We start from the raw sequence: 121,896 nt of genomic DNA on the forward strand, positions 1-121,896 counted from the left end.
GGTCTTGCACTCCCATCTGCTGGCCTGCTGATCGAGGACCAATTTTGCACGCATGGTCTTTATAGGACACTTCTTTTTATTTTATTGTTTATGTATGCGTGTGTGTGTGTGCATGTGCATATGTATACATCTGTGTGTGTGTGTGCTTGCCCACACATGTTTCTGTGGGTGGACATTGGTTGTGGTTGTGTGTGCATGGTTAGTACTGATGGTCAACTCAACAAGATCGAGGAGACAAACTTCTGGACACACCTGTGAGAGAGTGTTTTAGATTGGGGTAACTGAGTGTGGGAAGATGCACCCTAAATGTGATGATGCCATCTCATGGGCTGAGGTCCTGAACTGATCAGAAGGAAGGGAGTGAGCGCCAGCAGTCGACCGTCTCTGTTTCCTGACGGCAGACTGAAGGTTAGCTGCTGCCTAAACACCTGCTGCATGCCTTCCCCGCAACAACACTGCAATTCCCTCAGACTTTGAGCAAGGCTGTGGTAGTTTGAATAAAAATAGCACCCATAGGCCCATAGCAAGTGGCCCTATTAGGAGATAGGACCTTGTTGGAGGAAGTATGTGTCTCTAGGGGATGGGCTTTGGGGTCTCAGAATACCCAAGGCCTAGGACTGACAGTTCACATCGTACCGCCTGACAGTCTGGATGTAGAACATTCAGCTCTTTCTCCAGCACCGTGACAACCTGTGTGTAGCCACGCTTCCTGCCATGAAGATAATGGACTAAACCTCTGAACTGTAAGCCAGGCCCAATTAAATGTTTTCCTTTTTAAAAGTTACTGGGGTCATGTTGTCTCTTCACAGCAATAGAAACCAAGTAAGACAGAAGCTGGTGCCAGGGACTGGGATGTTGCTGTGACAGGCCTGGTCATGCTTTTGTTTGGAGGAATGTGGATGAGGGGACTTAATGGACCAGCCTAATAGCATGGAAGACGTGGTGCTGGGGGTGATTTGAGCTGTGTGGGCCTGGCTCAAGAGATTTCCGAGAAGAATGTTAGTTTGTGGACTGGAGACTATTCTTGTCATATTTTGGTGAAGAATGTGGCTACCCTTGTCTAAAAAATCTTCCTGGGGCTAAATTGAAGAGTTTTGGATTAAGTCCATTGGCAGGGGAAATGTCAAAACAGTGTAGTGTTGATTCTGTCATGTGGCTATTAGTGTTCACTCTTATGAAGATCTACAATGAAAAGGAGGGAGCTGAGCAAGGAAAATGAAAAATGTAGAGTTCAAGGAAATAAAGGGGTACCAGGAAGGGGAGTGAAGCTAAATCCCATATTCAAGGAGATAAACAGATTAAAGAAAAACCTGGTGTGTTAAATGGAATAAAGGGAGTGGTGACCTCAGGCAAGATCCCACAAGCTGAGCTTCCAGCCTGTGAAAAGGAAAAGCTTAGAGCCAGGTGTGGTATATACCTTTAATCCCAGCACTCCAGAGACAGAGGCTGGCAGATCTCTGAGTTTGAGGCCAGCCTGGTCTACAGAGTGAGTTCCAGGACAGCCAAGCTTAGGCAGTGAAGGAAACCATGGAAAACAGAAAGTTGGTTAAGATGTAGTATAACGAGCGGGCCATGTTCCAGCCCCAGCAAGCAGCGGAAGTTAGCAGCTTTGGCCACATGATTCTGACTTTAGCATCAAAGATAGAAGAAAAGTGTTATGGAATCTCCTTCTGTGACTAAGGAAAGCTGCTGAGGCCAGGCATGTGTCAAGAGATTCCCTGAATGGTGGCCTAGTAGAGAGGCCATTGTGTGAAGCTGTGAAGGTGAAGCCTGGATTGCCTTGGAGACCCCAAGATTTTGGAGATGCCAGAGCCATGGGATACCTGCTGAGCAGAGCTGCTACCAGGGAGTGGAACTCGCTCAAGAGAAAGAGATGTGTTGCAGTCAGCAAAGCTGAACAGAGTTGGAGATCTGAAGAGTGCTTTGACATCAGATGTGGAGATGCGGAGTTTGGAGTTTGCCCAGCTGGTTTTCAGTCTTGCTTTGGTCCAGTATTTCCTCACTATGCTCCCTTCCCTACATTTTAGAATGATAATGTATATCCTGTGCCATTATATGTTGGAAGTATGTGATCTGTTTTTTTTTTTATTTTTATTTTGTAGGTCATTAGAGTTAAGAGATTGCAAGAATCTCAGAAGAAACTTTGAACTTGGGACTTTTAAACAGTGTTGATATTGTGTTAGACTACGGGCACTTTGGAAATTAGATTAAACACATTTTGCATTAAGATATGGCTACAAGCCTATGGGGGTCAAAGAGTGGAATGTGGTGGTTTGAATAAAAATGGCCCCATAGGCCCATAGGGTGTGACTCTATTAGAAGTGTCCTTGTCAGAGTAGGTGTGACCTTGTTGGAGGAGATGTGTCATTGGGGGCGGGGTCTGAGGTCACAGACGGGTCAAGCCAGGCCTAGAGACAGATGACAGACTTGCAGCTACCTCTCCAGCACCACGTCTGCCGTCATGCTTCCTGCCATGACAATAATGGAAGGAGAGGACCAACTCCTTCCAGTTGCCCTCTGACCCCCACGTGTGCTTCATCTGCACATCAATGGACATTTCTTCGTCCATCTCTGCCTTGGAGTGGCCAAAGATTTTGTTCATCAGCCTGCTGGGACTGCAGCCTCCCTGTTTCTCTTCATACCCTGAGGGCTGAGGGAAGCTGCGGATGTCATACATCTGCCTTGTGGTGGTCACTCGCCTACACTCTGGGATTCTGTCTGCCTTGCGGTGGTCGCTCGCCTATACTCTGGGATTCTGTATTATTTGATTGCTCATGCTGCAACAAAACACCTGGCAGAAGCGACTTAAGGGAGGATAGGATGCATCTACTTTGTCTTTGTCTCACTTAGGGTTTTATTGCTGTGAAGTCAAGACACCACAACTTCGGCGATTCTTACAAAGGAAAAGATTTAATTGGTTTATTTCATTGTTTCCTGCCAGACACTAGTGTTGTAATAGGAGCAGCGGGCCTGCATCCCCAGCACCCCGGGCCGCCTGGCTAGCTTATGCCCCTAAATAACAACACACAAATTGTATTCTTTTAAACACTGCTTGGCCCATTTCTATCTAGCCTCTTCTAGGCTAATTCTCACATATTAATTTAGCCCATTTCTAGTAATCTGTGTAGCCCACAAGGTGGCTTACCAGGGGGATTCTAGCCTACGTCCATCCTGGGTCGGAGCTTCATCGTGTGTGTCCGCCCGGGAGCGGGGAGCATGATGTCTCTGAGCTCACTTCCTCTTCCTCCCAGCATTCTGTTCTGTTTACTCCTCCCACCTGTGTTTTAACCTATCAGGGCCAAGCAGTTTCTTTATTGCTTAACCAATGAAATCAACAGATTGATATATGACACTCCCACATCACACTAGGATATGATTTAGCCAGGCTCTTGGCCATTTTCAGCAAAGATGAGCTGTTTCCAGTTCTAATGCACCGTCCGTACCACTGTCCGAGATGGCCACAGAAGCACCTTTAAGGAACGTTCCTTTCAAAGTTTCTTTCTTGCAATCCAGACTTTTCTCACATGCACCTCAAAATTTCCCATCCTCTTGCTATGATCTGGTCTCAAAGACAACTAGGACTTTTAGATATTTATTATAGGATTGCTGCACTTCCCTGACTGAGGTCAGTGCTACATCTGACCACACCCTAATGGGCTGGTATCTAAAAGGCTATTGCCTGAATGAATTCCAACAACACTTCACTGTACCAAGATCCACAAGCATTTGTTTGTGCCATCCCCAAATTCCACAGCCAGGTGCTTCAGGCAGCAGGCACTTAGCTCCTTACTGATCCGTAGCTTGAGATGTCCCCAATCATGGTGTCAGAATTGACTATAGCAAGGGCTTCATTGACTATTGTGTGCAGTAGTTTATGTCTTTAGATGAATCCTATTAAAGAACCTTCCAGAAACCTCAGGATCAATTCCGTTTTAAAAACTCCCATTCCACCAGAGCCACACTGTAGTGGTTGCTATTGACTGCCAATCTGACTAGATTGAGAACTCTATCTAGGCACATAGAAAAGTACCTAAGGGTGTCTTTGAGAAAATTTCCAGAAAGGGTTAGGGGTGTCCTACCCTAATTGGCACTATCCTATGGGTTAGGGGGACAGAGGGAATAAAGAAAGAAAACACAGAAAGACCTCTAACATGATCTCTCTCTCTCTTTCTCCCTTCCTCCCCCTCCCCTTGTCATCATGACGGGAGCTAATTTGCTCCACCATGCCTGCCCTGCCATGACAGACTGGAGCCTGTGAACGAGTGAGCAGCACCAACCAGAGGGCACCCTGAGATATGCAGGGTAGGAACTTCTTCACAGCAGCAGATGCTTGACACATCTCAGCCCTACAACCTGCTTCAGTGAGAATGAGAAACCAAACCAACATCCATTCTAACTTTACATACATGTGTATATAGCAATCCGTGTGTGTGTGTGTGTTGTTCTTATACATAATGGTAGAGATGGGGCGGGGGTTAGTTCATGTGTCTATGAAGTGATGTAAACCCCCAGATCTTTATTGTATGCCAACATATTTAGGGCCCCGTGAAGCCCATGGTTTGGTTCCAGGTTGAATCAAAAGAACGAAACTCAAAAGAGTTGGGGGTGTGGTTCTTGCATTAAGACTGATAGGGAGAGCCTGGCTTTCAGTTTAAGTCCGAGGACAGGAAAAGAGTTGACGTCCCAGGTGTCCCAGGTGTCAGGCAGGAAGAATTTTCCTTTACTGTCACCTGATTGGATGTGGCCTGTCACAGTGACAGGCTCTCTTTCAGCTCGGGTCTTGGCTGGAACATGAAGCCGTCTAGAGCTCTTTTCCTCTCCACACCGGGCATTAAGAACGTTTTATTGCCCACTTATTGCCCTTTTAAATTGTAAAATAGTATAAGAGCGATTAACCAGTAATAACTGTGCCACGACTCAGCAGTGTGCCGTCTTGAAATTTCTTCCACCAAAGAAATTAATCCACTACATTTTAATCCAGCGTCACACATTTTCAAGACACACTCATAACGTCGTCAGAGTTTTATCCTATTTATCACACGGTCTTTAGCCCAGGTCCCAGGAGTGTCCTTGCTTCCCTCTGAAACCTTGGGAGCTTGAAGCTTTTTGCCAGTGTTTTTCACTGTTTCCGACTTCCGAGTGTGCACGGGATGGCAAGCTCCTCGTGGCAGCATATAGTGCTCCGCTAACAACACCGACACTTTCCCGGCCCATAGTTTCAAAGCTTTCCACAAAATAGTCAAAGGGCAGACAGGCCACGTAGTCAGGTTTACCAATGGCAGCCCTGTGTCTCGGCATCGATTTCTGTATTAGTCACTTCTCTGTTGCTGTAATAAACTCCCGTGGCCAAAAAAAAAAAAAAAAACTTGGAGGAGAAAAAAAAGGTTTATTGTTTACCATTCCAAAGTGGGTGTCATAGTCCGTCATCGTGGGGGAGTCATGACAACGGGGAAGAAAGGCACCTGTTGTAGATCAAGGTGGCATAGAACCCTTTGGGACCCTCCTGAAGGCAGCCTGCATATAAGCCTGCAGGGCAGGTATCTTACCTGAGGGCAAGTCCAGGAAGTGTCAGAACGGGAAGGAGGGGTGTGGTACAGGATTGCAAAGGCAGATAAAGAAAAGGTGTATCCACATTCACTACAGGCAACTGGACCCTACGCCTACTGGAGAACTCAAGGGACCAGTGCAGAATTTGCCCCTCAGAGAGATGCAGCCTGGGGCGGCGGGGGGGGGGGGGTCAAGGGAGCTGACATATTGGCTAAAGGGGTGTCCTGAAGGCCAGTAGGTATGGAAGATTTGTTTCACCTAAAACAGGCAAGGCTCTGGGGACCAGGTTCGTCAAGTGTTCGTGTTGCTATCAGAGGAGGGTTGAGGCTGGAGAAGGACAGTGGAGAGGGTAGGGGCGTGGTGGCAGTTAAAGGACAGTTCTGAGCAAACGCACTCTTTAGCTGGGCAGTCCCCAAGTTTGAGAGGGAAGCAGCACCAGGAACTGGGAAGCAGCAGCACCGGAAGGATGCTTGCGGAGCACACATGAACCCTGGGTTCTAACCCCAACACTGCACAAACTATGTGTGGGGGTTTGCACCTGTAATTTTGGGAGGACCTGACGTTCAAGGTCTTCCTTGATTGGCTATATGAGACTTCGCCTCAAAAAAAAAAAAATGAAAGGAATGGATGTTGGGAGCAGTGAGACCCCAGATCCTGACTTTCTTGTAATCCCCTGATCTGAGTGCCTACAGCTGCTCTGAGCACGGGACCTTCAAGGAGTTCCTGATGGCAGGAAAGTGGTTTCTGGTGGGTTTGGCTGGGACGTGGCTATCTCTATATAATCTGCCCCTGAACACAATAAAGGGGGCATTCTTGGGGAATTCAAGGATGACCTGTGTCACTGTCTCTCTGTCTGTGTGTGTCTGTGTATTTTAACCTCCAGCGCCTTGCCCGAAGCTCAGGAACTGGGTGCCAGCGCACAGAGCGCAGACACGGGGGTGAGGTGCACGGCAAAAGGAGAGTAGAAAAGAAGAGAGGGAGGGAGGGGAAAGGAAGATTAGTAGTAATGCCTTCTGGTTGGATTGCTGTTTTTCTGGAAGCTTCTCCACCCAGATGCCCTGGGTCCAGCAGCACGGCTCTCTGCTGAGACCTTCACCTGGAGAACACCCTGTCTGCGCCGTTGTTTCCACTGTGTTTTACGGGAGAAATAAACTCGAACACTGCAACTTAAGTAAGGACGCAGGAAGGAAGGTGGATCCAGAAAAGAGTCGTGGTATCCCTACCCAGAAACCCATCTCCGAGCGTCCATGGTCCAGAAACAAGTGTTGAAAAGGCTGTGCCTCCCGTTCCTCTCCACATCTCATGAATTAAAAACAATGTTCCTGAGGTCATTTCCATGGGGCTCGAGGGTTGGCTGTGTAAATATTTGGCCTTCGGGGCTCTTCTCAGCCAAGCTCCTCAGGGTGCTGACGTTAAACACACTCCAGGAAAAATGCAATTGGCTTCAGGAAGCCCCCAGAGCCGGGCGCTCAGAGGGCGTCTGCTCAGAGTAATGTTTGACAACACAAAGCCCATTTTTCCTATGACTTTTTCTCATTTAAGACAAGAAGGATAACCCTCCACTCGCCAGCACGCATACCCAACCAGTCATTAATACGCAGGCATTTAAAAACATTTGCAATCAGAAAGGTCTGTGTTTTCTCATTGCTTTAAAGAGTCAGGGATATTTGAGAGTGAGAGCGAGGCGTGAGGGTGGAGAGCAAGCGTGGGAGGGGGAGAGGAAAGAGGGAATGGGGGAGGACAGGCTCGGTGTCTTGTGTCTATGGGAAGGCTTCTGTCTACGTAAAGCCAGCCCAGGGACCCAGGAGTAAGTGGCCAGAGATGTTTTAGCACAGCCCCAGAAGTTCCCCCTTCGCACCACCAGGGCTTAGGCTGTGCATGGGAACAACCCCTGAAGTTCCTCTGGGTGAGGGGTAGGTTCATTTTTTAGCTTCATTGCATGATGAGATAATGAGGTATAAATTTCTGGGACTGCCCAAATGACCCGAACCTTAGTGGTTTGAGCAGATTCCCACAGTTATGGAGTCTGGAAAGCCGAGGGCAAGGTGCTGATTGGACCATGATCTTTCTGAAAGTGACAGGGAGGGTCCTGCCTGCTTCTCCTTGGCTTGTGGCTGTAACACTTCAGTCCCTGCCTCTGGGGCCATGTGGCCATGGTCTCCTGTGCCTGTCTGTGTCCTTACAGTGATGTCACACATGCTGATACAGATGGCCTCGCTGCAATGTGTCGCATCTGTGGTGGCTCTGTCTCCAAATGAAGAGCATCACCAGGTCCTAGGGATCGGGACTTCAGCACGACTTGTCACAGGAACTCAGTACATCTCATGACACTTTCAGGATGAGAAAATGGCCCTTGGCAGGTGTAGGGTGGCGATGAAGGCACCCATTGCTAGAAAGCTCTGTGTTCCTAGCCAGTCACAGGTTTCTCTCAGCTCCGGGTGGCACCCCAGTGGACAGTGTCTCCTCACTTCAGGTTCCGTCCCTAGGGAGGCAGCTATAACCATGCAAAGAGGAGGAGTTCCCAGGAGACCCAGGCTGGAGAACTCCAGGAGAAGGGTCTGAGGTCAGAGTCAGATGTCCTCGCTATTACCCATGAGTCTCAGGGAATGGTTTCCTGGTTTATTAGGAATGAGAGTGAGGGAGTAGGGCCTCTCAGGATAAACCGATGGAAAGAAGACACATTGGGAATACCGTATTAGACTATCTTATGGACACTGTCCTTTCTGAGGGCTGATCTGGGCCACTGGGTCTTCCACAGAGCCAGAATGGACAGGACTCCAGCAATGAGCAACATCATCCTTCCTGCCCAAGGACTGCCACGGGAAGGAGAGCCTGGGAGGAGGGCAGAGCCAGAGTGATCTGAGCATGACTCAGGAACATGTGTGTTGTATGAAACATACAAAGAAAAAAGCACCCAGAGTCACCACAAGCTTGAGGTAATCACACCCATATTCCATATTCTATGTTCCATTTGTGTAGGCCCCATATCCTGTGTGCCTCTTCCTTATGTGATATAAACTGTCCTTTTACTATGTCCGGGTATTTATTTATTGAATGGATGGATGGATGAATGAATGTGTGTGCCAATTGTGGCCATAAGTCCTAAAATACCATCAACAGAAAAGGCTGGGTTCTAAGGGACATGGTAAACTTAAAGGGAGGTCATGGGCCACCAGGAAACTGAGCCTCCAGTTATCGAAAGCCAGCTTCATACCCAATTCTGAGAGAAAGAGGAGTCAGGAGTTGTGAGCTGACTGGCAAATGCCAACCAAACCACACAATATGTAGGACAAACAGGATCCCATTGGGGCAGAAAGGCTGGCCCAACCTAAGCAGTGGAACACAGCCAGGAAGAAAGGATGAGGCTCAGTCTACTCCTGTGAGTACCTGGGGTCCCCACGGAAGGTGAACAGCAGCTGTCCTCCTTTCAGTGCCACCCTCCCGAGGGAGGTGACATCAGCCTCTAGGTTCTCACACAGAGCTAGGACACCAGCCACCCAGAAAACCCACAGACCACCGCTACCCATCCACAAGAATTCCCCAAGCCTAGCTTCCATGAATGTAGTCCAGGGCAGAGGAGGCCCCAGCAACTGTCCCAGCACAGGCTGAGCTGGTCTCACTTCCAGCATGGCTCCTCCCTAGACCAGGGACCTGAAAGTGCTACCCTGAGCTGCCATCTGCACAGCGGTGCTCGCTGCATCCCTCCTGAGACTGTTAGGCACCCAGACAGGACTGTGGTGGGTAGCTGCTCAGACATAAGGGCTCTTTGGCTTCTGGTGCCAGGTCCTGCATATCTGGAGGCTCAACCTTGAGCACTTGCATGGTTCACAGACAGATGGAGGCGGCCACAACGCAGCTGGCCATGTTTGGAACCCCATGTGAGGCAGTGGGTGGATATGGGGGGGTCTTGTGGTCTGCTGCTTTCAGGACCAGCACCCAGGCTGCTCCAGCTATTCCTTTCTAGTCCATTATCACCCTCCTGGTGCTGTCAAGGACTCTGAGCTGTGGCCCTGTGTCTAATCCAGAAGTCCCAGTTTGAAGCTGGGTCCTCTCTACAACTCAAATGTGTGGGGTCTTGACTCGCGGCTGCCTAGCTATGTGGGACACAGGGGTGGGGGGTAGCCTAGCAGGTAGGGGTAATGATTTCCACCCTCAACTCAAGCCATATACAATGGCTTTGGAGCACCGACACTGGAAATGCCAGCTGCCCAGAAACTGTCCCTTCCCAACTTCTAGGTCAGACCCTTATGCAGGGCAGCTTCCTATCTGTCAACGGCTAGACCTGGATAAATCCTTGGTCCTGGGTAGGGCCCCTGGTCCCTTGAAAGGGGCCACAAGCATCATCAGCACAGAAAGAAGGAGGGAAGAGAGGGGAGGGGAAGGAAGGAAGGCAAGGCGGGCAATTCCTTGGGCTGGGAGAAGAAGGGAAGGGACAATTCTCTTTTGTTCCAGCAGTTTAGGTGAAACTTCTAAGACTCTAAAAGCTGCAAGGTCGGTGTCACTCTTACTTAACTTGGTGCCTTCAGAAAGCGTTCTGTCCAGCAGGTGTCCAGGAAGCTCTGCATTCAAAGGGTGGATGGAAAACAGAGAAAACACCCGCTTGACACCCGCTGAGGGCAGAGAGCCTTCCCAGGAAAAGACTACCTATAGAGGGAATGGTAGCTATGGCAACATCTGACCCCTGAGCTCTCTGTGCTCTAAGCCACCTTCCCTGCCCAGTCTCCTCTACCACAGAGCCCTGAGAGTGATGCAGAAAGAGCCCAGGAGCACAGCTATAGAGGGACACAGTGGAGGCCGAAGGACTGAGAGTGGTATCCATGCGACCTCCGCTAGTCACCACCCACTCCACCCATGCTTAGGAAGACTGAAAAGCTGGGGCCCCAGCTCAGTTGATGGAGAGCTTGCCTAGTATGCACAAAGCCTTGGATTTGATCCCCAACAACTCACAGAACTGGAGTGTTGGCACCCACCTGTAATCCCAACACTTGGAAGATGGGGGCAGGAGTTAGTCTCAGCTCTGCAAAGTGTCTGAGATCAGCCTGGGCTTCATGAGACCCTGTCTCAAGCAACAACAACAACAACAACTGAAGTCCACATGTGTGGGACTGTCCAGCCCAGGCACCCCGGAGCCCAGGAGCCCCACCCCAGCGCTGTTAATTGGGATTACCTTTCACAGTCTTGACGGGCCTCTCATTCCTACCATCCCTCAGCCCCGCACTCCTTAGCTGCTTATTCTCAGCTATGTAAAGAAGTCATAAACCATGGAGCCTGCCCAGGTATTTATTTTAGTTAGTAAAAATGCTTTGCACTTTGCCAAGAACCATTTGCCTTTAATTGGAAACTTTTGAGGCAGTAAGAATGCACCGAGGCTCAGGACCGTCTGCAGGCTGTGGAGTCATCGATCATGCAAGGGAGGCTTTGGACCAGGTGGAGCAAAGGCAGCCTTTTAGTGAATCCGCCTCCCTTAATGGACTCATTTATAACTCGGTTGCGCTTTCCCTCCATCGCGAAGGCCTGCCAGCATGGTGGAAGGCAGTTCACAGCTGTTGACTGTGATTGAGAAACCCAGGGAAACCAAAACAGGAGACAAAGGGCATTGAAAGGAGGGGCCTATCCCCCCCCACACACACACATTGTCAGACATCTCCCCTATACTACGAGGAGGACAAGAGAGGCCCCCATCTTCAGCTCACTCTAGAAACACTGGCTTCCCTGTGCTAACCAAGCCCCAAGGCAATGGAGCCAGATATCGGTGGCCTGAAACCCTGGAGGCCAGGAGTCAAAATCAAATTCTCCTCCTTTTCAGCTGATTGCCTCAGGTGTTTCATCACAGGGATGGGGGCTGACTCAACCCACTGCGGACTGCCCGCACCACCAGTGTTGAAGAGGGGAGGCTCAGGGCCAGGGCTGGAGGAGGGGGGCTCGGGGCCAGTGCTCAGGAGAGGCTCAGGACACGTGTCCCCTTTTGAATTTTAAGAAGAACCAGTCTGGCTGACACACTGACTCTGGGGCCCTGACCTAGAACTGTGAGGAAAACGTGCAGGCCGCGCGACTTGCACGGAGTTAATACACAACAGCAAGTTTAAATCCAGCCTGGGCAACACAGTGAGATCCTGGCTCCGTGAGAAGAAAAATACAGGCCCATCCCCAGCTGGTCCAGAATTGTGGGGGACACAGTAGACCCAGTGAGCCTGTGAGCAGGGCCAGGACTGCCTGTCTTCTGCAGTGTTCCGGGGTCACCTCGTGCAACACTATAACAGCATAAGGCATTTCACAAGGGAACGGCCGCAGTTTAGACGGACATGTTTATGCAGGATGGGCAAATTCCAGCGTCAACCATGATACCCAAAGATATAATCTCTGGATACAATAATCTCAAATAGAAAACTGAGAAAAATAATTAAAATTATTTTTAATTATTAATTAAAAAAATTAAAAGGGTAAAACTTTTAAGGGAAATGAAACCTACAAAGCCATATATCACACCCTAATTTCCTTCAACTTGGCCCCAACTCCTGAAGTTTCTCACAGTAGCACTGTGGGCTGGGGACCAGGCCCTTGGCCCAGGAGTTCCTGGGCACATTCAGGTTTTCAGTATGTTAAAAAAAAAATGCATTACAAGGAAAGATTCTGGGCAATGGCCTGGAGGCAACCAGGAGCTGGCTAGCCTTCCTGACTGTGTTGTGGTGGTCACGTTTTCTCAGGTCATGGCGAGTCTGACTGAGGCACTCACACCGACACCTTCCTGGTTCCACTTTTTCTAAGGTTCTTTAGGGGTTCAGCATTCACCAACACAGGCATTCCCTGCTAAACTGTCCCATTTTGTGTGCCTTGCTTCTGTGCCTTCGGCTCAGAAGTGTACTCCAGAAGCTTGTCCTCACCCATGCGCCTCTGAGGTGACGGAGATGATATGGGTGACCCAAGAGCGACACCCTGCACAAGTGTTCTCTGCCTCCTTTGTCAGTATCATCGCTCAGCTTCTTCAGGCAAAGGCAGCTTCAGCTCATTGCAAGCTTGGGGAACCTCTGTCCACAGCGGAAAGGAAGGCCAACACATAAACGGTGTGTTGAAGCTGAAATTGCCCTGCTGTCGCCTCCTGCGCCTTTTTCATCCCTTTTGCTGGAAGCTGGAATTCAGCCCTCTTAGATAACTCTTTTCTCCCTTGTGAGTTGAAGTTTTGGGGAGTTATTTTTCTTAGGACTCCAGTACTTGAGGTGACAGTCCTTAGGAACTCTGATGTAGATGACTTCACAATTTAGTAGTTTTGATTTTTTGGAGACCAAGGTCGGAAGCTGCGGTGGAACTATGATGGGACCCCAAGCTTATGGAGTGAGATTCAGCTAACATGTGGCAGCTTCTCAGGTTGTGTGGTTTCTTAGTGTGACGAGACCATGACCACGGCAACTCTTACTTAAAAAAAAAAAAAGCATTTAATTGGAGTGGTGGCTTACAGTTCAGAGGTTCAGCCCCTTATCATCATGGTGCGGCATGGTGGTGTGCACGCAGACATGGTGCTCAAGACGGAGCTGTGGGTCCTACATCTTGTAGGCAACAGGAAGTGGTCTGTGACACTGGGAGTAGCTCCCTTTGGTGGCCATTTTCGGATAATTTGGTGACTGATCCCACAGCCAGTCCTCCCATCTTTACTGAGACCCAGCAGCAGAGCAAGGGCAGACTCAAAGGAAAGCTGTCATCTATTGCTGTCAGAGGCTTACTCCCAACTCCCAGCAACCAGAAATTCACCACAAAACTCCAAATATCATCTATATTTCACACCAACACCCAAGCACTATTGAATCTGCCAGAGCTGGCAGCCCAAGTCTCCAAGTCACCTGCACAACAGCCTGGACCTATTGCAATGGAATCCAATTCCAGAGCACACTGAAGGCCTGCCACTTTTGGGTCACTCAGTCAGTAGGTAAGAGTTATGTCTCCTAGGTATGAAGAAGCCCACCAAGCCTCAGGCCTCTTTCTTGACTTTGTGAGTGGTCAGATGCAAGTTTATACTTCACCGTGTATGTGATGTTAGCTCTGATCGCCAACAAGTTTATACTTCACCTGTGTGATGTTAGCACTGATCACCAACAAGACAGGATGTAGAATCACCTGGGGACAAACCTCTGCATATGTCACACCTGTGAGGGGATTTTTAGATTATAATAATTAAGGTAAAAAGACCCACCTACTAACCGGGCGGTGGTGGCGCACGCCTTTAATCCCAGCACTCGGAAGGCAGTGGCAGGCGGATCTCTGTGAGTTTGAGGCCAGCCTGGTCTAGAAGAGCTAGTTCCAGGACAGGAACCAAAAAAAAGCTACGGAGAAACCCTGTCTCGAAAAATCAAAAAAAAAAAAAAAAAAAAAAAGACCCACCTAAACGTGGGTAGTAATGTGAGCCACTGCCTCATGCTCTGGTCACCATGCGTTCCCCACAACGATGACTGTACCTTTAGAGTGTGAGCCAAGACATGCTGTTCCTTCCTGAAGTTGCTTTGCCAGGCCTTTTGTCACAGCAACAACATGTCCTATCTAGCAGACCCGGAGAAACTTTGCCAAGATGGAAATCCTTGGACTTCTAACACATGTCACATTTCCATTCTGTGGCATGTCCACGTCTCACCCGTCAGTCTAGACTTGGTGCCATCATCACAATACTGTCCATTCCATAGACCAACATGATGTCCTGTGTGTGGGAAAGCTGAGGAAGATTCCTGTGAGCTAGAGAGTTGAAATGCCTCTGAGCAAGGGCAGTGGGTAAGGGTGTACTGCTGGCCTCGTTGGTTAAAAGCAAGCCACTTCTGGTGGTGTCCATTGTGGAAAGTCCTTCTGTATATGTTGTTTTTATTGCTTAATGAATATAGAAGCTGCTTTGACGTGTGATAGGGTAGAATAGAGCTAGCCAGAAAAACTAAACTGAATGCTGGGAGAAAGTAGGTGGAGTCAGGAAGAAGCCACTGGAGACCTACGCACCATAGGAGGCAGACACACCAGTACCTTGCCGATAAGCCACGACCACATGGTCACACAGATTAATAGAAATGGGAATTTAAGATAAGAGCTAGCTAACAATATGCTTAAGCTATTGGCCAAACAGATTGCAAATAATATAGTTTCTGAGTGATTCTTTCAGGTCTAACCAGCCGGGAACGAACCAACAGTCTTCCCCCAATAGTCCGCGGACAGGGACATTGGAGAAGTATTTGTTGCACCTGTGTTACACATCAGGTCCCAGAGCATGAGTTCATGTATCCAAGTAATAAAACAGCATCTGGCATGGCTCCTGCATGTGGAGTCCCCGCTTGGCTGAGATTAGGTTAATCTACACACTTCTGATTATGTATCTCTTCTTGAATGCAGATAGATTTGAATGGCTGGAGGTTGAGCCACCACCCCTGCACTTACTCTGTGAGGAGGTTATATTCCCCACATCACGTTGTCTTTGTGTTAAAGGAAAAGCATCAAGAGAAAGGAATGGAAGCCTTCAAGTTACACTTGATAGGGGTTGAGGAGACAACCTGAATCCCATTGTATTTTCCTGGCTTCCCAAATAATTAGACTCAGTTGACTGTGTTAGAGGTGGAGGTGGCTTTTCATATCATCATGGAAAACAAATGTGGGATTCTACCAGGTCCAGATTCTTGAGGACTCCAGCGCATTCATAGGCTGAATACCTTGAGGTTCTCACTCCTATATGATTTATGATATTGGTTCGTATGTCTGTCAGTCAACTAACACGCCCGCATTCCCACTATAGCAGTAAGCCCAGAATGTCTGCCCAGTGGACACAGACCAACAACCTCCTCCTGCCTGACATTGTGCCCCCCACCATTGTTTTACATCCTGCCTATCTTCTCATTCTCACATGCATCCCCCCAAATTTCTGTCTGAACTGGAGCACAGGAAATGGGTGGTTTGGGGTTGAAGCAAATTTCCTTGTGGATCATGCATGCCTTGCCTTGAGTGGTGCTGGGTTTTACATCCAGTTTCAGCCAGTGGCTAGCTTTTTCTTCTCTCCTCTTTTCCCGACACCACAGATCAAACCCAGGGCCTCACATGTGCTAGGCAAGTGCTGTACCCCTGAGCTACACCCCCAGCTCCAAGGCTAGTTACAAACCTCAAACCAAAAACACACGATGGAGGAAAGTCATGTGGAGAGCAGACAGCACCCTGTGAAACAGCTGTCTGGGCTGGGGAGGGGCCTCTAGGCTCACAGCTAAAGATATGTTTTCCCAGGCAGGGAGAAAAATGGAGAAGCCTTTCAGACACGACAGGCAGAGGTCTACCTTCCCAGGCAGGCAAGGAGAACTGTTTCAATCATCCAGAAAATACAATGGGATTTCAAATGTGGTGTCCCTAGCTTCACTCAGGTTGGCTCCTCAATCCCTATCGACTGTAACTTGAAGGCTCCCATTCCTTTCTCTTGATGCTTTTCCTTTAACACAAAGACAACGTGATGTGGGGAATATAACCTCCTCACAGCATGGGCTACCATGAGCAGTGACCCAGCCATCCCCAGAACAGGCTTCTGGGCTTGCTTTGCAGAACTCTCAGTCCCGTGGCTGTCAGGGACAAGGACATTAGGGCAGGCAGAGACTCTTGTGCCAGTGACGCAGAACTTGAGTAAGAACTGGATTCCTGAATCCCTGTTTTCTTGCAGTCCCCCATCAATTAGGAAAAACCACTCAGTACCATCTTTGTTCTTATTTTAGCACAAATGTTCTAATGCAGCAAATATTTGGCTACACAGACACTCTCTGTTTGATTATAAATGTCCAACAGGAATAATCTCAACATTTCACCACGTCTTCACCCAGACTAGCTGTTTCTTTCATTGTTGCTTGCAACGCTGGGGTTTGAACCCAGGGCCTTTTGCGTGCTAGGCAAATGTTCTATCACTGAGCAAGAAAAGTACATCCAGAGCCCTGGCACTGTCTTCCCTACCATGGAAAACAGGGCTATTTTTGAACCTTTAAATCTTTAATTAAGACTAGATAACCAGTTCCAGAAACCTCCAACCGATTAGGAGAATGTAACTATGTGATTCCACTTCTGTGGCACCAACATCTGTATCAGGCAAGGCTCACACGGGGGCGGAGCTCTGGCAGCACACGGACCGTGTCCCCGCGCTTGTGAATTGGGTCTGCAATGAAATGATTACCAGGCTCTGCCTGTTGATCTGGTGCCAGAAGAAGCCTCGCTAGAAATTCCGGCGTCAACGCAGATGGCGAGGAGACAAACGTGTTAACAGAGTGAGCTGCAGTGTGGCACATGGTGGCAGATTACAGCCTCTGTTTTAACACAGACCTAAGCCAGCTGCGGGGGCACACACCCGACACCCCAGAGCTCAGGAGGCTGAGGAAGGAGGATCACAATTCCAAGACCAGCCTGGGCTGCACTGGAAGTTCCAGAACTGGCTACATAGTGAGACCCCGCCTCAAAGTAATTGATCAGCTAATTAATTTAAAATAGACACCTAATAGAAACTCCTCTAGGGCAAAGACTGCTGTTGACAATCGTCCTCTATCAGGAAGAGATTTTGTTATAAAATACAATATGCTATCATTTATAAACAACTGCTGCAGCTTTAAATTTTTCTAAATATTTGAATATTTATAATTTTTTCTATTTGGGTAAAATGTCATTTATTATTTTGGCGTTCTTGTCAAAATTCTCCAGATATTTTGTTATTTTTCTTCCTAAAGTTTTTGTGAGATTTTATTTATTTTTTGCTTTGTGTGTGAGTCTTTGCCTGAATGTTTATGTACAGAGTGTGTGCAGTGCCCATAGAGGCCAGAAGAGAGCATCAGATCCCTGAGACTACAGTCACAGAAGGTTGTGAGCCGCTATGTGGGTGCTGGGACCTGAACCCTGGAAGAGCAGCCACTGCTCTTAACCACAGAGTCATCTCTCCAGTTCTTTATCATTTTTCAACTGAATATTTTGTCATGATCATTACAAATTCATCCAAGCAGTTACAAAAATTTTCTCTAGACAGATTCTGTGGGCATTTTGCTTTCTTCTGTTTCCCCCGAAGTAACATTGTGTAAATTCACAGTACAACGTTATATGTGTATTGATACTGGGGTGGTAAACCAGACACGCTCTAATTTCCGCAGCGCCTGTGAGCCTGTGCGTCTATTTAGTGCTATTCAATGTCGAGTGTAGGTTCGTGGCTCTACCGACATGGTGAAGATGGAGACCCTCCGTCAGCTCGGCCTTCCTGCTGAGCTCTTATAGCTCCCCTTATCTCCCTCCCCTCATCCGTCCCTTAAGCTGTGCTAACTACTGATTTGTCTTCCAGTTCTGTAATTGTACCATCTCTAGATGCAAACTTCAGGGACTGGTGTTTTTGCTCAATGGAATGTCCTAGAGATTCGTCCAGGTTGTTAGGGCTGTAATTGTTCATTTCCTTTTACTCTGTGGCACAATACACGTGCCAGCATGTTTAGCCACTTATTGAGGAACTAAATTTTTAAACATTTATTACTGATATTATGTGCATGTGTGCTGTAGGGCTTGTGTTTAGGAGGCCATTTCTCTCCTTCTACCATGTGGGTCCCACACGGTCAGACTCAGGTTCTCGGGCTGGGGCAACACCTCTATCAGCAGAGTCGTCTCCCCAGTCTCATTTTATAATTTTGAGACAAAATTAAATCTTACTAGTTTGCCTAGATTGGACTTGAACTCATGCTGTAGCCTAGGCAAGCCTCAAACTTTCAATTCCCCTGCCTCAGTCTCGCAGCCAGCCAGATGACAGGTCTGTTCCATCAGGTCATCTAACATGGCTGTCCTCTGGATGCTCCTGCCCAGAGAGCATGGCATGCAGCCTTGAGTCACACAAATCCCAAGTCTTGCTAGCAGAGGCACCAGATAGCTCAGAATAGAGACAAGTTGTCACCATAGTGTCTTGCCTGTCTCTGACTCCCAGAACCTATGAGGATGTCATTACTGCTATTTTGAGCAACAAAGATTGGAGGTCGTATGCTACGCAGGAAAAGATAATCAGAATCTAGGACCGTGGTCCAAGATCCAGCATTACTGCAGGCCGGTTCAGTGGATCTGAGTTCAGCCTCCCACCCACAGGGCTTAAATGACAAATAGAGAGCCTGCTCATTTTCCGTCCTGGGCAGACATTACTAGTTGAGTACTATATTGTTTTTCACCCTCACTCTGGGTCCTCTAGGGACCAACCCCAGTCTGCTTAGGCATTGCCTGGACATGCTTTCAGTGACAAGGCTCCCACCTTCTAGAGTCTTCTAGTGATTGAGGACACCCACTCAAGGCCTGCTTGACACTGGTATCCAGTTGCAACCCACATGGCCACAGTGCCGTAGCTCTAGGCAGGAGAGAATCAGGAGAGGGTGCTTAGGAATGATGGACTGGGGGTTCCGAGCTCCTGTTTCCAGACAGAAACACAGAAGCAAAATAAACAAACAACAGCTACCACAATCCACTTCATCAGAACTCTGAGAGGCAGGCAAGGACTTACAACACCTCTGGAAATGCTCCAGAAGGAAATGGCACTTTGTTCCCTTTCGTCCCCTCCATTATCAATGGTGACCTTGATTGTGAAGTGGTGACTGTGGACCCAGACCAAGACTGGACCCTCAGATAAATCAGGGGCAATCTTGTTAGCAAACTGTTGTATGGATATGTTCTCTGAGCCCTTGGACAGAGCAGGGACAATCTCGTTGACAAACTGCTATGTGTATATGTTCTCACAGTCAAGCAGAGACCTGTAGGACTGGGCAGACACTGGCATTGCTCCCCTGACTTAGGCAGGAACGTGGTAGATACCACTTTGTAAAAGCTACACTGCAGACCCAAGACCCACAGGGGCCTGGGGTGAGAGGCCATGGGTCAAGACACAAAGAGAAGCTCAGGTGAGAGTGTTTTGAAAAAGTAATCATGGGACCAGTGGGTAAAAGCACTTACCACCAAGCCTGACATCGTGAGTTCAATCTCCAGGATCCATATAATAGAAGGAATAAAAAGAAAGAAACTTCCAATGAAGATAAATTCAAGGGAAAACATAAATGCCAGGTCATTTTTAAAATTCTGTTTTTTATTTGCTCTTTGATCAGAAAGACCAATGAATAAAACAGTGTGCCCCTACATCACTGAGCGCACAATGTAAAACGATGTGGCTTGTGACGTCAGTTCCCTCCAGGAGTGGACAGAACTGTGCAGACTATAGCATTGCACACTGTCAAAACCATTTCAGCGTCCATTTGAATTAGATTGCTATAACTCGGGGCTGGAGAGATGGTTCAGTGGTCAAGAGTACTTGCTGCTCTTGCAGGGGACCCAGGTTCCTGTTCTCAGCACCCACATGGCTGCTTGTCTTAGTTAGGGTTTCTTTTGCTGTGAAGAGACACCATGGCAACGGCTACTCTCATAAACAAACAGACAAACAGAAAAACATTTCATTGGGATGGCTCGCTTACAGTTCAGAGGTTCTGTCCATCATCATCATGGCAGTGAACATGGCAGCATGCGGGCAGACATGGTGTGGAGCCAAGAGAGCTACTGCATCTTGCGGGCAGCAGGAAGTCAACTATCAGTCACACTGAGGCAAGCTTAAGTAAAAGAGACCTCAAAGCCCGCCCCACAGTGACACACTTCCTCCAACAAAACCACACCTCCTAATAGTGTCATTCCCTTTGGGGGCCATTTTTCTTTCAAACCACCACAGTCACTCAGGACTGCCTTTAATCCTAGCTCTGAGGGATTCAGTGCTTTCTTCTGACCTCTATGAGCACCTTCATTCGTGTGCACAATACACTATACAGAGACACAAAGCACATAATTAAAAATAATCAAAACAAATCTTTAGAAAGGAATAATGCCCACTTTCACCATTTCTGTTCCTCACATTAGAATTCCTAGCCTGACCTAGACATGGTGGCCCATAGTGTAATCCCAGCACTCAATAGCCTAAGGCAAGGAGATTACTGTGAGTCTGAAGCCAGCCTGGGCTACACAGCATATACCAGGCTAGCCAGGGCTATGTATCAAGACCCTGTCTCAAAAATAGAAAATTTAAAAGTTTAAACCAGAACAATTAAGCAGGAAAAAGAAATAAAAGACTTTCAAATTCAAAAGAAGTAAAATTATCTTTATTCAACAGCATGACCTTATAGAACATATAGTATACAATGTATAGGTGATATGCAAAGAAATGTCATATATATGACATGCGTATATATACATATACATATGTATATGTATGTATGTGTGTGTATGTATGTATGTATGTATGTTTGTATGTATGTATGTATGTGTGTGTGTTTGTATGTATATAATAGACACTAGAGAAAGAGAAATGCCAGAAAATTATACCTGGGGGAAAAAGTGAAACAAAAAACTATCAAAACCAAGAAATGAATTATCAAAAGTTCGGGGCACAAAAACAACATGCTAGAATGTGTTGTGTTTCTAGAGACTAAAAACAAAAACGAAATCATGAAAATTACTTGATTAACATGAAAAAGTGTTGAAGTACTGATTCCCGTAGTGAAGGGCGCAGGTGACCTGCGCATGCGCTAAAGCACTGCGGGAAGGAAATCAGAGCCGGTAAGCAGACACCGCCTGGTTCCCTACTCCTGCCGGTGTTCCCTGCACCCCGTGAAAGGCTGCCCGCTGTCAGCATCACCAACAGCCTCAAATGCTTCCAAAGTCTCGACGGCATTTTTTATAGAAATGAAAACCCCACGCTTAAACTCATGTGGAACCTCAGAAGAATCCAGAGAAACAAAATAATCTCTAAAAAGGATAGACTGGGAGGACCCATGCTTGCAAACTTCAGAGCTTACCACGAAGCTATGGGCACCAGAAGCTGTGGTCTGGCAGGATGACAGACACACGGACTAGTGGGATGGAACCCAGAAGGAGAGACAGGCTTCCTATGCACGGGGAGGGATTCTCTATTTTGTTGCCAAGACCACTCACTGGGAAAAGCATCCTTCAACTAAAAATGTTGGGGGAAACTCGATATCCTCTTCACAAGAAAGACCAGCACTGGGCCCTTATCTCGAACCATTATACAAATTAACTCCAAATGAATCAAAAACCTAAACTTTAGAACCAACACTAAAAACACCCGGAAGGAAGCACAGGTGATGAAAAGACATCATGCAAATCAAACCACCGAGGCGCATACCAACGACACACGGGAAGATCTACTGCTAGGGGCTGGTGACATTGACCTCCGGGATTGACCTTTGGGACTCACCCGGTGGAAGGAGAGAAAAGACTTTTGCAAGTTGTCCTCTGACTTCAGCACGCGTGCTGTGGAACCCATGCATGTGTGCACTTTCACACACAATGCGCGCACACACATACATACAATAATACATGTCAAGAAAATGTTTAATCTACTACCATACAAGGAACAGAAATCACAACAGAATTCACAATGGGCAAAGGTCTGAACAGTCGTTTGGCCAAAGACGACATCGAAACAGTCAATGAACTCACGGAAAGGTTTTCAACATTGTTAATTACGGAGGAAACATGCTCAGAATGTAGGGAGAAGGCACTTCCTAACCCCTGGCACAGCTGCTGCTGTTAGAACTGAAAAGAACAAATGCTGGCCAGATGTAGAGGAACCGGCACCTCTGTGCTCGGCTGATGGGACTGGAGAGTGGCATGTTGCCCGGCAACAGCCTGGTGGTTCTTCAGGAAGTCAAATGATGAGTGAGCATGTGACTCAGCAATCCCACTTCATCAGGACTTGAAGAAAATACAGCCACATCCGTAACAATGCCATTCCAACAGTCTGGAGCCAAGGCAACACAAGTGTCCCCTGAGGGATCTATGGAGCAATAAAAGGTGACTTGGATATAGGATGGAATAGTCTCCAGCCATGAAAAGGATGGGGATGCTGACACACTGTGAAATAGATGAAGATGCTGCGCTAAGTGAAACAAGCCAGGCACTGAAAGATGCCCACGGCATGACTCTCCTGACATGACCTACATGGAGGAGATAAATTAAGAGACAACAATTGCACAGTGGTTGCCAGGGTCCAGGAGTAACTGCAAATGGGGTCAGAGGTCAACTGGGGATGCTGAGAAAGCTATGGAGAAGGATGGAGGGGATGGCAAACAATACTATAATATGGTCTTTTTTTCTTTGTGTGTACGTGTGTGTGTGTGTGATGTGTGCACGTGTGAAGCACCCATGCTGCAGTGTGCACGTAGGGATCAGAAGGCAGCACTGGATGTCTGTCCTCCCCTTGTATGTCCCAACAAGGTCTCTTTGTTGTTCTTAGCTGTGTATAGCAGGCTAACTGGCTCCTAAGCTCCTGGGGAGTCTCCTGTCTCCACCTCCTGTCTCCTAGTAGGAGCTCTGGAATGACACAGGCATGTTACTGCAAGTGGTGGCTGTACATGGAGTCTTGGGATTTGAACTCAGGTCCTCATGCTTATGTGGCAAGGGCTTTTTGTTTGTTTTTGTTTTGGAGACAGGGTTTCTCTCTGTAACAGTTCTGGATATCCTGAAATTTGCCCTGTAGACCAGGCTGGCCTCAAACTCACACAGATCCACCTGCCTCTGCCTCCCGAGTGCTGGGATTAAAGGCATGCGCCACCACTGCCTGGAAGCCATTGTGATATTCTTAATCCTGCTCAATTATATAATTAAAAATGTAAAGACCAACTAATTTATGTTGTGCATAGTTTGTCACAATTGAAACACAAACAGGGGTAGGAAACAAAGGCAGCTGGACAGTGTCAGCTGTGTCGGGGTGTCAGATGGGTTCCGTGCCAAGCTAGTTTTCCCCTAGCCCCTCACAAGAGGAAACATCCATCTTTATGAACAGTGTGGCCTGTGAGTAAGCGGTCATCCAGTGCTGGGTGACTTAAGTCTCTGTAGGCTCAGCTACTACCAGGCCACGACCAGGTTGCTTGCCCACACCACCAGGCTGTGATCCTTCCTGATGTCCTGGGAAGCCTGCTCTGCCACTGTAATCAGTCCCTCTGATTGTCCCAGTCTTCCTCATCCCAGTCCGAACACTGCATCCAGAGAGGACCCACCGCTTCTGCCCTCCTAGTCTGTCACTGAGACGATTAAGTCCTCATCTGAGTACCCACTCTCAATTCTTCAGCTTAAACCTCAGCAGCAGACCGGCTGGGTCACATGTCAATTCTATGCTTAATCTCTTCAGGGAGATAAGAAAATATTAGGCCCACAGTCTTCTTAGTTATTCATATTTACTAGAGAAGTGGAAAACAATAAAAACAGGCTACACTTCCCTTCACCTGCTACCAGGTTTGCCCGGCCAAGTTGGTCATAGAAGCTTGTGACTACAATGGGCGGTGGTTAACTGAAGGCTGTTCGGGGCTGAGAACAATGGGAATGCTAGCTGCAGAGGAAACATTGTAGCAATCACTTCCTCAGGGCTCAGGGAACATGGCGGAAGAGGGGCACCGAGAATGTCAGTGCTGGAAGATGGGGAGGATTGTACAATGATGTCTCCCAGGCACGTTGCACACATGATCTCACGGCAGCATTGGTTACTGCCTCAAGGTTTGCACAAGATCAACCAGTTACAAATTCTAGCATGGAGGGGGGAGGGGGACCCCAAGGTCCCACCCTTGGATGATGGCTGCTGAGGGAGGGAAAGTCATTTTTCCTTAAGAGTGTGAACTTGGGGGCTGGAGAGATGGCTCAGCGGTTAAGAGTATTGACAGCTCTTCCAGAGGACCTGGGTTCAATTCCCAGCACCCACATGGCTCACAACTATCTGTAATTTCAGTTCCAGGGAACCCCAGCACCATCACACAGACATACATGCACACAAAACACCAATGCACATAAAATAAAAATAAACAAAATTTAAAAAAAAAAGTGTGTACACTGGTAGGTTCCCATGTCCCAATGAGTGACCTCGTGCCCATGAGTGTCTAGACAGCACAAATTGTACTCAGGAGGCTAAAATAGATGGATGAATGAATGAATGAATGAATGAGGAAAGGAAGAGGAAGAAGAAGAAACACTTATGAAAGGAGCACACAAAATGGGGGAATGTTTCGGGTGGAAATGATCAAATTACATTGTATACATGTATGAAATTTTCAACGAATACATAGTAATTTATATTTTTGTTGCTGTTTTTGCTTTTCAAGACAGGGCTTCTCTGTATAGCCTTGACTGTCCTGCAATTTGCTCTGTAGACCAGGCTGCCCTCGAACTCACAGAGATCCGCCTGCCTCTGCCTCCCAAGTGCTGGGATTAAAGGCGTGTGTCACATGCCCAGCTAAAAATTTGTATTTTTAAGAAGAAAGCATATAGAGGCTGGGAACATAGCTCAGGTCGCAGAATGCCTAATCTACACGAAGCTATGGGTTCCATCTCCAGCACCCAGTAAACCAGGCATGGTAGTGTGATGGAGGAAGGTCATTGGCTAATAAAGGAACTGCCTTGGCCCACTTTATTGGTTAGAAGATAGGTGGGAGGAGTAAACAGAACCGAACGCTGGGAGGAAGAGGAAGTGAGCTCAGACTCCACAGCTTTCCTCTCGGGAGCAGACGCCTGAGAGAGACACCATGCCCCGCTCCTGGGCAGACGCACGCGATGAAGCAAGCCGCCAGGTTAGACATACTGAACCTTTCCCAGTAAGACCTGTGCTCACAGATTATTAGAGATGGGTTGATCGGGATGTGAGAATTAGCCTGTAAGGGCTAGAGCTAAAGGGCCAAGCAGTGTTTAAATGAATACAGTTTGTGTGTTGTTATTTCAGAGCATAAGCTAGCCAGGCTGCCGGGGTGCAGGGGACGCAGCCCCGCCGCCGCTCCTATTACTACAGTAGTGCATGGTTGTAACCCCAGTGCTCAGCAGGTGGAGACAGGAGGATCAGAAGTTCAAAGTCATCTTCATCTACACAGAGTCCGAGAACAGCTTTAGCTACATAAGACCCTGCGAGGATGAGGAGGAGGAGGAAGAAGAGGCGGAGCAGGAGGAGGATAAGAAAGAAAAAATGCTGTCTTTTCCTCCTATCTCCCGGAAACAAACCCTGTTGCTGCAGAGGGCCCTTCTCGCGTTGTCCATTTTCCCTCCAGCTTCCCAGCTGCCCCTGTATTCGGACCCAGCCCCTCAGATGTCTGAGGTCTCTTCTTGGAGACAAAGTGCCCCCACGGGGTCTTCCCTGTGTATCACTGGGACCCCTGAGCCCCCACATGCCACCCCAGTTAGCCTCGCAGGTGCTGGGGCCCACTGCCTGTCCTGCAGTGGCTACAAAGAGCCAACTGCAGAATACATTTGAGCTGTGGTGGGGAGTTGAGTTTCTTTTGGCAGACTAGAGACTGACAAAAATATTCACGTCAAAACATTTCTACTGCAGAATTCATGAAAGCATTTAGATTTGGCCCGGGCATTTTCTCCTTCTCCCTCTCCCAGCCCCCTCCCTGTCCTGACTTAGGGGCAGGAACAGAGATAGAGTCCAGATGGTGCTAAGAATTACTCCTCGTTCAGCTCCCTCCCTGCCCCTCTCGCCAGAGACTAGGAATCAATGGCTGCTGTGTACCACAAGGCACAAAGGCCCTGGGCCTGCTCAGGTCTGGGTGAGCCCCGGGAAGTGTCCCCTGCCTGGAGTCTGCCCCCTAACCCCAGGGTCTGGTGTAATTGTCTACAGAGGCGGCCTGGGGCTGAGCTGGCCATAATGATTTAGGCAGGATCGATTTCACTTCAAGCCTTTTCTACTCCGAAGAGGCCTAATCGAAAGTAATCTGAAAATTAGGGAAAATAAAAACCATGCCCGCAGCTACATAAATACCCATTTCCTCACATCGGCTGCTCGAAATCACCTCATTCCAGTGCCACGTGATGTTTTCCTGATGGGCAAGGCCAGGCCCTGGGGTGCGGGGGCGTTTGATCTGCCGCCTGCTTTGCCTGACAGCCACCAGCACCCAGGCAGAGGTGGGATAGTGAGGGGGGATCCGAGGCTGGTCTTGGCACTGACCGGCCTGAACGAAGTCTCTGTGGAGGCCAGCGTTCCTGGCAGACCTCAGTATGTGGTCTGGGGTAGGAAGAAAGGGCACACACAGGCTGGGTTTTAAGGGGCCTCAGTGAGTCCCTCATTTACCCAGAACTCTCGGCCCCAGGGGACATGGCTACTCACACCTCTCTTGACTTCATTATTTTGACCCACAGATCCTTCCAGCTTGGTGACACCCCGCGGCCTTTGGCCCCCCGGGACCTTTCTGTGGGTTATCGCTATTTCAGTTTCCTGGAGGGTCCCTCCGTAGGTCTGAGCCCCTCTCCAGATGGTGTCCTTTCGAAGGACCCTTCCTCCCTTCAGCTCCCATCCCATCCTGCCTGCCTAGAGCTGGCGTGTTCCAGTTGGTTTCTTGTCTCTCAAACCACTGGGATCTCCGGGACACAGAAGCCTCGTCCAGCTTGGCCACTGGGAGTGGCACACGATGGACATCAGTGGACAGAATGAAGCTTTTCATGGGACTTTCATCTGCCATGGTTGCTGGAGCAGGGACAGACCCCAGGGCCAACCCTTGCGTGCACTGCATGACTGCTTCCTCAGAGGGTCCTCACCGATAGAAGCATCCACTCATAGGGTCTAGTGCACAAGCAGGGTCCAGGGGCACAGGCCAGGATGAAGTCCAGGTCCAACCCTAGGAAAGGCCATGTCATTCTTGCTCTTTGTTGATGGGACATTTGGCTGCAACTAGCTGCAGATTTTGACATGTCTTCCATTACAAAGTAGGGAAGTGGAGTTCACGTCCCTCCCCTGGAATGTGTCTGGGCTTGTGAAGTCTTTGACCAGCTAAGTGGGGGGCGCTGGCTCTGTGACAGCCTTTCTAGCTACAGATGCCACTAACCTTGCCTAGGCTCCCTGGAAGTTCTACAGAGCCCTGAGCCTCCTGAGAGCACCTACCTAAATAAAGAAAGGCCACCATGCCACCAGGAAGCCCAAGTCTCACAGAGTCACCCCACCCCCAGCTCGATGTGTGAGCAAGGAAGCCTCTAGATGATGCAAAGGTAGCCAGTTGCCTGCATCTTTCAAGGCAATAGCTAACTACGGTATCCTCACTCACCATGGAGATATGGGGAGAGAGAGATTCTGAGGTGTCCATGGTTACCAAGAGAGTTGAAGAAGCAGAGTGCAGAATGGGAGGAGCACCCATCTAAGGTGCTGCTGTGGGTGCCAGAACATTCCCGTCAGCAAGATCTGGGCTTTGGTTCCCTAAGGTTGCTATAACAAAACGCCAGAGGCTGGGATATTGATAAAGAACAGAGATTGAGTTCTCATGATGAGGCTGGGGAGGGAGGGGTGAGGATTCCTGCGCCTATAAGAGTTGGTCTCTGTTCCCAAGATGGTGCCCAGTGCTTCATCCTCCTGAGGTGGGGGCTCCCTGGAGCCTCTAATGACAGGGCAGAAAGGCCAGTGAGCTGAAGACTGCCTGGAGCCCTTAAAAAAAAAAAAAAAAAAAAAAAAAAAAAAAAAAAAAAAACCTCAACCTCATCTGAAGAGGGAGCGGGCATTCTGGGACACCCATCTCTTCATCTCTCTGTCTCTCGGTATGTGTGGGTGGGGGTACAGTCTGAGAATGCGTATGTTCATGTATGTGGATGCATGTGTGAGCGCTTGTGGGGTTCAGAGGTTGTCATCAGGTGCCCTAAATCAATTACCCTCCACCTTACATATTAAGGCAGGGTCTCTCCCAGACCTTCAGAATTTGGCTAGCCTAGCAAGTCAGGTTGCTGGAGGCCCCTCCCATCTCTTCCTCCTAAGTGCTAGCGCCGCAGGTGGGCGGCTACAGCCACTCAGCGTTTACGTGGGGGCTGAGGACCCAACTCCAGTCTGAACACCGCTGCTGGGCCAGCGCATCTCAGTCTCAGATCTGTATCTCCATCCAGCTCGGCCCTGAGGGATGGTCCAGCTGAGCTTGACAAGAGTCTGGAAGCTAGGAAGCAAGAATCCCGCCTTCAGATTTGATGTGAGGCACAACCCTGAAGGCCAGACCCACCGATAGTCCCCACGTCCACCAAAAGTCAGAGCCAGCAGGCGTCCTGTGAACTGAGGGCTGTGGGGTAGAACGGAGGAAGTGGACAGGGCAAAGGGGTCCAGAGACCAAAAAGCCTCTCTGCTCAAGCCAAGTCTCCCTGTCTTGGAAGGAAGGACTTGGTATTGGAGCCCAGAGCCGTAGACAGCTGCAGATCGCACCCAGCGGGGTGGCTGGTAGGAGGCAAAGGCCTAAGGCCAGGAAGCTACCAGCTCCTTCTAGCCAGGAGGAAGTCGTTCTAAAGCCCAGCCTCTGTCTGGGTGCAAGCTGGGCTGGCTCTTGTTAAACCTTGAAGCTTGGGGGCGGAGCCGCGGACTGCAGGCCACGGCAGTAGTCGGGAGGGGTGGCTCGCGGAGGCTGTAGGGCGGAGCCGGGTTCTGTTGCAATTACCCGTAAGCCTGGTGTTTACACGGGGTTTACAGGGTATTCAAAGCATATCTTCCTGTTGCTCTGGCAGCCGAGGCATATCAAGTGTGTTCAAAAGGGCCGAGCCGCGTTCGCCAAAATAAGAACCAAATGGCTGAGTAATTTCCACCAGAGAAGAACTTATTCTCGCAATTGCACGGTCTATTTAGCATGCTTTCATAAAACCTTTTAACGAATCAGCTCAGAACCCTCCCCAACTGCAGGGCCCGCCCCACCTGTCAAGGCTTGAATTTCCAAACACAGGTAGGCCTAGGAGATTGGATGCAGGCCTCCTGCCCAGCGCAGGCGGAGGAACCAAGTGAAGATCCTTGCCTCGAAGGAGATCCTAGCGGAGTGGGGAGCAGAGCGTGGCTTTCTAGGAAAAAAAAAAATATCAAACAACACCAAACAATAGGTCATTCCCAAGACACCATGGGCTGGGAGAAACCCACAGGGAAACAGGCTCATCCTGGAGCATCCTGGAAGGCTTCCTGGAGGAGGCAATCTTGCCACGGACACCAGGGAGAAAAAAGGATCCAAGATGGAAGGGGAGGGCCTTGGAGATCAAGCCCCAGAAAGGTGCTGGGGGTGAGCCAGTGAGTAGGGTCCGCCTACAGGAACAAGAGGGGGCATGCTGTCATGTCGGAACATGCATGGTGTCATGTCAGATTTTGGCTGGCCCAGACCACGGTCCTTCCCTGTTGGAAGTGACTTTCAGGATGAGCTTCTTCAGACCTGATCAGAAAAGGGGACAAGGACACATGGGATGATGTTAAAATCAACTTTTTTGGGCTAAGAGAACTATGATTCAGGGATAGAACACTTTCCTAAGAAGGCACAGGCAACCGGGCGGTGGTGGCGCACACCTTTAATCCCAGCACTCAGGAGGCAGAGGCAGGCGGATCTCTGTGAGTTCTAGGCCAGCCTGGTCCACAGAGCTAGTGCCAGGACAGGCACCAAACCTCCAGAGAAACCCTGTCTCGAAAAGCAAAAACAACAACAAAAACAAACAAAGAAGATATGGGCAAAGTCTTGAATCCCATGTCTATCACTGACAAAAAACAAAAGAAGCCATTGAGGTGTGAATTTGGTTGCCTCAAAATTCACTCTGAAGAGTTGCAAAGGTGGGAACTCTTTGATCTCCCTAGAATGTTCCCTGAAGCCTGAGCTGCCCTGCTGGCCTCTCTGGTGTTGCTCTGAGGCCCTCTTACCCCTTCATAGCTCCAAACCCACACAGCTGAAATGCCTGACTTCTGTGACCCCGTGGGAAGCCATCAGCTGCTCATCTGTTCAGGACTGAGCAGACTCGCTGCTGAGAGACCAGTTTTCTCACCCACTCTTCTACCCCTGCATGCTTGGGCATCTCCATTCACAAACCCAACTACTCTGGGGAAAATGCCCGCCCCCAAAAATCTTGGATGATGCTGTTAAGTATTTAACTTAACAGGCAACCAGCACAACGTCTCACACAGTGGGCCTGCATCCTCCCCAGCCTGAACTGTCTCACACAGTGGGCCTGCGTCCTCTCCAGCCTGAGCTTCTCACACAGTGGGCCTGCATCTTCCCCCAGCCTGAGCATCTCACACAGTGGGCCTGCATCCTCCCCAGCCTGTCTCACACAGTGGGCCTGCATCTTCCCCAACCTGAGCATGAAGTAGTAAGGGCAGCGGGGCTGCGTTCCCAGCACCCCAGCCGCCTGCCCGGCTAGCTTATGCCCCAAAATAATTACACAGACACTGTATTCTTTTAATCACTGCTTGGCCCATTCTCTTCTAGGCTAATTCTCATATATTAATTTAACCCATTTCTAATCATCTGTGTATGGCACCCCAAGGTGCGCTTACCGGGGAGATTCTAGCCTAGTCCATCCTGGGTCGGAGCTTCATCCCGGGAGCGGAGCTGGGCATGGCGTCTCTCTCGGGCCTGCATCTTCCCCCAGCCTGAGCATCTCACACAGTGGGCCTGCATCCTCCCCAGCCTGTCTCACACAGTGGGCCTGCATCTTCCCCAGCCTGAGCATCTCACACAGTGGGCCTGCATCCTCCCCAGCCTGGACTGCCCAAGGATCATTTCCATGTTGATCTCTCTAGTGCATGCCTAATGGGTGGAACCTTAGCATAGTTTTCATTTGCATATTCCTAAGGAATGATTTTAAGTACTTTTCCATATGCTAATTTTTATTTGCGTACTTTCTTACCACGTCTTTCATCAATGTGACTGTGTTGTCTTGCTATTAATCCATAAGAGTTCTTTGTCAATTTTGGGGTCTATACATCCTAGTTAGATTATTTTTTCTTCTACAATGTGGTTTTTACGTTTTCTTATTTGGATACTGATTGAGAGCAATTTTCAGAAAAGTGTACAGGAGAAATCCTACAGACACTTCCTTCCCTCAGTGAGAGTGGATCATAGCACAAGAGCAGAGTATTAAAATGAGGATGCTGGCATCAGCAAATGCTAAACGTGAGCGTGTGTTTGCATGTGCGCATGCTCTGGGCTCTGCCATTTTATCTCGCATAGGTTAAAGCGACTGTCCCTAGATTCAGCGCTTTCATAGATACTGTCTTATAAAGGCTGGCCCTTCACAGCCTCGCATAATCATCAACCCCTGACCCCCAGCGACCTCTAATCTGCCTCCATCTCTATAATTATGTTACTTAATGAATGTTCTAGAAAAAGAATCATGCCAGACATATCCTGTTGAAACTGGCTTTTATGGCTCAAAATAGTCCACCTGAGTCACATTTCTCAGACATCAATCAGTAGGAACTCCTGGCCTGACCTGGTAGTCCGGGCCCCCAATCCCAACAATTTAGAAAGCTGAGGCAGGAGGATTACAAATTCAAAACCTATTGGGCTGCAGAGCAAGGTAAAGACCACTTTGGTCAACTTAGTTAGACCTGTCTCAAAATATAAAAAGTACAAAGATTGAGTATCTAGCCCAGAGGCAGAGTGCTTGCCTAGGGCATGCAAGATCCTGCTCAAGGCTTTTCAGCTAGGCTGGCTGGCCAGAGAGCCCTCAGGATCTTGTCTCTATCTCCCAACGCTGGGGTTACAGGCATGCATAGTCAAGCTTGACTATTTACATGGGTGCTGAGGATTCGAACTCAAGATTCCATGCTTGCACACCAAGCACTCTTACCCATTGAGCCATCACTTAGCCCCATTGTCCAGACTATCCATGCTGGGCAGGGGTCGGGAGGAAGGTGGATGCACCACCGTGGATGTCAATGTTCATCCTTGAGGGTCATCTAGGCTGTTTTCAGACTTCATTGCAGAGAAAACTGATATAAATATTCCAGTGACAACAATGTTCATTTCTCCCATCGATGCCCCAGAATGTAAGCTGTGTGTTTCCTGACAACTCCACTCTTCTGCTTTAAAGAACTGGGGGAGCTTCCTGGAGTGACCCCACCATTTCCCATTCCTCCAGGAAGATCCTGAGAGGCACAGTTCCCCAGGTTCTTACAGCCTTGAGTGTGCTCCACTTTTCAGACCAGCTGCTGTGATAGGTGTGGAGGGATACACTTGGTGCTTTCCTCTGTGTTCCCTGATGGCTGCTGATGCCAGGCCATGCATTCCTTTAGCATTGCCATGTACTTAGCGGCTCTAAGAAAATGCCTCCTGGGGCTGAGAGGGTAGGGTACTTGCCTAGCTCCAAGGAATTTAGAGGCCTTGGCTTCCATCTCCAACAACAACAGAATCCCCTATTGCCCTGATCCAGGGTCCCAAAGGGATGGCTTGGTTTTACAATTCATTTTGAAAGACATTTCTGTGTTCCAGAGCTTGCCCTTGGGAGCTCTGCACCTGTGTACCTTCTCTTGGCCCTGCAGCCTTTGAACAGTGGCTTTTCTGGAGGAGTGGAGGCATTTTGTTTTCACCCATTTTCCTTTTGTGGATAGGTTTGGTGTTGAGTATAAAGACCCTTTGTCGAGTCTAAAAACCGTCAGTTTATTCTCTCCCCCCCCGCCCCTTTCTGTCTTTCTCTCTTTTTTTCCCTAAAAGTCACATAGGAGTGTGTGTTTCATTTGAATTGGGAACCAAACCCAAGGCCTTGGGCTTGCTAGGTGTAAAAGCCGTTGGGTTTTATACTTTACATTTATTTACACTTGTGACCTGTTTTGAGTTCATTTGAGTGCATGCGTGTGCTTGCACATGTGGAGGTCAGAGAAGACTTGCAGAGAGGCGTCTAGTCTCTCCTCTTACCACATAGGTTCCAGGGACCGAAACCAGGTGGTCAGGCATGGCAGTGGATGTCTTTTTCCCCCTGACCCATCTTACCAATCTAGACTTAATTTTTAATAAGATGTGAGAGTTAGGTTCCTTGAGAGAGGCCTCAGCAGTTGAGAGCGCTTGCTGATCTTGCAGATGTCCTGAATTCAGTTCTCAGCACCTATGTCGTGTGGCAACTCCACCTGCAAGGGATCCAACACCCCGGTCTGGCCTCTCAGTCAACCAACTTCACATGTGTACATGCAGACACACATAAACACATACATGAATTTAAAAAGCAAATCTTTTTTTAAGGTGTGAGAATCATTTCGGCTCATTGTTTCGCCCGTGAGTACCAACACTGGTCGGAAATGCTACCCTTCCTCCCTGGAGATATTTTTGCATTTCTGTCAGAAGCCGTTCCGTATGCTTATGAGGGTTGTGCTCTGGACCTTCTCTTCTGTCTCGCCAGTCACATGTCTTGACCCCTGGAGCTGTGCAGAAATTCTGAAGTTGATCATAGGTAACTCCTCCCACTCTGTTCCCCTTGTCCTACACTGCTGTGGCCGACTGTCTTGTTTGCTGGCCCTGGCATAGCCCAGCACCACAACACAGGCGGCTTAAGAAACAGAAATGTTTCCACAACTCTAGAGGCTTAACGTTCAAATCGTGTTTCCTTCTAGAAGGGTTGGCTCCTTCTCACAGCAGAGGGAAGGATCGCTCCAGGCTTCTCCCCGTGACATGTGCAGATGGCCTTTTCTGTGCTCACCTGGCACTCTGTGTGTGTGCACGTGTGTGTGTCAGGACCTGTCCTAATAACCTCATTTGAATTTCCTTTCTCTGTAAAGCTGTCTCTAAATAAGATCACACCCTGAGGTCCTGAAAGTTAAGAAATCAGTGAGAGGCTTTAGGTAAGACAATCCCACACATAACAATGCTCGATGGCCTATGCTTTTGTGTCTAAATTTAAATGGATTGCCTTGAGATTTTAATGGAAATTCTGCTATGTCTATATATCAAGTTGCTATCATTGTCCCCAGGGTTCTGCACTTCATGGACGTGAGATGCCTCGCCGTTTGTTCAAAGTGTCTTTGATTTGTTCTCTCAGCTTTCTGTGACTACTGCCTTTTCGGAGTCCCAACCCATCTTACACTGGGACTCTAGAGTTCCTGCTTCCTTTTCTTTGGGTGTGAACAGAGCCATTGGTTCTTTTTCGATCACCAAGCACTCATCAACTTTTCTGGGTTGACTTTTTTTAGTCTCTAAGTTTGCTTTGAGATTTGTTTTTATTTGTTTCCTTAGATTTTCTATACATTCTCTGTATTCATCTGTAAACAAGGACAGTTTTTATTTCTTCCTTTGTAATTTGTGTGTGTGCAAGAGTCTAGTCTTTTACCATCAAGCACGCCATTAACTGTAGGCTCTCTCTATATAACCTGTAGCCAATTGATGGTGTTCTCTCTGCTCCTAATTTGTGAATGTTTTCTTTCCCATGAATGGGAGCTGGATTTCTTCAAAAACCTTTTATCACCAGTTGATAAATTCATAGGACTTTTCTCTATTAACTGATCAAAAAATGAATTGTATTGATTGGCTTTTAAACAATTGTGCTAATTACTCATTGTTTGCCACATTTTTCCAGCGATAGTAGATTGGGATGGAAGGACAAACATTCTCTTCATCATGAGCTTGTAGAATTAATTTGCAAGTCTTTTCCCATTTCTTCTGTAGGACTTTCTGGCTGAAGATGTAATTCATGGTCCAGTGACTGCCTGGAATGTAAGAGGCTCTGTGTTTAAACTCTAGTGCTATAAAAAAGAGTCAATATAAATGTTCAATGATTTAAATTCCCTCAGCATGCGTTTAACTAAGTCTCAAATCTTTTAATATGCTTTTATTTTTTATTTATTTCCATTTATTATTGAATTTTCTTTTTCTTTCTTTCTTTTTTTCTTTTCTTTTTTTTTTTTTTTAAGATAGAGTCTCAGTGTGTAGTCCTGGCTGTCCTGGAACTCTCTGTGTAGACCAGATTGGCCTCGAACTCACAGAGATCTATCTGCTTCTGCCTCTGCCTCCTACGCACCAGGATCAATGGTGTGAACCACCATACCCAGCTATTATTGAATTTTTATGGTGAGTTGGTTTCTTTTTGCAGAAATGTCATTTTCCATACATTTGGAAATTTTCTTTTGACTTTGCTTTATAATTTCTAAATTGAATCAATTTAGTCAGAGAACACTTTCCGCGTGGTTTCTATTCTAATTTGTTAAGATGTGTTTTATGGCCCACAATATAGTCAATCTTGTTTAATGTTACATGGCTATTTAAGGGAAAAACTGTATTCTGTGATTATTTGACGGGCGGCCTGTGTTCCATCACTTGCTAGGGGTCTAGTGTCGAGGTCCCAAACACTTGTGAATCTGTCTGTTCTTCCTGCTTTATCAGAGTTTTCTCTGCGTGCTTTGAAGCTGTGCTGCTTAGCACTTAAAGTCTTAGGTTTGTTGAACCCTCCCAGTAGAGTGAGGCTTGTCGTAGTCAGTCTGCCAAGGGCATCTTCATCCTCTTTTCAGTCATAACATAGAGGTTCCCTGCACACAGTCCGTGCTTTTCTTGAAAGACGAGACATGGTTGGGCCACTTCTACCTGAATGCTCTGGTTTACTATGAGAAGTCTGCCCTCCCTTGAGAACTAATGCTTCCTTGCTAGTAACAGCCAATTGAAATCTGAGGGGTTTTGAGATCTTTATCTTAAGTTCTCCAAAGCTGCTTCTGGTGTTCCTTGTTGATGTCAATTTCTTCAGTTGTTCTGTAAGAGACTTCCCTGGTCTCCCTAGTCTTCAGGTTTATGCCCTTTGTGGATTTGCTTTGAGACTTTCTTGTTGGGATTTGGCAAAGGGGTTTTCTATTCATTTTGATGAAGCACAGTTTGCCAGTTTTTAATTTATGTTTTGTTTTTGTTTGGTGTGTATGTATGTAACTTAACATTTAACCCACACACGGAGATTTTCTACTGTCTCTTTGAGAAAATACATTATTTTAACATTTCACTTCGTTTTCTGGTATCATTGGCCTTAATTCTTGAAGGAAGCATGAGTTAAGATCAAAGTTAGGGGCTGGAGAGATAGCTCAGCAGTTAAGAGCACTGGCTGCTCTTGCAGAGAACCCAGGTTTGGTTCCCAGCACCTATGTGGAAGCTCACAACCATCTCTAACTCCAGTTCTAGGGGTTCTAGAACCCTCTTCTGTTGGGCAACAAACACACAGATGGTGCACATACATACAGACATACCGGAAAAACAGACACTTAGATGAGTCTTGATTTTTTTTTTAAGAATCAAAGTTAATTCTCCTCCCCACCCCCAGTCAAATATCTTATTTGTAAAAAGCCTCTCGTTTTTCATATCACATTCCCAGGGTCCTCTTTGGAAAAATCCGTGCAGATTGATTTCTAGATGTCCTCTTCAGTCTGTCTGTCGGCAGCTACTGCTTGGTTCTGTTCACTTAGTTTACATCACATCCAGTCTTGAAAATCAACCACTGCACAGTGCTTCTATTTTGTTTAAAAAAAAAACTCTTTTGAATGTTCTAGATCCTTTGTATTTCCCACACCAATGAATCATAACAAATGTATGAGATTGGTTTGGGGGAAATAGACATCTTAAAAGCGTTGGCTCTTCCGATCAGTGCATGTGTTTTATCTCTTGGCATGCTTAAATTCTTTGCAATCTCCTCTCATTGCTTATGATAGTTTTACCTTATAGGTTTGCAAATATTCTTGATGAATTGATTCATAAGCATGTTTTGTATTCCTAATAATATTTGTGGAAATATATGTATCATTTTAGTGTCCAGACACCTGCTGCTCCCATGGAGAAATATAGTCAATCAATTGGTGCTGATATTACATCCTGCAACCTCAACATGCTGGTCTTTGCCGTATCTTCCATCTTAGCAAACACTTGCACGAGAGCACAAGCATGCACTTGCACACACACGTGCACACACACAGCCAATTTATGCTCTGTATTTTTTGCTCAGAGTTGTTCCAGAAGATCTTTTGTAGAATTAAGAAGAAAAGTCTTTGAACATGATGACGCCATCTGTGGATGTCATGACTTCTGTATGCCTTTGATTTATTTTTCTTGTCTTATTGCACTGGCAAAATACAACACTGAATAAAAATGTTGAGAGTGGAATCCTTACCTCAATTCTGTTCTTAGGGGAAAAGATTTATTTCCTTGTCATGAAACAGCATGCATAGATGGCCTCAATCAAGACAAACACATCCCCTTCTATTTTTATGCTTGAGAAACCACTGAGCTGCATGGCTATATACTTTATCAAGCAGTTTCGATCATATGTTTTTCTTCTTTGTTCTTCCAATATGGAGAAATGAATTGATTTGATGGTTATATCAGCGTTGCCTTCTAGAGATTAGCTCTTTTGAAATATAACATACTGACGTTTACACATGGTTGGATTTTATTTTCTATTATTTTATGAGAGTCTGTATACACAAAGAATGGTTTTCATTGTTTTAATTAAATTTATTTTTTTGAGGGGAGAGGTACATGTGCCCTGACACATGTGTGGAGCTCAGAGGACAACCTAACTTGTAGATGGAAGTTTCTTTCTGTCCTGCCCAGTTCCGCAGCAGTTCAGTCCCAAATAAACACATAGAGGCTTATATTAATTATAAACTGTTTGACCTATTAGCTCAGGCTTATTATTAACTAGCTTTTACAAGTTAAATTCACCCAGAATTCTTGTCTATGTTTAGCTTGGAACCTTTTTTCAGTAAGGCATTCTCATCTTGCTTCCTCCGTATCTGGCTGGTGACTGCATCTCTCTCTGCCTTTTCTCTTCCCAGAATTCTCCTAGTCTGGTTGCCCCACCTATACTTTCCTGCCTGGCTTTTATTTAACCAATGTTTTATTAAACCAAGGCAAGTAACAAATCTTTACAGTGCACCAGTGCATTCTCCCATAGCACTAACTCTTTCTACTTGTGGGTCCCTGGAATTAAACTCAGGTGGTCAAGCTTGCAGCAAACTCCCTGATAAGACATCTCCTCAGTCTAATTCTACCTCTGAGACCAGAATAACCCCAGCCATGTAGAACACAGTGAGAAGCATTGCTCCACCTCTATTTTCAGAAAAAGATTTAGAATATATCCTCATAAAATGTTCACCGCACTTCACCAATGATGCCATCTGAGGCTAGACTTCTTTGTTAGATAGCTTTTTTTAACTATGAGTGCAAATTTCTTATATGCAGAGACATGACTGAATTTTCTGGTTTTTTGGTTTGGTTTTTTAAAATTTTTTTTCATCATTTTCATTTTTTTAAGGAGTTTCCCAAGTCATCTAAGTTGACAAGTGGTCAAATTCAGTTTATCATAATGTTTCACTGTTGCTATTTTTAGTTCTTTAATTTTTTACTTTATTCACGTGTCTGTGAGCATATGTTAGTATACAGGCACATGTGCAGGCCCATCCACCCATTGTGCGTGGAGACGAGAGGAAGGCATCATGTATCCTGTTCTATCACTATTCTCTTGAGACAGAACCTCTCTCTAAACCTAGAGCTAAGCTAGAAGTCAGCAAGTTCCAGCGGTCCTCCTGCCTCCACTTCCCACAGCCTTGGAGTTGAAGGTGTGGGTGGCTACACCCAGATTTGTAGTGGGTGCTGGGGATGAACTTAGGTCCTCACGTTTGCACAGCAAGTGCTCTTACCAGCTAAACCATCCCAAGCCCTGCATTTGTTGCTATTTTCATTTTTAAAGTACTTTGTTCATTTTTTTGTGTGTGTATGCATGTGTGCCTCGTGTGTGTGTGTGTGTGTGTGTGTGTGTGTGTGTGTGTGTGTGTGAATAGGTGGCCATGAAGGCCAGAAAAGAGCATCAGATCCCCCACAGAGCTTGAGTAACAGGGGGTTGTGAGCCACCTGACATGGGAGCTGGGGACTGACCTGAGGTCCTCCGCAAGAAGGGCTCTTAACCACTGAGCCGTCCTTCCGATCCTGTTGCTATTTCCAGCCTCATTAAACCTGCTGAGTCAACAACCCCTACAGCCAAGCTTCAGTCTGAGGCATTTGTCATGTGCATCCTCTCTGGGTTTTTTGTTTTGTCTTGTTTGTGTTGTCTTTGTTTGTTTGTTTTGTCTTTTCTAGGGAGTGGTATACTGATGTTATTGATCTTAAAATATCAATTTTTGGTTTCACGGATTTTTTCCCCTATTGTTTTTCTATCTTCTATTTCACTGAATCTTATTCTGCCGTTTAAATTTAAAGCAAAGTAATTAAAATTAAGTAAAAATTTTCAACTTCTACATTCAGTCCCGTTAGCTACATCTTTGGTACCAACTGCACTGGTTTGAGCATCTCCACCCTTGGGCCTGGAGTGATGACCTTGCAGAAAGGTGGGGTTCACTTTCCAAGCACCCACTTCTCTAGCTCAGCATCTTTCCTAAGTTCTCAGAGGTTTCTAGGAGGACTCCTCAAATCTATCCTGTCCTCTCCATGGCCCGACCTTGGACACAACTTTGGACCTGTGGCCACCTCCCTCCTCCCTGATCTTTGGAGCTTTCTCTCCATCCTAGTTTCTACTTCTAGAGGCACGCACTCCTCAGAGAGCCACATGTTTCAGTCTCCCAGGACCTGAGCTCCATGGGCTCTTCTTATCCAGAAGAGACATTACGCTCCCACAGGCCCCAGACATGATTGCTGTTAGGATGGATGGGAAGGGCCGTGAACAGATTCATGTCACTTTTGACCCCTGTATGACCAGTGGGGTAGGAACTAGGGACAGAAGCTGACAGAACATCCCACCCTGGGAAAAGACGACTCCATCTCACTGAGCCCAGCCAAGTTCAGGGTGAGGCAGACTATTCAGGAGGTAATGGGTGACACCTTGGGCTGAGTGTGGAACGACAGAGTACTGGTGAGACATAGGTGCTCTGGCCACGCCAGACTTTGGCCTCTCCCTTCTGGGCTTCTGGGAGGCCCTGGTTTGCTTAACAAAGGTGCAAGCAACTTGACCTGCCTTCCGACCAGGCCCCTGACCACCTGTCCGGTGCTCAATGCCCATGAATCACCCGGCCCTCACAGGAGGAAGCAGTGATAACCCCAGACCCCAGCAGGGCCACCCGGATGCTGTCTGTCTTAATCTGGCTGGTTGGGCTCAGCACAGCCTACTCTTCCCTGCCCCAGAACCTATTCAGGCTCCCAGTGTCACTAATGCTGGCTTACATACCCGCCCATTGTCCCTCCACGTTCCCACTTCTCCCCTGTCTGTATACCATAGTCTCTTGCTTGCAATTGCTTTCCTTCCCGAAGCAGGCCACCATCTCTCTTTGTAACACCCACTCAGAGAGTCCTCTTCTGAAAACCACTACTATTTCACTCGTTCTCCTCCAGGGGCCTGATCACTCAGACCTCCATAAACTAATTGTCCCCAGCATGGCTCCCAACCATCAGATAGAGGTCAAGTATTCAGACTGTCTTCTGAGACAAATGGGCCATGGGGAGGCTTGCTTGACTGTAGCAGGCTTTCCTGGACCACCAGCCCTCAAATGACACAAAGACTTATTGTTAATTATGGATGCTTGGCTTTATCTTAGGCTTGTTTCTAGCCAGCTCCTTTTTAACTTAAATTAACCCATTTCTGTTAATCCATGTGCTGCCCTGAGGCTCGTTTACCTCATCTCTACACTATCCATTCTGCTTTCCTGCCTGCTTCCCCCATGGCTGGCTGGCTGTGGCTTCCTTTTCCTCTCTGCCCATCAGCCCCACCTGTCTCTCCTCTGCCTAGCTGTTGGCTGTTCAGCTTTTTTAGTAGATCAATCACGCAACGTGAAACAGCAATGCATCTTTATATAGTTAAACAATTATTCTGTAACACAAACAAATGCAACCCATCTTTTCATAGTTAAACAAATATTCTATTCCATAACGCTTGATCACCCCAAGGTTGTCATTCCCTGCTTGGCTGTGGGAGTTGAGAAGGTCGGGGAGCAAAACATTAGGACCCTGTTAATAGGTTGAGCTGAAGGTGGCCAGAAGAGACTGTGTTTTGAAGCTGAACATAGGGATGACGAGGTAGTGCGACCCAGACAGAAGAGGATCCTTGCTGGGGGTGCGGTCTCTGCACAGGGCCCCTTCTCTCTGAATCAGGAGGACACGGCCTGAAGTCCTGGACAGCTTTCAGAATTATCTCACAGTCTGCCCATCCAAGGAAAGGGCAAAGGATTTCATCACGCGGAGCCATGGAGACAACTAAATGATACAGAGTTTACTACAAAAATAAACAAACAAACCCAGAGGGAAAATACAAAAGAATAAAGCCCAGAAATGTCACCTGCCTATGCACCCCAGCCCTAGCTGCTCCCTCTGAACAGGAGCTAGCCACCTGCCCTGGCAGGTTGCTATCACAGACAACCCTAACCCCCTAGACAGTTATGATGACAATTCCATGGCAGGAGCCGCTCGCCCATTGGGCTACCAGGCCCCCTGTGATACTGGTATGACACACAACATAGATCCCAAATGTGGATGGGGCATGCCAACACTCAGCCGTGAACTGCACTGTGTCCAGAAGGTAGATCCGGGCAGCTTAGAGCAAGGAAGCAAAGTTTGTCTCCCCAACTTTTGGGTGAAATGGATGGCTGCTGACCAGCGTAAGGACCCAGGCCGCTCCGTACGACCTTTCCAGGAGCTGGCATAGAGAAGACGCAGTTTATGGCTGTAATCCGGGTGGTGTCCCGGGGAAACATGACTGTTCCCAGGTCACAGTCAGTAGGAACTCCTCCCAAGTGGTCAGAGATCCTGAGGGGCTCTAGAAAAAAAGGGGGCATGCTGTTCTCCTCAACTGACAAAGGAGGAAGGAAACTCTGACGCTCCCCAAGCCAGGGCCAGCTGCACCCTGGAACCAATCCCACTGCCCAGGGGACTCTAAATGTTTGCATAAGAGTCCCCGGGTGTGCATGAGGCTCAGCGGGGAGGGTGCTTGCCCATCATACACAGCACCCCGGGTACCACATTAAAGCAGTGTGGTGGCACATGCCTGTAAACCCAGCACGCAGGAGATGGGTACAGGAAAATCAAGGCTAGCCTCAGTTACATAGAGAGTTTGAAGCCAGCCTGGGCTATCAGAGACTCTGTCTCATAAGAAAAGACACGCATAAAAGAGAAAATATTGGTCTATTACTACTGGACACTGCACAGAAAGAACTGTCTCTCTGTGACAAAAAGAAAAATAAAATAAAGACAGTTGGAACCGTATCTAGGTGGCCTGTATGCTTATTAAATCAACCAACATGGAAGAAAGTGCCTCTGGTCTCCTGTGTGACACAGCCTGTCTTCTCCCACTCAAGGCTAGGTAGAATTTGGCCGTGGAGGGCACTAACACTCAGACCCTATTGCGCTTGGCTCAAATTCAGTCACGTTGGGAGAATGGCACAATTGCCCCATTTTTACAAAGAGAAAACTAAGGTCCCCAGTCACTGGGTTAGGGAAGGCAAAGAAGGACCCCACCCTGACATCAGTACCAGAAGTGGGACTCACCCCCTCTTTCTGCTCCTTCCTGCCACCCCCAGTACATCCGCTGTTTGGTAAACACCACGCACAGGGGCAGGGCCGGATTCTGATTTGGAAACTACTCAGGCTGCATCAAGGGGCCTAGTGTGGCCCGGCCAACGGAGGACAATTAATTACTGGGATCATGTAGAGGCCGGGCTAGGGCCCAGCGCCGGGTGTTTACACCGCACTCGTCTGTTTGGGGCCGGCAAATCCGTGTCAGATGTTAATGGAACTGCATCATTTTTCTGCCGAGGTGGCATCCTGGGTTGGGGCGGGGGGTTGGATGAGGAGGAGGCCGACTGGACCCAGACTGGGCGGTGGGCGGCTCAGGAGAGAGGCTACCATCTGTTAGGCTGCAGACAGACTGGCCTACTCTCCTCCCATGGCCTTCCCTCCCTCCACAGTGGACAACACTGCCCAGCATGTCCAACCTCGCAATAGAGCCTGTGGCGGGGGCGGGGAGGGCGGTTCTGGGCACAGAAAGAGTGTGAATTGCAAAATGTGACAAAGTCTATATTATAAGGATGCCAAGACTGGGGAACACTAAGTGTTAAGCATCGAGTCAAGAGAACATTCCAGGAGGCTCTGGTCACAGGGGTTCAAGGTTGCCTGACATTGCCAGGCAGCCTCCACCTGCCCTTCCGTCTCAGGACCAGCAAGCAAGGCTTGCGAGGTAGGCCTAGCCACAGGAAGGAAGGAGCACATTGCTTCCTTCTCTTGCAACTGGCAATGCCCTTCCATCAGGAAAGCAATGCAAGAATCAGCCAGGAGAGGGAAATGGCCCTGCCCAGAGTTCCCCAGGAAGCCAGGTCCTCTGGGCAGAATTACTTCCTCCAGGAGTTTGGAGGGGAGAAGTTAGCCTAGAGTTCCTCTGAGGGATGCGAGAGTCACTCTCCCCACTCTGCAGATGACAGAGCTGAGCCTCCATAGCCAGAGTGGGTGAGGGCTTGCCAAGGGCTGGGAAAGATGGCACTTCCCTCTGTCTGTCATCCTTACCTCCCAGCTCCTCTTCAACCAACTTGATCCTCCCCCAGGACCTGTGGGTAGTCTGTCCCCTTAGACCAGCAGTCTCTCCCTGGGATCTCAGTGCTCTGTGTGCTCAAGCCACCTCCTCAGGAAGACCTTCAAGTCCAGACAGCCTGGCACGTTCCCAGCTGCCCCTTCCATGGGCCTAGGCTTAAGAGCCAAGTAAGTCACAAGAAAGTATGGGGGCCCTGTCTAGTACACAGCAGACACATGGGAAACATGACCACACCAGCTACCGGGCCGCTTTGGAAAGGTATGGCCTTCAGTCCCGATACCCTGTGACTTACTCCAAGTTCCTGTGCCACCTTCTCAGAGGGTTATAGTAACCCTTGACAGTGGGCCTCTCAACTCTCCTATGGAACCAGTGTCCAGTGCCATGAACCCTTAATGGCCATCTATCCCAGTCCTGCCCTGCCTTAGTGTCCCCATCTGTGAAGTGGAACCATTGTTTAGGGCACAGCAGTCTAGGGTGGATGCAGACCCAGGTCAGCCTGGGGACAGAAAAGGACCCAGAGGGGAGGGAGTAGTGGAGGGTGGTGGCCGAGACCCTTGCAGGGGCCTAGGCCTCAGGGAAACTTTGAGAGCTGCCCTCCTGGGCACCATCTGCAGCAGAGTAGAAGCCCAAGAGTCGCGAAACTGATTAGGCTTCACTTTTAACGTCTGTGCTAGCAGCTGTGAGACACTGTGCCTCAGTTTCCCCTTTTTTCAGAGTGGTTGTGTCGTGTGTATAAGAGATGGTCTTGACACTTGTGCTTAAGACAGCTACTAATCGAATCGATGTCATTTTTCTTGTCCCCTTCCCCAGCTCGGGTAACTTTGTTTTATGCCCTAGGGGAGAAGTAACTGCCAGTCACTGGCCTGTTCCCAGCCCTGCCCTGCCCCCTGGTGTTTATTCTGAGCATTACCCCCACGGGCTCCCAATTAGATCTATTTCTGCCAACAGGTTCAGGACAAAGGACCTAGGTATCAAAATAAGCAGGGCACACAGGGGTAAACCGGGTCACCGTCTTGCTGATCTCCCGGCCATGCATAGAGAAGATGAGAACACGCCAGGGGCAGGGCTGAGAAAGCGGCTCTCCTATGCTCCCTCTGCTTACTTGGGGCCAACTCCAAAATCCTCAATGTGGGCTCCCTGGGGCCTGCTCAGAACTAGCTATGGTCCCTCATTTTGGTCCATGGTTCTGTCTGAGCAGCCTGAGGTCTGGTTGACAGGGAAGTGTCATCTCCAACGGAGCTGCACTGGGACTCTTCCTGGCAACTCACAAAAGCCAGTGATTCAGAGTGAAGGAGCTGGGCCTCGTGGGTCCTTCCCGTGTTCTTTGGCCACAGACATACAGCCTGCCTGGCACACAGCAAAAGCCAGCTGGCTGGAAGGGGGCATGGATTGCAGCCAGGCCCTGGGAAACACTGGATGGCATTGGGAAGTTCTTCCCAGACCCAGGATCCTCAGCTCCCTGACAGCCCTCACGGCCACCTGCTGCGGGAATCCTGGGCTCCAAGCTTGTCAACTTGAGGGTGGTGTGAGGCCCAAATGTTGGCCATGGGGTGTGGCTGCACGGAGACACCAGGGCTGAGTGCTGACTCCTATCTTCAGGGATGAGGTGGGGGCAATCTCTGGGGTGAAGGGTCATCAGACCACCCCACGGCTCACTGGGGTTGAGGGCATGAGAGGTGCCTGAAGCTTGTAGCTCAGCACGAGCCCGAGGTGCCACCTAGTGGCAACACTGAGACCCACCCCCATGGAAAGGGTTGCGTAGCACCCTACCCCACCCAGGGACAAAAAGGTTGTGTGGCCCCTCCCACCCCACCCAGGACTGACGCAGCCACAGCTCAGGTTGGAGCCTCTCTTCTGAGCATCCAGCAGGCACCAGAGAACACAAGGATTAAAGAAAAGGGGCCCACCCAAGGTCACATGATATGTTACATGTCAATAGGCACAAGGAATCCCAGCCACCAGTCCACATCCATCCCCTGGGCAAGTGTTTCCAGGCTGGCTTAGGGCACTGATAAGAGTCTCGCGCTATCTCCTTGTATCTGGATGACTTTGGCTACACACTGGCCTCCAGTTCCTTATGAAGAAAATAGAAACCCAGGAGCACATGGGGTTGGTAGGGCACAGGGTCTTGCTCAGAGGGCAGAGTCACTTCCTGTCACTGGACCTTCTTTCTCACACAGTTGAGGTGTGGTCTGAGAGACTCACACCTGTTCTTGTTCACCTGCTGCCATCAGTGTCCTCCCCAAACAGAACGAGCCTCATCTCTCAGTCACCTGGCCTCCACGATGGCCACTCTGTGATGACATTGCAGAGAATGGGAAAGGCAGCTACTGTTGGCTGGCAGCAAATAACATCAATGGGGGCCAAAAGATGCACCCCAGGGATGCACCTAGCCAGAGCCCACGGGAGTCGAGGCGCCTCACATACTGGGAGGATTGGAGGCCTTCGCACTGGGCCCTGGCTGAGCTATAGGACTAGGGCCTCAGGCTGCCACCCTTGGGACCCCAGGAGCTCTTCTGAATGGATACTCCTGCTTGACATTTGAGTGGCATGGTGGCTTTGGAGTCCAGCCTGAGGCTCTCCCTGGGGAGTGCTGCACCCACAGCACAGGCAGGGGAGCTGGCTCCATCCCCACAAGTCCCACGGGTGACAGAAGGGTATGGGAAGGAAGCAAGTATGACAAAGACATGGTTCTGTACAAAACCTGAAATATTTTTACTTTTTTAAAACTTTGGTCTAAGTTGACTTAGACCTCATGGACTCGATACAAGAGTAATATGAACTGGGAAATAGAACACTTTAATAGCCACGATAAACTTTGTTAGAAATGTACATGTCGCCAAAATAATAATAAAATTAAAAAGAGAAGGGGAGAGAACAGCTTGATGCCCGGGTTAAGATTATAGAAATGTTCACAAGGACGGAGTCAAGGAAACTTTAAAAACACCAGTTCTGAGTAAGCCTGGGGCCCGCGAGATGCCCCTCTCCCAGCCCCGGGCCCTGGGGACAGCGTCCCTCCAAACAGGTCAAGTGGGAGTGGATAAGGCCTCCGCCAAGCTGCATCTCCTCATGGACAACACATCCAGGTAACGGGTGTAGAAACAAACCTCTTAAGAAATGTACAAATATAAAAAGCTACAAACATTAATAAATTACAGCATCACGAAACACAAATACTTCACAAGGTGCTAGTAAAAGAACTGCATCCCCGACCCCCATCACACACGAAGGAGAGCGAAGAGCTGGTGTAAGACTGGAGACGCGGCTGCAGGGCGTGTGGGAAGGGATCTGTACTATCCGCTCTGAGAGACAGAGTGTAAGGCTGGGCAGGCGCCGTTGTTTTTCAGGCAATACCTTAGTTCCTAAGAGGAAAACAAGAAGAGTAACAAAAGGAAAGAAAGAAAGAAAAGGGGGTGGAGTCAGAACCCAGCCGTCCATCAAAGCCGGGGTGGGGGAGCAAAAACTCGTATAAAGGTTAATGAAGGACTCTATAGAAAGAAATTCCTAGAGATACTTTTGCTCTTATAAAAAAGAAGTCATTTAAAAAGCTATTTACACGCTACATTCTATGAAAAATATGCTTCCGGAAATACATCTAAAATGAAAATACAGGATTGCCTGAGAAACAAACCCAGCCCCTCTGTGTCGATGGGTGGACACGCCACCTGGGATGGCCCATGCTCATGATGCCACCCAGGGGTTCAGACAAGCGCTGCCATGCTGGCTCCAGCCCTGTGGCCCTGCCCACCTGTCTGCCCACTTAGGGCAGGGTGCCTCAGCCTAGAAGTGCTGTTCCAGAGTGAGGCCCCTCCACGTGGCTTAGCCTGGGTCCCCTGGACCCTAAGACGTGGCTGAGCTGTCACCCTTCCCCTGTGACCCCACAGTGGCTCCTCCACCCACTAACACACCAACCTAACTGTGGGTCCTGACAACCCCACATGTCTGCAGGCATCTGGGGTGCGATACCCGCTATCTAGCCTGCTACCTGCCAGCCAGAGAGCTGAGGTCTCTCCTCACTGGCCAAGTGCTGTAAGACTCACTCAGGAAGAGGAGGGAGGAAACATTCGCTACCCCACAGCTCTTCTCTTTCTCTGTGTCCTTTGCCTTGTTTTATGCCTTTGGAGGCTGCCAGCCTGGGGCCAGCTCGGACTCGGGCTGGTGAGCGTGGCTCACTGCACCTTCCTTGAAGGCCTCATGCTCCCAAGCAGAACCATAGAGGTCACCAGTCTCTGGTGGGGTGCCTGGAGGCTGTCCTGAAACCGGAATGGTCCTTAAGTTGGCAGGGCCACCTTCAGGAACTGGTCACTCTAAGCAACTTGAGAAAGGATGTCCGTGTTCACAACAAGGGACGGCCATGCTCCGCTCGCTCCACCTGCTCAAGGGACAGATGCTCGTGTTGGGGAGAGGTGGCTGGGAGGAGGCAAGGCCCTCCCTGGGCCAGGCAGCACAGCCACCCTCCTGGGAGGGGCTGATGTAGCGGGGCTCCGGGGGTCCTGAGCAGAGCAGAAGGATCCTGGCTTTCCAAGCCTTAGAGGAGTAGTTTCCCATTCCGATGGATCTTCAAGATCTTTCCAAGCCTTTGCTTGGCGGTGGCCATGCCCTTTTTTGTACGTTTTCCTACAGAGGTGAGGAGAGATTTTTTTTTTTTTTGAAAGAAGAGTGACAGGTAGAGCAGGATGGGCTCCCACAGGCCCCCTAAGCCCCACCCACCTCTATAAAATCAGTCAGCTAGGCTGAGCCCTGGGCTCAGAAGTCCCTCATGGAGCCAAACACTAGGAGGTACAGACAGCACCCTAGACTTGGTTCAGGATGGCATGATTAGGACGTGAGGCCGCCCTGGCCCCACCCTCGGCAACAGGGCCATCTCAAGAGCCACCAAACTGTGGCCACTAGACCCAGGCTGGAGTGTGAGTAAGCAGGATGAGGGAGACTACAGGGTGCCACAAGGCCTGGCTGTATGACACTAAGCCATAGAGGGGCTCAACCCACCAGCCTGGCTTATATCGCACCCAGCTTCACCTGTGGCAAACGCTGATCACATGCCTGTCAGAGCCCTGAGCTGAGGTCGACTCCTGAAGTTTGCAATCAATAAGCCCTGTTCAGGCCTTATCTCCTGACTTCAGACTATCTGTGTCACATGACTGAGCAGCAAACAATCGTGTGAAGGGCGGGGGCCATGCAGATGCATGGACACAACTGTCTCAGATGCCCAGGACCTGCCGCCTGGAGGGCAGAATCCCCCTTGCAGTGTGCTTCCTAAGGGCAGGGGCAGACAGGGCAAAAGGGGTACCTTTGGCAGCAGTGTTGTTAGGGGATGATGCAGAAGGCCGCCTCTGTGTGAGAAAGACTCCAGGGGCCATGGGCTGGGAGGCACGGCCAGCCTGGGCCCCTGCGAACGTGCCGGCTGCTGTGTATTCGTGATCAGCCAGGCTACTGCTGTGTGATTCAGGTAGGGGCTCAGGTGAGCTGCCCTCCTGTGAGGCCTGGCTGCTGGCTGTGCTGGTGGAGGCCGGGGTGGTGGAGGCTGGGGTGGTCGAGGCCGGAGTGGTGGAGGCTGGGGTGGTGGAGGCCGAGGTGGTACCCGTGGAGGCGGAGGCGGAGGTGGAGATGGAGGGGGAGGCAGTGTTAGGAGTCGGCTTCCTTTTGCTGTTCTTCTTCTTCCTGTTTTTCTGCTCCTCCTAAGAATAAAGTGTGGAGGTGTGCTACCCATCATCTGCCCCAGACACACCACGATGGGGCACAGTCAGCTCAGCTTCCACCCAGATGCAGGCTTCAAGGGGCTCAGAGCTCCGCCAGGCAGGGAGCACAGAAGAGTGGCTAGGGGGGCTCTCCCACCGAGCCTACGGCAGAAAGACTGGCCCATGTGAACCCACTGTGAGTTCTGCCAACAGATGACCCATCAGAGTAGATGAGAGGAGCAGGTGGAGGTGCCCCAGCTCCTGCCTGTGTGCACCACTTAAGTGCCAGGACCCTTGAGATGGGAAGAGTCCCCAGAGGTACTCAGTGAGGGCATCCTGGGCACCGAGAGTAATCATGCTGTTAATGAGAAGTGCCTGTCTGGGGTAAGGAGCACGGGGCTGTTTTCCTGGCTCCCCTGTACCTCCTTGGAATCTGGAGCCACTCTCCTGCCTGCCAGTCCCTAGCCCTGGCAGTCTGCACAAGCGGGCAGTGGTTGAGGTGTCTGGAGGTAGGCCTAACTTCACACAATGGAGACTTACTCTTGTAGGGAAAGTCAGTCTCCTCACCTGCTGGGACAGCTTGGCTGCAGCAGCTGCTAGTCCAGTCTCTATAGAGGCCACTCTGGTCCCCTCACGCACAGGCCTGTCCTGTCTTGGCACTGATGGGCCGACTCTGGCTGTGGAAGACATGGAAAATGCAAACCAGTTAGTCAGGTGCTGGAAGTGGTGGTCATTCACCCCAGACCATCTCTGAGTCTGGGGGACCACAAATATCTAATTGTCTGCATGGGAAGCCAGATCTCATCTGCTCTCCCCAGGTTGGGCCATGCTGAGGAAATCTATGAGGCAGTATGGAAGGCCCAGCAAACCGGGCAGGGGAAGCTAGGTAGGCAGGGAACCTTGAAAGGTGGAGATGCCTGATCCCACCCACCACCCCAGCATGTGTCTGGTGCCCCTCCTAGATCTTCTAACCCAGCACTCTGGAAAGGAGGGGACCAAGTGAGAAGGATCTAAAGTAAGGTCTATGCTCAGAGGTCCCAATACACAAAGCAGAGCCCCAGTTGGGGCCCTATGGGGAGCTGATCCATCTCCTCTGGGCATGTCTAGAGCCACACCTACGTCCACATATCAGGCCCCAGCCCAGCTCTACCTGTGGGGCTGTAGGGGGCATCGTCTGAACCTTTCCTCTTCTTTGACCGGGACTTGAAGACAGGATTATCTTCGTCAGACTCCAGTGACGGGTAAACTGAAGGAGGCAATGGGAAAGCAGGCCCCTGAGTGGTTGGGTACAGCCAGGGCTGGGGGGGGGGATGCTGCAGTGGCTCAGGGACCTTCCTGAGTGGTTGGGTACAGCCAGGGCTGGGGGGGGGGGGTGCTGCAGTGGCTCAGGGACCTTCCTGAGTGGTGGCCCCAGATCTGTCCTTAGGTTCTCAGACTTGCTGTACAATTGGAACTGCACAGCAAGGGCACCTACACTTGGCAGGAGTGTGTGTGTACAGGCTGCCAGCCACACCCACCCCAGGCTGGCCTGGTGCCTGAAAGCCTCAGTCACTTGGATCACTCTCCTCAGCTCCCTCAGGAGCCCGAGACACGCAGTCCTTCTGGAGGCTGCTACAGTGGGGAGTGAGAAACGGAGGCAACTGGGCTAATTCCACTGTCTGAAGCCCTGAGACCCTCCTAGCAAACTGGAAGAAGGTGTCTGCCTAGTAGCGTACATGGTCATTGGAGCATCCCTGGCTCAGGGACCTCCCCCCCCCAATAGTGACCCCTGCACTGTGGGTCCACCAGAATGACACTGGACTAAACCCATGTTAGCCCTGTAGATGAGGAGCCTGGACCAGCAACACTGATGGAATGTTCCCTGAGGTGGGGTGAAGAAGAAATCAGGTGCCTAAGTCAGGCAGATTATGCTGGTAGGCAGCCTGGTGACTGTCCACGGCAGAAGGCCAGAGCCTTGCTGGTTTCTGCAGGGTCATCCTTGGGCCTAAGTTTTTCCATCTTACAGGCAGGGTGGGTGCAATGACCCCAAAGCTCTGTCACTGCAAAATGTTCAGTTGAATGGACACTTGTCAGCCAAGACCTCAGAGAGCTAAATACACAGTGACCTATGACCCAGCAGGGCCCTCTCAAAAACACGGCAAAGGAACCGAGGAACCTGTACATGTTCCCAGCAGCCAAAAGAAGAGGCAAAGGGCCCAGGGATGAATGCATGCAAGGACTTACGGTACGATTCATACACACAGGAAAGAATATTACTATGCCTGAAAAAGGAAGGAAATTCTGGCACATGCCACAGTATGGACAGACCCACAAAAGGTCACATGTTATATGACTCATTTAGATAATGTATCTTGAACAAATCCTCAAAGACCTGAAGAACACGACAAGCGGTCAGGGCTGGGGGAGGGGTGAACTGTGAATGGGGACAGAGTTTCCTCATGGGAAGACATTCTGAAATGGGCCATGGCTTTAGTTACCCAGGCCACCAAAGGATCGTGTTTTGTTTTGAGACAGGGTCTTACTGTGTAGCCTTGGTTAGCCTTGGAATTCACTTTATAGACCAGGGTGGCCCAGAACACAGAGATCCTCCTTGTCTGTGTCTCCAGAGTGCTAGTATTAAAGGCATGCACCACCACACTCCAGTCCAAGATGAATTTTACAGTCTGGACTATATGTACCATGAACCTCCTTGATCTGTTCCTGGCCAGTGCTGCTCCCTACAGGCAGAGGCCCCGTCCTGCAGCCACACTCACCATAGTCTGAGTCCTTGAAGCAGGCATCCAGGTGGTCCTGCTCCTCGTAGTCCTCCAGATCCACACTGTTCTTGGCAGTCCTCTTCAGCAGGCGCTTGCTTGTGCCTTTGCTGCCACCACCATTCTTCCGGGCACCATGGGCTGCCAGTGAACCACCCTTGGCCTGGCCAGTGCCCCATGTGGTCTGCAGGCAGGAGTCAGAGGCCTGCAGGTTGGCCATGGACAGCATTCCCTGAATGGCTTCCTGTGTGCTGGGGGAGGCAGGGGGCTGGCTGGGGACACAGAGAGACAACAGGCACTCAGCCATGGCCCTTGGCCCACAGCCCAGGACATTTGGATCATAGACTAGAGCTCATAGCCCACAATCCACAATTTGTAGTTCAAGGTGCTGTAACTGCAGCCCAAAGCCCAGGGCTGCACACACACCTGGCCTGGACAACCAACAGATGACAGAGAGCGGTGTACACGGATTGGTGACTTAGCAGTGGGAAGGCCTGGCCGGCCCTTCTGTACTCTCAGCCACACTCTGGGAAAGGAATAGACGTGGGTCACAAGAAAACGCATAGAGTGCAGATGGATTGGATCAGATCTCACACCGTCACCCAATGGTTCTTACAACTTGAGTTGGCCAGAGGCTCAGCTGCCTATGTCTTTTCATCTACACCTGTACCCTCATCTACACCTGCATACACATCCCTCTAAACCTACACCTACACCTCCATCTACACCTGCACACACCCATCTACACCTGCACCCTCATCTACACCTGCACACACATCCATCTACACCTGCACACACCCATCTACACCTGCACCCTCATCTACACCTGCACACAACCCTCTACACCTGCACCCTCATCTACACCTGCACACAACCATCTACACCTGCACCCTCATCTACACCTGCACACACATCCATCTACACCTGCACACACCCATCTACACCTGCACCCTCATCTACACCTGCACACAACCATCTACACCTGCACCCTCATCTACACCTGCACACACCCATCTACACCTGCACCCTCATCTACACCTGCACACACCCATCTACACCTGCACACACATCTACACCTGCACACAACCATCTACACCTGCAGTTTCATCTACACCTGCACCCTCATCTACACCTGCACACAACCATCTACACCTGCACCCTCATCTACACCTGCACAAAACCCTCTACACCTGCACACATCCATCTACACCTGCACCCTCATCTACACCTGCACAAAACCCTCTACACCTGCACCCTCATCTACACCTGCACACAACCATCTACACCTGCACCCTCATCTACACCTGCACACACCCATCTACACCTGCACACACCCATCTACACCTGCACACACATCTACACCTGCACACAACCATCTACACCTGCACCCTCATCTACACCTGCACACACAACCATCTACACCTGCACACACATCTACACCTGCACACAACCATCTACACCTGCACCCTCATCTACACCTGCACACACATCCATCTACACCTGCAGTTTCATCTACACCCACACCTATACCTCCATCTACACCTGCACACAATCATCTACACCTGCACCCTCATCTACACCTACACACACATCCATCTACACCTGCACCCTCATCTACACCTGCACACAACCATCTACACCTGCACCCTCATCTACACCTGCACACACATCCATCTACACCTGCACACAATCATCTACACCTGCACCCTCATCTACACCTGCACACACATCCATCTACACCTGCACCCTCATCTACACCTGCACCCTCATCTACACCTGCACACAACCATCTACACCTGCACCCTCATCTACACCTGCACACAACCATCTACACCTGCACCCTCATCTACACCTGCACACACATCCATCTACACCTGCACCCTCATCTACACCTGCACACAACCATCTACACCTGCACCCTCATCTACACCTGCACACATCCATCTACACCTGCACCCTCATCTACACCTGCACCCTCATCTACACCTGCACCTACACCTCCATCAACACCTGCATGTATACTCTCATCTACACCTGTACTCAGCCCCGCACTCCCGCCATGCACACCTATATGCATACCATATCTCTATCTGTAACAACGCGTCTCTTGTTAGGCACAGCCATGCCTCGACTCAGCCAGGCTCCCCTCTCTGGGTCCCTCCATACTGCAAGCTTTCTCTTGACCCCCAGACTTCCTCTCTTCCACCTCCATGCAGACTGCCCACAGGGTTCCATCCACACTCTTCTGCAGTCCTTGTTGCTATGCCCTTTTTGTGCTCTTCTAGCAATGCCCTTATCTACTGTCCCATGCCCTCATCTCTGCTTGGCTGCACTGGTACCTTGCCTTCCAGAAAGAGCATCCCAAACTAGGTTCAGGGAGTAATGCTCACCACTATCCCTGGACCTGAGGCCTGGCCGCTGCTGGACTGCAGAGACCCTTAGGGCTAGGTTTTGGGTAGTCTTCAGTCTCCACCAGACCCTCCAACAGGATCTAGCTCCTGCCTCCTTAGCACCCTGTGCTGGCCCAGCCTGCTCACCTCCTCCAGTACAGACTTCCCACCTGTCTAAGCTATAGCCTCCTGGACAGCTTTAAGAATGCCCACACCTAGCCCCCCCCCCCCAGGAGATTCCGAGTCATGGTCTAGCAGAGGATCCAAATGTCCATGTGATGCACAGGCAGAGAGAGCACATGGCTCCATGATAAACTGGCCCAGTGAGAGCTCTCTCTGGGGACTTTAGACACTTACTCTAGCTCAGCAGCCCTGTAGCTAAGCCCAGCCTAGAAAAGAATGGCTTACTCTAGCTGGTGAAGAAAAGCTCTAGCAGCACAGGGTACAGCTCCAGCAGGGTCCGGACTGGAGGCCCATAGGCTCCCACTGTCCCCACCCTGCACTCTTTGGTCCCTTTTCTTCTGAGACTCTTGCATCAAAGCCCTCTTGTCTCCAGCTTATACCTTGCTATATCCTGAATATCTGAGAATGACATCCCAGTATTTGGACACCTTAAGAAAGACTTTTGCAGGAAAAGGCAGCCCAGGCTCTGAGAAGAGGGTGTGTGAGACGATTTCATGGCAACCCCAGGCCCAGAATGGTGATGAATGGCGGTGAGAGCACACAGCACTGTGCAGACCAGGTGTCCCCTCCATGCTTCCCTCTACTGCTCAAGATGGCACATCGCCTTGTGTACAGGCTGAGGGACCCAGGCAGAGCTCCAACAGGGACCTGGAAAAGCTGCTGCACAAGGATTCTAGAGACAAAGGTCCTGGGGGGGGGGGGGGTCAAAGAGATGGAACAGCCCCGCTGGGGCTGGATAGGTAAGATTGGACAAAAGCTATCTCCTAGGCCAATGCCCCATGGACCAAGGGACATTTCCTGAGCCTGAGGAAAGGGAAGCAACTGTCCCCACCGCCCTCTGTATAAGCTGCCTCCTGGGCTGAAGTCATAATGGAAGGCCAAGTCACACAGCCCTGAGTTCTGCAGAAAGCAATGCTGAAACCACCCTCATAATGCCTGCTCTGCCCCATGCACAATGCCTGGACTATGTTTTGCAGGCCAGCAGCTGCCCTGGCACTGTCGAGCTATGCCAGTCTCATGGACTTCTCAGAGCAGGGGCAGATCACTGTCAAGAACAAATAGCTCACTTATACTCTCTAGGTACAAAGCTCTAGTACAAAGCAGATCACAGGGAAATCGGCCATGAGGATCCTAAACACTGATGACAGGACCCCCAAGAGAGCCCACTTGAGCATGAGCTCTGCCCACCCATGCCATCTGGGTGACCCCAGACCCAGCTGGCCCATCTATCTACAAGGTTGCTGGAGAATCAATGAGCAGAGTTTAACCAGTCAGCATGGAAAATAATACTTTAATCCTCCAATTACCATACCCAAATCCCCTTCTTCTCCCACAGCGGTAAACACCAAGCAAACCAGCCTCAAGAAATTAACATATTTTCCTCCCTTTTCTTCAGCTATTTTTTTTCCAAACAGTCAGTACTTAAAACAGAGCAAATGGACCATCAAAAAATGACCTATGCTCCAAATGGGAGACTTTGGGAGAGGAACTGCCTGCGGCAGGCTGAGGGGCTGGCTGGTCTCCGAGACTCCGGCAGGCACAGCAGGCACGTGTGTGAGGATGGAGGCAGTGTCTGCAGAGCGCTCTCCCCAGACTTGGGGCACAAGGCCATGGCAGCTCTGGTTTCTCGTTAGCAGACAGCCCCCTCCTGGCCTCACAGATAAGGGCTCAAATGGCCCCATCTGTGTTCCATCTCCACGCCACCCAGAGTTCCCTCTCCACAGCACCCATAACAAGGTACCTGATGGCTAAGACCAAGGCCCCTTCTGCCCTCATCCCCTCATCCTGGGTGGTGCCAGGTTCACCCCATGTTCCAACTTCCCATGCCTTTCCATTGAGGTCACGGGGAATCCAGGGTGTTGGGGGAGAGGGTCTCTCAGACCCCGAGATCAGTCATCAAAGTGTTAGCTAACACATACTTCCTCCCAAAAGCCAGGCATTGCCACCACCATAGACTGTGTAGAGTCCTGCACAGGTCCACAGTCTGGAATGTGGAGGGGCTCACTTCCAATGGGGAAGAGGCCACAGCCAGGCTTCGCCATGTGGCCACCAAGACTTTCACTGCATCATGTCAGGCTGAGCCAGGATCCTGTGCCCAAAGCCATGCACACCCCTCCCATCATGCTTCACTCCCACCAGGAAAGTGCCTGAGGCTGGCTGACTGTGAACACGATATTGCGCTCAAAACAGCAATCTATGAAATAAAATATGGCCAACTAATTTAGGAAAAGCTTGCTTCAATCAAGTCCTTAATCCACCTTACCGGAATCTTCATATCATCTACCAGCAGACCTGACCCAGGCCTCCACCTGCTGGAGCAGCCTTGGGAAAGTTGGTGTGAGCTGTTGCCCAAGGCAGTCATCTGCATCCAAGAGAGGCCTATGAGACTTGCCTTCCTGAATATGAGGGATCATGAGGGACTGGCACTCACAAGTAAACATAGCTCAGTACCCAACAACTCCTTAGCAGCCCTGAGCCCAAGTTGGGCTCCTGAGTCAGGTCAATCCAGTGTTGTGGAATATTAGTTTACGATGTGTTACATTTGTTTACACTCTGGAGTATTTGTTTAATGATGCAAAGGTGTGTTACAATCTTTTATGTTACATTTGCTTAACCCAAAGAGTAAAAAAATACCAACTACAATCCAGAGCCTGGGCCTGCCTCTGCTACCTCCAAGTTGTGGGGCCGCGAGAAGGCTAAGTTCCCTGAACCTCAGTTTCCTCACCTATACAGCTGGAGTCCTAAGATATCACAAAACTAGAGAGTTGGGAGGGAACTACTGTCCCCGATGTGTTAGGAAGTGTAGGCTGTGCCCCTCAGTCAGCTGTCAGTGCACACCTGGAAATGCCACTAAAGTTTCGATGAGAAATAAACAATGGAAGTGCTTAAAACCCGAGCCAGCAATGTGTGAATCGAAGGATGAAAGGAGGCCTATCCTGGCTGCTCCCCAAGCCCAGCTCTCTGCAATCAGAGGCTGGTCCCTGTCTGCATCACTGTGTGACCAGTCCCGGGCTATCCTGAGCTCTAAGCGCTGCAGATGCAGTCAGAGCCCACCTGTTGGGGTTGTACTCGAGTGCCCCGACCTCCTCGCTGGCCTGCAGCAGGTCCAGGATGCCTGCGGCTGAGCTCCCACTCTCCTTCTTGACTTTGGCATTGCGGCCAGGCTTGGTGTCCGTGTCAATGTGCAGAGAGCCCTCATCAGAGGAGTCGTCACTCTGAGGAGCCAGATAGAGAGAGCAGCTGGTCAGGGTAGGACACTGGGGGAAGGGGGAGGGGGAGTCCTTCAAGAGGAAATGAGCTTTAAGGAGGTCTGGCCTAATGAATGCTACAGGATAGACTCAGGCTCATGCAATGGGCGAGGCTCTTATGAGACAGATATGGGTGCCAAGTCTTTCCTAGGGCTCTTGAAACCACAAAGGTTAAAGTGGTCTTTATACCCTCTGCCTCTTTTCTAAGAGGAAGCCCCAAATTCCATCAGGACGCTGTGACTTAAAACCTCTGGTCTAGATAAGCTTATCCCAGCAGGTGGTTCATGTTCTTCCTGGGCTCCCCAGAAAACATGGAACCTCAGCAATGACCCTTTTCCCCAAGAGAGTCAGTCAAGGAGGTCATCTTAGTGTAAGAATCTGATGGCAGGGAACCACTCCGTCACTCCTCTACCTGGGGACAAGCTTTGCTGCATTTATCTCCCATGGAGCAGGCCCAGAGGAACAACTAATCCCCGTGCCAAGGACTGAGCAAGACTTTGTCCTTCCTACACGGAGCCCAGTCCATGGCAGGTGAGGGTGGATGTCCCTGCACATCCAGCAGAAGCATGCTGCAGAGGCCGAGGGCAGAGCTGGGTGGCTCACCTTGTATACTGCAGAGTCCAGCTTCGGTTTCGGGGTGGGCATGAGGAGCGCCTCCTTCTTGTCCAACAAGACTGAAAGCACAACAGACAGGAGTCAAGTGGAGGCCTCCGGGGTGTTGGCCAAGACCACCTGGAACCTCCTGCCCACGCCCACCACACTCACAGGACAAGTCCCTTTTGGGGGCGTTCTTCTTCCTCCTGATGGGAAACTCGTCTATCTTCAGCTCCCCATCATCGGAAACATACTCATACTCATCGCGCACGGGCTTGGCCTTGTCCTCTTTGAAGCTCTGCAAGGTCCCGAACACACCAGGGCTGCTCGGAGGCCTGAGGGCCTTGGAGCTAGAGTAGAAGGGATAGGTCAGTGGGTGACCCCAGGGCCCTGAGGCTAGCAGACAACAGAACCTTACGGGGACCTGGAAGAAAACATCCACCTGGAAGGCAAGCAGCTGGCCAGGGACTATGCAACCCTTAGTTTCAACTGGGGGAGTCTGCTCATGGGAAGGGACATGGCCCAATCCTATAGCTCCCTCCTTCCCTCCATGTCACCTGGTATGAGGCCCAGTCAAGCACTGTGGAGAAAAACCTAAACAACCTAAGTTCTGGAATGATCTACCCACTTTGGTTCTGACAAGCACAGCCTCCACCCTCCTTGCCAGCCTGCCAGAGTTTAAATCAAATCCAACTTTCATGTCTTTTGATGCATACTTATTTTTACAAAACAAACAAACAAAAACCAATAACACCTCAGGGCTGAGCCACAGGGCACCTCCACTGGGCTATAAAATATTGTGTGTCTTTCTTCTTGCTATGGCAAGGCAGGGATGCTGTTTTCCCCATGAGTAGATCAGGCTTAGGCCTCTCTGGACCTTCAGGACAGACTTTCTCAATAGGAAGGACAACAAGCTGAACAGAATGTTGGCCACATTGACAGAGAGCACACCAGGCCATAGTAGCCTCCAGCATCCTCGGAAAAGGCTGTGGTCCTGCTGTCTTGTTAAAGCACAGACCACCACACCCGTGCACATGCGTGTGCGTAAGGCTCGAGAGGCTCATCTATTTTGTCTGCATATTCTGAACACATGGCCCTGTCATAGAACTGATGTCTCTGGAAAGCTTCTTTGAGACCCATAAATGACACTTCTAATGAAATGGCAGAAGCAGACTCATCCAATCAGGGTAGCAAGGCCAGGCCCGTGTGGGTTCCACTCCACCAAGTAACCACAAGTGCATCCACTTGGCCCCAGCCCTGTTCTCCATCTCACAGGACACATCTGTCACCCCACACCACGTGGGGATTATGGATGTGGCACAGGTGCCTGTGTGGTATCTTCCTGCCCACAACTGAAACCGAGGCCGCAGTGGCCATGCTGAGACTAACCTAGGTCCGAAGCTGGCACCTCCCCTTTCAGTTCAGCATCCCCGAGGCCCTCCACACCCAAATCTGCACCCTTCCCCATGGCATCCATCACAGCCATAAGTTTATGTGGACTCTTGCATTTACTGAGATTGTATCGTCCTGCCCTACTGGCCACTGGGCTCAGAGACCTGTACCCTAATCCCTATTTGATCCTCAGCATTAGTTCACGCCAGCTACTCTGCCTCACTGGCCCTCACTATAGCTGTATTCCTCATGTACCCTGCAGACTGTTCTGGAAGCAGAAACAAAGGTGTTCCATGCAACAGAGTGGCAGTGAGCAAGTCAGTGACTCTGGAAAGAGCCACTGAAGGGTGTCAACCAAATGTACTGTGTGTGTGTGTGTGTGTGTGCGCGCGCGCGCGCACGCGCACACACACATGCAATGAGGGTATATAAATGTCTGTATATGTATGGTATGTGAGGTGTATGTCTGGTATGGACAGTGTTGGTAGAGGTTATGATGAAATGTATGTTTGTGTGTATGATGTCATACATACATGAAGTACAATTTGGACTATCTACTGGTGTGTGCATGTGACAGATATGTCTGTGAGTACAGAATGATGCACAGTATTTGTTACGTGTAGTGTAGATTGCATGAACATTATGGGAACATGTATGTGATATGGGACATCTATAGGTCCACCCTCACCCCTGCCCAGGCTCTCACATACCCCAGAAGTTTTCTGTTGGAGAAAGAAAAGGAGAACTTGTCCTTGTTCCCAGTCAGGGGTGACTTCTCCAACCTCTGCTCCTCCTCCATTTTCAGTAAAGAGTCAGGTTTGCTGTTCTGAAAGCAAGACCAAGGTTGTCCCTGAGCCCACTGGAATGAGGGGCTAGTATTCCAATCCATGTTAGTGGGTATAACTGGGGACTAGAACATGCCCAGGAAAGCTGGTCATAGATGCTAATGCTGGTCTAGTCATCAGCATGCAGGACCCACCCTGGAGTGCTGCGCAGCCTCAGGGAATGGGAACCCAGACCATGAAGAAGGTGAAAGGACGGAGGAAGACAGGAGAAGATGACACATTCGGGTTTGTTCCCACACTCTCCACAGAGAGTGGCTTATGGGAGGTAACGTGCACTCCAGATTCACACAGACTTTCCTAAGGCCCCACCTCCTGGGGACAGAACATACGCTACCACAGGTCTACACCCCACGCTCACCTTGTACTTCCACTTGGCCTCTGATTTGCTCTTCGTTTGCTCTCGGATTTCCAGCCTCTCCACGTCATTCTGTGTGTGGACTGTGTCCTTATTGGGAACACTCAGGACACTCTTTGGGGTCTGCAAACAGAACAGTCATGACCCAAAGGTGGACAGAGAAGGTAAATAGGCTGGGGTTACAATGGCACAGAAGCCCAGTGGCTCACTCCTGTTGGTCCACACATCTATCCATTCATCCACTTGTTCATTCATCTATCCGTTCCTTCATCTGCCCATTTATCTATCTGTTCATTTAGCCTTCATTTCTCATTCAACCATCCACCACCTATCTGTTCTTCATCCACCTGTTTATCCATTTACCCACCTATCCGCCTGTCCATCTATCCATCCGTTGTCCTTCAACTGACCAACCCACCCATCCACCTAACCTACTCATACATATATACATCCTTCTCTCCCTCCCTCCTTGCCCCAGAAAAACAGCACCAATGTAATATTACAAGGCATGGGCATGGCCCCCAAGATGTAGGAGAGAAGTGTACTCATCCTGGAAGGAGTTCACAACCAATAGTCCTTAATCTCATGGTTCAGTATGACCCTCAGTGAGCCCATCTCTCTCTGTCCACCAGGGCTCAGGCCCTCATAACAACCCCTTCTCCTAACCCTCTGCCTTCCCCCAGTGTCCTCCTCAAACTGATGCCTTGTATATCTTCAGGGCCTTAGTCCAAAGGTGGGTTCTAGTACTTAAGAAAACTAAGCAGGGTGGCCTCTGCCTAAACACCACCACCCTGCACCAATCCAGTGGACCTCCTGGGTGCTACCCCGCACACATAAACATGCTGTGCTAGCTCTCTCCAGGGGCCTCACTGCTCTGCGGGTCTGTCTGGGGTCTTGGCCTGATGTGCAGGCCTAGTGGCTGGCAGACAGGGAAGTATTTTGTTCAGATTTATCAATAGGCACACCCTGGACCCCTGTACTCTCTGGAGACCATACTCCACAGCTGGTCTCCCCTCCCCACCCAGTAACAAAGGAAAGCAAAAACATGTCAGTCCTTGCTGTTCCCTCTGGTGTGACCTCAGCACATTAGGGGGAGAAGCTCAAGGGCCCCACCTTTCCTTTCTTGGGTGGCTCCATCTTGGTCAGTGCCTCCTTTGTGTGGGCCTCAAGCAGATCCAGGTTGGGGATGGTGGGTGAGGCTGACTCCTTGCACTTCTTCCCTTTCTTCTTGCTGCCATCCTTGAGCTTCAGGGTTTTGGGGGGTTTGGGGGGCTTGGATGGCTTGGGGATTTTGGATGGCTTGGGCATCTTCACAGTCTTGGGTGTCTTTTTTTTGGACACTTTCTCCAGAAGGGATCGAGGTGGGGTAGCCTCAATAGGAGATGGCGGTTCCTCCTTCTCCCGGTCCCCATCACAGACCTCATCTGAGGAGGCGACAGCATTTACTTCAGGTCGGACAGTTTTGGAGGTGTTCTGGTGTGGGAAAAGGAGAGGATCATTTGTGTTCCCTCTAGACCATGACAGGACTCGGGGGACCCTTATAGTCAGAAAGGAGCACACAGCCCACACCATATGACATCCATATTTGCTCCACATTGTCAAGGGGCATGCTGCATGCTCACACGCTATCCAATAACACAAGACATGTCCACAGAACCCTAGAGCCCCATGTGTGACACAGGCTCAGGTCCTCCAGACTCAGGAGAACAGGGACTCAGACTGGACTCAGGGTTCCCCACTCTTCTCTCCCTTTGCCTTTATCCCCAAGCACTCTCCACACACTGGGCACAACACTAACGCAGAGAAAGTTCCCTGGCAGGCTCGTCCCAGGGGTCTGTCACCCCGGCACGGCTTACCTCGCTGAGCCTGATCTCTTTGGCCAGGTCCTTGATGAGCTGCGAGGGCCGGAAGTGCTCGGGGAGCTCGTCCTCGTGCTCTGCCAAAGCCTGTGGAACAGTGGGGTCAGTGCCAACCTGGCCACCGCAGTACCTCAGTCATTCCCATGGGGTGAGAGGCTGCCATGGAGCCCTTAAGGCCTGGTGCCCAAGATCCTGGGCCCTGTCTCTGTGAGCTGCTTCTGTTAGTGGAAAAGACTGGGTCTTGCCTGATGCCACCACCAGCTAGCTGACTATGGAGTGAATGTGGCCAGCTTTCTCTTCCTGACTATGTAGTTAAGGTGAGGTGGGAGGGACCCCTGGACTGTCCCAGCTCTGGGTCTCAAGAAGATGGCAGCCATTGAATGGTCCCAGGAGAACACTGGCAGCCCTCTCCACCAGGCCCACACATGGGTAGAAACAGGCCATGGACATGGTTCCCTACCTGGCCTCTGCTAAGGCTCTCTGAGACCTCCCACTTTTCTCTGTGACCTAGAAGTGGCCCCTTGTCCCTCAAGTAGCAGGTGAACAGGCACTCTGAATAGCAAGAGCCCCTAGCAGGAGACAATATCACAAGGTTACCCTAGGCTAGGCCAGACTAATTTCTCCTTCTGTAGAAACAATCCAGGCAAGAGGAGAAAGTCAGTGGAACACTTTCATCCCCGTGACCTCTGAGAAACAGTTCCCAGGGGCTGGAGGAAACCAGTGCACAGGGGAGGATAAGGAGGAGATAAAGGTACCCCCAGGTCACAAAGCAAGTTAGCTGGGAGGCTACATCCACAGACTGTGTGGATGCTGAGTAACAGGAGCCACGAGTGCATCCCTAGCACTTCCTGTCCAGATCCAGATGTGTGGTCAATGCACCAGCCCTTCCTGGGGCCCTTCCTGCCCTCTCCAGGTTATCAGAAACTTGTCCTAGCCAAAACTCCTGAGGGAATCTAGCCCTGGGGCCAATAACCCCAGGCTGGCCCAGACGACCTACATCTGTCCAACACACCCCTCAGGGGATCATGGTTAGTGTCAGCAGGCCAGCTTAGGCCAGCCTGGGGAAGACAGTGCCTACACTTGCTCTGTAGGACACAGGCTTGCTCTCTTCCCCACCCACTCCCTGTTCCCTCAGACAAGAACACAAGTGAGCGCTCCCTACCTGCTTCTTCGTCCATGACCTAAAAGCACCATTGAGAATTTTAGCTCCTTGGACTAAATGTGGGGGCAGCTGTTTCCCAGACTTGTGAGAACCTGGGAAGGACACGACAGGTTAGTGTGGTGGCTGCTTAGCCTGCCCCAGCAAGAGGCCTTCCAGAGGCCACTGCTCCAGGGCACCAGTCCAACTGCCAACGGTTCTCCTTGGAATCTGGGGGACCCGACCACCTGGCACCTGCCCTGCAGGGAAATGACTGACCTTCCATCTCTTCCCATCCCACATGAAGCTTACCAAACAGGGCCTTGGACAGGCCTTGTCTATTTCCCCTCTCTGCCCAGGATCCCCAGCCCTGTCTAGGTGGGTCAGAGCTTACACCAAGACCCCAGGGACCCTCTTATCCTGTGTCCTAAGGAGGCATGACCAGGGCTCACAAAGGGCCAAGATGTCCCTTAGACCAGGACTGCAGGCTCAAGTCACCCAACCTGGAGTGACAGGTACCTTTGAATGCTTCCAATAGGTGCTTCCCCATGTACCAGCAGGCAGTTTCAAAGTTGGGAAACTGAGTCAGGCTGCCTAGTTTTAACCTTCTTTCCACCTCATACGCCCTGGAAGCCACAGAAAAGAAAGAATCAGTGCAGGGAGCATCAAGTAGGCCACACCAAAGGGAGCCAGCTCAGCCTCCCCTGGACCTGAAGAGATCCAAAGTGATGGTCACTCTGAGTTGAAGCAGTGGGTTATGGTTACTAGAGAGGTTGGCCATAGTCCAAGAAAGATGACAGCAGCCTTCCTGATCCCAAACCACCACTAGGCTTGCCCTAGCCCAGACCATGGAACTCATTCCTCCTTCCCTCAACACAGAGATGTCAGCATAGCAACCCATAGCTGAGTCCAGCCAGGAGTCTGGCTATGGTGCCCGTTGGGCAGCCTGGTCCAAGGGGAGACAGCACTGCAGGAGTTCCTACCTCATCTGCATCTCCACACTAAGGCTGTGGAGGAAATGTCCAGCGAAGGCCAGGCAGTCCACGGGCGTGAGTGTGGCATATATCCAGCCTGAGGGAGACATACAGAGCTGTGGCTAGCTTCTACCTTCTTCCCATAACTGCTTTCACCTTCCCCACTCACCATGGACTACAGCTCCTACCATCCCAGGCCTTGCCTCATTGTTCCTCCCTGCTTGGGCCAGGTAGGAACCTCTGAGAAAGACGGAGAGTGGAGTGTGTCTGAGGTAACACCCCAGTACCAGACAAATAGAGAAACTGAGGCTTCGGAGCCAACCAGACATAGTCAGGACACCCCCGGGCAGCCCAGCATCAGGAGAGGGAGCCCAATCTCAGACCTGCCCACACAGGGGTGAGAAGAGGCAGGGCTGGAATTGTCACTCTTCCTAGAGGCTGAGATTTGTCTCTAAGTTATTCCAGGGGGATGAGGCTTGGGCCAGAATCCAGAGAACTAAAAGGCCTTCCAAAGTAAGTGTGAGGATGGCTTCAGGGAAGGAAGATCCTAGAGCCAGAGGCAGAGGCTGAGTTCAGTCAGGTTCTGGGGCCTCATTTGGATATTGATTTTAAACAAAAAGCCATATACATAATCATAAGGAAAGGTCCCAGCTCCTGCATGGGACAGTGGGGCCTGCGCCCCACTCTCAAGATGTGGTCAAATTACTTTAGAGGGAAGGAGTCTTTCAGAGTGGACTCTTCAGCTCTGGGATTCACCCTCCCAGGAGAACGTGGCAACCTCAGCTGCTCAGGGCATACTTTATTATATTAGTTTAAGCGTTCCTTAGAAACACTTCTAATACCTACCCTCCTCATCCAGAGCTACTGACTGAGCCAGGTCTCCCACGCCAAAACCAGCTGCCACACAGTCCTGAGGAAACCTGGTGCTGGCTACGGCAGGTCCACCACCCAGGCCTCCTGCTGTGAAAGGCCCACTGCTGGTCCTTCCATAAGGGCTGGGCCAGTCAGGGACAGCAAGGCACTCCAGCATGAAGAATAGGCAGTGAGTATGACAGCCATCAGCCTGGGTCCTGCATACTCACCTGAGGGGATGAAGAGGGTCTGTCCCTGCTTGACAGTGCACTTATAGCACTTGTCCACCTGGTCGGCAAAGAACATCTCACTGTGGTTGGAGGCTGACCGCCAGCGCTCATACAGGGAGATGTTGGCTGAAGCTGGCCGGATGAGATAGAAGATCTTCTCCCCCTGCAAAAAGAGCTCACTGGTAGAGCCGCAAGACCAGGGATGTGGGGCAGAGGCCACCTGGTGCTGGGCTGCTGAGGTGGAAGCTAATCTGCTGGGTGTTAAGGATGTTGGGTGGGGGCAGAGCCCATCGGGTGCTGAGGATGCTGGGGTGGGGGCAGAGTACGCTGGGTGCTGAGAATGCTGAGTGGGGCAGAAGTCATAGGGAGTTGGGGAACACTGGGATAGATGGAGACCCCCAGGGTTCTGGTAACATTACAAATGGGGTAGAGTCTATAGGTGCTAGAGACTTTTTCCCAGGGAATATAGCCTACTAGAAGCTGGGCACAGAGGCAGGCAGCAGGGTCCACCAGTGCTAGGGACAATGGGTGCCCTTCTCAGCCTGCCGGGGTCAGGTGATGGGTTCTGATCTGAAAAGCATCCTTACAGGCTCGCCACTCCCACCTGCAATACTGTTTTAATTTTGGAAGTCTGCCTGTTAGGGAGGTTCTAGGTGTGTGAGCCTGATATGGTCAGGAGCAGTACACACATTATTCCATGGCACCACAAATCCCATGTGTGCCCAGGGGTAATAAAAAACGCAAACTGCTGGGGGCTGGAGAGATGGCTCAGCAGTTAAGAGCACTGCCTGCTCTTCCAAAGGTCCTGAGTTCAATTCCCAGCAACCACATGGTGGCTCACAACCATCTGTAATGAAATCTGGTGCCCTCTTCTGGCCTGTAGACAGAATACTGAGAATACTGTATACATAATAAATAAATAAATCTTAAAAAAAAAAAAAAAACGCAACTGCCACGCAGCAAGTCTTTAACAGCTCTGCTCTCGAGAGCTTCAGGGCTTCCAGACTGGACCCGGGTGGTCATGTGCGAGCCCGGCCAGGCTCTGCACCCAGAGCAGAAAGAGCCTCATCCTCATGCTCTGGGAATAGACACCATGATGACTTCTTAGAGTCTCACAGAGCCAGAAAGGGTGTGAGTCCAGCACCCTGGGTCCAGCACAGCTAGTCTGCAGATGTATAGTTTCTGCCGGCAGAGCCCAAGCTCAGGGTTTCTGTTGTTCTATACATCTTGTTCTCTTAAGTCCTCCTTTGCCTCCATGATAAGCCCCTCAACCCTCCCTACTGGCTCAGGTACCCACCATCTTGCCTGCAGATGTCAGTGTAGTTGCTGAGAGGTCTTCCCAGCACCTCTGCACTCTACTTGGGGCATTAGGTGACCCAGTGGCCTCCCATAATTGTTAATGAGCCCTAAGGACATTAGAAACGGGAAATACATATATGTCACTAGTACCTCTACCCATACACATCTAGTGGGTTTCCTGCTCCAGAACCGGCCATCCCAGTATTCCCCCTACACTGGAAATGGGTAACTTCCTGGCCACTGACAGGGCTTGGAGGGGCTGTAATCTTGAGGACAGAGAATAGGAGGCAAAGGGTGAGCTATGTTTTGAGAGATGTGGCTCACCTTGAGGACATGGTACCAGGCCGAGGCACCCCCAGAGTCTATGTGGAAGTCGGTGTAGCTGTCCTTCACACAGATCAGGCAATACTTGGTCACCTTGGGCTTGGCCAGCAAGGCGTCATCAGGCCAGTAGTTTTCCACCCACGACAGTTTCTTCACAATGTCAGGTGGCTCCACAAAGCTAGACATTCTGGGGCCATAAAAGGAAGCAGTCAAGGAATGGGGCCCAGAGCTTCCATTTTTAATGCATTCTAAGGTAGGAACAGTACAAGGCTCCTTCCACATGCTACCTCGTAAATCTGCAGGCCCTGGGCAGCCATCTCACTTTATAGGGGAGTAAACCAAGAGCTCCAGAGGGTGGAAGGAGTCCAGTCACTGTGTGGGGCTGCGGAGGCCACAGAGGATATTGTCTCTACCCCAGGAAGAGGGGTGAGCCTTTAAAGTGGCCCACTGGAGTTGGTATCACAAGATTCTCTGAAGAAATGTTTCTCACATGGCCCAGTGCCTCCTGTACCATTTGAAGAAAAGTCACCTCTCTCTGGGGCAAACATAGGCGGACCAGAGACTCCCTGTCACATTTAGTTGTTGTCAAATCAGCTATGTCACTTTCAGAGAAGGTAGGAAAAGGCAGAGGTGACCTGGTGTGTTTGTTAGTTTCTTTCAACTTTACACAAGCCAGAGTCATCTGACAAGAGGGAACCTCATTTGAGAAAATGCCTTCATCAGACTGGCCTATAGGCAAGCCCCACAGCGTTCTTCCATGGCCTCTGCTGCAGTCCCTGTCGCCAGGCTCCCTCTCTGACGTCCCTGCATGATGGACCATAGCTATAAAATGAAATAAACCCTTTCCTCCCCAACTTACTTTTGGTCATGGTGTCTTTCACAGCAATAGAAGATAATCTAATACACCTGGGGTTTATTGAAATGTCAGCCCCCATGTGCAGTGACAGAGAAGCAGATTTGAATGTTCTTGCTGCCTCAGGCCACACAGGGTCTGTCATGCCTCTACACCTAGCCCACAAATCTCTACTTTGCCTCTGCTGAAGTCTACGTACACCCTAACCAGGCTGTCTGGAGTAGTTCCGTATAACCTGATCCTCTATGTCCATCTTACATATGAGACAGCCTTTCCCATACCTAGGTAGGACTCCAGCACCCCTGACAACCCCTAGTCCCTAACCTCCTTCCACACTCTTAATATGACCCATGCAAGTTCTGCAGTTGGGGACTACCTCTCTGTGGGACAGGCACTGTATGTGTCCAACTCTGCTGACCCCCACACTCAGTGTGCATGAACAATCCCTCCCAGGGACCCCAGGGAACTCATGCCTCCTTCTGTAGCAGATCAATAAAAACCCTCATTCGGATGAAGCCTAGGACCCATAAAGGCCATCAGCCCCCAGGCTCCTCTCCCTGTCTGTGCTCTCTGATCTTCATGTGTGTGACCTCTAGGCTTGCTATGTCTCTCCTGGCTAGTGTACGGGAGCTCCCCACCTCCATGAAAATGCCACCAAGAATCCAGCCTGGTCCTGCTGCCCCAGCCTCAAGCAAGGGCAGAGACTATACATAACTGACCCACAGACACCCCATCCCACAGGGATCATGCTAATAATAACACCCAGGACTCTTGGGACACCTGTGAGTGGCCTCATAAGTCGAGGCAAGTAGTAGGCCTAGGGGAGAAACAGAGCAGCCACCATGTAGGTGTGCACACAAAGGTTTTGGTACATGTGGCGAGGTGTATATGATGCAAGTGTTGAGTGTGGTGCCAGTGAGAGTCACAGTGTGTTGAGAGTTTCAGTCAGGAGGGAGCTGTGTGTTCATATAATGAATATGTTGCAGATATCCTAACCATGTCAGTGCTGTGTCTCAGAGTGTTCATGAGTGTGAATGTCTAAGTATGTCTGTCTTGAGTGTGCCTATATCTTGTTCTATGAGTATGTCATGATAATAGGTGTGTCAGTGTGACATGAGAGTATGTCCTTGTGCTGTGCCTTAGTGTGTCCCTAGGCATGCATGAGTGTATTACGATGTGAACAGGTGTGTGCAGTGTTATGAGTGTATGTCACAGATTGTGCTTCTGTGTGTGCGTGTCATCTCAGCACACCATCGCTGTGTGTGAGGAGCATGTGCCTCTGGAAGGGCCTCATTCATACTGCCGCAGAGGCTTTCTCTGGGAGGGGGGTGGTTTCCTTTTTGCTTCTATTTCATCTGAGTTGTTGCAGTGCGCTTTAAGAGAAAGGAGAACCAAGCCTTCATGGTGATTTCTGGGCAACTCACAGGACAGCAGTAGGCCACTCAGAGTAGGACACCAAGTCAGGCCTTGCAGCCTCTACCCAGGGCAGAACCCCAAGCAAGGCCTCACAGTCCCCACACCAGGGTAGAACATTGAACCAGGTTTCACAACCCCAGAACCCCATGCAAGACCTAGAGTCAGCCCTTAGAGTCCTGACAGCATCCTGAGAACTGGAGACTGGGGACACTGACCCTGAGCCAGCCCACCAAAGCCCACCCCAGAGCAGCCTGTCACCTGGTGTCTGAGAATTCGAGGTTGGTCACATTGAGGACACGCTTGCGGTTGGTGCTATAGTAATAGTCCACAAATTCTTTCAACTTCATTTTGCAGTCTTTCTGCTTTGTGACGTCTGTCACATCCACGCTTCTCTCTGGCCCTGGGGAGGAAGTGGGAAGACATGAGCATGCCAGGAAAGTACTATGGCCTCCCTAGAGGATGTGATGAGGGTGGACACTTACATGTCCTCGGTTGCCCTTGTACACTCTCCTGTGGGCAGTGCCCCCACAGAATAGATAAGGGCTGACCTTATCTCCTCTACCTACAATTGCTGTGGATCCAAGTAACCGATGCTCCTTTCTTAGACCTAGTAACATAACACTGTGAAGTAGTGAATCTCTTCTCAGTTAGAAAGACCATGTCAGCAAATAAATATACCGGTGCATAGTCAACATAAGTTGAAGATAACAACAGACATTTTGAAGATAACATCCAGAATAATATTAAAATCCAGGAGCCCTGCATTTCAAAGGCATTTGTTTGGTATGGCTACACAAAGGCGTGGTCCCACCCTGTGCTGCTATTTGGAGGTAGAGAAACATTTAGGAAGTAGGGAGGATGCTAGATCACAGGGAAATTCTGTGGAATGATCCTCTTGGACACTGTAAAGATTTATCACTCAAATTGGTTCAATAAAACACTGACTGGTCAGTAGCCAAGCAGGAAGTATAGGCCTGATGACCAGACTATGATGGGAAGGGGAAGGTCAGAATCAGAGGAGTCACCAGCAGATGCAGAGGGAGCAGGAGATACATGGCAGAGCATAAATAAGAAACAAGGGTTAACCTAAAATGTAAGAGCTAGCTAGTAACAAGCCTGAGCTATTGACCAAGCATTTACAATTAATATAAGCCTCTGTGTAGTAATTTGGAAAGCAGCTGCTAGGTATTTGGGAACAGGTAGATGGGAGAGAAACGCCCAATTACAGGGAAGTCCCTGGAGAGAATTGTAGGACCCTTGTTCCTTCTTCCTTTGCTTTCTCATCTCATGGGTATAATATATGATCAGTTTGCACCATCACACACAATCTTATTAGGGATGCAAAACTTTGGGACCCATGATTATGGACTTGTAGCTATAGAACCGTAAGTTCAAATAACCTTTCCCCCTTTGTAAAATGTTTGTCTCAAATATTTCATTACAGTGGTAGAATTCTAATACAGAACTAATATAGGCACCAACTTGCTGTTCTGATTAATCGATAACTAGAGGAGAGAACACTTATTTTGCCCTTTCTGTAGCTGATGAGGAAAAGCCGAAGCTCTTCAAACAACCAAGGATAGAAAAGTCATGAGAGAGAGAGGAAGAAACAATACAGAATGGACAGGCAAATATGCCCTTTGTACAGGTCAACAGTGGCTGCTCAAACACAAGGTGGAAGCTTCTGGGACATCTGTGGACAAGAAGCCTGGACACCAGGCCCCACTGACCATGGCAGCATCATTACAGGTGTGTGTTTGGCACTGTAGGTGTCCTCAAAGATGGAGGAGCACCCACTGGGAAGGGAGAGACACAAATCCTTGAGTGAGAATGCAAGGCCTGTAAGCCAGAGCTCATGGGAAAACACCCAGGACACAGAGAGCTGCTGGATGCCACAGCAGGGGCTCTGACAACCAATGACATCCTGAAGATGAGAAATTCTGTAGGGCCCACAAAATTGACAAAATGGCAGGGGTGTGAGTCTGTCACAAAAGAATATGTAAGGGACATGAAAACTCATGGGTCCTGTTTAATTCTGAGTCAAATGACCCAACGTAAAGAGTCTTTTGTATTTCTGGAGATAAAACCCAGAACTTTGCACATGTAAATGGGTGCATTGTGCATATCATGTATGTGAATACAGGTGTGCATGTGGAGGTCAAAAGACAACTCTCGGGAGTTGGTCTCCACTCCTACTCTTTGATCTTTGTTGCTACATACTCTAGACTAGCTGGCTGTGAGCTTCTGGGTAAGTCCTGTCCCAGGCTTCCATCTCACAGGAGGGGTGCTGGGATTATAGATGCACACTACCACATTAGCTTGTCACGTAGGTTCTAGGAATGTGAAACTCAGGTCATCATTACATGGCAAGCCTTCTCAGCAACTCTAAACAGGAATTCTCTGAGGAAACTGGGGAGAATTAGGTCAAAGTATAAGCGTATCCAACCTGCAGCCCACAGTCACATGTATCCCAGGATAGCCAAGAATGTGACCCAACACATTTGTAGATGATAACATCATGTCACAGTGTTAGAAGACACCCCTGTGACTCCATCATGGAATTATCAATGTGGAGCAGTGACTGAATTGCAAGTATATTTAAAACCATATTCAATTAGCATTGGAGTTCATGTGCAAAACGATATAGTCAAACGTAGGTCTTCAAACACTTTAAGGGAAAAAAGTTAGGGGACGAGAAAATCAACCCACAACTGGTGGGAGGGTGTGGCCAACAGCCAGGTGCACACGCTTGCTGTTTGTCTCTTTCTTTTGTGTATTTAAAGTATTCCACATGCCAGGTGTGGTAGCAGAGACAGGCAGAGCTCTGTGAGTTCAAGGCCAGTTTGGTCTACATAAAGAGTTCCAGACCATCTAGAGCTACACAGTGAAGCCCTGTCTCAAACAAACAAACAAATCTTCATGAAAGTCTTGGAGATGGGTCATTGGGTAAAGCAAAGTATTTACATCATCTGAGCTCAGATTCTTAGCACTCATTTATAGTGGAGAGTGTGGCCTGTGATGCTGAACTGGGAAAGAGAAGCGGGGACAGCCACAGAAGGATCACTGGGGCTCCAGGCTCAGTGGTAGATCCTGGCTCAGGAGCCTTAAGCCTTACCTACTCTCATCAGACAAGGAGAAGGCCAGGGTGCTTATACACAGCACAGTTCCTCATTCCAACACCTTCCTACCCCAGGCTCCTATAAGATACACAAAGGACAGTACTCACCCACATAGTTCTCCACGTCACTCACATAGAATGTCGGCGCAGGAACAGATAGGCCCAGTCCATCTTTCTTGGGGACAAGGATGGGCTCGGTGAAGCCATGCTCCTCCATGTAGCTCACAGTGAGCTGGCTGCCTGGTACACGGGACACCACATCTTCAGCACTGTGGAGAAAGGGTGGGTCCGGCACCTCAGGATACCTGGCTATGTGCCGCCCATGCTCCAGGAGGTTGGCCTGCCACAGCACCCTGAAAACTACTAAGATAGCTGTAGGCAAGTTTGTGGTGCTGATTCCAGCCACCCACCACTGAGAGCAAGGCACACAGGTCCACTGGTAACTGTGATGGAACATGGAAGGCAGGTACCACAATGATGAGAGACAGAAAAACTCTACTATGTTCCTGTATGCTGGCCACCCTTTCCACAGAGAGACACCATCACCTAGATGAATCAATCAATATCTCTCTCTCTCTCTCTCTCTCTCTCTCTCTCTCTCCTTTCTCTCTCTTGCACCCCTACATGGCAAAAAGAAAGCAAAACAAATCCTTCTACTTCATCTTGTAGAATCTGTCAAAACTCACAAGCTGATCTAAAAGTCCATGGACCTCATGAGGGATCCAGAATAACAAACACAATCTTGAAAACATAGAGCAAAGGTTCAGGACCCACAGCTCTTTACTCCACAACTTACTACAGGAGTCAAGTGTGCTCCTGGCACAAGAACAAACATGGACAGTACCTCGAATTTTGTTCAGACATAAATGAGGACACTTACGAGCAAATGATTTCAACAAAGATGGCAAGACCGTCTAATAGCAAAAGGTAGTCTTTCCAACAAGTGATATTGGGGGGAGGGGGAAGAAAGTTAGATTTTACTCCATTCTATATGCAAAAATTAACTCAACATGTATCAAAATACATACTAAATGCTAGAACTACAAACCCTTTAGGAGAAGACAGGAAGATAAATCTCCATGATCTTGGATTTTGCGAAGGCTTTAGATCGCAACAAGAGCACAAGAAACAATTGGAAGATTAGATAAAACCAACAACATCAAAAGTACTTTCTGCTTCAAAGGCCACCATCAAGAAAGCAAAAAGACAAACTATGGGGCAGGAAGTCTCTGCCAGTCATGCGCAAGGAGTATGCATCGAGAATATGGAAAGAGGAGCTGGAGAGAGAATACTGCCAGGTGGTAACTCCAGCTCCTGGGGATCCAATGCCCTCTTCTAGACTCTACAAGCTCCTCTACTTATGAATATACAGACACAAATACATACACAGAATTCTTAAAAGGCATTACAATGTGCAAAGAACCTTTACAGGTCAACGACACAAATATTATTTTAAAAGGTGTGAGGGGGTGGTGCTGGAGAGATAGCTCAGTGGTTAAAAGCACTCATTGCTCTTGCTGACGACCCGTGTTTGGTTCCTAGTACCTACATGACAGCTCAAACCCACTCATAATTCCGGGTTCAGGAGATTTGCTGCCTTCTTCTGACCTCCATGGGCACTGAAAATGCACGTGGTGCACGCGCGCACGCACACACACGCACGCGCACACACACACACACACACACACACACAGAGGCAAAACACTCATAAAGTAAATTTTAAAAACTTTGAATATGAGGCAAGATCAGTGAGATGGCTCAGCAGATAAAAGTCCAGGCCTGTTCATGCACATGAATGCATTTACACACATATGCAAATAAATATATAAATATAATAAACAATTTTAAAGTGTGAGGCAAAGGGCTGGGGGGATTCCATAGAGAGAGAGAGAGAGAGAGAGAGAGAGAGAGAGAGAGAGAGAGAGAGAATGAATGAATCATGCCAGTCAAACAACACCTAAGATTATACTCTGGCCTCCAAACGCAGGTGCACACGTGTGTGTACACACACAGTGTATGAGGCAAAGGATCTCAGTAGACTCCCTAAGAAGAGAAAAGCCCACATGTAAATTAAAAATTGTTCAACATCTCTAGTCATAAAAGGCATGCAAGTCAAAATATAAGAGACCACTTCACACACACAGGACGGCTGGCTAGATCCAAAAGCTTGACAGGAAGGGGAGCTGGAGAACTCCCTCCTGTAGGCTGGCGGGAATGTCACATGATGCCACCGCCTTGCAAAGCATCCTGGTGGTTCTCAGACTATTACACACAGAATTTCCATCTGACCCAGTGGCTGCACGCTAACAAATGGAAACATGACCACACAAAACGTGGATCTAAATATTTAGACCACAATTATTCACAGTAGTCAGAAAGCAAAAATATGAAAACAAAAACAGAAACAGCCCAAATGGCCATCAGCTGAATGATATAAACAGCAAGTGGTCCAGCCAGCCAGACAATGGGATATTATTCAACCAAAAAGAGAATGAAGTCCTGACAAATGCTACAATGTGGATGAGCCTTGAAAATAATCAGATTAAAAGAAGGCACCCAAATACTGGGTGATTCTATTTCTAGAAAATGTCTCAGATTTACACATGAGAAAATGGGCTCAGAAGGTAAAGGTGCTTGTGGATTCTCAAGGCCATGGGGAACGAGAAGTTGGCAGGATTTCTTTGTGGAGATGAAAGGCTCTGAAGTTGACTAATAAAGATGCACACACCTGTGAGGATGCAGACACCTGTGAGGATGCGCACACCTGTGAGGATGCGCACACCTGTGAGGATGCACACACCTGTGAGAATGTACACATCTGTGAGGATACAGACACCAGTGAGAATACGCACACCTGTATGGATGCACACACCTGTGAGGAGGCACACGCATGTCAAGAGCTCCTGACTTTAAATGAATGTGTTATAGTTAGTGAACTACATCTCAGTGAAGGTTGGGGAGCTGGGGGAGTAGCACTCAGCTCAGAGGAGCCAGGGTAAACCATAGATCAGTTAATCATGTGACATCACATAATAAGCATCAAAAGAAACCCAGCAATTGAAAACTCTCTATGCAATGATACTAGTAAGAGAGAAATAAAGATTTCTATCAGACAAACAGTACCAGCCTCACAACTGTGGGTGACCCAGAACAGCTTCCTGAGACTGCTCTTTGCCTACTTTTTGCCAGAACTCAGACAGAACAAGTGTATAGGCAGTAGAAGGAAGGAAAGGCCTCTACCATGTGGCAAGGGCAGAGGCAGGTGGCCAGAAAACAGGATGGAGAGTGGTACTTCCCACCCAGAGCAGCGCCAATGTATGCCCTCAAGAGGTGCACACACAAGAGAGAAGCGACCTGTCTATGGAAGGCCTGACGCTCCTGCCTCCCCTAGAAGGGGAATCCCCAATAACAGTAATGTGTACTGAGAGGGACAGTACACACAGCCTTGTGTGCAGTGATCAGAAGATGGGGAAGGAGGCAGGGTTTCAGTGGATGGGTCCACCCCGTAGATAGCACTGCCTGGACCCCACCACCTATGGAAGATCTGCCCAGCTGAGAAAAGCCAATCATCCGTAGAAAACACTTCACCTGGAAAGGCCCAACCACCCAATGAAGGACCACCACCTGGGTAAGAATGGCTGGTCCACCCGCCTGAGAAAGATCACCTACCTGGGGAACGTTCGACTCCGCAGCTCCTTGATGAAGAGCTGGCTGCCATTCTGCACTGGTTTCATGTCTGGCATCTGCCCAGGGCCATGTTTGTGCCAGGTCCGCTTTTTCTTGACTGTAGAGGAGACACAAGATGGGTCTGTTCCAAACACAGCTGCCACCCAACTTTGGAGGCCCCTACACTATAAGAAGACATCCCCCTGGGCACCGCAGGGGGCAAAAAGGTAGCTAGGGAGCTTACCAACACAGCAAACTCAAAACCTCTCCCACAGACCCTGCCAGCCCACATTCACACCTCCTTATCTTCATCCCTGTTCTCATAATGGAGGTCAGGCTTCCACGCTAGCCCTGACCTTCCTCACTCAGGCGACTCTTAGAAGGTGCTCGCCATCCCACAATGGGGGACACATTCTGCTTGTCCTCCACAAAGAGCTGTCACCTTTCTGCCAGGGCCTTTCCTTTCCAATACCTCTTTCCCCACCTTACAGCCAGTGTGCCATGAAGATGGCCCGAGGCACAGGGATGTCATGCAGGCCCTGGTACTGAAGTTGTCATGCAGTCCTTTGAGCAACAGAGGGCAGTGCTGGGAACACCCGGGCTCCCACCGACATCACGGGGCCGTGACGCCTGAGTTAGGATGGGGACTGGGTCCCATCACCCAGCTGAGTATGTTCTGCCACAGCGCTGTGGTGGCAGAGCAGCATTGTTCCTTTGGCCTCTGTCACATCAGGCACCTTGCCAGGCTCATGTCCAGGAGCCTGAGACTCCTGTACTAGATTTTTCTTGGTCAAATAAACTTGTCTGATGCCTTAACCAAGACCCACTGGCCAAAATCACCTCAGAGAACACACAGACTATGTGGGGTTGAACCTTAAAACCCACACCCCTGTTGCTTAATGAAGAAAAAGCAGCATGGGAGGCCCTGGCTCCTGCTCTTCACGGTACCCACCATTGCAGGCCCTGCCTCAAGCCAGGGTAGAAGGAACAAGAAGCAGGAGGAAGGTTTTCAACCTCAAGTCAGCTCCTAGTACCAGCTCCAGGCTGGAGCTCTCCAGAAGCATGGGAGGCCTTTTGTCACCGAGGCTTCGGAGATGGAAGTGTGACTAAAATCAGCGTCACAGACAGCACTACTCACAGTGTTCATAGGCACTCAGCTCAAAACCAAGACTAGTAGAGACTCACAGAGAAAGGACTAGGACTTTGGACCGTGGTGTTTGAAGGAGTACAAGCCTCTCAATAATAGCAGGAGTCTAACCCCAGTGTTTACACAGCCGCCTCTGAGCACACACAAATGGACATATGTGCACACACATCTCAGCACACTCTGACTGGTCTGTGCCCCAGAGCCTTATGTTGAAATCTTTAGTCCTCAAGGTGATTAGGAAGTGGGGCACCTGAGAGGAGACTGAGTCATGGAATTGACATCCAGGTGATGGAGACAGAAAGCACAGGAGGCTCCCTCACCCGCTACCCTGTGAGAAGATGCTAGAGGGGCTAGCACCTTGATTTTGGTCTTTTCTGTCACCAGAATGGCACAAAATGAATCTCCTGCTATTTAAGCAACCCAGCCTGTGGCAAAAAGTGACAAACAAACATGCAGGTAGGCATGCAGGTAAAACTGCAGACACCTTATGTGCATGTCACTCCCTGGGAGCTGGTGGTAGGGATGGGAACTGGAGCTGGTACCTGGGCCATGGTTGACTGTGGAGCCTCTGCTCAAACTCCAGTCAAGCCCAGGGACTGAGTCTTGGTGAGGCGGTGCACATGCCTTTCTCAGTGGGTAGGTGGTTGACACCATGAGGATGCCTGACAGCACTAAAAGAATCAAGCTGTTCGTCACTGATGCAACACTCATCAACACTCAGTCCTACACCACACCTACGTTCTACCCTGAACAGACTCAGCAAGAGCCCCCATGTCAGGACCCCTTCAAACATTCATGACTGCTGAAAGAGGCTCAACCCCATTTTCCAACTTCTTCCTCTCCACAATCTAGAGTCTCTTAGAAATGACTCCCCGAGACACCATGAACCATTCAGGGAGACCCTAACATCTTCCAGATCACCTTCACTAGGGACTCTGGGATGAGCGCACACAGCCTTACCCCACCCCTCCTTAAGAACATGCCTGCTAGTATCTTTTGATCCAACCCTGCTCTGCAGTGACCCCACCTCCCAGGCCCCACAGGACAGCTCTGGGTCCCAGTGGAAGCTCTCCATATCTGTCTCATTTCTTATATAAAGGTAAATAAGACCCTGAGTTTAACAAGGTGCCAGGAGAGTGAGAACACTCCTTCCTGTCCTTATTGTCAGTGACTTAGAGACACTCGGAGCACAAGTGTGTCTGGGGAGGTCTGGAAGGTGCCTTAGGAGTCCTGAACTGGCAGATGCTGAGTACAACCAGAAACCAGAGCAGCCCCATTATCCAGCAATGTGCACTCTAGAGCCAGGCCCTAGAAGAGCCAAGAGACAGCAGACAGAGCCCAGGAACAGGGAGATCCCACCCACCTAGCACCAGCCTCACCAGGAGTTAGGCCAGGCTCCAATGTTCCCAGAGTCTCAGATAGGCCTTGGCTCACTGAACAGGAGTGTGAACCCTCCATTTCCCCGTCCCCATTGCCTGTATTCCACGGTTAGCTGAGTACTCTGGTACTGGAGTCCCTTCCCACTTCCTGAGTTGCCTGTGTCTTTCCCATTGACTGTATCCCCACCTCACTGCCCCTACCCCACTGTCTGCATCTCTCTCTTCATCTCTCTGTGTTTACAGCACTTATCTCACAGAGGCAGGGATATGGTCTCTCGGCTTGCACTGAGTACCTGGGTGAGGGTCTCCTGAAAAGGGAGCGATGCAGTGACTATGAAGGGAGTTGGACACAGTCCCCTGTGACCCATTCTAATTCCCCAACTCAACCAATCCAGCCTTGGGCATGGCATGTGAGCAGTGAAACAGCCAGAGTGTCTACCTGCAGTGTATGCGAGTATTTCTAACACCAACATAGGCAGAAGCCCTGAGGACAGAGGTAACTACACACACACACACACACACACACACACACAGACACTCGTCAGTCCCTGTGTTTCTACAGGCCACAGGTCCACTCCCTACTTATAACTAGGGCTCAGCCTTGGAGTTCAAAGCCTACTTGGATGAAATTGCACAATATGAGCTGAGCCTACATCTTGGGTATTCCCTTAGCACCTGCTGCACAGCAGGGCTCAGAGAACAAGGGTAGAAAGGAGAAACATCGGATACACAGCAACAGGCACTGTGGGATGCTGGGTGGGGTAAGCTGAGCTCTTAGAGGATGGATAGCAGAGCCATTCACAAACATACACATGTGTCTGGCTTGGCGAGGCTGGGCGCCCTGAATACGTCTTTTATCACCTGAGCCTCAAGCCCACACTTAACATGGGGTAGTCTATAGGTGCTAGGTGTGGCCCTTGCAAGGCCTTGGTGATGGTGGAGTCTGTGTGGCTGCCTCTGAGAGCAAGAATCAATCAGAAAGCAGTCAGCTAAGCTGGAGGGGTCCCCAGCACCAGAGCCACTGGGCTGTGACCTTGATAGGCTGAGGTACTTACGTGTGGACTTGCCATGGGTTTTCTCGCAGTTCGGACAATGATAAATGTCGATATCTGGTGCCTCCTCCTCTTCCACCCCAACACAGCTGAAACAGGAGGAGACAGATCATTATTCCTCTCACGGTCAGTCTCCCTCAGCCTTCCATCCATAAGCTCAGGGGTAGCCCCTGCTCACTGCTGGGGACTGAGGTCAGTGGAGCTTTGTGCAACAGTTGTCCTTAGATGGGGAGGGGCGGAAGGGCTGCAGAGCTGCCCTCCTCAAACACGAATCTGCTGTGGGATCCACACGCAGCTGCAGGTGCTCACTATGAGGACCCAGCACTATGCCTCAGTGAGGACCACCTCCATCATCACCCTGGGAAGGCGAGGGGATGTTAGGAACCAGTGGCACAGCCCCTTATGGAAGCTAGGAAACAGAACACATCTGGGAAGACAGGAGAACCTTGAGCTACACCTCAACAATTTGCCCCACTCAGCTTCAGGAGGTCAGGGCAAGGTTGAGGGACAGTGACCAGTGTGTCCCTTCTTCTTCCCTCCCAGTTCTTCCAGGGCCTGAAACCTGCTCAGGAGGCAGCTACTGGCACTGATCAGTTGGCGCCCAAAAGCCCCTTAGAATGAGGACAGAATCAGAGGATGCAAACCACAAGGCCAACAGGCTTCTACCATCACAAGCAGCAAAATGAAAACATGCTGCTCTGTTCTGACACCTTCTACTCTTTGGTTACAGGTAAAGAGAGGCCAGTAGAAGACAGTGAGAATCCAGTTGTGTGGCCAGACTGTTGGGACAGATGAATCCCCCAAATGGAAAAGTCACTGAGTTGGAAAACACACCAACACACCCTTCCTGCGAGCAGACGCACAAACAGAGCCACCTGATGTATTTTAAAGAAGCATTTCCTGAGGGCAGCCACGGAGTCTCCACCCAGGAAGGGCTAAGGAAATGGACTATCTGGAAGTCACCAGGGTACTCTAGGAAGATGTTTTTACATGGGGCAAACTCCACAGGTCATCAAAAGTCCAATACAGTTGCAGCTGTATTCAGTATGACTTTTAATTAAAATATGCTCTTTTGTCTTTTTTTTAAAGTATTGCCTCATGATGTCTTGACTCATAGGGAACCACTGTAAATTTTATACCTATTAAAAATATGTAAGGTGAGCTGAGGAGATGGCTTAGTCAGGAAAGGGTTTGGCTGTGCAAGCACCAAGTTCTGAGTTCAGATTCCCAGAACTGATGCAAGAAAAGTGGGATGTGGTGGCATATGCTTACAATCCCGCATCGCAGAGATGCAGATGGGCATCTCCAGGGGACTCACTGGCTAGATAACCCACCCTAATCAGTGAGCTCCAGTCCCAATTAGGGACCCTATTTCCAAAAACAAGGCGAACAGCTTCTGGGAAATGCTAACAAGGTTGACCTTCGTCAATCCTTTTCCTGACTTTTTGTGTCCCTCCAACACCACCGAGGGGCAGCATATCTCTGAATCTGAGCTTGTTTTCCCAAATGAGAACCTTTGTTGTTGTTGTTGTTTTTCCAAGACGGCTTCTCTGTGTGGCCCTAGCTGTCCTAGACTCGCTCTACAGACCAGGCTGGCCTGGAACTCAGAGATTTGCTTGTCTTTGCCTCTAGTACTGGGATTAAAGGCATACGCCACCACACCCGGCATTAAATATGGACTTGGGGAGGGAGTAACAGCAGAAAGAGTCAATCAGACCAAAGTTTACAAGCTTTCACCTAGACTGACCAGACAAAATGAAGAAAGGTTACTGAAACCAGACTTATTTATAGAGCAACAATTAGGTAGCCGAGGTGAAGTGGACAAATTCCTAGGAACACATAAACTACAAACAAGCAATTCAAAAACAGCAGAGTGAGTTGTAACTCAGCAGCAGAGCACATGATGAGCACATCTGAAGCTGGGATTGATTCCCGCCACCCAACAACACATATGTACACACAGTGATGAAACAGAGAAAATGAACAGATCTGAATAAGACATTGTGTCATTCCTGAAAAACTTCCCTCAGAAAACTCCAGAGACCAGCACGATGGCTCCGGGGGTAAAGGTGCTCACCACTAAGCCTGATAACATTATTTCAATTCCCTGGACCCAAAGGGTGGAAGGAGGAAACAGACACCTGCCAGTTGTCCCCCAACCTTCACATGTGTGCCTGATACACACCTGTGTACAAGCATGGGCGTACATAGACACACACACACACAGACACACACACACACACACACAAAATGAATAAAGTAATAAAAAGGAAAAGCCCAGAAGCACCGCTAGTGAATTCTATAAAAAATAATAGCAATCCTTCTCAGAAACAAATTGAAAAGAAAGTAATATTTCTGACCCACCCCCTCTTTTCATGCTAGGAATGAATATAGGGCCTCAAATATGTTAGACAAGGATTCTGTCATTTATCCCCAGCCCTCCTGATTCCTTTTATGAGAACAATAATATCTTGATTCCAAAGCCAGACAAAGGCATAAAAAAAAACCAGACCAACATCTCTTATTAATAGCAGTATAAAAACCCTCCATCAACTACATTGTAAAGTCCAGCAGCCCATTAAGAGGCTGTATATAGTTCACAGTCAGGCAAGACTTATCACGGGAGTGTAAAGATAGTTCAACACATGAAATAAAGCAACACTTCAATTGCTGGAACATCACATCTGACTACAAAAAAAGGGTGTGCCCTGAGGCCCCACCCTGGAGGTTACACAGCAGCAGGGATTGTGCAAGTCTCAGCCACAGTTCACATGGCCCTTTCTCTCTCACATTCCTATTCTGGTCTTTCCCAGTCCTTCCCCAACCCCCATCTTCCCTAATGTGTTCTCACCTCTTATGACACAAGGAAGAACTATGTGAGTACCTCAACTGATGCAGAAAAAGATAGACCTATTCATAATTTCATTTATTTTTATTTGGGGGAGGGAGACAGTTTCTCTGCATAGCCCTGGCTGTCCTGACTGTCCTAGAACTGACTTTGTAGGCTAGGCTAGCCGTGAACTCAGAGATCTGCCTGCCTCTGCCTCTTAAGTAGTAGGATTAAAGACATGTGCCACAACACCCGGCTCTTCGTGTGTGTGTGTGTGTGTGTGTGTGTGTGTGTGTGTATGTGTAGAAGGAGAGAGAGAGAGAGAGAGAGAGAGAGAGAGAGGGAGAGACTAAGAATAGAAAGGAACTTCCTCTTCCTCGGCAAGATAAAGATATAATATAAAAAACTCACAGCTAATATTACACAGAATGATGAAAAACCAAAAGCCTTTCCCTAGAAGACCTGAAATGAGGCAGGTGTCTGTAGCTGCCACTTCTACTCAACGCAATGTTAGAAGTGCTGCTAGTCAAAATAATTAGGGGATAAAATTAAATAAAAAGCCTTCTAACTAACTGAAAGAAGTAAAATGATCTTTATTTGCAAATGACATGCTTAAATATACAGAAAATCACATGGAAACCCTCTATATAAGACATGCTAGCACTAATAAATAAAAGGGAAAGTTGTAGGGTGCAAGATTAACACACAGCACAGTGTTTCTGGACACTGGCAATAGATAATCAAAAAGAAAATGTAGAAATCAATTATATGAGCATCAAGAAGGATAAACCATTTGGGGGAAATGTCCCTCAAACACAGGCACGATTTGTACACTGATGAAACAAGGGTAAAAGCTGACTTTATACTCATATGGTATTGCAAAGGATCCCAAATAACCAAAGCAATCTTTAAAAACAAAAATGAAATTTCAGTCCTGTGCTCCAATGTGGGTCTCTGTCTCTGGAACTCACCAAGACCAGCTGGCCTGGGTCTGGAAAAGCCTGGGATAAAACCGGACTCTCTGAACAACTCAAGAACAATGGCAATGGGTTTTTGATCCTACTGCACGCACTGGCTTTGTGGGAGCCTAGGCAATTTGGATGCTCAACTTACTAGACCTGGATGGAGGTGGGGGTTCCTTGGACTTCCCACAGGACAGGGAACCCTGATTGCTTTTCAGGCTGAGTGGGGGGGACTTAATTGGGGGAGGGGGAGGGAAATGGGAGGCAGTGGCGGGGAAGAGACAGAAATCTTTAATAAATAAATAAATTAATTTAAAAAAAATGAAGAGAACATACAGTTCACAACTTCAAAACTCACAACAAAGCCATAGTAACCAAATAATATGCCACTGTCATCTAGCTAGAAACAGAGGAGCAGAATAGAATTAGACCCAGAAATAAACCCACATATCAGAGGTCAATTTATTTTTGACAAGGGTTGTAAGATATAAGGAAAGTCTATTCTCTCTCTCTCTCTCTCTCTCTGTGTGTGTGTGTGTGTGTGTGTGTGTGTGTATGCGTGCGTGCGTGCATGCGTGCGTGTATAGTGGGTATTCATTTTGCCCATGACCTTGGACTATCTGGTCCAATAGAGGCAGTGCTTCTTGTCTGCCTATATGACCTCTTATAAGGAAGAAGAGAGGGTGGTAAAGACCAGGTTAGGTCGTGTGAAACAGCATGTGAATGGTCCCCAGCTTTCTAAGGACTCTGCACCTGGATTTACCATATCCTGTTCATGAGTACATGTTCCCTCTTTCAAATCTTAATAATTCTAGATACCCCTTAAACAGACACACATGGATTCTCTTAGTGTGTGTGTGTGTGTGTGTGTGTGTGTGTGTGTTGTACTGCGTGCACATGGGTTTGCAGATGCACCCATATGAGCTCATGCATGGAGAGGCCAGAGCAAGGACACTGGATGTCTTCTTCCATTACCCTCTGCTTTACTGTCTCCACTGAACCTGAAGCTCACCATTTTTATCTAGACTGGCTGGCCAGTGAGTTCTCAGGGTCTGCCTGTCTCGACCCCTTAATGCCCACCTGACACTCTACACAAAAACTAACTGAAAACAAATTGATCGACCAAATATAAGGTCTAAAATGATAAAATTATTAGAAGAAAACATGAATGAAATCTTCATACCTTTGGATCCAGCAATGGATGACTAGAAATAACAGCAAAGGGGTAAGTGGCAGCAGCAACTACAAATGATAAACTGGGCTTTATCAAAACTAAAAACTTCTGTGCATCTAAGACTGGGCCAGGCAACATTTCATCATGGGGGAGGTGCTCATGAAGTCCTGCCCCTTCCTGAGGGATTCACTGACTGCTAATGGTTACTAGGTAGGGAAGGGAGGACCATTTTCTTCAGTACTGTACCTTTGGTAAGTTGTCTGTGCCCCTGTAAAGAACCCCTTCACCTATGCTTGTGTAAGAAATTCCAGTTAAACTCAGTGAGCCAAAAAAGGAGGAAGAGGAGAGGGCTTGAAACTGGCAAGGACTTGTTGGAAATGAGAAGAGCTTAGATGGGAGAGGGAAAGGAAATGGAATATAAGAGGGCGTGTGTGAAAAAGATCAAAGTTCATTATATGCATGTATGAGGCTGTCAAAGAATTTTTTTCAATTCAATTATAAAACACTTTTGTACATTAAAATACACTGTTGAGAAAGAAAAGGCCACTTACAGGATGAGAGAAAATATTTTAAAATTACATATCAGGTAAGGGTCTAGCATCCAAATCCATAAAGAACTCTTATAGCTCAATAATAAAATAATCTAATTTTAAAATGAGCCAATGACTCAAACAGGCATTTCCCCAGAGACGATGAATACACAGCCATAGGCACACGAAACGACACTGATCGTTCAAGTCATTAGCAAAGTGCAAATCAAAACTCCAGTGAGATGCAACTTCACATCGTGGGCTGTGGAGAGATTGTGACCCCTCCATAATTTCCTCACTTAAGAAAAACGTAAAACAGTGCAGACACAGAAAAAAAACATTGATTCCTCATAAAATAAAGTGACACATGAGCCTGCAGTTCTACTCAGCTACATATCTAAGATCTAAGAACTGGCATTCCATCAATGCCCTATTCACAAAAAATAGCGGCATGTAGGTAACCAAAGTGGGTAAGGCATCCAAAATCCAAGGACAGGTAGATGGATCAACAACATGTGATCACACACAAAACACATTATTCGACTAAAGTTTACATATTCAGTAACACATATGGATAGAAAAAACTAGATTACTGGCGGGGGGGAAGCCCAATACATAGTGTTAATACTTAATAGCAACCCCCAACTAGAATGTCTATAACAGGTAAGTCAAGAGAGACACATGGCAAGTGAGATGCCAGAGGATGGGAAAGAAGGGATTTGGAGGTACAACTTGATGGGAAGTGATTTATGACCAAGGAACATTGGCATGGTGCCATAGAATATTCAAATCTACTGTGGAGCATCCCCACTGGCTACAGAGTATTCACACCAACTGCAGAATAGTCACACTGGCTATAGAGTATTCACACCAACTGCAGAATAGTCACACTGGCCAGAGTGTTCACACTAGCCATGGAGAATTCACACCAGCTATGGAACATTTTACACTGTCCAGAAAATTCATACCAGTCATGGAACATTCACACCAGCCATGAAAAATTCACATCAGCTATGGAGCATTTTACACTGGCTATGAAGAATTCACACCAGCCATAGAACAATCATACCAGTCATGGAGCACTCACCAGCCACAGAGCATCATACTGGTCATGAGCATTCACACCAGCCACGGAGCATTCAGATTGACCAGGAAGTCTTCATACTACCACAGGGCCTGTGCAAAGGGTCTGTCTCTGCCTTGCTTATCAGGGAATTCTATTCTGTAGGCCTATTTGTAGAATGAATTTGCTTAAAGAAAACCCAAGCATGACAGGGAGAAACCATACTGCCCTAAGAATGAGGTGGATCGCTTATCGTTACTCAGCACTAAAGCCATGTGTTTTGCTGGGTACATCTCAAACATCCCTGATGACAATGCTCTGTGACCTTCCTAGGGAACTCAAGGTTGGCTGTGTTTTTTCCAGAGGTAGCTGTACCGCTGTGAGAGGAAGGGAGAAGCCTTGGGTCCCTCCAATTTCATTGCCACCATCACTTCACTTACAGGACACAGCAGAGATGTCACCAGGCTTTGAAGCAAACTGGAGCTGGGAGAATGAGTGGACGTGGTGCTAAGCCAGGATGCCCATGAAACTGAACTGACAGGCATTTCAAGGGCTGTGTCTGGGAAATCTGACTTCTGACCCATTTAAAAGTATAAAGTCACATTTACAGGTTTATTTAAAACAGCATTTGTTGGAGAGAAGTCAGCAAGGCCCACACTTGGTATTCTAATTAAAGCCAGGTCGAGAGCTGGGTGTGGTGTACACCTGCCAGCCTGGCACTCTGAAGGCAGAAGCAAGGGAATCACCATAAGTTCAAGGCCAGCCTAGTTTATAGAGTGGGTTTTGGGAAAACCCAGAGCTACCTGGTTAGACCCTACCTCAAAACAGAACGATAAGGCCAGGTGAGGGCTGGCTGCACGTGTTCCTGAAAGTGCACCGGCCACTCCCACCCACACAGACACAGAGATGACATGCCTCCCAAAGCCCAATGGGGTCACCGCATCCCTCTTGGGCACAGTAATAAAGACAATTCAGGATAATAGAACAGCTTCCTATTGCACCGAAAAACATCAGGAACCAAAATAAATGATCACTAGCAGATGAGTCACAAGCCTCTGGCCTAGTGCGGAACTGTGTGTTGAGGGTGTAGCTGCGAAAAGACCATTTTCTGTATGAAAATCAGGTGAGGAAATGGTATCCGGCTGACTAGTGACTAAGCTGTCATTTACACAGTGATAGAAAAGGACACACTGCAGTAAGAAACGCCCACTGGAACTTGCAGTGAAAAGGGTGTCGCTGACTGTGTTCCTCAGCTGTCTGCCACTGTGACGAACACCTGAGAGCATCAACTGTAAAGGCAGAAGATTTGTTCAGGCTCCGAGTTTGAGTGGCCTTGGTCCAGAGTCACTCGCCCACCTCTTTGGGCCTGTGGTACAGAGCATTACAGTGGGAACGGGTCACAGGAGAAACCTGAGAGAGCTGTGGGGAAGAATGGGTATGCCCGTCCAGTACAGTACCCCAGAGACCTTTCTTCCTTCCACTGGTTTTCACTTCCTCAAGATTCTGTCACCTCCCAACCGCACAACAGGCTGGGACCAAGCGCCCAACACACAAGCCTTTGGGGAGTGTAAGTATCCAAATGTTAACACTGATGGTGGAAAACAAGCACCCACATCTGTCTTAGCAGGAGCCCCTGCCAGCGTGAGTTCATGGGTGAGACAGTTGGCATTTTATTTGTTTGTGTATGCACGAGGAATATATGTATGCACATGTTCAAGTGTATGCAAGCATATGTGGGTGTGAATGCATGTGTGTAAGTAAGCATGATTGCTCTCCACCTTCCTTTCTGAGATAGGGTCACTCACTGACTTGGTAGGCTGGCATGCCAGCCCACTCCAGAGAACCACCTATCACTCCACCCCAAGGTGGGGTTTCAGGTAGACACCTAGCTTTTAAGTGGATGCTGAAGACTCAACTTGAGACCCGCATGCTCACACAGCACACACTTTACCAACTGAGCCACCTCCCTATCCCCCAAGGTTAGTATTTGTTAGCATCTGCACCGTGAAATGGAAAACCTTAGCGTTTATGGAGCTAGGGCTTGAACCAGGACCTCACACGCTCTCAGCAGGTACTTTATTACTGAGTTATACCCGTAGCCCTTGTAAGATTTGTAATCATGAAAATCTGATTTTGTTTCAATCAAAGCTATCTGAATTTATAAGCATATATATCTATTTTAAAATATATTCTCTGTTTGAGTGTGGTGACACACACCTTTAATTCCAGCACTAGCGAGGCAGAGGCAGGGGATCTCTGAGTTTGAGGCCCCTGTCTTAAAAATATACTGACACTCACAAATGAATCTTTACAGAATGCAAGCCAAAGCAACTGCTGGTACGTACAGACCTTTCAAAGAAGGTGGCTCAAGGCAGCAAGGACAGGATGCTCTTGAGCAGCAGAAGGAAGTGACTGTCACTCATCCAGCCCAAACCTCTGGCTGGTGACTCAAGTTCATAAAACCTAAGCAAGAGACTTGGTTGGCCAGGACACTTTGACTCCTTTGACCAGCCACCATCGGCACCACGTGAGGGGACAAGTGTGAAGAAAGGTACTTCCCAAGGTACAACTCTGAAGAAATACAGCGTCAGTAACAGAGACCATGGAGCTCCAGGTGGAACACACTGAACCACGTGAGCTCAGCTTCCAGAAGAGACAGAGAAGAGGCATCGCAGGTATGTATGAAACACCAACCCTTCTGTGTGGCAGGGTGTAAGTAAACAGAATGCTTATTTTCAAAACTATATTTGCAAGAGAAAATATAAAGCACACCAAAAGCAAACACAGACATAAGCAAAATCCCAGACAGCAGAGGGCAAGGCTGCTCAGCGGATAGGGCACTTGCTGCTGAGCCTGATGACCTCAGCTCAATACCTAAGATCCACAAGGTAGAAAGGGAGAGCCTACTTCCAAAAGCTGTCCCCTAACCTCTACATGTGTGAGCATGTATGCACATGTGCATATTCATACACGTGTGCATGCATGCACACTCAAACACAACGAGAAGACCTTGAGAAAAACCCATGGGCAGGAGGAAAGCTCCTTACCTACAAGAAACAAGATTTACATCCAATTTCTCAAAAACCATGGGACAACAAGAGTATGTGGCAAACTATTTAAAGGGCTTGAAGAATTGGGGAACATATGAGAATTTGGAGTCTAGCAATCTTTAAAATTTTCATGTGCATATGGTGGTCAGAGAGAGGCTTGCAGGAGTAGTTCTTTCCTTCCTCTGTGGGTTCTGAGAATGAACAAAGATCACTAATGAGGCCTGTGTGCAATGTCTCCTACTGGCTTAGCCAGCTCACCAGCTCCCTTGTCAATTGTAGTGGCATTTCAATTATATTTTAATAAATAAAGACTGCCTGAAGATCTGAAAATAAAGCAGTCCCACTGGTCAGCCTTACAGACCAGATTATGGTAACACACACAGTAGCCACAGTGACACACACCTTTAATCTCAGTAGCCACACTAGTTTGCCATAGAAAGTGGATGGTGAATACCTTTAATGACAGTGGTGCAAGCCTTTAATCCCAGCCCTAGAGAGGGATATAAGACGGGGGAAGACAGCTCTCAGACAGTCTCCTGAGATTCCTGGAGGTAGGATCGCCATTTTCAGACTAAGGTCAAGGTAAGACCCAGTGGTTGGCTGTTTTGGTTTTAGGATCTTCAGGTTGAACACCAATTTCTAACTCTGAGTTTTCATTATCACGCATCAGTCAATTTAATTAATTAGTTTTTCTTTTTGAGATAGGAACTTAAACAGCCCATGTTGGCCTCAGTATATATCCAAGTATGACCTTGAACTTTTGATTTTTCTGCCTTCAACTTTCAAGGGCTGGGTTCGAGGTATATAGCACCATGTCCAGCAAAACTACCCTTCAAAGATGAAGGAAAATAATCTCTATTTTATACAAAATTTGTGAGGACTAGTCACCAGTGTACCATATTTCCAAGAAACGGTTTTTTTTCTTTTTCTTTTTCCAAGAAATGTTAAAGTCCTTTAGAAAAAAGAAAGATTATAAAGATTGAAAACTCAAATTATATAATGAAAGGATGCCATTAAAGTAACAAGTCAAAAGTTTTAATTCTCATATTATTTAAATACTCATAACATTTATTTAGTGTGTGTGTGTGTTGGCAAGATGCACATGCATGTGTTGCCATGGCACCTATGTGACTCCCACCGGAGGAAGGAAGGGAGGAAGGAGAGAGAGAGGCAAGCATATCTGTCCCTGCTGCTTTCCAGTTATCCCATGTGAAAGCCCTGACTGGTGCAATAAGACAAGAAGACGAACATCATCTGGGAAGAGGAAAGCGATGGTCACTCCTCACAAGTGGCACGATGGTCTTCTGGGGCTAAAGCATGTGACAGAGATACAAGACAGGAAGGCTGATACACAAAATCAATTTCCCTTTGGATGCCAGCAAAGAACACTGAAAATTAAGAAATGGAACATCATTTATACAGTCTTACCATCAAAATGAAATGAGAAAAGTGTAAATTTCCACAGAAAGTCAATATAAGGGAAACTATAAAACCCTAATGAAAGAAATCCCAGAACTAAAAACATGGAAAGATAATCCATGTTCATGGACAGGAAGGCTGTCAGATGCCAGCTACTCCTAACTTGATCTCTAGGATCTAGATGATCCTGGAGAAATATCAACACATCATTCTATGGAAATTAACACACTGATTCCAAGGTTTATATGGAGAGACAACAGGCCCAGAGCACACCACAACAGAACAAAGGACAGGCACCAGCTAGCTCTAGTTCTGCTGTAAGGCAGCCATGATGGAAAACATGTGGCTATAAGGGTTCAGGCCCATGGAATGAAATACTGGGCCAGAGGCAGATCCTATGGATACAGTTATCCAGCCTGTGACACAGAAGAGAGTATTGGTAAACAACTGGATATTCACGTGCAAAAGAGTAAAAAAGAATCAGGCAGAGATATAATATACTTCCTAGAAAAAGGAATCATGGATTACATATAAAATGTAAAACTATGAAATTCCTATAACACATGAGAGAATCGAGATGAGCCTGGATTTAGAGATGACTTTAAAATTTAGTATTATTAATATGTACAAGAGGAGAGGTGTGCATGCATATGAGAGCAAATGTATACCACTGCGCACATACGGAGGGTAGAGGACCAGCTTTGCACACTCAGTCTCTCCTTCTGCCTTCTCATGGCCTCCCTGGACCAGCCCCAGGAAGCCAGACTTTGCAGTGAACACCTTCACCTGCTGAACCATCTCTCCAGCCCTGTTGATGACTTAGATGCAAACCCAAAGCCATGATTTATGAAAGAGTGGATAAGTGGGGTTTTATTAAAATCTAAAATTTCTGCTCTGAAAAGAATGCTGTTGTGTGGTTAAAAGAGATGATCCACAGAGACATATTTGCAAAACATATCTGTTAAAAGACTGGTATCTGGGCTGGAGAGATGGCTCAGGGGTTAAGAGCATTGCCTGCTCTTCCAAAGGTCCTGAGTTCAATTCCCAGCAACCACATGGTGGCTCACAACCATCTGTAAAGAGATCTGGTGCCCTCTTCTGGCCTCCAGGCATACACACAGACAGAATATTGTATACATAACAAATAAATAAATATTTAAAAAAACAATAAAAAAAGACTGGTATCAGCCGGGCGATGGTGGCACACGCCTTTAATTCCAGCACTCGGGAGGCAGAGGCAGGCGGATCTCTGTGAGTTCGAGACCAGCCTGGTCTACAAGAGCTAGTTCCAGGACAGGCTCCAAAACCACAGAGAAACCCTGTCTCGAAAAACCAAAAAAAAAAAAAAAAAAAAAGGACTGGTATCCAAAATTTGCAAGAATTCTTAAAACTCAACAAGAAAAATGCCCCATTTTAAAGTGGGCCCTAGACCTCGACAAGCTCCTCACCAGGAAGATCTCTAGATGGCCACTGCAAGAGCACATGGCAGGCTGTCAACATCATGTCACCAGGAGATGCAAATTAAAGCAAGGTCCCACAGCATGTCCACGAGGATGACCGAAGTCCAGGACACTGACAACAGCAAACATTGGTGGGGAAAGGCAGCGACTGGACACTCACCTATCAACATGTCACAGCCAGAGTGTTGCAGCTTTGCCATTTCTTAGAAGATTAACTCACTCTTATCATGTGATTCCGCAGTTGCTCTCCCTGGTACCTACCTGAAGGAGCTGAAAACTTGTGTTGCCATTAAAACCTGTGCACAGTCATAAACACTAAAATGTAGAAACAATCCCCAGTCCCAGGGGATTCAACATTCTTTTCTGGCCTCTGCAAGTTCCAGGAACACATGTGGTGCACAGACATACATGCAGGTGAAACATCCATACACATGAAATAATGTTAAACAAAGAACGCCTTGCTTCTAAAACAACTGTCACAAATACACCACATAAATGTAAAAGATTCTGATAAGGAAATAGGGTGTTGTGTAGGGTAGGGGAGGTATACAGGGACTTTGTTCTTCTTGCTTGGTCATTCTACAAATTTAAAATCAGTCTAAAACTTGTCTATTAAAAATCAGGCTGGGTCTGGCAGCACAGACCTCTAACCTCAGCTGCATAAGAGGCTGAAGCAAGAGGGTGGCAGATTTAGGTTCAAGATCCACCTGCATAACTCTTGAGGTTTTTGTCTCAAAAGTACAACTGTGCAAAGAGTTCTGGGTACAGCTCAATACAAAAGCCCTACCTAGTGTGTGCAGGGCCCATCACTCCACTCCCAGAAAAGTAATGAAGGAAGGGAACAGAGTGAAGGGAAGGGAAGAAAGAATTTCTGTGTGTGCCCACCTGCAGAGCTCTCGGCTGGGATGTGGGAGATGCAGGGCAAAGCTACTCGGAGGGAAAACTTTCCTGAAAGAGAAGCAAGTCCATGATGGGGCAGGAAGGGGGTCAGGAGAAGGGAGGCTGGACCCTGAGTCCTGGGTGCCGTCATGAGCAGACTTTGTTGGAAACCAAGGCTTACCACCGGGTGCCCTGAAAAGCTGCACCGAATCACACAGAACTGAGTAGCAGGTAGCAGCACTAGGATGGCTTCCCGAGCCCAGAGGCACTCTAAATGCAGTGTGCAGAGAGACATGGGCAGGTAGCAAACACCCCACATAAACACCCTGTTCTCAGAAAGTATGGGAAGTCCCCAGGAAGAAACAAGGGGGTGGAAATGTAAGCAACAGGCAGGAAATCTGGGCTCAGTGGCAAGGAGGCAGGAGAGTCTGGCTAGTCTCAAGGGCCAAAGCCCGGAGTCCTTTAGTGCGTGCTTGTTACACTTACTTATTTAGGGTCTATGCCTATGTTTGAAGAAAGTAATTCATTTTTCTTTGCCTCGCTGGCCTGTCAGCTTCCACAAAAGGAGCCCTGTCACTGCTCTGAGGACCACACCTCTTCAGAGGCACAACCAGGGCACACAGCTGCAAGTTAGCTGCTCTTCGAAGGTACTGGATAAATGCCTAGAGCAGAGGCTCAGCTTTCCATGGAGCTTGCAAAGGGTTCTGAGAATGTTCACTCTTTGGGCCCAGCTGCCTGGACCATCAGATAGAACTAAGCCCTGTCCTTGCGGCTCAAAAGGGTGCTAGGATGTGAACCCAGAATGTCTGCTGCTTGCCTGATTCTAAAAACATGCAAACCTTTGATATACAAGACCTCATGCAGGGTGTCACATTCATCTTGGGGGTGGAGGGGCATCCTCTCAGACCCCAGCTGAGGTGGCTGAGCAGGGCAGCCCACACTATAGGAAAGGGCTATGTAGGGCTCCGCAAGATCAGCTGCAGGTGGCCACAGTAGAGCTGTCACAGGTGAAAATCACAGAAGTGCTCTCTAGAAAGCTCTGTCCACCCCTCAGATCCTGTAACTTTCTTCTCAAAGGAAATGCCTGGTGCCAAGACCTACAGATGACAGCCACCTCCTCAGAATCTCAGAGAACCAGACAAGGCTGGTAAGGTCCTACCACATCCATCACCTGGCCACTGCAAGACATAGACACATACACACCATATGTATAATACACACCAAGCAAATATACACTCCAAACATATCACACACAAACATCACACACACACACATATAAATACCACACTTCTACGTAAAAACATACTACACAAAATATGCTCATACACCAACCAAATACCTTCTACATACTGCATACACCACACTCACACAAACATATCACATACTATTAGCAGAATAGAACACATATGATATATACAACATATACATAAACACTATATGCACAGACATCACATGCACACATAACCAGGCCAAGTGTGGGGAATCCACAGGACTGACCCCCTATGGAGCAGAACAAGGTGCTGAGTTTCTGGCTTCGAGGTCATCCCTAACCATGATAAAGAGGTGGCCTGTACCTGGTGACCAGAGTTAGCAGCTGAATTTCTGTGTCAGATAAGCAGGGGAGCATGGGAACTGGGTGACCCAGTGACATGCAGCACCTGAACTGAAATCAGCGTCTAGTATACAACCAATCTCCAAACCTGGCCATTGGAGAGCAAGTACCTGACACTAAAGGTCAGGCATGGCAGAGACTGGGGACAGTGGGCAAGCAATGGCTGCTGTGGACATGAGAATTCAAGTGAGAGTAGCTATTAAATCTGAACTACCATGATATCTTCTGCACTGTAGACAGGCACAGACAGATATTGGTACAAGGCTATAACCGAGTCTGCCCTGATGGAGTACAGAAACTGGATTTACACTAGGATGCTGGCTATTTTGCTTCATGAGCTCCACCTCAAAAGACCCAGATCCAGTATTCTTTAAGCACTTTAAGTACTAGGCTTCTGTGGCTACATGAGCCTGCAGCTGAACGCCAGACACACACACACACACACACACACACACACACACCTGTAAAGAACACACACAGAGTGGACACATGCCAGCTGCATTCAACCTGTTCACAAAGGATGTGCCTCTGGAGATATGGCCCAGTAGGTGAAGTGCCTATCATGTAAGCATGACAGCCTGAGTTTGGATCTCCAGTACAAACATAAAAGCCAGGCATGGAAGTGGTGCATCTGTGACTTCAGTATTGGGAAGCAAAGAAATCCTAGGTTCGCTGGTCAGCCAGGCTAGCACAATGGTGTGTTCCATATCAGTGAGAGACAGTCTCAAACACTAAGATGACAAGTGAAGATACCTCCTCCTCTCTCTCTCTCTCTCTCTCTCTCTCTCTCTCTCTCTCTCACACACACACACACACACACACACACACACACACACAGAATGGGCCCCTCCTGCATGGCACTGTATGCCTGACACACTCAGAAAGGCCCATATTTGGGTGTTATGTTAACTTAATGCATGTGGACAGAAAATATTCCCTTTGGCTCAAAATCCTCAATTTCACAAAGCTCATAAAAATTCAGAAGTTCTCACTGGGTGGCAGTGGCACACACTTTTAATCCCAATACTCAGGAGGCAGAGGCAGGTGGATCTCTGAGTTCAAGCTAGCCTGGTCTACAGAGTGATTTCCAGGGCAGTCAGAACTACACAGAGAAACCCTATCTCAAAAAACAAAGCAAACAAATCAGAAGTTCTATATGGCAATTTCTGGAGGAGAATGATCCTACTGACATGGCTCCTCATATTTCAGCCTTGGGCCACCTTGCTTCCAGGCAGAGCAGCTGCCCAAAACATTTTGGCATGTGCGAGCAATGACTTAGCCTCATTAAGAATTCAAATACCTGTTCATAATTGTTTAGAGCCACCGAGACCTGAATACCTAGAAGTTTGCACTGTTCAGTGTCTGCAAGCAGCCAAATGCCAGGGAGTAACTGGGTGGTACTTGCAAGAGCCAATATCTGTGAGCAGTCATTGACATTTGTCAGTATTCAGGAACTTGCTTGCCAGCGACCATTTAGTGTCTCTAAGTACCCTAGCATCTCTAAAGGAATCATGTCATTTTGACCAAGTGTGGATTCCCTACTGGAAGTCATCCTAGCACCTAGAGTCCTACAGAAGCTTAAGCTTTTCTTCAGAGCCACACAGAGCCATCACTGGGTAAAGAAGGGGTACTTAGCATGTCCAGAACTGACCCATACACTACCCTCAGCTTGTGATAAAGCTGAACACTGGGGTCAAGGATTACACCTGGTGACAGGATGGCCCCACTGTTCTACACAATGGTCTCTGCTCTTAGGAGGATCTATTGGACCCAGGAGTGTGAGAAAGGAGCCCCACTCACCCCACTCCCTGCCCCGCCAAGGCTGGGCTGAGCCTTTAGCTCCCAGGCCCTCCAGGGGCTGAGGACAAGGCAGGCAGTAGGCTAAAGTACTGTAGGGGTGAGGTCACAGTGGAAAAGGGGCAGGGTGTACCAAAAGAGTAGGGCTATCCCCCCTCAGTCTTCAGTATCAAGAGGCCTGTGGGACAATGAGACTCCCTCCCACACCGGTGTCTAAAAACTTCTCTAGAAGAAGCCAGACAGTGCACACCCACAGCTGATTTCCTTGCCTACTTTGCTTCTCTTTGTGTGTGTGTGTGTGTGTGTGTTTGTTTGTTTTGTTTTTAATTTTGTGAGACAGAGTCTCATTGTGTAGTCCAGGGTTACCACAAATTTATGTCAATCTTCCTGTCTCTGCCTCTTGAGCAGGCGTGCACTACCACACCGAGCTTACTTCATTTCTAACTATAAAAGTGTTAGGTCTCATACTCGGGACAAATAGCTGACTGAGGTGACACTGGCAGTTTCAGCCTCTCCCAGCATCCCCATGAACAGTTACAGAGACATCCTGGCAGGCATATGCCACCCCCTACCCTAAACTCACCAGCCCAGGGCCAGGCCCTCCTTCCTCCAGCTTCTCTGATTCCTAATAACTCAGCCATTTTGGCTATGCCAGTCTCTTTGTCTCTTGGCCTCTGGGTCTCTGGGTTCCCAGGTATTCTCTCTTCTCTTCCTCTCTAGCTCCCCCACCCTCTTCTTAGGGCCTGGTTCAATCTAGACCCTTCCAGATGCCTCCGGCTGTGGTCTCCCTCATATCTACAACAAACCTTCTCCTCATCATGTCCTGAATTCATTTTTTTTTCACTGAAAAAGTAACACGACTGATCTGGAAAACCCACTGGAAAGTATAAACGTGCTTGAGAGAAAGTATCATAACCTTTTAAACCCTTCATTTTCAAAAATAAAACTTTAGTGCTAAAATATTAAATTTAAATATTTTAAAACTGGAGCTTGTTTTAACTAATTAATAGCAGCTGTCACCCTACTAATAAATACAGCAAGTCATTTAATGTTACATTATAAACATTTCCCCCAATCATTAAAGCCGCTGTAAACACATTGTTGGCAACTGGATAATTTCCCATTGTGTGTGCACACAGCCATTTATTTAATCACCTCTCAGTTCTATCATTCCTCAGCCTAGGAGTCTTGATTTATTAAATGAATATTCACATGTCTTTGCATGTACTATATAACTACTCTGGGTTTTTAGATCGTCCAGATACAGGGCAGGGTCTCTTTAAAAATCTGAAGCAGGCTCCAGAGCATCTATTCCAGTGGTTTCTAAGGAAACCAATTGTATGCAGATGTAGAGCAAATATCTCTTCCCAGAAGCCTTGGGAATTAAAGCCTTCTCCCTGGATAAAACCCTCAGAGACAGCAAACAACCCTGACTGGAGAGCAAATGCAGTCCAAGGTCCTATGAGCAGAGATAAGGACTCTAGACCAAAGGAGGTGAGCTTACTCTACTGAGCCCTGGAGACAGCTGTGTCTTGTGGCTCTCGCAGTCAGAAGACCTCTGACAGCCCCAGGAGATCCCTGCTGCTAGAGGGTGAGCTCTATGACTCATCTTGCTGGAATTTTCTACCACTTATTCTTTGACCCTTTTCAAGGCCATGAATGATAAGAAACACAAAGATTCTTAGAGACCTAGCTCATGAGACCCCTCTCCAGATGGGCTTTGCCCCTGACTACAAGAGGTACAGCTTCCAGACTGGAGCAAGTGGTACTGGGGGAGGGCAGTGCCTCCTGGTGGCACATTCCGTGAGAAGGTGATTGGTCAGGAGTCTAGAACTGGCAGGACTGGGGTGGGCTCTCTGGGATAATAGCCAGGAAACAGAGAGCTATGGCACACAGGATGGGCCAGAGCTCTGCAACCTTCTGACACCGTAAAAGATCTCACCATTTACAGTCTTCACAACTGTGGTATGGTGGGGACATGGCTCACTCATAGGGCCAGGAGCAGGTGGCTGACAGCAGGTGAGACACCTAGCCACATCTCAGGTAATTAACACCAAGGGACATATGATGAGCAGACACAGACACACACACATAGCAGATGGTTCCTGAGTCCTGGCCATCAGAGGGGTATTCAGGGACTAAGGGGTACTGTGTGAGGGGTCAAGCAGTGGACAGTGTTTCCAGATGGGCTCATGATGACACTGAATCCCAAGTGTGAACAGACCACTGGGGCTGGTCAGTCACTGCCACCATCACAAACCTCCCCCAGGAATGAGAAAAGCAAAGCCATGAAATCCCGGAATCCTGAGGCCAAGAGCAGAGCAGCTGGGACTGGAGAAATGACTTGGTGGTTAAGAGCAGAGAACCTTGGTTAGATTTCCAGCACCCACAAAGCAGTTCACAATCATAACTCCTTTTACAGGGGATCTGACATCTTCTTCTGACCTCTGTGAATACCAGACATACATGTGCATAAGCACACAGACAGGCAAACATTCACACATAGAAAATAATAAATAAATTTAAATTTAAAGAAGAAAATCAGAGGAGCTGCTCCAAGTGGGAAAGCAACCTGAGGTATCCACAGAGCCCCCTCCTGTCACCCATTCCAAGGTGACAGGACTGGGGATTTCCCAGAACAAGAACACTCTGAGGTGATCCTGATGAGGAACGAAGACAAGGTTTTGACACACAGACTTCTGGGTAAAGAACCAAATGTTCCAAAGTAGAGATGCCAGGGCCATTTGGAGGTAGGGGGGATCCAGAACAGACTAAGGAGTTCCAGTGGTTCCTGGGTCCCCACGCCCAGAACCCCAACATCACTGCAGACAAGGAACAAACCTGGGACCCAGGTTACTTGCAAGGTCCCCAGGGAGGAGCCGGACTGAAGGCAGGAGGCACACCACAATCTAATGGCTGTAGCTTAGCAGACTGTGGCAGCCAACCAACACTGCCTGTCTTATGTCTGGGGTGTTCTCAGATGGAAGGTGACTTCTATTACAGTGATCTCCTTCAGAAAAGCATCTCAAGGGAAAGAATATTGGGCCACAAGAGGTGGCAAAGCTCCCGGTCCTCACAGCCACTGCCTACCGCACAGTGCCGGTTTCCCACTTGTTAAAAGTGGAGCTTGAGCCAAATGCTCCCAAGATGGCTGCTTTATGACATGGTAAACCAGCACCCAACAGAGAGAGGTAAACCTATACCCAATGGAGAGTCACAGCCAAATCAAGCTGTCTCAGAGTCCTGCTTTTACCAGATGAGACTCCACAGACTCACAGAGTCAATTCTCTCCTTCCTAGAAGGTGAGATGCAGAAGAAACTGTGAAGAGGAAATGCACCAGGCTCACAAATTGTTGTCTGGCCACTGTCAGGACCAGATGGTCACAGAATGGGTTCATGACCCATATCTCAGCAGACCAAAGGTGTGTGTTGATGTCACCATGATACCTGCCAAGTGACACTGGATCCCTCCCCTGACTGGCCCTGAGAGCTGTCAAGGTGTCACACGGGTGTGTTGACATACCTAGGGAGAAGCAGCCCCTCAAAGGCAAAGGGATCCTCAGATCCAGCCTATGCTGCTGTCTCACCTTTCACAGTCACAGGACAGAGTCAGGGAGGTCACCATGACAGCTGGAGGGGCAGAGAGTACAAGCGCAATTACGCCTCCAGGGTGGTGTTAGCAGAGGGCCTGTGAAGAGGGCTGCAGAGTCAGTCAGCCCAGGCCATGGGCAGCAATGATGGATGCTGGTTTCTATTCTAACAGTGAAGAATGTGAACACTCAGGGAAACTGAGTGCCATGTATACACCTTTCTGCAAACCAACCTTAAACGTGTACAGAAGGGCTGGGCTGCAGCTCAGCTGGTTGAGCACTTGTTTAGCAAGCACAAGTCATGGCTTCCATCCTTAGTATCATTTACACAGGGCTTGATGGCTCATGCCTGTAATCTCAGCTCTTGGGAGTTAGAGGCAGAAGCACCAGGAAAAACATTTCAGGTCATCTTCAGCTATACAGCAAGTTCAAGGCCAGCCTGGGCTGATTTGAGACCTAGGCTTAGAGGGAAAGGTGGAAAGTGGATAGAATTTGAAAAAACAAAAGTGAGTTTAGACCTTGGGGCAGACATGGCTCAAATAAAGAAGAAACAAACAGGTGGGAAGCAGCCAGCCCAGACACCTCACGTTGAACCTGTTAGCTCTGTTGCCAATGGAAAACATCAGGACTGTGGGTAGAAGAACTTAAATGTGAATGAATGGCAGCACTAGGTAATTACAAAATAAAACTATAGCAACAGACATCAAAAGTTCAGCTCCTAGGGTGTAGCAAAATCAGTATGACCTGTGGTCATCTGACACCCTTTGATTCTACACCCTTAGTTCTTGCTATTTACGTGGCAGACACAGCTACTAACATGCACTGAAGTGGACAAACCCAGGTCTCTACTTGGCAGCACTGCAGGCGCTCAAGATGAGAAAAAATATTTTGGGGTGGGGCCTGTCCTGTCCCTGGGTGCCACTGTGTCTGCCTCAGAGCAAGTGGTAAAGGCTGAAGATACTTTATCACAACTTGGGGTGCTCCCAGCACCTGCATGAGACCAGAACTATAGACACTACAGGACATAGCTCAGGCCCTACTCCAGATCATCCTCTAGTCCAGAATGTCAACAGCACAAAACTGAGCATCCCTGGTCTACCATGGACCTCATTTCCCCAGATGGTATCCCCTGGGGCACAGTTTCAATGATTAGAAAGTTTCTCCACTTGAACACAAATTCTCCTGTTTAAAGCTGCTATCTCCACACCTGAACCTGTTCTCAGAGCCTTCCCAGTTCTGCAGATGAGATGCCTCTGTGTGGGAGGAACTGAAAGAAGATCCAAGAGACATGGGTACAAAGCAGGAGTCACAGCCCTGGCGTCCAGGGCTCCTGGAAGAAGCTTCACTCACTACCCTAGAAGATCCACAAGTTGCCAGGGATAGCCCTGCACATAAATCCCATTAGGCCACTCCCAGAACTGCCTTCAGGGCCTCATTAAGCATTAAAGTTCAAGAGGTAAGAGGGGGGGCTGGAGAGATGGCTCAGTGGTTAAGAGCATTGCCTGCTCTTCCAAAGGTCCTGAGTTCAATTCCCAGCAACCACATAGTGGCTCACAACCATCTGTAAAGAGGTCTGGCGCCCTCTTCTGGCCTTCAGGCATACAGACAAAATATTGTATACATAATAAATAAATAAATTTAAAAAAAATAAAGAGGTAAGAGGGGAAAGACATCAGCCAAGCTCGTTCTGTTCTCACAACACTCTGAGTTATTCTCAAATCTGCCTGCATCCGGCCCAGGCAGTCCACATACCCTCACTTCTGCCCACCCTTCCTCCTTGCTCTTCCTTTCTTTCTAGATTCTTATTTTATTTTTTAAATGACATGTATATGTGTCTGGGTCTGTGGATGAGAATGGACATGTGGTACAGATTTTCCCACGGAGCCTAGGAGATGATGTTGGATCCCCAGGACTGGGGTTATGGGGAGCTGTGAATCAGCCACATGGGTGCTGGGTGGTGATCCTGGAGTCATCTGCCAGCGCATCCAAGTACCAGAGCTGACACCAGGCACATCCAGAGCTGACTCCAGGCACATCCAGAGCTGACCACTTCTAGCCTGCAGCTCTAGAGTGTTTCAGAGCCCTGAAGCTCTGACTCTGGGACCCACCCCAGCTGTGACTCAGAAGTGGAAGAGACAAGGCTCAAATACAAGATTGCTACCCAGGCCATGAGGAGCCACCCAGGAGACTGCTCAGCAGCTGGATTTCCTCCAATCCACACAGCACAATTCCAAGGCCTGATCAAGATCCCCAGCAGGCAGGGAACAGACCAGGGAGGCCAGCAGGCATGTCATAGAAGAGCGCTGGGAGACTAAGGGTCAGCTAAACACAGACTGGGGTAAGTGGGTCACATGGTAACACTGTACCATGAGAACCTCAATGCCAAAGGCAGCTACTGTCTCCACTCTCCAAATAACAGTAGTGGGCTCGAAGCCAGAACAGAGCCTGGCAGATCTTCCCAGAGGCAAGCAGGATGGCCGGAGGAGACACCTTCTTAGTTAATCTTTCTACTACAGAGGAGCTCAGGGTGAGCTCCTCCGCCATTCATCCTTCACCCTGGGAGTTCTTCATCTCTCACCCCAGGAAAAGCAGCTATCTAGATGGACAGACTCCAAGCATGGCCAATTCAGGATGTCAGTGCCCAGCTGAGATTCAGGGACCACTGTGCATAAATGTGTAGTCACCAGGCATTGCCAAGGGTGACTGACAGGTCTCACAGACTGCCCTCCAGTCCTGGCTTTTGCCAGCGCAAGTAGTGAGGCCATGATTCAGGGGACCTGGTTGGCTGGTTTCTTCTGAACAACCTCATACCCAAGGCCCACTGGGAGTTGCCACAAGGTTAGGGTGGCATCAGAGGTGCCCAGAGCCATATGCAAAGCATGGGCAGGAAAAGCTGCTCCCAGGGGGCAGTCCTACAACACCTGTCACAGGCAGCTGGGCAGAGGGTGGCAGAATTCTGTCTCCGTTTAGGCAGAGACACCACAGGCGCTCATGGTGACAAGCCCTCACACTAAAGGGGAAGGGTCTTGGTGGGGACCCTTGTGCTACTTGACCTGTAGCTTGTGAGAACACAGGGTCATCTCCACTCACCAAGCTTACCACATCCCTTCCTCGGTGTTCATCTACAAGACTGCCTGGCTTAAAACACAAATTCTGGATAGTTTCTGGATCTCAGGGGTCTCAGAGTTCCAGTTCACAGTCTTTCCCATAGGGAAATGGGGCCTAAATGGGAGAGGCGACATCATAGAGTCACAGAGACCTTCAGCCTGAATGTTTGTCTGCTCCCAAGGTCACCACCACACTTCTGGAGTATTGGGCCAGGGTCTCTGCTACAGTCTGGCAACCCAGGTAGGGCACATCAGTCCTCACTAAAACACTGACAGTTGCCCAAATGTTGGCTTGTGCCCAGCCCCATGTGATGTATAAGAATAAATGGTGCACACTGAATACCACACACTAATAGTGGGAGACTTGAACACTCCACTCTCACCACTGGACAGGTCTGTCAGACAAAAAATTAGCAGAGAAATAGGGGAACTAACAAACGTTATGACTTAAATGGACTTAACAGACATCTATAGAACATTCCATCCAAACATAACAGAATATATCTTCTTCTCAGCACCTCATGGAACATTCTCAAAAATTGACCATATACTAGGTAACAAAGCAAAGCTCAACAGGTACAAAAAAATTTGAGTAACTCCATGTATCTTATCAGATCACCATGGCTTAAAATTAGAATTCAACAGCAACACTAATTCCAGAAAGCCCACAAACACATGGAAATTAAACAATGCTCACCTGAAGCATCAGTGGGTCAAGGAAGAAATAAAGGGAGAAACTAAAGAACCAAATTTATGGGACACAATGAAAGCAGTGTTAAAATGAAAGTTCATAGCACTAAATGCCTACATAAAGAAGTTGGAAAAATTCCACACTAGTGAATTAACAGAACATTTGAAAACTTTAGAACAAAAATAAACAAACTCAGCCAGGAGAACAAGACGACAGGAAATAATCAAATTGAGAGCTGAAATCAACAAAACAGAAACAAAGAAAACAATACAAAAAAAATCAATGAGATAAAAAGTTGGTTCTTCAAGAAAATCAACAAAAGGCAGAGAGGGAATATCCAAATTAACAAAATCAGAAATGAAAAGGGGAACATAATGGACAGGAGGAAATACAGAGAATCATTAGGTCATATTTCGAAAACCTGCACTTCACAAAATTGGAAAACATAAAGGAAATGGACAACTTTCTGGATAAAAAAATCACTTACTAAAATTAAATCAAGACCAGATAAGCAAATTAAATAGACCTATAACTACTAAAGAAAATAGAAACAGTCATCAAAAGTCTCCCAACCAAAAAAGCCCAGGATCAGATGGTTTCAGCTCAGAATTCTACAAGATTTCCAAAGAACTAATACTAATACTCCTCAAATTGTTCTACACAATGGAAACAGAAGGAACATTGCCAAACTCTTTTTATGAGGCTACAACTACCCTGATACTAAAACTACATAAAGACCTAACTAAGAAAGAGAATTACAGACCAATCTCACTCATGAACATTAACTCAAAATACTCAATACTGGCAAATCGAATCCAAGAACACATCAGAAACATCATCCACCATGATCAAGTTGGCTTCATCCCAGAGATGCAGGGATGGTTCAACATACAAAAATCTGTCAACGTAATCCACCATACACACACACACACACACACACACACACACACACAAACTGAAAAATAAAAACCCACAAAAAGCTTTCGATAAAATACAACATTCCTTCATGGTAAAAGTCTTGGAGAGAGCAGGGATACAAAGAACATACCTAAACATAATTAAGGCAATATACAGCAAGCCAACATCAAACTAAATGGAGAAAAACTCACAGAGATAGCACTGAAATCAGAAACAAGACAAGGTTGCCCACCCTCTCCATATTTATTCAATATAGTTCTTGAGGCCCCAGCTAGAACAATAAGACAACTAAAGGAGATCAAGGGATTACAAATCAAAAAAGAAGTCAAACTCTCACTATTTGCTGACGATATGATAGTTTACATAAGCAACCCCAAAAATTCTACCAAGGAACTTCTACAACTCATAAACACTTTCAGTAATGTAGCAGGTTACAGAATTAACTAAAAAAAAATCAAGTAGCCCTCCTTTACACAGACGATAAAAGGACTAGGGAAAAAATCAGAGAATCAACGCCCTTCACAATAGCCACAAATAGCATAAACTGTCTCAGAGTAACTCTAACCAAACAAGTGGAAGACTTGTATGACAAGAACTTTAAATCTTTGAAGAAAGAAATTGAAGAAGACACCAGAAAGCGGAAAGCTCTCCTGTGCTCTTAGATATGTAGAACTAACAAAGTAAAAATGGCAATCTTACCAAAAACAATCTACAGATTAAATGCAATGCCCATCAAAATCTCAGCAAAATTTTTATAAACCTTGAAAGAACAGTACTCAACTTCATATGGAAATGCAAAAATCCCAGGATAGCCAAAACAATCCTGTACAATAAAGGAACTTCTGGAGGTATCACAATCCCTCACTTCAAACTCTACTATAGAGCTACAATACTGAGAACAGCCTGGTATTGGCATTAAAATCAGACAGGAGGACCAATGGAACTGAACCAAAGACCCAGATATAAATCCACAAACCTACTAACATCTGATTCTTTTTTTTTTTAAGATTTATTTATTTATTACATATACATTGTTCTGTCTGTCTGTATGCTTGCTGGCCAGAAGAGGACACTAGATCTCACTACAGATGGCTGTGAGCCACCATGTGGTTGCCGGGAATTGAACTCAGGACCTCTGGAAGAGCAGTCGGTGCTCCCAACCTCTGAGCCATCTCTCCAGCCCTAACACCTGATTCTTGACAAAGAAGCAAACAATAGAAAATGGAAAAAAGAAAGTATATTTAACAAATAGTGCTGGCATAACTGGATATCAACATATAGAAGAATGAAAATAGATCCATATCTATCACCATGCACATAACTCAAGTCTAAATGGATCAAAGACCTCAACATAGAGCCAGGCACACTGAACCTTATAGAAGAGAAAGTGGGAAGTACACTTGAATGCACTGGCATAGAAGACTACTTCCTAAATATAACCCCAGTAGTACAGACACTGAGTGAAACAATTAATAAATGGGACCTCCTGAAACTGAAAAGCTTCTGTAAAGCAAAGGACATGGTCAACAAGACAAAATGGCAGTCTACAGAATGGGAAAAGATCTTCACCACCCCACATCAGACGGAGGTTTGATCTCCAAAATATATAAACTCAAGAAATTGGTCATCAAAAGAACAAATAATTCAATAAAAAAAATTGAGTACAGATCTAAACAGAGAACTCTCAACACTTAAGGAAATTCTCAACATCCTAAGGCATCAGAGAAATGCAAATCAAAACAACTCCGAGATTCCATCTTACACCTTAAGAATAGCCAAGATAAAAAACACTGATGACAACTTATGCTGGAGAGAATGAGGTGTAAAGGAAGCACTCCTGCATTGCTGGTGGGAGTGCAAGCTGGTACAACCCCTTTGGATGTCAGTGTGGTGATTTCTCAGAAAATTAGGAAACAACCTTCCTCAAGACCCAGTAATACCACTTTTGGGTATATATCCAAAAGATGCTCAATCGTACCATAAGGACATGTGCTCATCTATGTTCACAGCAGCATTGTTTGTCATAGCCAGAACCTGGAAACAACCTAAATGCCCCTCGACTGAAGAATGGATAAGGAAAATGTGGTACATTTACACAATGGAGTACTACACAGAAGAGAAAAATAATGAAATCTTGAAATTTGCAGACAAATGGATGAAGCTAGAAAACATATTGAGTGAGGTAACCCAGACTCAGAAAGACAATTATCACATGTACTCAGTCATAAGTGGTTTTTAGACTTAAAGCAAAAAAAAAAAAAAAAAAACAACCCAGCCTACAAATCATAATCCCAGAGAACCTAGACAACAATGATGAGGACCCTAAGAGAGACATACATGGATCTAATCTACATGGGAAGTAGAAAAAGACAAGATCTCCTGAGTAAATTGGGAGCATGGGGACCCTGGGAGAGGATTGAAGGGAGGGGAGGGAAGAGGAAAGGAAAGGATCAGAGAAAAATGTGTAGCTCAATAAAATCAATTAAAAAAAATAACCAAGTGGGGGGAGAAAAAAATAAGTGGTGGCCTTATATTCTCTCTAGGGGCTACCCATCCTGCATACCACATGGGCCACTTGTGGGACCAGCTCCACACGCACACAGCCAGAGAACATGTCCCAGGGCTCCTAAGGACACAGCCCTACCCAGCACACAAGCCAGCCACTGTCTTTCTTCAGGCTGCTCTTGTGAGGGCAGGGAGACCTGTACCTCAGACAGACAGACAACAGACGGCAGTTTTTCCTTGTCCTGCCCCAGCCACCACAGTAGCACCTGCACTTTGTCTCTCTAGCTCTCCGTCCCCAGGCCGGGGACCTGGGCACTATGCAGCTGGACTGTTCCTCCTGCCCTGTTCCTCACAGGGTCATGGAGGAACATCAGAAGAGATGAGAAAGAATAGAGACTCACTCTAGCCCAGGGCTTGGAATGGCTTCACTTTCCTAGACTCCCTGAAAGGTCTTTGGGTTCCTGAACTGCTCCCTACTTCCAACCACCCCCAATCATGTCTAGGCCTGCCCCTGTAGAAACTCTACAGCCTATCTGGCCTATACACTCAGTGGGTCTGCCTCATTCTGACTCCACACATTTCCCCCTAAAACATTCCTAGTGTGCTATTCTTTGCCTGATAGGATCCTGCACTCAACCTGGGGTTTCCTGTCACTGTGGAGGGGAACTATTGCAGAGACCTGGGACAGACATTCCAGCTGTATATGGTACTCTGCTGTATTGAACAGGGCAATCTTAACCCGCTAAACTTTAGTTGGCTTGTCCACCTGGCGAGAGTAACCCACCAAGCTCTCAGGGCAGCCTGCATACTGGTAAGGTCACACGCTGCCTGGATGGGGCATCTGTCACAGCTCAAAAACACCACCAGCCGGGGGCTGGAGAGATGGCTCAGAGGTTAAGAGCACTGCCTGCTCTTCCAAAGGTTCAATTCCCAGCAACCACATGGTGGCTCACAACCATCTGTAATGAGGTCTGGTGCCCTCTTCTGGGCTGCAGGAATACATACAGACAGAATATTGTATACATAATAAGTAAATAAATAAATATTTAAAAAAAAAAAACACCACCAGCCTAAGTCTTGGGAGTCCCCAATACTGCTTCAACCATATAGGCACGGTGTAAGGGAAGGAGAAGGAGACTTGCACAAGAGGACCATATGCATGATACAAAAGGAGTCCCACACATTCAAAAATGCCTAGACTCCACATCTGGCACAGAGGCCCAGCAAAGCTTATGGTTACAAAAGAAGATGGTAACCCTATTTCAAAAGTATGAATTAGGGCATGCATTGTGCACCCAGGATCTGGGTGTGCCATGCCAGCATGGGCATAAAACTCAAAATGGGTTGGGGCACACATGTGATTCTGAAAACCCAGTTAGATGTTACAAGGGAACTATGAAAACAAGTGAAAGGGCCGAAATGGTGCTGGGTATATCTCAGTGGTAGAGTATTTGTCTAGTATACACAGGCCCCTAGACTCCATGTCCAACACTAAAGAAAAACAAAAACCAAAAACCAAAAGGCACCTAGGGGCAAGAGGGATGGCTCAGCAGTTAAGAGCACTGCCAGCTCTTCCAAAGATCCTGAGTTCAATTCCCAGCAACCACATGGTGGCTTACAACCATCTGTAGTGAGACCCGATGTACATGCAGGCAGAACACTCTATGTATAATTAATAAACAAATTAAAATAAGAAAAAGAAAAAAAGTCAGGCACCATCAGTAAATGGTTGTGAGATATTTTGTACACTATGTAAAAACATATTGCTGTGGTTGGTGTAATAAAAAGCTAAATTCCAATAGCTAGGCAGGAAGTATAGGTGGGACTTCCGGGCAGAGAAAGAGAACTCTGGAAAGAAGGGGCAGAGTAGCCAGACTGGCAGGGAGGAAACAGAAGGTGCGAGATGGAAGAGAGGTAACTCCAAGGGAATGAACGTAGATTAATATAAATGGTTTAATTTAAGTTATATGAACTAGTTAGGAATAAGTTTAAGTTATAGGTCAAGTTTTCATAATTAATAAGAAATCTCTATGTCATTATTTGGGAGCTGGCTGGCGGGACAGAGAAAGACTTGTAAGACTGAATGACTTACAGAAGCACTGCTCTCAAAATATCTAGGAACAAGGCAAGGAAGTCAGAGACTTGGATATCACAAAGCACTGGTGGAAATGACAGAAGCAGATAGAGATGCTGTGCTCAGGATTTTAAGTCCAGACAGCCTTAAGTCTGTGAAGAGAGCAATGTGCAAACCTATAAACACCACAATCCTTGTCAAAACCCAGCTGCCTTTCTTTTCTTTATTTTTATTTCTGCAGAAACATAGCACTCAAATTAACATGAAATTGCAAGGGGCTAAATACTGGATCCAAACAACAAAATAATTCTGTGGGTGGATAGGAATAAAGCATAACGCTCACACTTCTTATTTCAAAACACATTACAAACCCACAGTACTCAGAACCACGAGGCACTAGCCTAAGGATAGACAGAAATAGTTAGGGGATAGAATTGAGAGATCAGAAATAAACTCCATTTATACACATGGTTTTCAACAATGGAGGACAATAGAGCAAAAGTTATTTTCAAGAAACACTATGGGAAGCTGAGTGATGACACACACCTATAATCCCAGCACTTCAGAAGATGAGTCAGAAGGACCATGAGTTTGAGAGAGACTGGGCTACACAGCAAAACTGTCTCAAAAAAACAAGGATCTGGGGCTGAGGAGATGGTGCGTTCATCAAAGTGCTTGCCACAGGGACCTAAGTTCTAATCCCCAGGGCCCATGTTAAAACAACAAACAAACAAACAGACCCCATGATGCGGTATTTCACCCTGTGCTTGGTAAGAAGGGAATGGGAGCATCCTTGGGGCTTGCTAGCCAGACCATCTTGCTAAATGAGGGAGTTCCAGGCCATGAGGGAGGGAGAGAGGGAGGGAGGGAGGAAGGGAGGGAGGGAGGGAGGGAGAGAGGGAGGGAGGGAGGAAGGGAGGGAAAGAATGAATAATAAGGTAGAGAGTGACAGAAGTGGCTCAACATTGATCTCTGACCTCCATATTCACATTTGCACACGTGTGTGCACACACATAAACATGTAGAAAACATGAATCTTACAAGCCTAAAGCAATGTGACCAAGTAACTATGTCACCAAACTCGAAAACCAGGAACTAAAAACTTTTCTTCCTTTAGGCATCAACCTTAAAAACATCACGAGCAGTGAAGACAGCCTGTAAATAAGGCCTAACCCAAGATCTACGTCACACAATGGATCAAATGCCTAAAGGGGCTGGCCGCCACAGCTGGCGATCTGAGTTCCACGCGGTGAAGAAGAGAACTGACTCCTGCAAACTGTACTCTCACCTACACACACACACACACACACACACACACACACACACACTGTGCCATGTGCCCCCTGCCACAAAAATAAATAAATGAAAATTTTAAAACACTTAGAAGCCAAGTCTGTGGTGCATGCCTTTGATTCCAGTACTCAGGAGGCAGAGACAGGTGGATCTCTGTGATTCAAAGCCAGCCTTGTCTACAGGGCAAATTCCAGGCCAGTCGGGGCCACAGAGTGAGACCCTGTCTCTAAAACAAACAAAAAGTAACAACAAATAAAAGATTTTTTAAAACCTAAGTCTAAGAGTTGAGGGCCAGGCAGATTGCTTGCTGCCAAGTTTGAAAACTGAGTTAGATTCCTGGAATCCACATGATAGGAAAAATAGCACCAATTCTCACAAGTTTTCCTCTGACTTTCACATGTAGGTGATGGTGCGCATGCACATGTGCGCACACATGACATACATGGTGGTGTGAATGTACTCATGTGCATATGCACACACAAAATAACTATTTTTTTAAATAAAGAGTTGAGAGTATGAAACTTAAAAAAATCACTAGAGCAAACCTTACAACAATTGATTTGATAAGAGATTTTAGGACACTAAAACCATGAAGAAGAAATATAAATAAATAAGCAAGCTGGATTTCATTAAAGCTAAAAACTTTTGTAAACCAATGGATGGTATCAAAAACATGAAAAGTAGCCTGGGCACTGGTGGCACATGCCCTTAATTCTAGCACTTGGGAGTTAGTTCAATGACAGCCAGGGCAGGGCTACTCAGAGAAAGAGCGTCTCAAAAAAACCCAAAAAGGAGGGAGGAAAGAACATGAAAAGTTAACTCAGAGAAATAGAAAAATAAACAAAAAGCCACTTGCAAATCATGTACCTGATAAAGGTGCAATTGCTAGAATGCTAGAATACATAAAGCAGCTCTAAAGCTCAGAAATGAAGACAAACAATCCAATTTTAAAAACAAAGAAAGAAAGAAGAGAGAGAAAGGAAGGAAGGAAGGAAGGAAAGAAAGAGAAAGAAAGAAAGAAAGAAAGAAAGAAAGGGAGAGAGAGGCAGACAAGATGGCTTGCCAGGTAAAAGTGCTTGCTGCCAAGCCTGGCAACTTCAGGCTGATGCCCAAGATCCAATCAATAGAAGGAGGAAACTAACTCCTGCAAGCTGTCCTCTGCCCACACACATGCTACGGTGGCAAACAAACATGCACACAGAGCCCAGCACACATAATAAATAATAAAATAAAGTGTGCAATGGGGCTGGTGAGTGAGTGTGGCTCAGTGGTGGAACACTTGCCTACCAAGTGCAAAGCTCTAGATTCCATCTCCAGCATACGGGGACAGGGGTCTTAGGTAGATGTCTCTCAAAGCCAAAGACCAAAACACCAGGCAGCAGAGGCAAGATGCCCAACACCATCAGTTATCAGGGACAAGCCAAAGCCACCACCGAACACTACTTGACACCCACACCGTGAGGATGATTATAATACAAAGACTGGGAAACAGCAATCGCTGGCGAGAATGGGGGCACGGGGCAGGCCCTGTGGCAAATGCCCTGCTGGTTACTCACAAAGTTAAATATAGGGCTGGGGGTGCAGTTCAGCAGTAACATGTGCGGTTAGTATACCCAGAAAAACTGGAAACAGGTGTTCAACCAAACGTTGGTGCACAAATGTGCACAGCAACACTATTTACAACAGCCACATGAGGAGATAACCCAAACCCAACCCAACTGACAAGGGAGAGCTGTGGTCTAGACACCCAGGCAGTAGAATATTATTCAGCCATAAAAAGAAAGAAAGAGAGAGAGAAAGGAAGGGAGGGAGGGAGGGAGAGAGGGAGGGAAGGAGAGAGAAAGAAGACAACTCAGAGCTGAGCGTAATGATGCACGCCTTTAATCCCAGCAGTCAGGAGGCAGAGGCAGGCAGATCTCTGTGAGTTACAGGTAAACCTGTTCTAAAAAGCTAGTTCTAGGACAACACAGAAGAACCCTGTCTCAAAAGACAGCAACAAAAATAATAAAATAATAACACCAACACATGAACCTCAAATATATTAGCCTCAGAAATAGAAACAGATGTCAGATTCATAATGTTTAATATTGTGTGATTCTGTTTACATAAAATATTCTGAATAGGTAAATCCATGGTCCTGAAGATGCCCCGTCAGTAGGGGATGGGGACAGGCAGAGAAAGAGGCATGGCTGTTTGATGGACAGAGGGAGGGTCATACAGCACATATCCACTGAATGTCTCTGAACTCTTCCTGGTGTGGTGCCGAGGTAAACTGTCTACTTTAAAATGGCCAACTTCACACTAACTGCATTTCGCCCCTATCTTTTCAGAAAGGCAAGAGACTGGTTGCTCTGCTTGCCTGAAAAAAGACCTCCAGGTCTCAGGGCTTGAGATGACAGCCAAGCAAGTTGGAGTTCCAGATACATTATTCTGTATTTTAAACTCAAGGCTTTGATATGAGCAGGGTATGACTAGAGAAGTCCAATGCCACCAAACCACAAAACTAAGAGTAGAAAGTGGCCAGAAAAATGGGAACTAAAGATGATCAGCAGGGAAGGAAGGAAACAAAGACGGGAATCCTGAGAGGTGGGGATACACTGAGACCCAGCAGGGACTATTCAGGTAGCTGCTTAGTCAGGGACCACTCCACACCCAGCACTGCCTGTGGACCTCCCGATGAGCTCACACCACACCATACAGCCACATCCATGAACTCATCCGTGGCTATCAGCACCCAGTGTCTGTTCAAACCTTGAACAAGAAAAGCACAAGCAAGGCACCTCCTTCTTGCCATACCATCTTAGAGGTGAACATATCTACCTGCTGGGGTCAGGAAAACCATAAATGACAGACTTGGCTACTTCCGGGTCAGCGCTGAGAAGGAAGTTGACATTGTGATCTACTAGACTAGACTTCCACTCACAGTTTATACGAAGACCAGAAAGGACGAGGCTTGCATAGTCCCACAGACATTCAGCATGGCCTAAATATGGTAAGCACCTGCAGCCCTACTGTCACCATCATGGTCTCAGGACCCAGCCAGTAGACTTGTTTTACCCACAATGGAGCTTGAGAACTTGAGAAGTTGGTGGGCTCTTGCAGGGCACTCCACGCAGCATTAGATGGTGGCCCAGTTCCAACAGTAATTTCTTTATTCTTTCTAAATAAAAGCCTGGCAAGTGTGAGGTACTATGAGGAAGTTGTAGGAAAAAAGGTGGCCTGGGATAGAGGAGTTGGCACTGGACATCCCAGATCTTGGGCCATCTGTAGTTATGCCTGGTGCCCAAATGGCCCCAAACAAATATGGGCTGCAATCCTGTGCTTGTACTGTGCCTGTTGTCAGCCAAATTATTTCCAGTAGGGGAAAAAAAAAAAAGCATACATCATGGAGATTAGGACGAGGCTCACACCAAGCTACTTCCTTCCAGACATCTGCATCCCTCTCTAGAAACACCGTCAGGATTCCTAGTCTCCTCTGATACTGAATGGACATTCTTCCCACTTTTTCCAGAACTTTGCAAACTCACATAAGGAGAATTCCTTCTCTTAAAATGATGGGTTAGGGGTTGGAGAGATGGCTCAGAGGTTAAGAACACATGTGGCTCTTGCAGAGAACTAGGTTTCAAATCCCAATACCTACATGGCAGTTCATAATCACCCATACTTCCAGTTCTAGGGAATATGAGATCCTATTCTGACCTCCATAGGTATCAGACATGTACATGGTACATATACATAATATATACATGCAAAAATTTCATACATACAAAATAAATATAGTTTATTTATTTAAAATGATGGATTGTTATTCCTAAATACATCTCTAGGCTGTCTCAGTGGAGGGCCTCTTCCCCATATGCAGTATCAGAGTCTATGATAGCTCAGACACCTCTTGGCCATGTCTCCTTCCTGTGAGACATGAACTCTGCTGGCCAGCAGCAGAGCTGGCATGCTGAGCACTGCCACAAGTCCCCATGTCCCCAGGTACCCCAGATGCGGTTCTGCTCCAAGGACCTTAAGGCTAAGTTGATATAATGAAAGCCCACACAGGCCACCTCAGTCTAAGGGAGTTGGACATAGCAATAGAACCCCAGGAAGAGGGTAGGTAGAGCCCAGGGGGACAGACAGACACGATGTCCCAAGGAGCCCTACTTTTGCACTTACATGGTGGCCCCCCATCCCTGCCTTCCATCTGTCCTAAGAACAAGCCACTGGGTAGCCACTGTTCAAAACAGGTAGGGTGGTACAAGTCTTTTTTTAATGGCAGTGCCCAGGAGATTGAGGCAGGAGGATAAAGACTTAAAAGCTGGCCTAGGGTTAGTGAGACCCTGACTCAAAAAGAAAAAAAATGTAGGAGGAAAGAAAGGAGGAGGGGGAGAGAGAGGAGAAGAGGGTAAAGAAAGACAGAAAAAAAAGACAAAGCAACAAAAACAACCCTGAGAGCCTGCTCTTGCCACACTTGGCCCAGATCCCCGTCCCATCCCACAGTGTACTTTCTGCCTATACCTAAGTCCCCTCTCCCTTGACCTCCTTGCCTTCCTTCCTATTTCTCTGCTCCCACAGATCTCACTTGTCACTCTGAGACCAGACACCCCCACCTCCCAGAGCGAAAAAGAAGTCCATCTGTTAAGTCTAAACCATACACAAGAAGAACCCAGTAACAGACAGGCAAGAGGTCTACCTGCCATCTCTGAGCTCCTCCTAGAACACACAGCAAATATTTACTGAGAAACGAGTGAAACTTTTGTCGGTAAGTCACCTGCACATCTTTTAAGCTTTCTGAAGTCGATTTTATTGGCAACCCCTCCAAGGAACCTTCTGATGGAATGAGCATCCATAAGAGGGTCAGAGGGTCAGGCTTAAAGATGTTGGATGAATTAATGCAGTCATTCCTGCCTCCCAGTGGTCAAAATTCTTTCAAGCAAGTCAGTGACAAGTGAGAGGCCAGGTCTTCCAAAGCTGGAGGCAGGCAGGAGTGCTGCTCATGTGGGCTCTGCTCCCATCCACCCAATGGATGAAACAGGCGCAAGGAAAGACTAAGGTTTCTGACCCAAGAGATTCTGTACAAGAGTAAGATTCCAAAGAGGCCTGTAGGGCTCCAGGTCCCTACCTAGTGAACCATGTGTGACACTTTCAGGAGCAACTGGCCTCCAGCTGCTTTCTACAAAGTCCTGCCTTTGAATCATTCCCTTCTATATCCAAGTCCCAACTCTCAGGCACCACAGGGATCCCAGAAAAGCAAGGGAGTATTGGTCACAACCAAGCAGGATTGAGTGAAGAATCTTGCAGGGGCCTAAGGAGAGGACGCCAAAAAACCTATTCATGCCATGGACTTAACAGTGAGGCTCCTTCCCCATGCTCCCCACACCCCACCATCCTCTCCAAGAAATACATATAAACAATCTTCAGTGTGCCACACACCTCATCCCATTGCACCAGGGCTGTCCCCAAAGAGATCACCTGCCAGGGTGCTGTGATTTCAAATCCCAATACCTACATGGCAGTTCATAATCACCCATACTTCCAGTTCTAGGGAATATGAGATCCTATTCTGACCTCCATAGGTCACTAAGCATGACTCAAGCTGGGCTTTAGAAAGTGGCCATCCCAAGCAAGTTCTAGGTCACAGAAGCAGGCAAGAACCAACAACCCATCGCTGTAAGCATAGGTGACTTAAGAGATCCTCATTCCAATCGCCACCAAAGCCTTGCTGGAAATGTGTAATGTGACCCCAGGTAGGACAAACTGAGGCTTTCTGGTTACTGTGGGGTTTTTTGTTTTGCTTTGTTTTGTTTTTGTTTTCAAGACAGGAGTTCTCTGTATAGTCCTGGCTGTCCTGGAATTGGCTCTGTAGATCAGGCTGGCCTCCAACTCAGAGATCCACCTGCCTCTGCCTCCCAAGTGCTGGGATTAAAGGCATGTGAGACCATCGCCTGGCTACTGTGTTTATTTTTACGGTTACTGTGTATGAAGTTACAATAATGCTCCATTTTAGAGAATGATACAAAGTTTCCTTTTAAGAGACATTTGCCAGGGTAAAGAATCCAACTCTGTGTGGGATCTGGAAACAGGAAAAGTACTTAAAGGAGGGAAACCTGGCTAAAGAAGTTGGAATAAAGTGTGGCGTTCAGTCCCTAGCATTGAGCCAAAGTTCTCGCCTTAATTTCAAAGCTGGCATAGTCCACTAAGTCACTTAGAAGAAGTGAATTGGAGGCTATGTGTAGCAAAATTCCTTCTGTTGTTATTGGTGTTTGGGTGCATTTGTTACTACTGTTCAAGTTTATTTTGGACGGGAGTTCATGTCATGGGTCAGATGTGGAGATCAGAGGACAGCCTGCATCTCCCATGTGGGTCCTGGGACTAGAACTGGGGTCAATGGCCTTGTCAGCAAGAGCCTTTCTCTGCTGAGACATCCCATCAGCCCTTGCTGCTACTTTCCAGACAGCATCTCATACACCTGAGGCTGGCCTCAAACAGGATGTATAACACCAAGGATAGCCTTGAACTCTTGATGTTCCTGCCTCCTCCACCTTGTTGGTGCTGGGATTATAGGTATGCTCTACCACTCCTGGGGAAACCATGCTAACAATTTCTTCGGTAAGTCTTGTTTCCTCAAGATCAAAAGTGTAAAGGAATACAGGCTGTTCAAAGGGGAGGTAAAATGTAAACTGAGGGTATTAACAACCCAGGTGCGGCTACCCAGGTCTGAAGAGAGCCATCTGGGGTCTTAGTTCAAGACTCTCTGGAGGGAGAGACAACACACGAAGCTGAGCACATGCCTTCCACTCCCACTCTTGAATAAGAGAGACTTGAGAGGGGCTCAGGGATCTGTCCCAGGCTACCGGAGCAGGAAGAGGCCCAGGCCTTTCCCACCTTGCCTCACTTAGGCCCCAACCCTTGACCCTACACAGAGCTAGTCAGAGGTCTAAACCCACAAACAGGCACCACTCAGGGTGCACTTGAGCATAAGAAAACACCTGCCATGACTGAGCCCTGTTACAACCCAGAGCCCTGAACAGGTGCAAACGCATCTGGGCTAATCAACTGCCTGTCTCAGATCAAACTGAAATCCTCGGAGAAGTAGTAAGGTGACTAGGCCTCCAGAAACAAAACAAAAACAGATAACAAATGTCGTCTAGTATCAAGACTGCTCACTGAGCTCATCTCCCCTTTCTCTGCTTGGGCAAAAGCTCAGCTGACAAGTACCCAGGGGTGCTGCAGGCCCTGGATTAAGACAGGAAGAGGGGGTTCCACCACTCTTAGAGCTACTGAGGACCAGATTTCCAGCGTTTCTGGATTGGGGGAGGCCTCCACCGTGATCTGGCCACAGACCCCTTGGAGATGGATACCAGTTAGTTAACTGTTTACAGTGGCACTATTTGGAGCAGAGTCCAGGGGTCACACAGCTCTGAGGGCTCTCTATAGCCCTAGATATTTGGGGGAGGCAGCACAGGATATTCCAGAGTTTTTAGAGAGCCATAAAAGACCACTCTTCCTAAGGCTAGTCAGGTTACCCCACGAGAGTCGGATAAGCCTCTGTCCTAGGGCCTACAGATGTGAGCCAGCCCATCACATCCCTGCTCCTTAGCTCCCCAGCTCTTTAAGATTCCTAAAGATTCTGGATGTGAGCAAACAGGAGGGTCTTCTCTTTGGAAGGAAGGTCAGGGACCATCCAGAACTACACACCCTGCTACTACCTACTAAAAACTCACACCCAGGGGGACAGACAGATCCGTCCAGCTTTGGGTCAGCCTTCTTGAGGCCCAAGCACACCCCACAGGCAAAGTCAGACACAAGAGAACCTGTTGGAGCAGTTTAAGCAGGATGATCACCTCTTTCTCCTCCTCTTCTGAGTAGGAAGGGACTTAGGCTCTCGAAAAGTAGGCACAAGGCCAGGTCATGGCCACCGTCAAGGGCCAAGAGGGCGGGTTTAGGATCTCCGGGCTTACCTCCTTCCCCCTCCCCATCTTCCTTAAAGAGCATAAGGTCACGTCAAAACTGGGGTGTCTCTGCCTGGGGCAGGGAGGAGGGAAATGGGGAACCGAACAGGCCAGGAAGGAGGTGGCCAAGCCACAACACCCCCACCCCAACACAAGACAGACACTCACGTCGGTCTGTCACTGCACTCCCGCCTAGGCCCGCAGGGTCCCCAGAGGGTTCCGGCCCGCCAGGACAAGGTCCTGGGGAGGTTTCCCGGTTCCGGCAAGGGCTGGGGGCACCGGCCACCACCTCGCTACCGTCCTCGGGTCTGCCCTAGCCTTGCCAGGTCCGGAGCCCACCAGTCGCGCCTCTCGGGGGAACCGCGCCGGGCCGCGCGCCCGCCTCTCCCGGCCCGGCCGCCCCGAGCCCGCGCGGGGAAAGTTCCTGCAACTTCGCAGGGGGCTGGCGGCGGGGTCCCCAGGCCTGGGCCTCGTCCGGCTCCGGGCCTCCGCGGCCACTGCGGCCCCGCTGTCAGACGGCCGGGTCCCAGCCCCATAGCGGCCGGAGCCCCAACTTCCCCGCGCCCCTCGCCCGCCCCGGCCGAGGGCCTCGCTTTGTGCGCCGCGGCCGTACGCCCCCGCCCTGGGCACAAAAGGGCGCGCGGCCCGGCGGCCGAACGCGGCTGCGGTGCCCAGCGGGGCCCGGGGCGCGCGGCCCGGGCGCGGGGCTCGGTGGGCCGGGCGGGCCGCGGCGCGCTCACCTGCCGTGGAACCAGTCCTTGCAGGCGTCGCACTCGATCATGAAGCGGGTAACGTCGTAGGGCAGCCGGCAGACGCAGTACACGGGCACCGTCGCCATGTTGCCGCGCCGCCGCTCGCCCCGCCGCTGCGCTGCCCGGGTCGGGCCGGGCCGGGCCGGGGGCCGCGCGGCGAGGGCGGCGGGGGCGGCGGGCGCGGGCGCCGCGGCCGGAGCGGACGGGGCCGGGGGCGCTCGGCAGGGCCCGCGCGCGCGCTCGCGGCCGGGCGCGTCCACACAATGCCGGCGCGGGCTGCTGGGGCCGCGCCGGGAGCCGCCCGCCGGGCCGCGGGGCTCAAGGCTGAGAGTGCGCGGGGGTCCCGGCCGCGCGCGGGACACAAAGCGAATGGACGCGCGGGGGCGGCGGGCGGGGAGCCGCGGCCCCACCGAAGGGACCCCCGGCCGCCGAGCGGCCGCTACGTCAGCGCCCCGGGTGGCGCCGCCTCCGCCCGCCGGCCTGGGCCCCGCTCCCGCCGCCGGGAAGGCGGGCCGCGGTAGAAGGTGGGCCGCGGGCCCGGGGGAGCCAGCAGCCAGTCCGGGAAGACCCGGCGAGGAGAGGGTGGCCCCGGGACGACAGGGGAGGCGAGTCGCGGAGCCCCCTGTCTCCGACTGCGTGAGCACAGTCCGCCCAGCCCTGCCTCAGCCAGAAGCAACTCCTTGGCCTTAACTTTCTTCTGACCCCGAAGTGGGATGGACAGGGGGATTTTCCTCTTCCTGGGCCCGGCAGCTTCCCTCCCATCCCGAACTGCGTATGAGTTTACTGACTCTTGAACAACCTCCCCTTCCCCTTCTTCCTAACTGGGGACTGCCTGGCTCCTTCGCGCGATCCGGTGAACTTTCCTGATGCTCCGGCTCCCAGAGGTGGAGGACAAAAGTCAGGGGACCCGAGAGCGAGCTACTATGAGACACAGCTCACCTGGCAGTGGGCCGTCCAGGAGCCCGCATTACAACCCTAGACCCCCAGACCTTAGGGGCGGAGGACAGTCCAGGACTCGCATCTGAGCCACAGGATTGGGAAGAAGAAAAGGGGTTGTGTTGTCGCTCTCGCCCCTGCAGCCTTGCCCTGAACTGGCTCCCTAGTCTCACCTGTCCTGCTTAGAACTTATTTGTTCATTTGCTGGTGGGATACGAGTGAGGGGTCCTCTATCCCCTACCCAGGTCGCTTCTGCGGAGCAGGGACACATGCCCAGTAAGAAACCTGTCTGCTAGATTTGCCTTCTCTCTGCTTGTCCCCACATAACACGTGGAGATGCTAGTCTCTGCAGGTGAGCTCGAGTCTCAGGCCTCTCTTACCTTGTCAAGGCAGAGTCCTCAACATCCCTGCCTAGACTGCTGCTGCCAATCAACCATTTGCTCCCATTGCAGGTGACTCACGGAGATCCTCTCATTGAGCTAGAATCTGCCCTCAGCCACCCCCTTCCCGCCCCAAATTTGTGAACCCAGGAACACAACTCAGAATCTGGCCCAGGGCAAACAGTGCTTTAGCTAAGAGCACACATGTGGAAGGGGAGGTAGGAAAAATAACGTGGGAAATTGGGAGCAGGTAAAGTACCCTCCAAACTGTACAGGACGAGCTCAGTTCAAGTCACCTGCCTGGATTCCGGCTGTCACCTTTGGTCTGCTTTGTCCTGGTGCTTCTTCTCATGAGAAGTCAACGAATAACTGTTAAGGCACGGTCCCTAGATAGCATCAGCACCAGGTGTGAA

The 121,896-nt window shown here is 48.6% G+C and overlaps 1 protein-coding gene across 1 annotated transcript; it reads right to left on the reverse strand.

The window, feature by feature from the left end:
• Positions 1-46,467: 46,467 nt before the first annotated feature.
• LOC121443247 (lysine-specific demethylase PHF2) lies at positions 46,468-120,384 on the reverse strand. The gene is made up of 22 exons (XM_041644933.1): positions 120,156-120,384; positions 80,525-80,610; positions 76,947-77,061; positions 73,386-73,546; positions 70,418-70,559; positions 67,891-68,077; positions 66,268-66,430; positions 65,195-65,282; positions 64,731-64,837; positions 64,236-64,327; positions 63,071-63,160; positions 62,328-62,687; positions 61,218-61,337; positions 60,725-60,840; positions 58,794-58,972; positions 58,632-58,702; positions 57,835-57,995; positions 52,208-52,479; positions 50,605-50,700; positions 50,022-50,131; positions 49,067-49,454; positions 46,468-48,393 (listed from the first exon to the last, which is right to left on the reverse strand). Exons 1-22 carry the CDS (start codon positions 120,251-120,253, stop codon positions 48,305-48,307), a joined length of 3,291 nt encoding a protein of 1,096 aa, XP_041500867.1. The 5' UTR covers positions 120,254-120,384; the 3' UTR covers positions 46,468-48,304.
• Between the last annotated feature and the right edge of the window lie 1,512 nt (positions 120,385-121,896).

Source organism: Microtus oregoni, unplaced genomic scaffold, assembly GCF_018167655.1.
Source record: "Microtus oregoni isolate MIOR12 unplaced genomic scaffold, Mior012 000103F_ref0000194, whole genome shotgun sequence".
Lineage (NCBI taxonomy): Eukaryota > Metazoa > Chordata > Mammalia > Rodentia > Cricetidae > Microtus > Microtus oregoni.

Coding starts and splice junctions, on each gene's coding strand:
- LOC121443247 (XM_041644933.1), bottom strand. CDS start 120,253: ATGGCGACGGTGCCCGTGTACTGCGTCTGCCGGCTGCCCTACGACGTT. Junction 64,328..64,730: donor CCTATTGGAAGCATTCAAAG/GTACCTGTCACT, acceptor TGTCCTTCCCAG/GTTCTCACAAGTCTGGGAAA. Junction 49,455..50,021: donor CAGCCAAGCTGTCCCAGCAG/GTGAGGAGACTG, acceptor CTTTATTCTTAG/GAGGAGCAGAAAAACAGGAA.